This window comes from Pseudophryne corroboree, chromosome 6, assembly GCF_028390025.1.
Source record: "Pseudophryne corroboree isolate aPseCor3 chromosome 6, aPseCor3.hap2, whole genome shotgun sequence".
NCBI classification, from domain to species: Eukaryota; Metazoa; Chordata; class Amphibia; order Anura; family Myobatrachidae; genus Pseudophryne; species Pseudophryne corroboree.
The window spans coordinates 795,045,944-795,173,158 of NC_086449.1; the positions used below are offsets into that span (position 1 = coordinate 795,045,944).

The following is a 127,215-nucleotide window of genomic DNA, read 5'->3' on the forward strand; positions in this document are numbered from 1 at the left end:
AGTATATATTAGAGATGAGCGGGTTCGGTTCCTCGGAATCCGAACCCGCCCGAACTTCATGTTTTTTTACACGGGTCCGAGCGACTCGGATCTTCCCGCCTTGCTCGGTTAACCCGAGCGCGCCCGAACGTCATCATGACGCTGTCGGATTCTCGCGAGGCTCGGATTCTATCGCGAGACTCGGATTCTATATAAGGAGCCGCGCGTCGCCGCCATTTTCACACGTGCATTGAGATTGATAGGGAGAGGACGTGGCTGGCGTCCTCTCCATTTAGATTAGAAGAGAGAGAGTGAGATTGAGACAGAGACACTTGATTTACTGGAGCTTAGGAGTACTAGAGAGTGCAGAGTTTACTAGTGACTGACCACTGACCAGTGACCACCAGTGCAGTTTTATTTAATATAATCCGTTCTCTGCCTGAAAAAAACGATACACAGTGACTCAGTCACATACCATATCTGTGCTCAGCCCAGTGTGCTGCATCATCTATGTATAATATCTGACTGTGCTCACACAGCTTAATTGTGGGGGAGACTGGGGAGCAGTTATAGGTTATAGCAGGAGCCAGGAGTACATACATATTATTAAAATTAAACAGTGCACACTTTTGCTGCAGGCAGGAGTGCCACTGCCAGTGTGACTGACCAGTGACCTGACCACACTGACCACCAGTATAGTATACTATATTGTGATTGCCTGAAAAAGTTAAACACTCGTCGTGTGACTTGTGTGGTGTTTTTTTTTTTATTCTATAAAAAACTCATTCTGCTGACAGACAGTGTCCAGCAGGTCCGTCATTATATAATATATACCTGTCCGGCTGCAGTAGTGATATATATATATTTTTTATATCATTATTTATCATCCAGTCGCAGCAGACACAGTACGGTAGTTCACGGCTGTAGCTACCTCTGTGTCGGCACTCGGCAGTCCATCCATAATTGTATACCACCTACCCGTGGTTTTTTTTTTCTTTCTTCTTTATACATACTACATCTCATTATCATCCAGTCTATATTAGCAGCAGACACAGTACAGTACGGTAGTCCACAGCTGTAGCTACCTCTGTGTCGGCACTCGGCAGTCCATCCATAATTGTATACCACCTACCCGTGGTTTTTTTTTTCTTTCTTCTTTATACATACTACATCTCATTATCATCCAGTCTATATTAGCAGCAGACACAGTACAGTACGGTAGTCCACGGCTGTAGCTACCTCTGTGTCGGCACTCGGCAGTCCGTCCATAATTGTATACCACCCACCCGTGGTTTTTTTTTCTTTCTTCTTTATACATACATACTACATCTCATTATCAACCAGTCTATATTAGCAGCAGACACAGTACAGTACGGTAGTCCACGGCTGTAGCTACCTCTGTGTCGGCACTCGGCAGTCCATCCATAATTGTATACCACCTACCCGTGGTTTTTTTTTCTTTCTTCTTTATACATACTACATCTCATTATCATCCAGTCTATATTAGCAGCAGACACAGTACAGTACGGTAGTCCACGGCTGTAGCTACCTCTGTGTCGGCACTCGGCAGTCCATCCATAATTGTATACCACCTACCCGTGGTTTTTTTTTCTTTCTTCTTTATACATACATACTACATCTCATTATCATCCAGTCTATATTAGCAGCAGACACAGTACAGTACGGTAGTCCACGGCTGTAGCTACCTCTGTGTCGGCACTTGGCAGTCCATCCATAATTGTATACCACCTACCCGTGGTTTTTTTTTCTTTCTTCTTTATACATACTACATCTCATTATCAACCAGTCTATATTAGCAGCAGACACAGTACAGTACGGTAGTCCACGGCTGTAGCTACCTCTGTGTCGGCACTCGGCAGTCCATCCATAATTGTATACCACCTACCCGTGGTTTTTTTTTCTTTCTTCTTTATACATACATACTACATCTCATTATCATCCAGTCTATATTAGCAGCAGACACAGTACAGTACGGTAGTCCACGGCTGTAGCTACCTCTGTGTCGGCACTCGGCAGTCCATCCATAATTGTATACCACCTACCCGTGGTTTTTTTTTCTTTCTTCTTTATACATACATACTACATCTCATTATCATCCAGTCTATATTAGCAGCAGACACAGTACAGTACGGTAGTCCACGGCTGTAGCTACCTCTGTGTCGGCACTCGGCAGTCCATCCATAATTGTATACCACCTACCCGTGGTTTTTTTTTTCTTTCTTCTTTATACATACTACATCTCATTATCATCCAGTCTATATTAGCAGCAGACACAGTACAGTACGGTAGTCCACGGCTGTAGCTACCTCTGTGTCGGCACTCGGCAGTCCATCCATAATTGTATACCACCTACCCGTGGTTTTTTATTCTTTCTTCTTTATACATACATACTACATCTCATTATCAACCAGTCTATATTAGCAGCAGACACAGTACAGTACGGTAGTCCACGGCTGTAGCTACCTCTGTGTCGGCACTCGGCAGTCCATCCATAATTGTATACCACCTACCCGTGGTTTTTTTTTCTTTCTTCTTTATACATACTACATCTCATTATCATCCAGTCTATATTAGCAGCAGACACAGTACAGTACGGTAGTCCACGGCTGTAGCTACCTCTGTGTCGGCACTCGGCAGTCCGTCCATAATTGTATACCACCTACCCGTGGTTTTTTTTTCTTTCTTCTTTATACATACATACTACATCTCATTATCATCCAGTCTATATTAGCAGCAGACACAGTACAGTACGGTAGTCCACGGCTGTAGCTACCTCTGTGTCGGCACTCGGCAGTCCATTCATAATTGTATACTAGTATCCATCCATCTCCATTGTTTACCTGAGGTGCCTTTTAGTTGTGCCTATTAAAATATGGAGAACAAAAATGTTGAGGTTCCAAAATTAGGGAAAGATCAAGATCCACTTCCACCTCGTGCTGAAGCTGCTGCCACTAGACATGGCCGAGACGATGAAATGCCAGCAACGTCGTCTGCCAAGGCCGATGCCCAATGTCATAGTACAGAGCATGTCAAATCCAAAACACCAAATATCAGTAAAAAAAGGACTCCAAAACCTAAAATAAAATTGTCGGAGGAGAAGCGTAAACTTGCCAATATGCCATTTACCACACGGAGTGGCAAGGAACGGCTGAGGCCCTGGCCTATGTTCATGGCTAGTGGTTCAGCTTCACATGAGGATGGAGGCACTCAGCCTCTCGCTAGAAAAATGAAAAGACTCAAGCTGGCAAAAGCAGTAGCACCGCAAAGAACTGTGCGTTCTTCGAAATCCCAAATCCACAAGGAGAGTCCAATTGTGTCGGTTGCGATGCCTGACCTTCCCAACACTGGACGTGAAGAGCATGCGCCTTCCACCATTTGCACGCCCCCTGCAAGTGCTGGAAGGAGCACCCGCAGTCCAGTTCCTGATAGTCAGATTGAAGATGTCAGTGTTGAAGTACACCAGGATGAGGAGGATATGGGTGTTGCTGGCGCTGGGGAGGAAATTGACCAGGAGGATTCTGATGGTGAGGTGGTTTGTTTAAGTCAGGCACCCGGGGAGACACCTGTTGTCCGTGGGAGGAATATGGCCGTTGACATGCCTGGTGAAAATACCAAAAAAATCAGCTCTTCGGTGTGGAACTATTTCAACAGAAATGCGGACAACAGGTGTCAAGCCGTGTGTTCCCTTTGTCAAGCTGTAATAAGTAGGGGTAAGGACGTTAACCACCTCGGAACATCCTCCCTTATACGTCACCTGCAGCGCATTCATAATAAGTCAGTGACAAGTTCAAAAACTTTGGGTGACAGCGGAAGCAGTCCACTGACCAGTAAATCCCTTCCTCTTGTAACCAAGCTCACGCAAACCACCCCACCAACTCCCTCAGTGTCAATTTCCTCCTTCCCCAGGAATGCCAATAGTCCTGCAGGCCATGTCACTGGCAATTCTGACGAGTCCTCTCCTGCCTGGGATTCCTCCGATGCATCCTTGCGTGTAACGCCTACTGCTGCTGGCGCTGCTGTTGTTGCTGCTGGGAGTCGATGGTCATCCCAGAGGGGAAGTCGTAAGCCCACTTGTACTACTTCCAGTAAGCAATTGACTGTTCAACAGTCCTTTGCGAGGAAGATGAAATATCACAGCAGTCATCCTGCTACAAAGCGGATAACTGAGGCCTTGACAACTATGTTGGTGTTAGACGTGCGTCCGGTATCCGCCGTTAGTTCACAGGGAACTAGACAATTTATTGAGGCAGTGTGCCCCCGTTACCAAATACCATCTAGGTTCCACTTCTCTAGGCAGGCGATACCGAAAATGTACACGGACCTCAGAAAAAGACTCACCAGTGTCCTAAAAAATGCAGCTGGACCCAATGTCCACTTAACCACGGACATGTGGACAAGTGGAGCAGGGCAGGGTCAGGACTATATGACTGTGACAGCCCACTGGGTAGATGTATGGACTCCCGCCGCAAGAACAGCAGCGGCGGCACCAGTAGCAGCATCTCGCAAACGCCAACTCTTTCCTAGGCAGGCTACGCTTTGTATCACCGCTTTCCAGAATACGCACACAGCTGAAAACCTCTTACGGCAACTGAGGAAGATCATCGTGGAATGGCTTACCCCAATTGGACTCTCCTGTGGATTTGTGGCATCGGACAACGCCAGCAATATTGTGTGTGCATTAAATATGGGCAAATTCCAGCACGTCCCATGTTTTGCACATACCTTGAATTTGGTGGTGCAGAATTTTTTAAAAAACGACAGGGGCGTGCAAGAGATGCTGTCGGTGGCCAGAAGAATTGCGGGACACTTTCGGCGTACAGGCACCACGTACAGAAGACTGGAGCACCACCAAAAACTACTGAACCTGCCCTGCCATCATCTGAAGCAAGAAGTGGTAACGAGGTGGAATTCAACCCTCTATATGCTTCAGTGGTTGGAGGAGCAGCAAAAGGCCATTCAAGCCTATACAATTGAGCACGATATAGGAGGTGGAATGCACCTGTCTCAAGCGCAGTGGAGAATGATTTCAACGTTGTGCAAGGTTCTGATGCCCTTTGAACTTGCCACACGTGAAGTCAGTTCAGACACTGCCAGCCTGAGTCAGGTCATTCCCCTCATCAGGCTTTTGCAGAAGAAGCTGGAGACATTGAAGGAGGAGCTAACACGGAGCGATTCCGCTAGGCATGTGGGACTTGTGGATGGAGCCCTTAATTCGCTTAACAAGGATTCACGGGTGGTCAATCTGTTGAAATCAGAGCACTACATTTTGGCCACCGTGCTCGATCCTAGATTTAAAGCCTACCTCGGATCTCTCTTTCCGGCAGACACAAGTCTGCTGGGGTTGAAAGACCTGCTGGTGAGAAAATTGTCAAGTCAAGCGGAACGCGACCTGTCAACATCTCCTCCTTCACATTCTCCCGCAACTGGGGGTGCGAGGAAAAGGCTCAGAATTCCGAGCCCACCCGCTGGCGGTGATGCAGGGCAGTCTGGAGCGACTGCTGATGCTGACATCTGGTCCGGACTGAAGGACCTGACAACGATTACGGACATGTCGTCTACTGTCACTGCATATGATTCTCTCAACATTGAAAGAATGGTGGAGGATTATATGAGTGACCGCATCCAAGTAGGCACGTCACACAGTCCGTACTTATACTGGCAGGAAAAAGAGGCAATTTGGAGGCCCTTGCACAAACTGGCTTTATTCTACCTAAGTTGCCCTCCCACAAGTGTGTACTCCGAAAGAGTGTTTAGTGCCGCCGCTCACCTTGTCAGCAATCGGCGTACGAGGTTACATCCAGAAAATGTGGAGAAGATGATGTTCATTAAAATGAATTATAATCAATTCCTCCGCGGAGACATTGACCAGCAGCAATTGCCTCCACAAAGTACACAGGGAGCTGAGATGGTGGATTCCAGTGGGGACGAATTGATAATCTGTGAGGAGGGGGATGTACACGGTGATATATCGGAGGATGATGATGAGGTGGACATCTTGCCTCTGTAGAGCCAGTTTGTGCAAGGAGAGATTAATTGCTTCTTTTTTGGGGGGGGTCCAAACCAACCCGTCATATCAGTCACAGTCGTGTGGCAGACCCTGTCACTGAAATGATGGGTTGGTTAAAGTGTGCATGTCCTGTTTATACAACATAAGGGTGGGTGGGAGGGCCCAAGGACAATTCCATCTTGCACCTCTTTTTTCTTTTATTTTTCTTTGCGTCATGTGCTGTTTGGGGAGGGTTTTTTGGAAGGGCCATCCTGCGTGACACTGCAGTGCCACTCCTAGATGGGCCCGGTGTTTGTGTCGGCCACTAGGGTCGCTTATCTTACTCACACAGTCAGCTACCTCATTGCGCCTCTTTTTTTCTTTGCGTCATGTGCTGTTTGGGGAGGGTTTTTTGGAAGGGACATCCTGCGTGACACTGCAGTGCCACTCCTAGATGGGCCCGGTGTTTGTGTCGGCCACTAGGGTCGCTTATCTTACTCACACAGTCAGCTACCTCATTGCGCCTCTTTCTTTCTTTGCGTCATGTGCTGTTTGGGGAGGGTTTTTTGGAAGGGCCATCCTGCGTGACACTGCAGTGCCACTCCTAGATGGGCCCGGTGTTTGTGTCGGCCACTAGGGTCGCTTATCTTACTCACACAGTCAGCTACCTCATTGCGCCTCTTTTTTTCTTTGCGTCATGTGCTGTTTGGGGAGGGTTTTTTGGAAGGGACATCCTGCGTGACACTGCAGTGCCACTCCTAGATGGGCCCGGTGTTTGTGTCGGCCACTAGGGTCGCTTATCTTACTCACACAGTCAGCTACCTCATTGCGCCTCTTTTTTTCTTTGCGTCATGTGCTGTTTGGGGAGGGTTTTTTGGAAGGGACATCCTGCGTGACACTGCAGTGCCACTCCTAGATGGGCCCGGTGTTTGTGTCGGCCACTAGGGTCGCTTATCTTACTCACACAGTCAGCTACCTCATTGCGCCTCTTTTTTTCTTTGCGTCATGTGCTGTTTGGGGAGGGTTTTTTGGAAGGGCCATCCTGCGTGACACTGCAGTGCCACTCCTAGATGGGCCCGGTGTTTGTGTCGGCCACTAGGGTCGCTTATCTTACTCACACAGTCAGCTACCTCATTGCGCCTCTTTTTTTCTTTGCGTCATGTGCTGTTTGGGAAGGGTTTTTTGGAAGGGCCATCCTGCGTCACACTGCAGTGCCACTCCTAGATGGGCCCGGTGTTTGTGTCGGCCACTAGGGTCGCTTATCTTACTCACACAGTCAGCTACCTCATTGCGCCTCTTTTTTTCTTTGCGTCATGTGCTGTTTGGGGAGGGTTTTTTGGAAGGGACATCCTGCGTGACACTGCAGTGACACTCCTAGATGGGCCCGGTGTTTGTGTCGGCCACTAGGGTCGCTTATCTTACTCACACAGTCAGCTACCTCATTGCGCCTCTTTTTTTCTTTGCGTCATGTGCTGTTTGGGGAGGGTTTTTTGGAAGGGACATCCTGCGTGACACTGCAGTGCCACTCCTAGATGGGCCCGGTGTTTGTGTCGGCCACTAGGGTCGCTAATCTTACTCACACAGCTACCTCATTGCGCCTCTTTTTTTCTTTGCGTCATGTGCTGTTTGGGGAGGGTTTTTTGGAAGGGACATCCTGCGTGACACTGCAGTGCCACTCCTAGATGGGCCCGGTGTTTGTGTCGGCCACTAGGGTCGCTTATCTTACTCACACAGCGACCTCGGTGCAAATTTTAGGACTAAAAATAATATTGTGAGGTGTGAGGTATTCAGAATAGACTGAAAATGAGTGTAAATTATGGTTTTTGAGGTTAATAATACTTTGGGATCAAAATGACCCCCAAATTCTATGATTTAAGCTGTTTTTTAGGGTTTTTTGAAAAAAACACCCGAATCCAAAACACACCCGAATCCGACAAAAAAAATTCGGTGAGGTTTTGCCAAAACGCGGTCGAACCCAAAACACGGCCGCGGAACCGAACCCAAAACCAAAACACAAAACCCGAAAAATTTCAGGCGCTCATCTCTAGTATATATAGCATTACGGTTCGGAAGGCCACTGCTCTACCTACCTCTGTGTCGTCAAGTATACTATCCATCTAGATTCTATACCTGTGGTGCATTTTAGTTTTGCAGTTTGCTGACAGTGACCACCAGTATATATAGCAGTACGGTACGGAAGGCCACTGCTCTACCTACCTCTGTGTCGTCAAGTATACTATCCATCTAGATTCTATACCTGTGGTGCATTTTAGTTTTGCAGTTTGCTGACAGTGACCACCAGTATATATAGCAGTACGGTTCGGAAGGCCACTGCTCTACCTACCTCTGTGTCGTCAAGTATACTATCCATCCATACCTGTGGTGCATTTCAGTTGTGCGCAGTATATATAGTAGTAGGCCATTGCTATTGATACTGGCATATAATTCCACACATTAAAAAATGGAGAACAAAAATGTGGAGGTTAAAATAGGGAAAGATCAAGATCCACTTCCACCTCGTGCTGAAGCTGCTGCCACTAGTCATGGCCGAGACGATGAAATGCCATCAACGTCGTCTGCCAAGGCCGATGCCCAATGTCATAGTTGAGAGCATGTAAAATCCAAAAAACAAAAGTTCAGTAAAATGATCCAAAAATCAAAACTGAAAGCGTCTGATGAGAAGCGTAAACTTGCCAATATGCCATTTACGACACGGAGTGGCAAGGAACGGCTGAGGCCCTGGCCTATGTTCATGGCTAGTGGTTCAGCTTCACATGAGGATGGAAGCACTCATCCTCTCGCTAGAAAACTGCAGTGCCACTCCTAGATGGGCCAGGTGTTTGTGTCGGCCACTTGGGTCGCTTAGCTTAGTCACACAGCTACCTCATTGCGCCTCTTTTTTTCTTTGCATCATGTGCTGTTTGGGGACTATTTTTTTGAAGTGCCATCCTGTCTGACACTGCAGTGCCACTCCTAGATGGGCCAGGTGTTTGTGTCGGCCACTTGGGTCGCTTAGCTTAGTCACACAGCTACCTCATTGCGCCTCTTTTTTTCTTTGCATCATGTGCTGTTTGGGGACTATTTTTTTGAAGTGCCATCTTGTCTGACACTGCAGTGCCACTCCTAGATGGGCCAGGTGTTTGTGTCGGCCACTTAGGTCGCTTAGCTTAGTCACACAGCGACCTTGGTGCGCCTCTTTTTTTCTTTGCATCATGTGCTGTTTGGGGACTATTTTTTTTGAAGTGCCATCCTGCCTGACACTGCAGTGCCACTCCTAGATGGGCCAGGTGTTTGTGTCGGCCACTTGTGTCGCTTAGCTTAGCCATCCAGCGACCTCGGTGCAAATTTTAGGACTAAAAATAATATTGTGAGGTGTGAGGTGTTCAGAATAGACTGAAAATGAGTGTAAATTATGGTTATTGAGGTTAATAATACTATGGGATCAAAATGACCCCCAAATTCTATGATTTAAGCTGTTTTTGAGTTTTTTTTGTAAAAAAACACCCAAATCCAAAACACACCCGAATCCGACAAAAAATTTTCAGGGAGGTTTTGGCAAAACGCGTCCGAATCCAAAACACGGCCGCGGAACCGAATCCAAAACCAAAACACAAAACCCGAAAAATTTCCGGTGCACATCTCTACTTATATGGAATCCAAATCCCGCGAGAATCTGACAGCGGGATGATGACATTTTGCCTCGTTCGGGTTTCCGAGTCAGGCGGACTTGAATGGTGAAGTTCGGAAGGGTTCGGTTCCCCAAGAACCGAACCCGCTCATCTCTACTTTAAATGGAATGAATACAGATTTTTGTATTTTATGTCACTTTCTCTGACGTCCTAGTGGATGCTGGGGACTCCGTAAGGACCATGGGAAATAGCGGGCTCCGCAGGAGACTGGGCACTCTAAAGAAAGATTTAGTACTATCTGGTGTGCACTGGCTCCTCCCTCTATGCCCCTCCTCCAGACCCCAGTTAGAATCTGTGCCCGGACAGAGCTGGGTGCTTTTAGTGAGCTCTCCTGAGCTTGCTAATAAGAAAGTATTTTAGTTAGGTTTTTTATTTTCAGAGAGCTTCTGCTGGCAACAGACTCTCTGCTACGAGGGACTGAGGGGAGAGAAGCAAACCTACTAACTGCGGCTAGGTTGCGCTTCTTAGGCTACTGGACACCATTAGCTCCAGAGGGATCGAACACAGGACCTGACCTTGTCGTCCGTTCCCGGAGCCGCGCCGCCGTCCCCCTCGCAGAGCCAGAAGACAGAAGCCGGCAGAAGCGGAGAAGACATCGAAATCGGCGGCAGAAGACTCCTGTCTTCAGGTAGTGCACAGCACTGCAGCTGTGCGCCATTGTGCCCACACTAACCCACACACTCCGGTCACTGTAGGGTGCAGGGCGCAGGGGGGGGGGCGCCCTGGGCAGCAATTGTTACCTCCTGGCGAATGCTGCATATAAACAGTGGCACACTGTTATATGTATGAGCCCCCGCCATTTATTTTACAAGAAATCGCGGGACAGAAGCCCGCCGCTGAGGGGGCGGGGCCTTCTTCCTCAGCACTCACCAGCGCCATTTTCCTGCCACAGCTCCGCTGAGAGGAAGCTCCCCAGGCTCTCCCCTGCAGAATCACGGTAGGAACTGGCGTCTCTTCCTGAAGTTCAGACGTTTGTTAAGGGAGTGCTGCATATTCAGCCCCCTTTTGTGCCACCTGTGGCACCTTGGGATCTCAACGTGGTGTTGGGTTTCCTAAAATCCCACTGGTTTAAACCACTTAAGACCGTGGAGCTAAAGTATCTCACGTGGAAGGTGGTCATGCTATTGGCATTAGCTTCGGCTAGGCGTGTGTCAGAATTGGCGGCTTTGTCATGTAAAAGCCCCTATCTGGTTTTTCATATGGACAGGGCGGAATTGTGGACTCGTCCCCAATTTCTGCCAAAGGTGGTGTCATCTTTTCATTTGAACCAACCTATTGTAGTGCCTGCGGCTACTCGTGACTTGGAGGATTCCAGGTTACTAGATGTAGTCAGGGCTTTGAAGATTTATGTAGCCAGAACGGCTGGAGTCCGGAAAACTGACTCGCTGTTTATCCTATATGCCCCCAACAAGTTGGGGGCTCCTGCTTCAAAGCAAACCGTTGCCCGCTGGATCTGTAACACGATTCGGCAGGCTCATTCTGCGGCTGGATTGCCGCATCCAAAATCAGTGAAAGCCCATTCCACAAGGAAGGTGGGCTCTTCTTGGGCGGCTGCCCGAGGGGTCTCGGCATTACAGCTTTGCCGAGCTGCTACTTGGTCGGGTTCAAACACATTTGCAAAATTCTACAAGTTTGATACCCTGGCTGAGGAGGACCTTGAGTTTGCCCATTCGGTGCTGCAGAGTCATCCGCACTCTCCCGCCCGTTTGGGAGCTTTGGTATAATCCCCATGGTCCTTACGGAGTCCCCAGCATCCACTAGGACGTCAGAGAAAATAAGATTTTACTTACCGGTAAATCTATTTCTTGTAGTCCGTAGTGGATGCTGGACGCCCGTCCCAAGTGCGGACTTTCTGCAATACGTGTACATAGTTATTGCTTAATAATGGGTTATGTTATGTTGGCATCCATTGGTTGATGCTCTGTTGTTGTTCATACTGTTGACTGGATAAGTGTATCACAAGTTGTACGGTGTGATTGGTGTGGCTGGTATGAGTCTTACCCGGGATTCCAAAATCCTTTCCTTATAATGTCAGCTCTTCCGGGCACAGTTTCCTAACTGAGGTCTGGAGGAGGGGCATAGAGGGAGGAGCCAGTGCACACCAGTAGTACTAAATCTTTCTTTAGAGTGCCCAGTCTCCTGCGGAGCCCGCTATTCCCCATGGTCCTTACGGAGTCCCCAGCATCCACTACGGACTACGAGAAATAGATTTACCGGTAAGTAAAATCTTATTTTTACGTAGCACTTCAATGTCGTATTTCAGTCTGTATTTGTTTGTATTTCACATGGTAACTGTGAGTTTAGTATTTATTAATAACACTGTGCAGACACAGGGGCCTGATCCTGATTTGTACGCACTTGCCTACGCAGCTGCGATTTTTCAGCCTACGGACTTGCTAATCATTGCATATGACACTTTATTAAAGTACTACATACTTCCCAACATTGGGAGATGTGGAGGAGGGACACTTTGGAGAGGCGCAGCCGCGCCCACCTGGAAAGGGAGCGTGGCCTATAGAAATGGGTGTGGCTTCATGGGAGCGCCGTGAATGCTCCCTTTTTCATCACTATGGGGGCATGTCATGTCCCCTGTCCCTCCGTCTCTAGTGAATAGATGCGCACAGCGTCTATTCTCCGCTGCTCTGCTAGGCATGTACTAGATTGTGTATGAATTGTGTACTGTAACTTTAGTGTTTACTAATGTTGTCACCGACATGCTAGCGTTTATACTATTGATTTCTCCCGGCATCACCAGGTGCATATGCCGCTGCGCTCTTCAGATGTATAACTGGCACATACACTGCGCTACCCTGCACCATGTGTATTTTTGGTGGCATTTTATGCCTGTTTTTTGGGGGGCCAAAATGCATCAAACTTTGCATCAGCTCCTCAGTGTTCACAGCGGTGGGCAGGGCTGATGATGAGTTCTGCGCCATTACAACACATCTCCCTCCCACTGCGCAGACTGGAGATCCCCTATTAGGAAGAACTGCCTTCTCTCCCAGGTCACTCAATAACTCAGGAGTCTCTGGTATGTGACCAACTGTGACACAATTATGAGAAATAACAGTAATCTAATATGTTTAGAGCTAATCAGTGGTGCCGAGGGAAAAGGGGGGGGGGAGGGGGGGGGGGTTGAGCGGGGGCTCTTTTCCCGGGCCTGTTGGAGGGTACATGCCTGCTGGATTGGACACTGGCGAAACTCTGCTAATGACTCAGCCGCCGTCTTGTGCACAGAGATCTCACATCCACTGCTTATGTACATAAAGCGGGAACATCGGATGCCCATCGGTTACACCATCGGACCTCAGGGCAACCATATGGTGTCTCAGACTGAGCGTCTCTTCTTAGACACCAGGGCCTCTCCAGCTGCAAACGTAGTTGCACTGGCTGAATGGGCAGCGCCCTGGAAACGGTACTGACACGCCTGCTTTTTTTTTACCTCCCCTAAACGCTGACCACCTGTCACTCACTCTGCAAATAAATCCTCCGAGGGCACGCTATCGATAATCGCTGCATATGCGCAGTGCAGCATTGGCGCATGCACAGTGCAAGTTTGGCGCATGTGTGGTGGCAAGAGATCGCCCGACATTGACATTGCATGCGCCTCTGAATCACACTGATAGTCTTCATTGGCAATAAACTAATATTTACTAAAGCTTCTAAAAAAACTAAAACTGTAGGTGTTGCCAATGACAACCAATCAGGTTCCAGCGTGTAATTAGGTTATTGTCAGCATACCCAGGTGCTGCGGGTCAGTAATGAAGTAAAGTGAGCCAGGGTGAAGCCTAGTGCAGGGCACGTCTTATGTACACACAATGCTAACGTGCCCGTACATGACACATGAATTACACCTCCAGCCAATGCATGTATCTAGCATGCACGCCCACCAACGGCGTAATTTAGCTGTGTCCTGGCGTGCCACGGGAGTCTCTAATGAGCTCACCAGTCTGGGTGTGTTCTGACTCTTCATTGTGTACTGCCTAGGGCAGAGCAATCAACACCTAGAACAGGATCTGCTGCGCTCACCTGAACGGATCAGACTGTGCCCTGCATGTCAGACAATGACTTCTACCTGCAGGGTGCTGGGGCTGGGAGAGAAATGACAGGGCAATTAGAACCTTGTCTGCAGGATGAAATGACAAAATCCTTCCAAAGACAAGTATAATAAAGTCTGTTCATTCTATGGACGAATATACAATGGTAAAATTGTGTGCCGTGCCTGTTATTAAGGTATACTCCTGATAATGTCATGTATGAGGGTGGTTTAATATGTAAGGTAACAAGACCTCTTACATGTGTGATGTTCTCTGTCAGTCTAATTTCCCGCCAGGCCAGAGCAGGTAGACCATGGCTTCCCCTCACAGCCATTAGACTGCGCCTCATATCCATCGTACTGTCCCAACATCAGGTGTAAGATGGCAGGTCTAGCGGAAACATGGCCACACATTGAGGTGTGTAGTGTGATCAGATTTCTGTGTCTAAAGGGCCCATCAGCAGCCAACTTGTCGAGGTAAATGGTGATAGTTTCATGTCACGGAAACAGGTTTGGGTTTGGTGCGTTGCCTTTGATAATAGCAGGACAGACGTTCAAGATGAGCAGCGAACCGGACGGCCAAGAACGTCCACTGCAGGCAGTGCACCAAACCAAAACCTGTTTCCCTGACATAACGTTATCACCGTATACCGCGGCAAGTTGGCGATGAGTCTCAGCTGCTGATGCGCCCTTCAGAAGCAGAAATCTGATCACGCTACGCACCTCAGTGTCTGACCATGTTTCCGCCAGCCCCCTTCATATTGATGTTGAGACAGTATGACTGATATGAGGCGCAGTCTAAATGCCGTAAGGGAAAGCAGCGGTCTACCTGCTCTGGTAGACCACTGGCAGGAAATTAGAAAGTTACCTCATTTATTGAATCACCCTCGTGTGTGTATGTGTGTATATATATATATATATATATATATATATATAATATAATATATATCTATAGATATAAAAATGGACGTGTGTGTGTGTGTGTGTGTGTGTGTGTGTGTGTGTGTGTGTGTGTGTGTGTGTGTGTGTTCCAGCATAACTCTGGAGTGCCTGGAGCAATTTACACAAACCTTGGTACACATATTACTTACAATCTGGCAAAAAATGCTGTGGGAGTAAGAAACCTCCTAGCACCCCTAGGGGTGGGGGTGGGAAGGATGTGACATGTAATAATCCATAGTTTTCGGGTATATCTCTGGAATGCCTGGAGCAATTCACACCAAACGTAGTACACATATGACTTATCATCTGGAAAAAAATACTGTGGGGGTAAGACACCACTAGCACCCCTAGGAGTGGGGGTGGGAAGGGGGTGACATGTAAAAATCCATAGTTTTTGGCATAACCCTGGAATGCCTGGAGCAATCTACACAGAGGCACACACAGGTAGGGACAGAAGCACCTACGGGTAGGGACAGAGGCACCCACAGGTAAGGATAGAGGCACCCATGGGTAGGGGCAGAGGCACCCACAGGTAAGGATAGAGGCACCCATGGGTAGGGGCAGAGGCACCTACGGGTAGGGACAGAGGCACCCATGGGTAGGGACAGAGGCACCCATGGGTAGGGGCAGAGGCACCCACACGGGCATTCATCTAGTTCAGCTAGTATATATACACTGCTCAAAAAAATAAAGGGAACACTAAAATAACACGTCCTAGATCTGAATGAATGAAATATTCTTATTAAATACTTTGTTCTTTACATAGCTGAATGTGCTGACAACAAAATCACAGAAAAATTATCAATGGAAATCAAATGTATTAACCCATGGAGGTCTGGATTTGGAGTCACCCTCAAAATTAAAGTGGAAACACACTACAGGCTGATCCAACTTTGATGTAATGTCCTTAAAACAAGTCAAATGAGGCTCAGTAGTGTGTGTGGCCTCCACGTGCCTGTATGACCTCCCTACATCGCCTGGGCATGCTCCTGATGAGGTGGCGGATGGTCTCCTGAGGGATCTCCTCCCAGACCTGGACTAAAGCATCCACCAACTCCTGGACAGTCTGTGGTGCCACGTAGTGTTGGTGGATGGAGTGAGACATGATGTCCCAGATGTGCTCAATTGGACTCAGGTCTGGGGAACGGGCGGGCCAGTCCATAGCATCAATGACTTCGTCTTGCAGGAACTGCTGACACACTCCAGCCACATGAAGTCTAGCATTGTCTTGCATTAGGAGGAACCCAGGGCCAACCGCACCAGCATATGGTCTCACAAGGGGTCTGAGGATCTCATCTCGGTACCTAATGGCAGTCAGGCTACCTCTGGCGAGCACATAGAGGGCTGTGCGACAGCGACCCCCCCAAAGAAATGCCACCCCACACCATTACTGACCCACTGCCAAACCGGTCATGCTGGTAGATGTTGCAGGCAGTACAACGTTCTCCTTGGCATCTCCAGACTCTGTCACGCCTGTCACATGTGCTCAGTGAGAACCTGCTTTCATCTGTGAAGAGCACAGGGCGCCAGTGGCAAATTTGCCAATCTTGGTGTTCTCTGGCAAATGCCAAACGTCCTGCACGGTGTTGGGCTGTAAGCACAACCCCCACCTGTGGACGTTGGGCCCTCATACCACCCTCATGGAGTCTGTTTCTGATCGTTTGAGTAGACACATGCACATTTGTGGCTTGCTGGAGGTCATTTTGCAGGGCTCTGGCAGTGCTCCTCCTGTTCCTCCTTGCACAAAGGCGGAGGTAGCGGTCCTGCTGCTGGGTTGCTGCCCTCCTACGGCCTCCTCCAAGTCTCCTGATGTACTGGCCTGTCTCCTGGTAGCGCCTCCATGCTCTGGACACTACGCTGACAGACACAGCAAACCTTCTTGCCACAGCTCGCATTGATGTGCCATCCTGGATGAGCTGCACTACCTGAGCCACTTGTGTGGGTTGTAGACTCCGTCTCATGCTACCACTAGAGTGAAAGCACCGCCAGCTTTCAAAAGTGACCAAAACATCAGCCAGAAAGCATAGGAGCTGAGAAGTGGTCTGTGGTCACCACCTGCAGAACAACTCCTTTATTGGGGGACACCCTCATACAGGTAAAAGATTCTCAATCAGATATGCACTGACTTGCAGTACCATGTTTGTCGTATATATGCTAACCTGCCCATGTGGGTTAGCATATATAGGTAAGACACAGCGACAATTTAAAGAACGCATGGCTCAACATAGAACTGCAATCAGGCACGCAATAGAAACGGGAAAAAGTGAACAACCTGTAGCTAGACACTGTGTACAGGCAAGACACAGTGTTGCTAGCATTCATGCTATTATAATAGATCATATTCCCTCAAAATGCGTGGTGGCAACCGGGCTAAATTGCTCCTACAAAAAGAGTGTTAGTGGATTCATCTTTAGATACGATAGCGCCAAGAGGTTTAAATGAATCATTGATATTACAATGTTTCTTGTGAGTCTAGTATGCCATTAGGACTGTAGTATCTCTGGTAGCCTATCAATATAAGCTTGCATTAATGAATCAATTGTAATAATATCTGAATTATTATGTATAGTTAGTTTGTGATATTGCAAAATTGTGACATCATAACTTAGTAACTAAAGGTGGGTACACACTAGTAGATATATCTGCAGATCAATTGATCTGCAGATATATCTATGGACGGTTCGGGCAGTGTGTTCAGCATACACACTGCCCGATCCGTCGGGGACTGACGTCATGAACTGGGCGGGCGTGTACAATCACCGCCGGCCGCAGCACGACCGCCCCGTACACACACAGCGACGCGCCAATATATCGGTAGATATATTGGCCGTCGGCTGTGCTGCATGGCCGACGCGATACGTCTGTGAACGACGGAGTTCACAGACGTATCGGCCGTACACACTGGCCGACGCTCCCGCGATATATCGGCCGTTCAAGAGAACGGCCGATATATTGACCAGTGTGTACGGGCCTTAAGACAATATATCAGTAGTAGCAATGCCGTCTGAAACATGTGCAATAGTGGATGTAACAATTTGTTTTATTTGTGTGTGTATCCTTTTTGTAAAGTTCGTGAAGTTCAGATGGTTGCTAGGCGACCGGGACTCTTTTCCCGGTGGACGCGGCATGCTGACATCACGGATCAGGCGACACTGAGTTCAGACGCGGGCTCCGTGAATTGGGCGGGCGGCGCCGGCTGGGTGTGTACACCTGTAACCATTCTTTGTTAATTGGTAAAGGTATTTATATGTATGTATTTGTGCACTGTGGTATTCAAGCTGTCCCTGACGACGGGGGATTGTCCCCGAAACGTAGGACCCCAATAAAGGACATTTTAATTAAGTTCTGCAGTCTGGTGAGTGCCGCTTATATTCTGCTTCTACAAATAGCCTATATGGCTTAAGAGGGCACCGCAGCAAGTCAATTTGTATTAACCAGGGGAGTGCCGGACGAGTGGATTCGAGATATATATATATATATATATATATAAATATCGTGATGGTGTCCGGCACTCAAGGCAATAGAGTGATAAACGTGCTGCGGTGCCCTCCGTGAGGGAATGGTGTCCCACTGAATACTTCCAAGGGTAAAGCAGGCGGCACTCAGCAGTCTGAATTCCATATAAACTTTTATTCAACAACCGACATGTTTCGGAGTTTCCTCCGTCCTCAGGGCATTACTGCCCTGAGGACGGAGGAAACTCCGAAACATGTCGGTTGTTGAATAAAAGTTTATATGGAATTCAGACTGCTGAGTGCCGCCTGCTTTACCCTTGGATATATATATATATATATATATATTTGGCATTTCTATAATGGGTGCAATGTACCCATTTTAATACTTACCTGTCCGGAGTCCAGCGTTGGGCTCTGCGGTCGCGGCGCAAATCGTCGCCAAAATGGCTGCCACGCATGCGTGGTGTCTACAGCCCAGTACAGAGGAGGGAGCCCACCCGGAGGTACACACGGGCCCCCTCCTCTGTTGAAACGCCCCTATATATATATATATATATATATATATATATATATATATACTTATGTGTCTGCAGAAGAGCATCAGGCATTAGGTGGCATTACCAACAGAATGCAAGCTTGGAACACGTATCAAACCACCGGGAAGCCCTGACATCACTGCAGGCCTAACCCAAATTTGGTAGGAGGCACAGTGATGCACTCTACTGCCCCAGAATCGGATTTATAATCTGCATGTAGCATGTACTTCTCAGTGTGTCTAGTCTGACTTTCTTGGCTGTCAGGGCTTGCTGCGACCAGTATTGCCGCTGAATAAAATATTATTTTTAACCATTTTAACATTATTATCACCCCACCCACCGCCCAGAGGTGTTGGAATGAGTCCCGGTGCTAACAGCAGGGGGCTGAGCGTTCCTAGAGGCGTAGCTCCACATTTTGTTTTTACACGCCCGTTCTGTATGTCAGATGCACTTGCATGCCACCTATCCGCGTCTCCGGGGTGGAGGGAGCCAAAAGGGGAACTTTGGTGAAACTCTAAATACTGCATTCTGTTTCTGCGCACGCACATTAAAACACAGCCCAATTTTTGTCATCCGCATACCAAAACTATATGAGCCCTGTTGATGCCAATGGTCAGTCATAAAGGCAGAAAAGATGCTTCAAGGACAGATAAATGTAATACTTTTGTGAAATATTTGGAGAAAATTATGAAGATTTTTTACATTTGATCTTATAAATTATTAATAATTATTTATGTGGTGCCAGCATATTCTATTGCGCTTTATAATTGGAACACTACAGTAATAGAACAGTAATAAAACATAGAATGGGTAATAACAGACAGACAGAGAGGTAGGAGGGCCCTGCTCGCTGGCTTACAATCTATAGGGAAATTGGAATTTGATACACCAGCAAAATTCTCAATGTTGACATTATGCATCATATATCATACCCGTACGCATGTATAGAAAAGTAATCGTGCACCGCACAGCATTGTGGGAGCGGCACATAGACGCTAGGGGTCATAATTGACCTCTAGTGTCTATGCGGTGCTATGGGAGAGATGTCATGACGTCTCTCCCATAGATCAGAGGAGCGGCGCCGGCGGCTGGAGACGGAGGGCAGCAGGAGCGGGTATGGTGAGTATTAATTTATTTTTATTTATTTATTTTTTAAGCGGCACAACTAGGGGGCACAACTCTACAGGGGGCACAGTACTGGGGGCACGGCGCAACTAGGGGCACAACTCTACAGGGGGCACAGTACTGGGGGCATGGCGCAACTAGGGGGCACAACTCTACAGGGGGCACAGTACTGGGGGCACGGCGCAACTAGGGGCACAACTCTACAGGGGGCACAGTACTGGGGGCACGGCACAACTAGGGGGCACAACTCTACAGGGGGCACAGTACTGGGGGAATGGCGCAACTAGGGGGCACAACTCTACAGGGGGCACAGTACTGGGGGCACGGCGCAACTAGGGGCACAACTCTACAGGGGGCACAGTACTGGGGGCACGGCGCAACTAGGGGGCACAACTCTACAGGGGGCACAGTACTGGGGCACGGCGCAACTAGGGGCACAACTCTACAGGGGGCACAGTACTGGGGGCACGGCGCAACTAGGGGGCACAACTCTACAGGGGGCACAGTACTGGGGGCACGGCGCAACTAGGAGACACAACTCTACAGGGGGCACAACTCTACAGGGGGCACAGTACTGGGGGCACGACGCAACTAGGGGGCACAACTCTACAGTGGGCACAGTACTGGGGGCACGGCGCAACTAGGGGGCACAACTCTACAGGGGGCATAACTGACCACGCCCCTTCTCCGTGAAGCCACGCCCCTATTTTTCCGCCCGGGGCACCACAAAGTCTAGATCCAGCCCTGCCTGAGATGACATGCAAAAATCAACTTATCGAAGCACCCAATGTCTTAGATACAGCCAATGCAATGCACAAACATATATGTCCTCATGTAACTATCCTTCTGGCAGGACATAAGAGTTTGTGTGATACGCTAGAGGGGGTAAAAAGTAAAAATATCTTGTGATAATAAGACAGTGGTTCTCAAACTGTGTGCCGTGGCTCCCTGGGGTGCCTCGGGACACTTGCAGGGGTGCCCTGGGTTGGTGGTCCAGGACCAATTCAAATTATTTATAGTCAATGTCATAGGCAAACCAGTGCTTGTGGCTTCCAGTCATAATATATGTGGACAAGTGAATCTTGTCCCTCACAACATAACTGAGCCTAAGGATGACATATAAACACAATTTACTTAATTTAATTTTTTTTTCAGATTTACTTAATAAGAAACTTTTGGCCTAGGGGTGCCGTGAAAATAAATTCTGATACTCTAGGGCGCCATGACTCAAAAAACGTGTGGGAACCACTGTGATTAGGTATCACAGCCTGTGGTAGAATATTAGTTTGTGACACCTTATCCTGAGTTGTGATATTTGTGCCCTGGAACTATATTATTTACAGGTGTAGGCTATACTTGTGGGGGATATTTAGGCATTTATAGCTAGACCAGGTGGTTTTGTGTTGATTAAACTTTTCATACCTACACGTCACACATGGCCAGGTTGGCTGACGAGCCTGATTCAGATGTGGTTGGAGGTGCTATCACTTCCTTGTAAGCAGCAGTGATAGGGCTGTATGGTAGTGCAGCAGGAGGCGTCTCTTCTAAGCAGACGCCTCCTGTGCAGTAATGGTTCGAGCTGCGTACTAGGACGCAGTATCGGATATCTCACCCACTATCGGGAGGCTTACGGCACCCATGCCGCCCATCGCAGAGACCAGGAATTCTTACGACAGAGAATATGTATGTACATTGGCATGCAAGCACACATAAGGTAGCTAAATATATGTTACACAATTATCCTATATCTATATCGCTCGGTTCTCTCTCCCACCTATAGCTCCCAGGCCACCCTAAGGAGCCCAGGAACCGTCCTGTCATCTGTACTACTTCTCCAGTCTATAGCTAAAGATTAAAGCAGCAGCCCCAGGTATTACATATCGCTTTGTTGTGGACTTAATTAACAGGCTGCTTATAGAGTTCTGCTGCAGTGACCCTCGGGGACAAATATCTTTAATTACTAAACTTTCAGAAAGACTTTTAATTACTGAAACTGCAGAGGCACAGCGCGGGGCGTATCATCATTATTAGTGTCAGCTGGTATGGAATACACAGAATATGGTATATTGAAATAACACTCTGCAGTTCTGGTAGTTCTCCTGTATTTGACATCATTGTCTTGTTGTCATTACTTCTACTCAGATCATTTCTTTCTGGTCTTATCATGGCATTTTACCTAGTACACAAGGATGCAGCCTTACACGTCGTACAGGTAGCCATTTTGTGTGCGGAAATTATGATTAGCCTGTTACTATAATAGGAAACGGTGATCTCACAGAGATGCCAGCACACAAAATGGCTGTCCCACTGAGTGTGGCTGACAGAGATGCCAGCACACAAAATGGCTGTCTCACTGAGTGTGGGTGACCGAGATGCCAACACACAAAATGGCTGATGCGTTTAGTAACTCCACAATGTCCTTCATAAATGTACTGATTTCATGGCCAGTCTGTACCTTACTTATACTTCTATACTGAGTGTAGATTAACCCTTTGTTTTCTTCAGTTTGTTGAAGGTAAATATTAGGTGAATATATGATTGTGAGGGAAATGTATAAAATCTTCACATTCTATCCATTATTTTCTAGAATGTAGTAAATTAATGAGAGCTAGAATTGGACTGGTTGCTTTGGGCAACACCGCCACATGTATTTTTTAGAACACTTGATAGCTCTCCCCCAGTGTCTATGTAGACGGTTTCAGCTTCTGTATAGTAGTCACTTTGTCACCTTGCAACGTTTAGCGTACCCTAGAGAGACCATTTTTTTTGTTTACCGCTATCCAATAAACATGTTAGCACTTTCCAAACCCTCTTGTCAGTCTTATTCATGCGTAATAACTAGTCCTACAGGATTATATAACAGTTACTTGTTTATTATGTCGCAGGATTAACATCCCACTATTACATTCTCTCCCAGAGTGTAAATGGTGTTAAAAGTGGAGTGCGCTACTGCGAAGACTCCATGTTGCTGCTCCTCCATAGAAGCTTCCTTCTATGTACCAAGATGGCCACTGAGGCTACAACAGAGCATGTGTGGAGCCATCTTGGGACTGTGTGAGAATACCACATTGGAAGACCTTTGTGTGTGTTTACCTGTAACACACACAATGCTGTTCCAGCATCGCTAATCGGTACCTACATACACTCATCGGCTGTAAGCTGTATAACAAACTGCTCCGCTCAAGCGCCGATCCATCTTCCAGTGTGTGTAACAGTGAGTACGGCTGTACCTGCTTCATCTTCAATAAAACCACTCCACTGGTTAAGTAACTGAGCTGTTCGTAGTTGTAAGGCATCCGCTGCTGTGTACAGAGACTCTGTTATATCCTTCAGCCTGTACACACATATTTCCAACAGATGGTAACTACAGTATAATGATAATATATCATGGGAAAATGTAGTATCTGATAGTACTAACTGTATGAGTACAGGTTGAGTATCCCTTATCCAAAATGCTTGGGACCAGAAGTATTTTGGATATAGGATTTTTCCATATTTTGGAATAATTGCATACCATAATGAGATATCATGGTGATGGGACCTAAGTCTAAGCACAGAATAGATTAATGTTTCATATACACCTTATACACACAGTCTGAATGTAATTTTAGCCAATATTTGAAATAACTTTGTGCATTAAACAAAGTGTGTGTACATTCACAGAGTTCATTTATGTTTCATATACACCTTATACACACAGCCTGAAGGTCATTTAATACAATATTTTTTATAACTTTGTGTATTAAACAAAGTTTGTGTACATTGAGCCATCAGAAAACAAAGGTTTCACTATCTCACTCTCACTCAAAAAATTCCGTATTTCGGAATATTTGGATATGGGATACTCAACCTGTATAAATATTACATTCTTGGTGTCCTGAAATAAAATAGGAAGATCTAAAGTTTTATGCTAGTACTAGGAGGTCTGACAGCTAAACCATATACGCTGAGACAAAAGTTTTGGGGCCCTTTGTCATAGTGCAGAGACGTCACAATAATAATACAGCAGGCCCATTAGGAGAGGCCTCCCTGCCTCTCTGTCTTGGAGGTGCCGACGCATTTCATGAACAAACCACTTCCACATACTCAACCAAATGATAGTAAGTTGGCTCCCAGTGCCCCAATGATTCCACAGTATCATTGGAATATCACATTAATATACTGAATAAGAGATCATGTGTATGTATAAAAAAGAATAATGGTCAATAAACAATGACATATAAACTTTATGTTGCATTTAGAGACAGAAAGTTAAAGCATTTACATGAAACAGACAGTGGACAACCTTTATAAAATACATTTTATAAAAATAAATAAAAATATATAAAAAGATTCCCCCGGTTATAAATTGGGCACAGTTGCCTGTTCCCAGCCACGTTAGCGGCTAGCAGAAATTAGCTCCACCGATGTTTAAATGCCATTCTTGGAAAAGGGTTGGCATGGTTTTAACGGCATGGAGATAGTCACACGTTCACACAGACTGGTCCCTTGTGCCATCCTAGAGACCCTGTCGACCTAGTTACTGTCGACCAATAGTGGCCGACGTAGACATTGTCAACCTAAGTGTGGTCGACCTAGAGACCGGATACCCTCACTGAGACGGGATGCGTCCATAGCAGCCACAAGTTGTAAATGATGCTACCAGCAGTGCAAGTATGCAGGTACGCTCGGGTACGGAGTACCCTTAAGAATTTGGCAGTGGGTACTCAGTACCACCTGCCACACACTTTGCACCCGTGACCGCCATTACCACAATTATAATGCGCCACAAAGCAACAAGACCATGGTGCTTGGCAGCATGACGGCGCCTCCCACTTTGTTAGGATTACTGGGGCATGACGGTGACGTCATGGTGTCACATCGCGCTTCCTCCTCTGGCGGCTGTGGCTGGCGTGAAGAGTGGAGCCTTATTGCACTTCCCGCAGCATCCCTTGCTGGGAGCAGCAGTGCAGCTGTTTCCATTCACTCAGCTCGTGTGACGCATCAGCACTGAGCAGCTTTTGTTCTTCACAGGCTGGGCTGCTGGGCATGTCTCTGGCATCACTGTGTGGGGTAATTAATTTCAAATATAATGTGGACACTATTATATATTTCTATTATTATAGGGGTATTACTATTTATTTCTATTATTATGAGGGTATAACTATATATTTCTATTGTAATGTGGACATAACTATATTTCTCTTACGTCCTAGAGGATGCTGGGGACTCAAAAAGGACGATGGGGTATAGATGGGATCCACAGGAGCTTGGGCACACTAAAAAGACTTTGACTGGGTGTGAACTGGCTCCTCCCTCTATGCCCCTCCCCCAGACCTCAGACTTTGTGCCCAGGAGTGACTGGACACACACTAGGGGAGCTCTACTGAGTTTCTCTAGAAAGACTTTTGTTAGGTTTTTTATTTTCAGGGAGACCTGCTGGCTACAGGCTCCCTGCATCGAGGGACTGAGGGGAGAGAAGTCAGACCTACTTCTGCTTAGTTAAAGGTCATGCTGCTTAGGCTACTGGACACCATTAGCTCCAGAGGGTTCGATCACTTGGTTCGCTTAGCTGCTTGTTCCCGGAGCCGCGCCGTCACCCCCCTCACAGAAGCCAGAAGACAGAAGCCGGGTGAGTATTAGAAGAACCGAAGACTTCAGATGGCAGAAGACTTCAGTAACGGAGGTACAGCGCAGTGGTAGCGCTGCGCTCCATGCTCCCACACACATCACTACAGGGTGCAGGGCGCTGGGGGGGGGTGTACTTACAGGGTGCATGGCGCTGGGGGGGAGCGCCCTGGGCAGCAGTTACTGAGGTCATTAGGACTGGCTAAAGGCATATTCGGTGCCCAGGCACCGTATATAATACCCCGCCAGTATAAATATTTAAAATTTGAGCGGGACTGAAGCGCGCCGGGAAGGGGCGGAGCTTAGCTGCACAGCTCACCAGCGCCATTTTCTTCTCTCCACAGTCGCTGCAGAGACGCTGGCCCGGACCTCCAAGCTCCTCACAAGTAAAATGGAGCAAAATTCGGGGGGGGGGGGGACACAGACAATTTGATGCTTTCTTATTATTTACAGCGCTACTGACATATATTATACTTGTGTAGTATATGGGTGCTGGGGTGTGAGCTGGCATACTCCCTCTGTGTTTCTCTCTCCAGGCTTCCCTGTAGGCTGTCCCCTTTATTTGGGCAGTGTAAGTGTGGGGGTGTCGGTACTACGTGTCGGCATGTCTGAGGCTGAGTGTTCCTCCCCAGAGGAAGTTACTGGGGGTGCAGAAAGGGAGCTGGAAATGGCTCTGTCGGCACAGCCGACTGCTGATTGGGTTACTATGTTAAGTACACTTAATGCTAATGTGGCTTTATTGTCTAAGAGGCTGGATAAATCTTATTCTCAGACACAAACATGGAGAAAATCCATGGAGGATGCTTTGGCTCAGGTGCAGACCCCCTCAGGGTCACAAAAACGTTAATTTACCCAGATGGTAGATACAGATGCCGACACGGACTCTGATTCCGATGTCGATTTTAATGAGGCTACTTTACACCCAAGGGTAGTTAAGAGTATTCAGTACATGATTGTGGCTATTAAAGATGCTTTACATATCTCTGACGAACCTGCTGTTCAGGACACTAGGATTTCCCTATTTAAAGGGAAAAAACCTGAGGTGAAGTTTCCCCCCTCTCATGAAATGAATGCTCTTTGTGAAAAAGCTTGGGAGTCGCCGGACAAGAGGTGGCAGATTCCAAAGAGAATTTTTATGGCGTATCCTTTCCCCTCTGATGACAGGGAAAAATGGGAGTCGTCTCCAAATGTCGACAAGGCTCTATTCCGTTTGTCCAAGAAGGTGGCGCTTCCGTCCCCTGACACGGCTGCTCTCAAGGATCCGGCGGATCGCAAGCTGGAGACGTCTTTGAAGGCCATTTTCGTTAATACTGGTGCATTGCTCAGACCTGCTGTGGCGTCGGTATGGGTGAGTAGTGCTATTGCTAAATGGGATGATAATTTAGCTTCTGATATAGATACCCTTGACAAGGATAATATTCTTTTGACTCTTGGTTATATCAAGGATGCTGCAGATTACCTAAAGGATGCGGCGAGAGATGTTGGCCTCTTCGGCTCAAAAGCCAATGCCATGGCGGTCTCGGCCAGGAGGGCGCTGTGGATCCATCAATGGAATGCTGATGCCGACTCCAAGAAAAATATGGAAGCTCTCCCCTTCAAAGGTAGTGTCTTGTTTGTTGACGGCCTTGCTGACCTGGTGTCTACCGCTACTGCGGGTAAGTCATCTTTTCTTCCTTATGTTCCCACTCAACAGAAAAAGGGGCCCCATCAGCAGACGCAGTCCTTTCGGCCTAATAAATACAAACGAGGTAAGGGCTCGTCCTTCCTCGCTTCAAAGGGTAGAGGAAGGGGAAAGAAGTCCCCTGCAGGGTCAGGCACCCAGGACCAAAAGTCGTCCCCCGCCTCTACCAAGTCCACCGCATGACGCTGGGGCTCCCCTGCGGGAGTCCATGCCGGTGGGGGGCTGTCTCCGAATCTTCAGTTAGGTCTGGTTTCAATCAGCCCTGGATCCTTGGGTCTTAGACATAGTGTCCCAAGGGTACAAGCTGGAGTGTCAGGAGATGCCCCCCCTGCCGCTTTTTCAAATCGGCCTTGCCAGTTTCTCTTCCAGAAAGAGAAGTAGTAAATGCTGCGATACAAAAGTTGTGTCAACAGAGGGTCATTGTCCCCGTTCCCCCGTCCCAACGGGGAGAAGGGTTCTATTCGAGCCTCTTTGTCGTACCGGTTCGGTCAGACCGATTCTGAACCTAAAATCCCTCAATCCATACTTGAAAACTTTCAAGTTCAAGATGGAATCTCTTCGAGCTGTGATCTCCAGCCTAGAAGGGGGGGATTTTATGGCGTCAGTCGACATAAAGGATTCCTACTTACACGTCCCGATATATCCTCCGCATCAGGCCTTCCTGAGATTTGCGGTGCAGGATTGTCATTACCAATTTCAGACGTTGCCGTTTGGGCTTTCCACGGCCCGAGGGTTTTCACCAAGGTTATGGCAGAAATGATGGTACTCCTTCGCAAGCGAAGGGTCACAATTATCCCGTACTTGGACGATCTCCTGATAAAGGCGAGGTCAAAGGAACAATTGTTAAAGAATGTGGAACTCTCCCTGACTGTTCTGCAACATCACGGTTGGATTTTAAGTTTGCCAAAGTCTCAGTTGATTCCGACGACTCGGCTGCCCTTCATGGGCATGATCCTAGATACGGAGCTTCAGAGAGTGTTTCTTCCGGAGGGCAAAGCTCTAGAAATACAGACCATGGTCAAGGAGCTTTTGAGACCGACAAGAGTGTCGATTCATCAATGCACTCGAGTGCTAGGGAAGATGGTGGCGGCTTACGAGGCCATTCCGTTTGGCAGGTTTCATGCCAGGGTGTTTCAGTGGGACCTGCTGGACAAATGGTCCGGGTCTCACCTACACATGCACCGGAAAATAAGTCTATCTTCCAGGGCCAGGATCTCTCTCCTGTGGTGGCTGCAAGGCTCTCACGTTCTAGAGGGACGCCGTTTCGGAATCCAGGACTGGGTCCTGCTGACCACAGATGCAAGTCTCCGAGGCTGGGGCGCAGTCGCGCAGGGAAGAAGTTTCCAGGGAAAATGGTCAAGCCAGGAATCTTCTCTCCACATAAATGTTCTCGAGTTAAGAACCATTTACAACGGCCTCCTGCAAGCGAAGAGCTTTCTTTAGGGTCTCCCTGTCCTGATCCAGTCGGACAACATCACAGCGGTGGCGTAAGTAAACTGCTAAGGCGGAACAAGGTGCAGGGCGGCAATGGCGGAAGCCACAAAAATTCTCCGCTGGGCGTAACAGCATGTGAGCGCTCTGTCAGCAGTCTTCCTCCCGGGCGTGGACAACTGGAAAGCAGACTTTCTCAGCAGACACGATCTCCATCCAGGAGAGTGGGCTCTTCATCAAGAGGTATTTGCAGAAGTGACAAGGCATTGGGGAACTCCTCTGGTAGACATGATGGCGTCTCGCCTCAACAAGAAACTTCCGAAGTATTGTTCCAGGTCAAGGGACCCCCAAGCCTGTGCGGTGGACACCCTGGTAACTCCGTGGGTGTTTCAGTCGGTGTATGTTTTCCCTCTGCTTTCTCTCATTCTAAAGGTGTTGAGGATCATAAAGGTGAACAAGGGTTCGGGCAATACTCGTCGCTCCAGATTGGCCACGGAGGGCCTGGTATCCGGATCTTCAGGAATTACTAGTGGAAGATCCCTGGCCGCTTCCTCTAAGAGAGGACCTGTTACTGCAGGGGCCCTGCCTGTTTCTTGACTTACCGCGGCTGCGTTTGACGGCGTGGAAATTGAACGCCAGATTTTAGCTCGGAAGGGTATTCCCGGGGAGGTCATCCCTACTCTCCTTAAGGCTAGGAAGGAGGTCACGGTGAAACATTATCACCGTATTTGGAGTAAATATGTGTTGTGGTGTGAAACCAAAGCAGCTCCTGCGGAGGAGTTTCACTTGGGTCATTTCCTCCATTTTTTGCAGGCAGGCGTGGATACAGGCCTGAAATTGGGTTCCATCAAAGTGCAGATTTCGGCCTTATCTATTTTCTTTCAGAAGGAATTGGCCGTCCTTCCTGAGGTTCAGACTTTCGTGAAGGGAGTGCTGCATATCCATCCTCCATTTGTGCCACCCGTGGCGCCGTGGGATCTTGAAGTGGTGTTGCAGTTTCTTATGTCTCATTGGTTTGAGCCTTTGCGTAAGGTTGAGTTAAAGTTTCTCACTTGGAAAGTGGTCATGCTTTTGGCTCTGGCGTCTGCCAGGCGAGTGTCCGAGTTGGTGGCCTTATCTCACAAGAGCCCATATTTGATCTTTCATTCGGATAAAGCGGAATTGAGGACTCGTCAACAATTTCTGCCGAAGGTGGTTTCTTCGTTTCACATGATCCAACCTATTGTGGTGCCTGTGGCTACGGATGCTGTGGCGGTCCCAAAATCTCTTGATGTTGTAAGAGCTTTGAAAATTTATGTCGCCAGAACGGCTCTTACTAGGAAGGCAGAGGCTCTGTTTGTCCTGTATGCTTCCAACAAGATTGGAAATCCTGCTTCTAAGCAAACTATTGCACGCTGGATTTGTAATACGATTCAGCAAGCTCATTCTTCGGCTGGGCTACCAATGCCGAAGTCAGTAAAGGCCCATTCTACCAGGAAAGTGGGCTCAACTTGGGCGGCTGCCCGAGGGGTCTCGGCACTTCAACTTTGCAGAGCAGCTACGTGGTCGGGTTCAAACACTTTTGCTAAGTTCTACAAGTTTGATACCCTGGCTGATGAGGACCTCATGTTTGCTCAATCAGTGCTGCAGAGTCGTCCGCACTCTCCCGCCCGCTCTGGAGCTTTGGTATAGACCCCATGGTCCTTTTGGAGTCCCCAGCATCCTCTAGGACGTAAGAGAAAATAGGATTTTAATACCTACCGGTAAATCCTTTTCTCCTAGTCCGTAGAGGATGCTGGGCGCCCATCCCAGTGCGGACTGTTCCTTGCAGTTGAGTTGATACTGGTTATTTTCGGTTACACGTGGTTTGTGTATCAGTTATGTTCAGCTTGTTGCTGTTGTTAGTTCATACTGTTATCTGGTTTCATGCTACTCCAGTTGTACGGTATGTTTATGGTGTGAGCTGGTATGTTTCTCGCCCTTAGTTTAACAAAAATCCTTTCCTCGAAATGTCCGTCTCTCCTGGGCACAGTTCCTATAACTGAGGTCTGGGGGAGGGGCATAGAGGGAGGAGCCAGTTCACACCCAGTCAAAGTCTTTTTAGTGTGCCCAAGCTCCTGCGGATCCCGTCTATACCGCATGGTCCTTTTTGAGTCCCCAGCATCCTCTACGGACTAGGAGAAAAGGATTTACCGGTAGGTATTAAAATCCTATTACAGGTATTTCTGTTATACCAGGGGCGCTACTACAGTATATTTCCTGTTATAATGGAGGCATTACTATAAAATGTTATTAAATTGGGGGCATTACTACATATATTTATTATACTGAGGGCATTACTATATATTTCTATTATACTGGATGTAGTACTATATATTTCTAGCCTTGCCTCCAGAGTGCAAAGAAAAGGAGCTGTATCATGTGGCAACGTCGCTAGTGTCATGTAGCCACTCCCATTAGTGGCATGCGGCCACGCCCCCTCACAACACATGGTCACGCCCATTTTCCGGCACTCAGTACCACTAAGAAAATATTTCTACTTGCACCACTGGATGCTCCATAGCTGTGTGGCCCTGTCCTGTTTATACCGGTTACAAAAACTATGTTGTGACCACTGATGTAATTCTGCTGTTTAGGGTCCCAGTACCAATTATCTGCTGGGCACTCTACAAGGTCCCCCTATCTCGTGATTGGTTGTATAATATCGACCTTAATGCTATTACGTCCCTTGAACAAAGCTCCTTAGGTGAGACTGCCCTTCCCTGTTTTCTCCACCAGCGTGACCAGGAGATAACGGGGGATATAAAACAAAACCTATCGTTATGGAAAACACGGAGCCTGTTCTCGGACCGCTATTGTTCAATATTTTCATTACCGATCGAGCAGAAGGTCTAGAGAGCTTGGTGTCAATTTTTGCAGACGATACCAAACTATGTAAGGTTATAAATATGGAGGGAGACGCTGAGTCTCTCCAGAATGATTTATTTAAACTGGAATCACGGGCAGCAAAATGGAGAATGAGGTTTATCACAGACAAGTGTAAGGTAATGCACCTTGGTAGCAAGAACAAAAATAACACCTACATACTTAATGGGGTGATTTTAGGGGACTCCGTACTGGAAAAGGATTTAGGTGTTCATATAGATAACAAACTTAGCAGCAGCACCCAATGTAGAATAGCGGCAAAAAAGGCAAACAAGGTACTAGCATGCATAAAGAGAGGTATTGATGCAAGGGATGAGAGTGTTATACTCCCATTATATAAGGCCCTAGTGAGGTCCCATCTGGAATACTGCGCACAATTTTGGGCACCCTACTACATAAAGGATATCCTGGAACTAGAAAAGGTTCAGAGGCGGGCGACCAAACTAATTAAGGGGATGGAGACTTTGGAATACCAGGAAAGACTTGCAAGGCTTAACATGTTCATACTAGAAAAGAGGAGATTAAGAGGGGACATGATCAACATTTATAAATATTTAAGGGAACAATGCACAGAGCTTTCGAGGGATCTGTTTTTGTTAAGACCAGCACAGAAAACACGCGGACACCCACTTAGGTTAGAGGAGAGGAGATTCCGCACACAGAGGCGGAAAGGTTTTTTCACAGTAAGGACAATACGAGTTTGGAATTCCCTGACTTGGAAAGTAGTAATGGCAGACTCGGTCAATACTTTTAAGAATGGCCTAGATAAATTCCTAATGGATAAGGATATACAGGGTTATGGAGGATAAATCACATACCATAGTTATAATAAAATGAAGAAATACAACACAACGGCCGACTTCATCAACAGATAAAATTACTCCTGAAAATAATACAGAGTAGGAGAACTCAAATAGGTTGAACTCGACGGACGGATTGTCTTTTTTCAACCTCACAAACTATGTGACTATGACATTAAGTTGGCCTTAATGCCTTTCATTCCTTACATTTGCCCTTAATTTGAAAGCCAAGTTTCCTGGATGGAATGGCTTTCTCACGCTCTCGGTATTTGGAGAGGGTGGTAAGTCCAACATATCTTCTCTTGTCAATAGATCAGGTAAAGGTCCTCTGATATATTCTGAGGCATCAGATAAATATGACACTATTAGACAATTTATTCTTATAGTTCCATGGTCCTTGGGACATAAAGTGGAGAGAGATAATGTAACAGCCAATCAGCTCCTAACTGCCATGTTACAGGCTGTATTTGAAAAATTGAAGGAGCTGATTGGTTGGTAATTTATCACTCTCCAAGGCTTAGTACATCTGACCCCAATATTATATAATTCACTTATCAGATAATGACTGGAGGAACCCTCTAGAAGTATTATTGGACCAGTCTCCACCCGATGCACATCTATTCATTCTCATTATACAGTAAGTAACTTAGGGAAACTCTAGGTGGTAGATTTACTAAAGCTTCATAAAATGAAAGGTGGTGACGTCGCCCATAGCAACCAATCAGATTCTAGATATTTTGATATTGCAGCGTAGAAAATGATAGACTGTGCACCCTACACAGATGAAGTACCTTGGAGTACTTTTGCATTGAGATATCTCTCTTCAAATATCCTCTTCTAATTCCCCCTACTTACTTACTAAGCTCCGAGCGGACCTCCTTACCTGGCGTTCTAAGACGATCTCTTGGACAGGGAGGATCGGAGTTGTTAAAATGTATGTGCTTCCTAGAATACTTTATCTTCTGCAAACTCTCCCACTGTGATGCCACATTCTTGGTTTACTGCCCTTCACCGTGTAGTTAGGGACTTTGTATGGTCAGGCCATAGATCTCGTTTCAAGCATAAGGTACTTTATAGAAGAAAGCATTCTGGTGGTTTACAACTACCACATTTTCTTTCTTATTACCATGCAGTGTTATTTACAAGGGTCATGGAATAGAGTTGATTGCCTGACAGGAAACAATGGGTTGATATTAAAGCAGCGTCTCCCGCTGCACTTAGTCCAGGACTTCCTTGGCTTTTGGCTTTCCCTCCTGTTCCACACCCATTATTAGGGTCTACTATCTCTTGCTGGCACCACTATCGTACCCAACCATACCTTTCATCTATTACCTCCCCTTTAACTCCATTATTTGGGAATCCAGATTTCCCCCCCGGGGACTCCAATTAATTAATTTCGGTTGTGGTGCCTGCAGGGGATTACAAAGGTGAGCCAACGTCTGGTGTTCTGAGTTTTCCGTCTATTCAAGCCAAATGGGATCTGCCAAATGGAGAGATTTGGACATATCTCCAGATTAGACCCTACCAAAGCTTATAGCCGTGGGACAACCCGGTTTGAGAACATTTGTGTATCCTAAGTGTATCCGCCGGACCCCCGTCCTCCATTTACAAAATATTGATTGAGCGCCTCTTTTCTACTAGGCCTAAATTTGCACATGACTGGGGGATTGATTTACAGGGTCTGGTGGGTGAAAACGATTGGCCAGACATCTTCAAAAATACATTTTCTATTTTGTCAAACATATTGGTGATGGAAACACATTATAAAGTACTTTCCCACTGGTGCCATTGTCCCAGTCTAATGTATCCGGGAGTCACTAACACTTTCTGGAGATGTAGGGCCGCTGTGGGTGCTCCTCTACGTATTTGGTGGGAGTGTTCGCTTCTCTGACCATTTTGGTATAAGGTTATAGAAATAGCTAGTTTCATCTTCCAGGAGGACTTGTCTTCATGTCCTAGTTTTTGGCTGCTGAATCTCTTGCGGAAACCTCAGGCACACTATAAAAAGTCACTACTATGACAGATACTTAGTGCCTCAGAGGCAGTCATCCCAGTACACTGGAGGTCAGTTTCTGTCCCCACCATGAGAAAGTGGTGTGCTCGCCTCGATCAGTAAATGTCCATGGACACTAGGACATGCACTGAGACTAGAGGGAGGTAGGTTCAAGGGAAATTTGAGGAAAAATTACTTCACAGAAAGGGTAGTGGACAAGTGGAATAGCCTCCCATCAGAGGTAGTAGAGGCTAAGACAGTAGAGTATATTTAACATGCATGGGATAGACATAAGGATATCCTTACAAAGAAATGATCAAATAAGATTTGAGATAAAAATATGGTAAAAAAAGGGGCAGACTAGATGGGCCAAGTGGTTCTTATCTGCCGTCAAAGTCTATGTTTCTATGAATGACCTTATACTACCTTTGTCAAACAGTCGTCAAGACTTTACCGTGATTTGGTATCCACGGCTACTCAACAAGGACTATAAGTCGCTCTGTAGAGACTCGGGAAGGATGTAGGAGGGAATGGTTGATACTTTGTTCTATGGGTAGCCTGAGATGGTTCGACATATATCCTCTCATAATAACAGTGTCTAGATATTTTCTTTTATCCCCCTGGTTATGAGGTTCCCCCCTCTTTTTTCTCTCTTTCTCTTTTTTCCTTTTCTTTCTTCTCATACCACACCCCTTTATACCTTTTTACTACTTATGTAATTTTTTTTTTTAAATGTTATGTTTTGGTTTATTTGAAAAATTTGTTGCCATGTCTTTTGTTCTATATTATGTTTGATTGCACCATGTATGTAATAGTATATTGATTACAATTTGTAATTTGTGTTTAACACCAATAAACACTAATTGCGGAAAAAAAGGGAGAAAATTATAGACTGAATCTGATTAGGTGATAGGCTGACCAGCACTTGATAAATTACAGTATGTTGCTTTTAACACAGAGTGAGCTATGTTGGGAGTGTTTGATGCCAATCAACGTTATCACCAGAGAGGGGGGGGGGGGGGGGGGGAATAAACCTGTTAATTGCATCAAGAGATGTTGGCAAGAAACTACAGTATTTTACAGCCTTGTGTGACGCGTACTCCTCCTCAGCTGCCCTTGAGAAACGGCATTTCCTTTTCCGAATGGATAGGACGAAGTCTTTGGAGCAAAGAGGCTTAAGGGGAGATGTACTAAGAAGTGAAAGGAGTGGAGAAGTGAGCCAATGGAGAAGTTGCCCATGGCAACCAATCATCATTGAAGTAACATTTATAATTTGTATACTATAAAATTATACAGAGCAGCTGATTGGTTGCCATGGGCAACTTCTCCACTGGCTCACTTCTCTTTTCACTGTTTAGTACATCTCCCCCTAACACAGAATGTTTCTTTGCGGTTTGGGTTCTCTTATATATTAGTTACCATTAGTAACCAAGACCCAAATGTACAAAATTTGCTGACATACTGCTTCTTTACCAACGGAGAACTGCAGAACCCCCTATTAATTTATAGATGGGAAGGTGACGCAGATACTCTACACCTCTTCCCCCCTGGACTATCTCTTGAATACATGTCATTTTTATTGTGATAGATTTAAGTTATTGTTCTTTGTGTTTATATTGTAGTGTATTATGTTATACCTCTCTAGTGCTTTATGCTCATATTTTGTTTATATGAACTAATTTATATATTTTATATTCTCCTGTCTGACATCAATATATATTATTTTCTGTATTTTTTTTATTTGCGATACCGCAATAAAATGTTATTATAACTATGTACTAAGCCTTGGAGAGAGATAAAGTGGACGGTGATCAAGTACCAAATAATCAGCTCCTAACTGTCATGTTACAGGACAGTTAGGAGCTAATTGGCTGACAGTTAGGAGATGATCTCTGTCCACTTTATCTCTATTTAAGGATTAGTACATAGACCCCCCCCGGCAGGGTTTCCTGCCTATGTAGAAATCTCAGTACAAGCACCGCGTTACCGAAGGAGTAGATAAGTTCTGCGCATGTTCTAGATCGATTTCCTCTCCCTTCTGGTTCAGTGCTAAAGATGTCCAAGGAAGCAGAGAGCTCAATACTCCCTGTTCTGACCACCGATATCACCTGTCCTTGTGACACCCCACAATGACTTATGTCCACCAGATACAACAGCTTAGAGGGGACAGATGTGAAACCGTCAGCCCTGTCTAAAATGAAGAGCTTTCATACGTAAACATACATATAAAATGCATGCATAGCTGTTATTAATATTGTATGTTGGGGGTGGGCCACTCATGTCAAGAGAAAAGAGAGTATTTACAGTGAATATTATTCGCATACACTTATCCTTAAGGCCGATGACTGCTGCCTCACAGTACTGGGATTTTTGGCTCAATTCCTAACAGTGACCTGTATGTGTGGAGTTTGTATGTTCTTCCCATATTTGCGTGAGTTTTCTCCCACAAACTCATTGATAGGTAATTGGCTTCTGATAAGAAAAAAACCTAGTGTGTACATGTGGTAGGTAATATAGATTGTAAGCTCCTCAAGGAAAGGGACTGTTGTGAATGACAATTCACAATAGCCACAATTAGTGTATGCTGAATAATATTTGTGCTGCGCTCACTATAAATGTTAAATAAATAAGTAATGCAGGCACTCTACCTAAAGAGGAGTCAGACCCTTGTTACTAATCTTAGAGCAGAACATCTCAGTGTTAGGTATGAACGACCTGTTATGGTCTCCATAAATATAATAATGCAGTTTACAGCACCTTGGCCTGTTTCTCCGGGCAGTGGCACTTGTTCTCACCACAGAATCACGACCCTTCTCAGTGATAATGTTGAGAAGTTGCTGTAACATCACTGACATTAAACCCCTAGTCTACATCACTGACATTACACTGTGTCTTCTCAGCGGCATTGTGATGTTGCAGGAAAGATACAAGTATTAATTCACATTACACTGCAGCTCTAAAGGACGGGCACCTCAGAGGGCAATGTGTGCGCTGCAGGAATCACTGGGAAAATGGTGTGGTGCCATTTTCCAGTGTTTTACACATACGCAGCTGCAAAATCACTGGGGAAATGTCAGCCACGCCATTTTCCTGGAGATATGCACATGCACTCTATCTATCTATCGATCTATCGATCTATCGATCTATCGATCTATCTATCTATCTATCTATCTATCTATCTATCTATCTATCTATCTATCTATCTATCTAATTGCATTAGCCTTCTGCCTCAGCTCTCTCTGGGCCTAATTCAGACCTGATCGTAGATGTACTAAATTTAGCACATCTACGATCAGCTTTCCTGACATGCAGGGGGACCCCCAGCACAGGGCTAGTCCGCCCCACATGTCAGGCCCTACCCCGCTGCACAAGAGTAGCTCCCTACCAGCGCAGCTCCAGTGTGCTGGCAGGGAGCTACTCGTCACTGTCTGGGTCGCAGCGGCTGCGCACAGTCCCGCACGGCCCCGCACGGTCCGGGCACGCCTGCGTTGCCCAGGCCACACCCCTAAAACGGCGGTCGAACGCCGCCGGCCCACCCCCTCGCGCCCAGCGACCGCCTCTGAATCAGGCAGAGGCTATCGCAGGGCTGAGACGGCCGTTGGCTATCTGGCATGCGCAGTTCAGACCTGATCGGCTGCTGTGTAAAAATGCACAGCAGCAATCAGATCTGAATTAGGCCCTCTTTTTCCAAGGTCTTTCTAGAGGGCACAGAACAGCTATGCTCTGTCCTCTAGATAGAACTGTATAAACCAGTAACACAACCTGTATAAAAGCATGAGTATTACTGAACTAAATAGTGCATCTGGAAGTCAGCTTGGCGGAGTGGTGCTTCTCTGTGGGGCATCACTTTCAGGAACTCTTCCCTTTAAACTGAGAAGTGGGTGTGATTAGTGTAATGGGGAACACTTACCTTCTGCTGTACCTTACAACCCTGCTGATGGAGTTTGCCTGAGACCGTCATTTACAGATGGCTGAACTAGCAATTTATATATATTCCTAGCCGCACTACAGCATTTCCTTAGATAATAATATATCTTCCTTAGATAGTACAGGTTGAGTATCCCTTATCCAAAATGCTTGGGACCAGAAGTATTTTGGATATCGGATTTTTCCGTATTTTGGAATAATTGCATACCATAATGAGGTATCATGGCGATGGGACCCAAGTCTCAGCACAGAATAGATTAATGTTTCATATACACCTTATACACACAGCCTGGAGGTAATTTTAGACAATATTTTTAATAACTTTGTGCATTAAACAAAGTGTGTGTACATTCACACAATTCATTTATGTTTCATATACACCTTATACACACAGCCTGAAGGTCTTATAATACAATATTTTTAATAACTTTGTGTATTAAACAATGTTTGAGTACATTGAGCCATCAGAAAACAAAGGTTTCACTATCTCAGTATCACTCAAAAAATTCTGTATTTCAGAATATTCCGTATTTCGGAATATTTGGATATGGGATACTCAACCTGTAATATATCTGCACTTTTTTATCTAAACTTTGATCAAAGCTGCAGTGGAAATACGAAGACACCATATTTTACCTAAGTGCTTCCCGTAGAACAATCTACAGTAATGCATGTGTGTAAGTGACACACTGTACTCTCCCAGAATCGCACGATAACAGTGTTGCCTTTGTGTAAATCATAAAACAACTTAGGGATGAAGTACACTGAATGTGTGCGTAGTTATATTATTATTTCCTATAGCCTTACTGCCGTTGTAAGCTGCGGAAACTCCTGTTCCTACGGGCGTAAAAAAATGATCGAACATTATTTTCCCCGAATAAAACGACAACACACGAAACCCGATCACCTAATCTTTGGCTGCCTACGGCCATACCCTCCCATTCTGCATTGGTAGAACCTACGATTAGCTCTTGTATGAACCTCTGCTGCTTCCACATGTAAATGACTGTAAGGCAGTAAAAAAAAAAAAAAAAACTATTAAAAAAATGAAAGCTTTCATGATTATGTTCATATATCAGAACGAAAATATCGAAACTAATTGTCCCTCTCTTATAATGGGGTCCGGTCTTTAGGTTGACAGTAAGTAGGTCGACAATGTTTTGGTCGACCATTATTGGTAGACAGTAAGTAGTTCGACAGGGTTTTTAGGTCGACATGCTCTAGGTCGACAGGTCAAAAGGTCGACATGAGGTTTTTTTTTTTTTTACAGTTATTTTTATTAACTTTTTCATACTTTACGATCCACGTGGACTATAATTGGGAACGGTAACCTTGCCCAAAGCATAGCGAGCCATACAAGGGAACACAGTGCACAAATTGGGGTTCCCCGTCACTGTACGGAGAAAACGACACCCAAAAAACATCAAAAACTCATGTCGGCCTTTTGACCTGTCGACCCAGACCATGTCAACCTAAAGGCCCTGTCGACCTAACATCCATGTCGACCTACTTACTGTCGACCAATAGTGGTTGACCCAAACATTGTCGACCTACTTACTGTCGACCTTACATACCGCACCCCTTATAATCACCTGCTTGGAGGATTGTCGCCATGAGATGCGTGGGGTGTACCCCAAAGCCCCCTTCTCTCAGTTGTCAAACTATAAAGCCATTTTTTTAACCCGTTATGCAATTTTAGTCCATAGATAAACTGTAACCTGGTGCAGAAACCACACATTTAAAAAAAAAAAAAATGTCCCCCTTATGTAAATTCAGCTAGTATATTAACTGGAATATAAGCAATACCTGATCTTTGTAGACTGCGTTAGGAACGTATGTAGAGAAAGACTTTCTGTTTAATAGAGGAGCCGGCTATTATTTTGCACCTGCCTTGACACAGTGCCAAGAAGCCTGAATCGCTTGTTACCATTACAAACCCACCTTGAAATCTTTTGGCAAACGGCTCTGTGTATAATAACTGTAGAAATGACTAAATCTGCGCTTACCGACCTTTTCTTTTTCTTTTTATAAAAGAAACACACGGCGATCACAACTAGTATTTTCAAAATTTCATATCTTTATTGATTTTTATTTTTTCTTAACTGCACAGAGGGAAACAGTAAGCGGCTTCCAAACAAAATACACGGCTTGTAATCACACTGAGCTGACATAATACAAAATGCATTATCGAGTGGCCACTGCCAGGGGCGTTATAATGTTTTGGTGTTACATACTTGTGGTTTTCTATAGAAAAGCGACATTAGGCTTGTAAGGAGGGGGAGGGGAGGGGGGTGTTTGGACGCCATGCTGCCCGTCAGGGAAGGCAGTAGGTTGTATAGTTAACTCCTGATTGGGGCAACAAAAAAACACTACCCTGAAACCACACAACCTACTACCTCACCCCGCTGAGACAGCTCGAGAGAGAGAGATAAGACTTTAACAAACGTCTGGGGAATCGGCAGCACTGAATCACTCACCTTAAACCTCTGCGGATAGACCTTAGCTCCTAGATAATCTACTGGGAACACTACTCAGTTCCTAGGTAATCTCAGAGAATGCAGAAATCACATCCGTGCTTTGTAAAGAGGAATAACTGCAATGTTTTACTTCCGGAGAGAAACACGAATAATTGACAATAAGACTTTGATATTAGTTTGCAATCATAATTTCTCCATCTTGCAACTGCGCGTCGTACTGGGGAATAACAGGACAATGCGTCGTAGAGCACATGGTTAATAGAAAGAGTTCCACTTCCATTAGACAGCGACGCATTGCGTACATCAAGAACGAACGATAGTCTTGTTCCTCCATTGAAGAAATCACAGCCACTTCAGGAAAGACAGTAGATTGTATAGTTATCTGACACTCAGGGATAGACCCCAAAACTAAACAACCTACTACCTCACCCCAAAGGACAGTCAGCCTCGGGTAGAGAGTCAGCTCTTGAGAACATGCGTTTTGGAAACAAAATATAAAATGTAGAGGTTATTCTTACATAGGATGAATACATAATTTGGCAACATATATTACAGAGCAGGACATGCAACTGCTGACGCGTTTCTCCTTTAGCTACCAATCAGCAACCAGTTGGCATTTTATAGATAGTACTAGACACAGTAGGATAGCTATAAGCTGATTGGTTGCTGTCAGCAACTTCTGCACTTTACCTCTGTCTCACGCTTGATACATGTCCCTAATACTGTGCATGTATTTACTGTATATGACAAATAATTTAGCCAGGGAGCTCCAATGGGACAAGGACTGATGTAAATGATGAAATATTCAAAGCTGTAGGGCTGCCATCAGAAATTGTGGGGCCTGGGAGTGACAAACAGACATCCCCCCACCCTTACCCCGCAACACTCCACCCCTATGTGATGTCACACATTGTGACGTTACATACAGGTGGAGCATTGCAGACCTGCATGAATGGTGGGCCCCCTTTCTGTAAGGGCCCGGGACTCCAGTCCCTGAAGACCCCCCTAATTGCTGCTCTGCAGAGCTGTTTAATATAGGGGAGCTATAAAAATAGACATTACAAATAATAAAATAAACCTTATATTTTATCAGTTGTTCCTAGCACAGGAGTATGAATGTATATGATATTATCCCTCCTTTCAAGACCTGGTTACGGCACCAGTGATGCCATATCTAATATTAATGATGTCACACCCCTTGCCACTAGACCATCCCCACATGCTGTTGAATTGGGAGAGGTTTGTGAAACCCCAACAAGTCAGAAAGTAGAGCTCTGAGACAACATAGGGAGATTATGGGGAAAAGGGAAAACAGTGGCACCTCTACTGAATTACGAGTGCCGGCCGTTAAACCCCCTGTAGCAAATTAGGCCATATTCTAGAGTCCTATGTGTGTCATATGTATGTATGTTATTTGTGTAATATATAATATTTAATTCTGAAATGCGCCCTGTTCAGTGGATTTATGAAGAGACCCTGCGTACCCCACTTCTGACATTTACTCTCGGGTGTAATATAATTAATAGATAATTTCTAATAATCACGCCACATTTGTAGTTGTTAACAGCAGTTCAAAATGATCAGAAAAATCACTTATACATCAATAATTGGAAGACACTGATCTCTGCGTCCTGGCCTGTATTTGCCCATCTGAATTAGTTGAATCCTATCAAAATCTGAAAGAAAAGGAGTGTGTGGGTCCCAAAAAGGGAATATTATACTTACCATGCAGGGCTAGCTTACCACACTGTTTTCCAATGTACATCGCCTATATTAGACCAGATAAACTGAAAAACATTTAAAAATAAAAAGAATTTTAGTCGTCATGGAAACAGCAGTCGTCTATGGAAACAGCAGTATGCAGAACCTATATAGAATCACTAACACATATAAAGGGGTACATGGAATATCAAAGGCATTATACTAGGAAAGTAGAGTGTTTCAGTCTTGTTTGTCTAATAGAATTGTGCTAGTTATCGCTGACAATAGAAATTATTTAGTAAATAGGTGCATTTTTGTAGCAATCTTCTGTACAACGTCTACCACATTGCCCAAAAACCCCCCAAAAGCTTGTATTAAATCATACTGGTAGTATAAATATAAAATATTATAGTCATATACCTGAAACCTAAATATAACAATACAAACTGCAGTCACTAACTTTCCTGTTGTTATTATAAAATTACATGTGTCTAGGGTTCATAATGACACCACCAGACACGTGTATTATCACGTGGAAGTCATAATAGGATAAGTACAGGGCCAGTAGTGACTACATTATAATAACACAGCCAGGCAGGAGCAGGCATGACTGATGCATATTGACAAAACAATATGACAACGTCCCTGGGGCACTGTCTCCGATACAATGGCACTTGCGGTTTCACAATTTAAGAGACTCCTTTTGGCTTTAGAAGTAGATTAGTTAAGTGCAGTACCAGCATATGGCCACTAGATGTCACACCATCATAGTTTTGGCTTCTAGAGACTACAAAGCAAGAAAACTGCAGCTTGCAGTTTTGGGGGCTTCACATGTGACCCCTGATTTAACCAAAGATTACATTTTGCTGCAATTATTTCAGTGAACACCCCCCCCCCCCCCTTCAATTTTAAGGGCGACATTTCTCCTCTTTTGAGGGTCGCTACTCGGAGCTGTTCCAAGAGAGTGTGGATGCGGCATTGTGTTGAAGGCATGGTTATGCCACCCCTGCACTACCAGTCCCTGGTTATTTATTTCTAGGTGGCTGCTTGCTGAAACAAAATAAAATACAGGGACAAATTCATAAAACTTGGGGCTGCTCATGGAAAATGACAGGGACAGTGAGTTATTCCATTGTTACCTGAAGCCTCAAACACTGTACAATACCATATATTTGTAACTGAACTATAGAGGTGTGCCCCTATTTTGTGCAGCCCCTCTTAGGCTCCCCTTTCTGCAGTTTCTTACTTTGTATGATGGGAACTGGGGAAAGGGACAATGTATGACACGTCATTAGCTTAGCTAGGGACCTCCAGCTCTTCCTAGAGAACTCAAAATGGCCACCAAATTACCATAGAGTCACCGAGGTCACACCATAGAGTTCTTGGTTACATGACCCTCCAACATGACTCCTTCCACCCAGTACAATATTCTCTGCTGAACTATCAGTACCAGGCATCCCCTGCTGTACTATTTCAGTTACCTATTAAACAGCTTTCTTATCAATTTATTATTTAATCACAGGTAGCAGCAATGATATAAATGAAGCAAAAATCCAGGAGCAGATCATTTTGTGTCCGGTGGAATGGGCCCTATTGCAGGGTCTGCCGATACTGTGAACGGGTTACTGAAAATTAATTTTGCGCCTGTTATGGGGCCAAAATATCGCACAGTTTTTCCGATGCTGACTTCAATATATCAGCATGTGATAAAATCATTCGAATGGGGGCCAAGCACACCCGGGGCTGCCAAGACTTGTTGCGGGCCCCTGTGCTAGAGAGGGGGACATGGTCACTTGGGAAACAAGAGGGGTGCGCTGCTTTAATTCCATGGCTGTTTCGGGACCCCACCAGGTGCAACAGACACGCCAACTTTGCAGTCTGTCCCGATTCAATGACCTGCATAGTCGGGAGGTATGCATGTAGCTACAGTACATACAGTATATACACTCAGTGCTGATTCAGATGGATGCCATATATCCTGTTTAATACCTACCTTCCTTGTCAAAGAGCAGGATTGTGGGTAGTAACATCACAATGTCATGTGACACATGGGGCTGACGCAGAGTTGAAGGCTCCCGCGTTGCGCACACAGACATAACGGCTTATATTCATCCGTACAGTAGGTTTGTACGCGTCTCTGCTGCTTTCTGAACATAACAGTCACTGAGATCCGGCTCTTAAATACACTGAGTATAAGTCACGGATGCCTAATACATGTGCAACCTGATTGGCCAGATCTGGTCATTCACGGATTGCACACATTGTCAGTCATTATCCAACTGCACGTTCTGCCATTCCCGTTTGCTCAATGATGAAGAGGCCTTTCATTAATTCTGCCCCTTAATATTTGTAGAAACTGATGGCGTTATGCCCATTACCTGCAGTTGGGCTGTCTTGCCGGAAAAAAAATTTTGCAACCTCTCTCTGGTAGGCTGCAATTGGTGCCGATACGCGTTGTGGACTTTTCCACATTTTGCGTGCACAGCTGTGTAGCATGCGCAGAAGCAGCGAGAGAGTGCGTGGGTGGGAGTAAAGCGATCGCATACTGTATGCAGTCACTTTACGGCCTGATTGCCAGGGCAGGAGATTTCACCTGCAGAAGTACACTACAGATTGCAGTGACTATTATTATCAACGGGGACTACGATCTGACCCCTATGTACTAAACCCTGTCTGGCCACATTAGTTTACTCCATCCATGTAAACTGCTTTAAGCCTATGGAGGCATAGCAGCAGGAGAGATCTTTCGATCCCCCTCACGCAGCCTCATTCCGGCGCTGGCCCAGACACGGGAACCTGCCACTATGTGCAGTGTCAGATTCCCCCGGAGCAGTTTTTCACAAAAGGAGTAAAAAAACTCCTTCAAAATGCCTGGGAAAGTGACTTGCAGGACAGCGGTTATTACTACCTGCGTGTTTCTGTACACAGCAGGATAATTTCATTAAAAATGAATATATTCACCGCAAAACAGGATGTTAATAATCGCTGCATTACATATGCCCCTAAATGTGAATTAGAACTGCTGTGCTTTTGGGCCCATAAACAGTATTGTACAACCAATTTCCTTTAAACAATCAAACTGGTGAGCTGAAAAACTTGGGTTAGTTCCACATAGAATAAAAGAGAAAACGCAGGTGCACACTCTAAATACTAAGCACTGCTAATCTGAATAATTATAATAAACTCTGCAATATAACAAAGTAAAACTGAGGTGCTTAGCGTAATTTTGGCCAAAATATGGGCCTGCCAACCAGGTGACTTCATCTAGTGGGTTCCTAACTTTCCCAAGGTTCAAGTTCACTGCACGGGACCCCCCAGGCCAGCACAAGCCAGCCGCCCCAAGGCATCATAGCTTGGGTTGGTGGCTGGATTTGGCTCCTGAGTGCTCCTCACTAGAGGGTTATTCAAAATAATCCTCTGAGTTTGCAGCCTACTGTACACACATGACCATTAGTGTTTGCTGCACATGACAGCACATGGCTTACCATGAGTGGTCTGTAAGCAAACAACATACAGCACCCTATATGCACCAGTCCCATTATTCTGTAATTTACAGAACAATGTGGCACTGTTACAACAGAGGCCGTAATTCTGCCCCAGACTTGTCAGGTATTATGCCGTATACCTCCAGGAGAAAGGATACCTGTGTCCCATCTGCGGTGCTGAGTGGTGTAGTGTAACGAGAGCAGTAAACTGTCTGTGGTCAGTCCTCCCTCTGATTAGTGTTAGGACGGCTGGTGTGTGTATGTGGTACACCACACAGATCTGCATTCCAGATCAATTGGTAACACTATTAAAGAGGATGATGGATTGAGGAGCTGTAGACGAACAAGTTACTCCCTGGGGAATGACCACCAGACCACAAGGTCATTGTTCTTCCCCCCGCCGCCCAGCTCCCCCTGTCAGCTACCTGCAAAGTTTCATTAGCAAAAGTGAGGATGGAACCAATTGAGAGATCAGTCAAAGTTAATGGTCTCTCCTCTCCCTAATCCTGCGTTTATTCTGTGGTTCCTCACATTCCTGTGTGGTTCGGACAACATACCAGGAATACATTCCCTACTTCTCCCTGGGTTTTGTTTGTTTTCCTATACTTCTGCCCATATAGAATTGTGCTACGTGCAGTGCAGGTTGCCGTCTGTCAGTCGCACCATTTCCTCTCACACATAAATAGAATTTTATTTAAATATTTTTTTATACCACAATTTCCAATTCTTAAAAGGTAATGGAGGTTATTTACTACGGAGCGTCAGTAAAAGAAAAGACCAGAACTTGTCCCATTGACCCAGCCAACCATATTATTCAGAGTATTACTGGTGCTGTCATACTGCCACCTATGTGTCCTAAGATTTGAAAAGAGGGAGGACGGTAGCGCTGCATTAGCCAATCACGTCACCTGAATGCTCACAGCAGCACAGAGTACTTTATTAAATCCATGTGCTGTTGTTTCTGTGGGGGTGGGGGGAGGACAGACACCTGTCCACATCTGTGATTATCAGAGGGGGGAGAGGGCTGCTTGTGGCAGGGCAGTGACATGATGTGAGGAGGGGAATGGAGGCAGCAGGAAGCTACAGACTGAGAGTTATATAGTGGAAGGAGCAGGGTCCCCAGCAGTACAGAGTATATCAGGAGATGAGTGATGTGTCAGTGAGGACAGGGCTGCATGTGACAGGGGTAGTGACATGATGTGAGGAGGGGAATGGAGGCAGCAGGAAGCTACAGACTGAGAGTTATATAGTGGAAGGAGCAGGGTCCCCAGCAGTACAGAGTATATCAGGAGATGAGTGATGTGTCAGTGAGGACAGGGCTGCATGTGACAGGGGTAGTGACATGATGTGAGGAGGGGAATGGAGGCAGCAGGAAGCCACAGACTGAGAGTTATACTGTATAGTCGGAGGCACATGGTCCCCCAGCAGCACAGAGTATATCAGGAGATGAGTGATGTGTCAGTGAGGACAGGGCTGCATGTGACAGGGGTAGTGACATGATGTGAGGAGGGGAATGGAGGCAGCAGGAAGCCACAGACTGAGAGTTATATAGTGGAAGGAGCAGGGTCCCCAGCAGCACAGAGTATATCAGGAGATGAGTGATGTGTTGCAAAGGTGAGTAATGCAGTCAGTAGTGGTAGCGGTCAGCACTCAACCCTGTTAGTTATGTAATTAGGGTAATATAAGATACTTGTTATTTAATTTCAAAATCTCCTTTAACAGATCACACAATTGTATGTACATGTCATAGGAAAACATACAATGGAACATTGCTGTTCATTAAATCGCTCCCTCACACTTGGGCAAACATTTTCTTGGCATAAAACACTGCTCGCCCCCCGCCACGTTCAGGTGTGTACAGAGTCAGCTCTGCAGCTACCACAGTGGTCACCGGGCACAGCTGCTGCTCCTCGTTTGCCATACTCAGGACAGCACTCACACGGTGTACAGAGTCAGCTCTGCAGCTACCACAGTGGTCACCGGGCACAGCTGCTGCTCCCCGTGTGCCATACATAGGACAGCACTCATACAGTACGAGTGCAAGGCCGGTGCAAGGTTTCTCGGCACCCTAGGCAAAACTTCTGCCTACTGCCCCTTCCCCCTGCCCACCCTTCAGATGAAAGACATGCTGCTCTCACCCCCTCCCCCCTACTCTGTTAAATGTCTGCTGTTCTATCCCCCCCACCATCTGTGCTCATGGTGCTGCTCATCCCCCCAGACTGTGTGCCTGTCTGCTCCTCATCTCCCCCCTCACCACACTGCTGCTCTCGCCCTCTTTCCTTATCAATGCAGAGAATGCACTGTGCAGCCACCTTACCTGCAGGCTGCAGTGCAGAGTTGGGACAGAGTAGTCTGTGAAAGAGTCTGGAATGAAGAGCAGTGCTGTATGTTACCCCTAGCCAGGACTCCAGGAGCTGTCAAAGTTACTGCCTGTGCCGGGTGGAGGTGGAGGTGGAGCTGGAGGCTGCAATACAGGAGCTTAGCAGTTGCGGCTACTGTAACATACGAGTTCTGGGCGACTGCAGCGGCTGGGAAAGGTAGGACCATGCAACCTTTTTCAGGCAGCTGTAGCAGGCCACCCTCTCAGGTCCCGGCGCCCCTAGGCAGCTGCCTAAAGCTGCCTAGTGGAAGCTCCGGCCCTGCGGTACAGAGTCAGCTCTGCAGCTACCACGGTCATGGAATCGGACGTATGGTCTGGGAGATAGAAGGGGATGAAACCGATGCAGGCTTGCTGCAGAAGGCGGCTGCGTACAGGGGGCCTGGCTCAGATGTGGTTGGATGAGCTATTGCTTCTGCTTACATGCATGCAGCAGCGCTGCTCTGACATGGTAATGTAGCAGGAGGCGCCTGATATAAGTAGATGCCTCATGCTTACATTAGTGATCCAGTGCAGCGTCTACCTCTACCGGTAGTGCAAGTATGGCGGTACAGGGCGGTAAGAAATTGTCCGCAAGCTCTGACTGGCTCACAAACCAGCACCTCATTTTAGAGACACGCCGCTGGAAACACAGGAGGGACAGAGGAGAGGCGCATGCTGCGGTGAGCGGGGGAGCGTATGTACCTGGCACTGGTGGGGCATATGTGGCAGTGGGGGGCATATGTGTATCTCGCACTGGGGGGGCATATGTGTATCTGGCACTGTGGTAGTATATGTGTTTCTGGCACTATGGGGGCATATTTTTATCTGGCACTGTGGGGGCATATCTGGCACAGTGGGGGCATATGTGTATCTGGCACTGCACTACTAGGGATATGTGTGTATCTGGCACTCTACTTTTTGGGGCATATGTGTATCTGGCACTACTGGGGGTATATGTGTATCTGACACTATTGGGTGCATATGTGTATCTGGCACTGCACTACTGGGGGTATAGGTGTATCTGGCACTACTGAGGGCATATGTGTATATGGCACTGTGCTATTGGGATCATATGTGTATCACGCCCCTATTTTCATTGGCCACACCCATTTTTTGGCGCACACGCCGAAGGCACACACAGTACCACTAAGAATTTTTTTCTACTTGCATCACTACATCAAGGGGTTCGCCAGAGATAAGCATCCTCGCACAAAGCCTATTTTTTTATCACAATCACAGGATTCTGATAACAGATGAATATATCTGTAAAAATATTTATTCTTTGAATATTTTATATATCAAATAAATATTTATTTTATTCTTTCATATTTTTATATTTATTTGTAACTGCTAAGTGGAACTGAAAGCCATAGCAATCCCCTGGTCCACTGAGCGACTGAGAAAGCAACGTATAATTGCAACAAAAACATAATTCTTCCATGGCCGAGAGCTGAACAGGTGGAGAGGACAGTTTAATCATTATCTCTCTATGAGGCATTAATGCCACAGAAACAATCTTTTATGAACTGTCTGTTTATATTTTCCAGCTTTGTTGTGTGTTCTCTCTAGAATGCCAGACTGCTGGCAGGTAGTGATTCTACTGAGTGGGCTTACAATGGTGGAGAGAATACAGCTTGTTTAAATTGAAGTAGCTATGGGGGAGATTTATCAAAGCTTGGAGAGAGATCGTGTCAACCAGTCAGCTCCCGTCATGTTACAGACTGTGTTTAAAAAAATGACAGGAGCTTATTGGTTGGTGCGTTATCTCTCTCCAAGCTTTGATAAATCTCCCCCTATATGTCATAGAAACAATACATTTAATTACCCTTATTTACATTTGAATAAAAAGAGCCCCAGTAGGAAATATAAAAAAACAAACCGATGATGAAATGATACATACTTTTTCCAAACGTCATTCACGGTCAGTCATGAGATATCTGGAGTTCACTCGGTTGCAGATTTCTACAAAACAATAACATAAACAAAAAAATTCAAGAAATATCAAAAATCTAAACCTAAAATAAAACCAACATTCACAAATATTATATACAGTATATGTTACTTCATCAGAATAAACAGTATATGTTTCTAGACCTCATCCGAATCCCCCAAAATGTATTTATCTGGACCCTCTCAACAGTTTACATTGGAGAATGTGGACATTGGAAAGAGGACAGTGGTCACATCGGGTTGGGTATGGGTGGCCAACCATACCATTCGCCAGGACCCCAGGGATTAGAATACCGGGAGGGGGGGGGGGGGGGGGGGGGGGAGGCGAGCCCAACGAAGCCCCTTGTGGTCTTGCTGTGCTCACCACGCTACAGGCTCGGTGGTCGTGGAATAGTCCGGGATGTTGAGTGGGCGGGATGTAGGCATTGGTATTGTCACGTAACTTCATCCCGTCACATGAAGCGGGGGTGTCATTGCTGGAGTTCGCCCACATCCGCGGATGGCATAAGGAAGGTGGGGAGACCAGTGTTCCACAAGGCCACTCCTTGCCGCCCTACCATCAGAATACATGGACACATCGCAACGGACATGGTGGCACAGTATCCTACAATCGGATGGTTGGGTCTTGGGAGGTATATCCACGATATACTCAAATTCGTATAGCATACTAACTGAAGTATAAACATTATGAGTACACAATTCAGTATAGACATGTGAATGTTTTTGGAGGTTTATGGATCGCTTTGTTTCCTTCTGTAAAAAAAAGTGACAGTGAGGTCCAAGTATATCTGGGTTTTGCCGTAACTTTAAAAGCCAACCTGGCCGAAAATGATCCATTTTGTGTGTTGTTTACAGCCCATCATTACTAACGATGTTCTGTACTGTAAGATCTGGCGGCAGGCCACCACCGACCACCCATGATATACGTGGGGTGACACATTAAGGATGCCAGTTACTGCAAGTGCAAATTAAAATGTCTGAATTGAATAACATGAAAGGAACATTATAGAGCCTTTAATAGCAAAATAGGTTTGCAGAGCAGTATCACTGAGTAAAGAAGAGACACCACAATTTTGAGAGACATTTTTTTGAATGGTTAAGTTAAGCTAACCACTAAGATAAAAGTGGAGTCTTCGTCTATAGCAACCGATCGTATTGTATTTGTATTGTATTTGTGTATATGTGCAGTGCACGTACTATATGTAGGCTCAAGGGTGTAGCTACTATAGGTGCATACAGTGCAGCTGCTATGGGGACCAGAGCTGAGAGGCCACCTTCCTTGTCACAGTTACATGTGTTATATACAGGGTGTAGCTACCATAGGTGCTGGGAGTGCAGCTGCTATGGGGCCAGAGCTGAGAGGGGCCACCTTCCCTGTCACAGTTACATGTGTTATATACAGGGTGTAGCTACCATAGGTGCAGGGAGTGCAGCTGCTATGGGGCCCAGAGCTGAGAGGGGTCACCTTCCTTGTCACAGTTACATGTGTTATATACAGGGTGTAGCTACCATAGGTGCAGGGAGTGCAGCTGCTATGGGGCCCAGAGCTGAGAGGGGCCACCTTCCCTGTCACAGTTGCATGTCTTATATGCAGGGTGTAGCTACCATAGGTGCAGGGAGTGCAGCTGCTATGGGGCCCAGAGCTGAGAGGGGCCCACCTTCCCTGTTACATGTGTTATATACAGGGCGTAGCTACCATAGGTGCAGGGAGTGCAGCTGCTATGGGGCCCAGAGCTGAGAGGGGCCACCTTCCCTGTCACAGTTGCATGTCTTATATGCAGGGTATAGCTACCATAGGTGCAGGGAGTGCAGCTGCTATGGGGCCCAGAGCTGAGAGGGGCCACCTTCCCTGTCACAGTTGCATGTCTTATATGCAGGGTGTAGCTACCATAGGTGCAGGGAGTGCAGCTGCTATGGGGCCCAGAGCTGAGAGGGGCCACCTTCCCTGTCACAGTTGCATGTCTTATATGCAGGGTGTAGCTACCATAGGTGCAGGGAGTGCAGCTGCTATGGGGCCCAGAGCTGAGAGGGGCCACCTTCCCTGTCACAGTTGCATGTCTTATATGCAAGGGCGTAGCTAGCATAGGTGCAGGGAGTGCAGCTGCTATGGGGCCCAGAGCTGAGAGGGGCCACCTTCCCTGTCACAGTTACATGTCTTATATACAAGGGCGTAGCTAGCATAGGTGCAGGGAGTGCAGCTGCTATGGGGCCCAGAGCTGAGAGGGGCCACCTTCCCTGTCACAGTTGCATGTCTTATATACAAGGCGTAGCTAGCATAGGTGCAGGGAGTGCAGCTGCTATGGGGCCCAGAGCTGAGAGGGGCCACCTTCCCTGTCACAGTTACATGTGTTATATACAGGGTGTAGCTACCATAGGTGCAGGGAGTGCAGCTGCTATGGGGCCCAGAGCTGAGAGGAGCCACCTTCCCTGTCACAGTTACATGTGTTATATACAGGGTGTAGCTACCATAGGTGCAGGGGGTGCAGCTGCTATGGGGCCCAGAGCTGAGAGGGGCCACCTTCCCTGTCACAGTTACATGTGTTATATACAAGGGCGTAGCTAGCATAGGTGCAGGGAGTGCAGCTGCTATGGGGCCCAGAGCTGTGAGGGGCCACCTTCCCTGTCACAGTTACATGTGTTGTATAGATAGGCTTACCATACTATCCCTTTAAACTGGGGCACTAATGAATTACACAGGTTCTGTGGCTGACGGACTTCAAGGCTGCATGTTGCCTGGTGTTAATCAGCCACAGAACCTGCGTAATCCATGAGTGTCTGGGTTTAAAGGGACAGTATGGTAAGCCTAGCTATAGGTGGTGTGACTACCAATCATGGTGCCCTATAGCATTAAGGCGGTGCAGTCAATAATGCAACGGTGAGGGGGGTGGAGTCAACAAATTGTGGCCTGTTTTTTACATACAGTATATATTATTATAGATTTCAGACAACTTCTCCTCTGCTATAAGTAGACTCTCAGCATGTACAGCACTGAATTTACCCAGTCAATTGGACATAAGGACAGCAAACTGGTAATTTGAGTTAATTCCGGTATTCAGCACATTGTGCAATTAGAAATGCCTTAGGTTAATCATAGTGTAACTAGGTCTGGGAGTTGTAATGGAGCGTTAACCCATTGTCAACCAGCAACGCTGCAGCACATCTTACGACTCTGCCAAGTACTACGGGCAACATACGTCTGTTAGGCTGTTGTGGAACTACAAAACCCAGCAGCTAGCAGGGCACGAGGAGAGCCACAGTTTGCCCAAAACTGTTCTGATACTTGCCAAAGGGCTCGGAGTGCTGTCCTCTTTTGATAGTTACAGCAGCATTTCCCAAACTCCGCCAATACTGTCCAGGTTTCAAGTATATCCATGGCTTGAGTCCAGATGGTTGACTGAGGTACTAATTAAGTCACCTGTGCTGGCGCATGGATATCCTGAAAACCTGGACTGTAATGGCTGAGTTTTGGGAAACTGTGGGTTACAGTGATATCAGACGGCCATAGCAGTGTATTGCTGCATTTTAAGCAGATGATTTCAGTCAGAAGTCCTATGCTAGGGTGACCATAATATCCCTTTAATCTGGGACACCTATGATTTACACAGGATCTGTGGTTGGGTAAACTCTAGCCTGAATTTCACCTGGTTTTAGCCAGCCACAGAACCTGTGTAAATCATAGGTGTCCCAGATTAAAGGGATATTATGGTCACCATATGGCCACGCCAGATGTCAGGTGTTGAATCCATGGTGAAATATAGAGGGGATCCTGCTGCATTCTAGACAAATCCAGTTATATTGCCAGAAGTTAATGGGCCCATAGGTGTCCAGAAAAAGTAGGGGTCTATGGTGGTCATTCCGAGTTGATCGCTCGCTAGCAGTTTTTAGCAGCCGTGCAAACGCTATGCCGCCTCCCACTGGGAGTGTATTTTAGCTTAGCAGAAGTGCGAACGAAAGGATCGCAGAGCGGCTACAAAGTTTTTTTTGTGCAGTTTCAGAGTAGCTCAAAACCTACTCAGCGCTTGCGATCGCTTCAGACTGTTCAGTTCCTGTTTTGACGTCACAAACACGCCCTGCGTTCTCCCAGCCACGCCTGCGTTTTTCCTGGCACGCCTGGGTTTTTCCGAACACTCCCTGAAAACGGTCAGTTGACACCCAGAAACGCCCACTTCATGTCAGTCACTCTGCGGCCACCACTGCGACTGAAAAGCTTCGCTAGACCCTGTGTGAAACAACATCGTTCTTTGTAATAGTACGTCGCGCGTGCGCATTGCGCTGCATACGCACGCGCAGAAGTGCCATTTTTTTGCCTCATCGCTGCACAGCGAACGAATGCAGCTAGCGAACAACTCGGAATGACCCCAATATACTAAGTCCTAACTTTTGTTAATTATCGAGGACTACTGCATGTAGGACAGCCTCTCCTGCAATTTTTTATATTTTTAAATATATAATAGGACCCCAAAATATTCTTCTAATGAGCTCCTGTGCCCAGCATAATGATTTTAATATGGCAACATCATTTTTGAGTGGAGTCACCCTTTGCAGAAATGCTGCAACACAATTCTAACCAGATGTAAGTATGTTGTAGCATGCAACGGTAAAATACATCTGTCACCTGCAACAGTGAAGGGATCCACAACAGAGGCAGCCATTTTTGTAGGCCAGTTCCCTATACTTGCACATACAGCCTGTCGATGCCTTAGCGACATCTGTGAGGCTGCAAATGTTTGTGTTTTTTTGCTGATGTCGGGTAATTCCAGCTATTTTTAGCTGACAGGCAACCTTGTGCTGGTTTTAAGATGAAGAAGAGCCCGGGGCTTTTGATGTCACCCGGCTGCCACACTCAGAACTCTCCGCTCACAGCACAAATCCCACACACACAATAAGCGCTGACAGTCTGCATAACACGTGACGTCACAAGACGCACAGTCGGTGCAGAGGTCAGCCGTTCACAAGGCAGGAATGTGCTACACTGAGCTGTTACATGGTTCTCAATATCCATACATTCAACAAATAATGTGACGGACAGCTGCACTGCACTGAATGCTACCGGAATGGGATATAACCGCGTAGCAGACCAGTTCCTAAAGTCTATATTCCAGGGGCTCCTCCTGAACAATATGACGCATCATAATTCATATACTACCAAGCATTTTGCAATTTTTCCAGATAACGTGACCACTAGGTGGCGCTGTTCCACTGAAGACAGTGCTATTTAATAGTAACCCAGGGAGAGTGTCAGCTCTTGTAGATAGGAATAAATATACATTTCCAGAGAATGACTGCAAATGTGCTGTGATTATTCCATACCCTCCAACAATTTACGCATAAAAATCAGTTCAAATTCGAAAAGGGGGCATGGCCACGGGTAAAGGGGCGTGGTCACATCCCTTTTCCTATACTTTTAATGGAAGTTTGGAGAGCCAAAAATCGGTACAGACCATAAAAAAAGGTACTGTGCCTGCCAAAAAGGTACAGTTGAAGGGTATGTGATTCTCCCCATACAAGCATTTGAAAACCGTTCCCAAGAAATCCTGTGCCTGTCCCCCTGTCATGCGATTGGATCGAACTTCGCCATTCCATGGTCACGTCTGCAGCATGTTTGCTGACCAATCGTCAGTAGATCCCAGTTGGATTTGCAGTTTGAATTTTGAAGTTCCATCGCGCACTTCGCCGATTGCATTATAGAACACTTTTAATTTTTTTAATAATATTTTTAGACAATAGAAAAGCATTTAAGTTCTGGAAAGCTGTGGAATAGCGTCATCCCGTTTTGTAGGGCCTGGGTCTTCGGACACCGATTTCCAGGCCACGTCTGAGCAGTTCCAGTCTTCAGGACGCAGCACTCGGATCCGCTGCGTCCTAGGCAGCATCTTTTGTCCTGCAGCATGAGGATATTGTCTCGTCGCTGCTGCGTCCAACGGCTCAGCAGCGATGAGATTATCTGAGTCAGGCCAATGGTGTATAGAGATCAGGACTATATGCTGACTTTATATATACATTGTAATATTTATGTAGATTACAGTGTACGCAGCATTTAAAAAAAAGAAAAAAAAAAGGCTATGGCTGTTCCCCTTTAAAGATGTCTGACAATTACGGTCGACTTAGAAATATGTAAAGGGGGGGGGGGGAGTCAGGCCTTTTACATATCAAGTTCCCCGTCAGAATGATAGCAGGATTAACAATTCAGTTTTAGCATGAAACTAAAGACACTTAACCCCAGAGCATCCCCAGTGACAGGCCAGAGCGCAGCAGCAGAGCCCCATAACTCAGGCAGAGAATGGGGCCTTCAGTTTGCAGACAGAGGCTGAGTGTGCTGAACGTGTAAACTGACCCGTGAAAGGGGATTAGTGGCAAATTCTAAATAGCTGTTTTAACAGGGTGAACGTGTGACAGGTTAGGCGTATGTTTTACAGCCGGGGCCAATTAGCATGTCTGTATGGGGAGGCACCTGTTATGGGGACCTAAGGAGCGTGCATTGTAGGGGCTAGCAGAGAACTAGAACCGCTTGTGATATACAGGACATTGGTATGGTCTGGTTATACAGTATTATCACATGGGAGATTACGGCAAATGGAAACAGGCACCATACATTATTCATTTATTTGATTTTTAAAAGAGAAATTAAATAATAATGCATATAGCAATGATGCTTGCGTCCTTTCAGTCCATGGACCTAATTCAGACCTGATCGCAGCAGCAAATTTGTTAGCAGTTGGGCAAAACCATGGGCCCTCATTCCGAGTTGTTTCGCTCGGTAAAAAATCTTCGCATCGCAGCGATTTTCCGCTTAATGCGCATGCGCAATGTCCGCACTGCGACTGCGCCAAGTAAATTTTGCTATGCAGTTAGGAATTTTACTCACGGCTTTTTCATCGTTCTGGCGATCGTAGTGTGATTGACAGGAAATGGGTGTTACTAGGCGGAAACAGGCCGTTTTATGGGCGTGTGGGAAAAAAACGCTACCGTTTCCGGAAAAAACGCAGGAGTGGCCGGAGAAACGGAGGAGTGTCTGGGCGAACGCTGGGTGTGTTTGTGACGTCAAACCAGGAACGACAAGCACTGAACTGATCGCAGATGCCGAGTAAGTCTGAAGCTACTCTGAAACTGCTAAGAAGTTTGTAATCGCAATATTGCGAATCTTTCGTTCGCAATTTTAAGAAGCTAAGATTCACTCCCAGTAGGCGGCGGCTTAGCGTGAGCAACTCTGCTAAAATCGCCTAGCGAGCGAACAACTCGGAATGAGGGCCCATGTGCACTGCAGTGGGGGCAGATGTAACATGTGCAGAGAGAGTTAGATTTGGGTGGGGGGTGTGTTCAAACTGAAAGCTAAATTGCAGTGTAAAAATAAAGCAGGCAGTATTTACCCTGCACAGAAACAAAATAACCCACCCAAATCTAACTCTCTCTGCACATGTTACATCTGCCCCCCCCCCCCCCCCCCTGCAGTGCACATGGTTTTGCCCAACTGCTAACAAATTTGCTACTGCGATCAACTCTGAATTCATTTACATGTGCTACTTATGCAACTTGCAAATAAATGTGTGTAACTGCACATAGGGAGAGATTTATCAAGGCTTGGTCACATTACCGACACCGGCATCCCAACAATTAGAATGGGGTGGCGGCTAAGACTTGTGGGATGGGGGAAGGGGGGGGGGTATACGGCTACCTTCCCCCTCTAGTGCCTAAGTCTAGCCCCCCCACAGGTCCTACTCCTAGTCCTAACGGTGGTTCTGATACTTATCTTCAGGGTGACGGCGTTCGGTGTTCCAGCTCCATGGTTTCGAGTGGTGTTGGGATTCCGGTGTTGATCACATGACCGCCGGCATCCCAACTGCCAAGATTCTAACCACAACTCCTCCAGCACAACTCTCAATTGTCTATTTGTCAGCCGGTGTTCTTCCAGAGTTACTCCATTTCTCAACCATAGGGGAATATTTATAAAATCTTGGAGAGAGATAAAGTGGAGAAGTTGCTCATAGCAACCAGTCAGCTTGTCGTTGTCATTTTTCCAGAACGGCCTGTAACATGGCAGTTAGGTGCTGATTAGTTGCTGTGGGTAACTTCCCTACTGCATCTCTCTCCAAGATTTTATACATCTCCCCCATAAATATTGGGGAAACGAATACCAGAGTTTCAAAAATGACACAAAACAAAAACATCCCCATGCTAGTCTTTGATTTTCAGGGAAGAACCCACCCCCCACAGCCTGTCAAGCTATTGGCGTGTAGCTGCCATCTGGAACCGCAGTTTTACTCCGGAGACATTCTTAGCGTGTATCACATATAATGTACCGTGCAAGACACGGCAACACCAACTGTAGACGGAGAGGAATGTAGACTGGTACGAAAACTGTTTAAAACTGCAAACATGGGCTCTGTGCAAGCAGCCACTGTAACAGGTGGAAGTATATATTGGGAGCCCGCATTAATGAGACTGGTGTTAGATTTACAAGATTGCTGGCAGTCCTAGTAGCACTGGATGGGTATTTTGGAGAGAGGCAGACAAGGTAACCTCTCGGTAACCTCACGTCTGGCTGGAGTCCATAGCACAGGAGTAACAAGAGTCGATGCCTTGTTGCATTTCTCCGAATCCTATTCTCGCTGTTTTGGATTTGCCTTCTCCCCCCCCCCCCCCACATTCTGTATTAATTTATATATTCCACATCTAATGTATTTGTACCTAAAGTATAAAATACCATCAACTGGCTGATCAAATTAATTAATAAATAAGTTAGTTAAAGGCCTGGGTGCACTACGCAACAGAACAAAAAGCTTTAACCCAAAGTAGCCAATGAGATTTGAGCTGTCATTTTCCATGTGATTTTCAAAATGTCAGCAAATGTCGGATTGACTGAGATGACTTACAGCACTTTGGACCTGTGCACCATGATTCCCAAATGCCCATTACGTTAATCGTCGGCCACAGTATTTTATTTACTGTGGAATTACAGGTCAACTTTTATACTCTTGCGATAAAACCTAGAGCTTTATCAACTGAAATAATGAGCCTATACAGTGAGGCAGATGTACTAAAGAGCTAGCAGATACAGTACCGGCCAATCAGCTCCTTACTGCCATGTTACAGGCTGTTTGAAAATGACAGTTAGGAGCTGATTGGTTGGTACTTTATCTGTCTTCACTTTATCACTCTCCAAGGCAATAACTAAGGAAAACACCAAAACAGGAGAAGGTGGGCAGGAAGTTACAGGAAGACCTATGAGGAGGCACATGTAGGGCCGCAAAGAGAAATGGGGGGCCCGGGTGATGTGGCCAATCTTATTATTATTATTTTTATATATTTTTTTATTATTTTATTATTATTATTTTTTTTTTGGGGGGGGGAGCATGGCCGGATTTGGCTGAAGACCAAAATATACAATAAAAACTACAAGGGTGCTCGATGGTGGTGGGGGGGGGGAGGAGGTGCATTCTTCTCCCCAATAATCTGGCCTGGGCCCCTGCTGAGCCCCTTAGGCAAGCCTGGGCCTTTGTAATTAGTACCTGCCACAATTATGGTACATAAACACACACACAAGCGTCTATTGCTCATTTGGGAGCGATTTATGAAAGGTATTACAGTCATCCTCTTACGAACGGACGTCCTTCACGACAGATATCAGAAAAGCTGCATTGTGACTAATTACTAATCTGCCTGAGAATACTTTCTCTCTAGCAACAGCCCAAATCCGCGATGTGATATATATATATATATATATATATATATATATACTGAGAGAGTTTTGCGTATGGGCGCAGAATACCATAAGTAATGTAGCCAGCTGTATATCAGCTAGAAGACGGCGGGGCGGAGGTGACGGATGTGACTAAATAGAGGTCAGATTTCACAGAAGAGTAAATGGTTATATCACCTTTTTACACAGAAAAAAAACTCAGACCCTGGTCCTCCAAACTGGTTTCATGTCTCTGGCTGCAGTGATGTAAGACAACAGCCTTTTCAGCCATGGAGAAGGCAGACATCTTAGAAGAAACCTCGCTCTCCGGGCAAACACTTGTGTCTGTTTTGTAAGCTGTCAGAAAGGCAAATAGCTTTTATACCGTGTATGATCAAAGGGAGAGACGTGCACATTATTCCTCGGATCCGCTGCATCGGCGGGAGATAATAAAAGCCGAAGTGTCCTGCAAACAGTTTCACACAGTTTCGAGTGATAGATTTCAAGGGGCAAAGTGTCCCCCCTGCTGAAGTGGCCAGAGCCACCAGCCGCCCACACAACATTTCCTCACAAGAAAGAAAATACATCTACTGTATGTCTTGTTAGTACAATTTACCAGTTATCATATTATTTACAAACAATCCCTGATAGCCATGTCAGGGTAGCTAAGAAATCTGTTGGGCCTTCGTACTAGGAAGGGCATACCCAGGCTTGCCGGGACTGCGGCCCTCTGAAGTAGGGTTGGCCATCGATCATCAATGGTTAGAAACCATTGATGGTTTAATGGCAGTATTAGATAGTTTTGCCATTGATGGTTGAGAACCAATTGTTCTCCACCATCGTTGACAGAGCTCCCCAATGGGCTTTTTCTCCCTCTAGTTAGGGCCGGGATACGAAGCCTAGCTCCACCCCCCAATACACCCATGAAACCCTGCCCCCAGATCTGGTTGGCTCAGGGGGATGTCAGTGAGGGAGTAGGGATGACCGTCAGTGGGTGAAACCATCAATGTTCTTCCATTGCCTAGTTTGCCACCACCGATTGTTATTCGCTGGTCCACTATCGATGGTACCAATCGTTGGTAAATGTACTGATGGCCATCCCTACTCTGAAGAAGCTGTGTGGCCAATGGGGATATGGCTACACCATTTTGGGGGGGTGGTTACACCTCCCTTACAGGACTGGGCCTGCACACTTTGCACACACCCCTCCTCCTCTCAGTGCCTCTGATACATTATGTTAGTAGGACCTTTAACCAATATGTACTTATCAGGGTATATTTACTAAAGTGGGGGTTTATAGAAGTGGAGATGTTGCTGCCCATAGCAACCAATCAGATTCTAGCTATGGGTTACATACGTTTTACCGGCGGAAGGGATGCCGGCCGTCAATATCCTGAGAGCGGCATCTCTCCCGCCAGAGTGCCGGCGGCGGGGAGAGTGCTAAGAGTCCCCTTGCGGGCTCAGTGGCTCTCTGCGCTCACCACAGGATCTATTCCCACTTTATGGGCGTCATGGACACCCACAAGTGGGAATAGCCCTGGTGCGCCGGGATTCCGCCTGTCAGCTGTCGGGATTTTGGCGTCAGTATCCTGAACCCCGGGATCCCGACAGGCGGCATTTTAACTGCAACCGCTAGCTATTATCTTCTAGTAGGTGCTAGATAAATGATAAGTAGAATTTGATTGGTTGCTGTTGGCAACGTCTCCAATTCTGTAAACCCGCATATTAGTAAATATGCCCTATTGGCTCCATGCAATAGATGCAGTGAGTCTTTGTGCTGAACCTACAGTATATTGGCGCGAATAGAGGCTGTCATTTAATTTTTTATATATTTTTAATATTTACATTTTATTTTAAATTTCTTAACACTACACATGCGTGATCCGGCTAGCACGTGGTAAGTTACCGCTCACTGCTTCGTGCCAGCGTGGTCGTACGTATAACAGTTGTCGCACGCATATTTTATTAATGACTTGCAGCAAAAGGTGATTATTTAAAAAAAAATAAAGAAAAAATCCCTTATAATAAATCTTTAATACAATGAAAACTAGTAAATATCTTAATTGTTAACAGCTGCATACATGTACTACCCCATAATAATAATAATAATAATAATAATAATAATAAGAAGAAGAAGAAAAAGAAGAAGAAGAAGAAGAAGAAGAAGAAGATGAAGCAGAAGGAAAAAAGAAAAGAAAAAAGGTCCCTTTAAATTTCCCACTTATAACGGCACAGAATCGGCCTGTTCCGTAAATTGTAATTGTTGCCATGCAGATTTCTAGTTACCCAGCATCCCCTGGCTGAGCCTAGAAACGAATAAAGAGGTTTGTCACGTCCCAGTCATTTAATGGGAAATACTTTGCCTGAAAAAGGCAGAAGATGTCGCGGATGTTATCTTTTGTGACAAGGCTGTTTGTGATCCTGAGAGTTCAAAGCTAATTTGACTAATCTATCATCTCTCTTTACCTTCTCTTGTTCTAAACTGATCTTGATGTCGTACTTCGTTAGGGAACACATAATGGCTAAGAGGTGTTACATAAGCGTAAAGAATGCACTATAGACAAAGCCCTTTTGGAAGAAAGGCAGCAGGGAAAGATTGCGTTTTTTTTAAACTCCTATTTCATATATATTTTTCTGCATTACAAAATGTATCATTTCACATGAAAAGGTAATGTCGAGTGACGCGTAATCCCCTTGTGCCTAATTGTCAGGCAAAGTTTGTGGTATCGGAGCAAGCTGTTTGCCTGGCACGCTGCGCAATTCTCTCCAGCGAGTTAATTTCGAGTCTAACAACTCCTGTGTCTCATTCTCACTGACAAGTGCCTGCAGCCAGCTCAGTCTCAAAGAACACTAAATCTTTTTCTGAATGTATTTATAGAATTCCATAAATCTTGCACGCACCTTCCAGCAGCTGTAGAGAGCCAGGGCCTGAAACCAGCCTCGGAGGGCGTCGCTGGCTCTTATTCCAGAATCACGCTCAGTGCTCTGTGTAACATCTTTGTAGGGAATATCTAATGAAAATAGAAATATCTACCTACATACATATACATATATACCATCTGTATATATATATATATATATATATATATATATATATGTGTGTGTAGAAGACATGGTTTACACCAATGGTTCAGTTAGGCACAGAGCTGGTTTGCACGAGTCAGATGCATGATGGGAGCTCGGTCATTGGTGAAGTACTGACATGGAGAGAATACAATCTTTGCATGGCGTGCTGTCTACCCTTTGCTAAAATATAAGATAAATGCTGGTGCCATGGGACATCGATGGTGCCCCCTCCCCCCCCCCCCCCCACTCCAAGGTCCTGCGGCCTGGGGGGCGACAAAGCTCACACACCCCTAGTTACTGTCGTGATCAGATAACCGTATCCACGCTGCTGGGGAGACTTATTCCAAAGTTTTATTTTTTGCCAGCACCAATGTGTAGTGGATAACATTTGCATGTAACTTCCCAAGATGCTTTGCTGTCGGTTAAGGGACTCATTTATCAATGAGTGATAAAACTTGTTGTGAATGATAAAACTTGTTGCATATGATAAATGGTGCTCCAGTCAATCAGCTCCTAACTGTCATGTGTTCAGCTCCTAACTGTCATATGCTTGAAAAATGACAGTTGGAAGCCGACTGACTGGAACACCATTTATCTTACGCAACAAGTTTTATCATTCAAAACAAGATTTAACAGTCGTTGATAAATGAGCCTCAAGTCTGTTATATACACTCAGAGCCTCCACCATTTGGACATGACCAGCAAATAATTCTTGTTTAAACCAATTTGAAGAAGAGGCTGCCCGAGAGGAAGGACTGACCTACGATACCAGTAAGGATGGCCATCAAATGATTAAAGGTCGAATGGTCCCCACTTGATTGTGCCATTGGTGCTTTTCACTGATGGCAGTAAACTATCAGTGGTTTATTTACACAAGCTGCGGTCAGAACTGTTTGGGGGCCAGGGTCGGCGGTGGTGAGCCAATCAGGGAAGAGGGGGCATCCGCTAAGTGGCACATTAGGGGGAAAGCAGCTAAGCAGTGCCAGGGGAAATAATTTAATCCTTGAAAAGCACCTTGCTGCTCTGCCATCAGTAGTCAGTGGCCATCCCTAACTACCAGCATTTCCAATTAAATAAGTTGCAGGGAAATAGTAACAGATGTAATTACATGTATGTAGAGTTTTTCCTTAGATATTGTCTAGCTGATATTGGTTCTATAATTGCTTATAAAAATACTTAGTTAAGCTGACCATACACGCATAAATGTGGGCCTATGACGAGACTGATAAGAGTAATTATTAAATGCCGTCAGCAGATAGTCTGTGTCAGATCCTGATCCCCTACAGGTATAGAGATCCGTGTTCTAGCCACACTAACGGGCACACACCTGACCTTGTCGCACACTGAATGGCCAATTTGGCATCCTACGTGTATGGCTAAATTATAACACTAACCAAGAGGTTCCCAATCGCGGTCCACAAGGCACCCTAACAGTCCAGGTTTTAAGTATATCCATGTCTCAGCACAGATAGCTAAATCAAATTGACTGAACTAATTAAGTCACCTGTGGCCAAGCATGGATACACAGTACTTAAAACCTGGACCGTTGGGGGGTGGCCTTAAGGACCGCGTTTGAGAACCTCTGTACTAGCCTGCATGTCAGACAATCAAGGGTCCAATTTATCTTCGGGGCATCTCACAGATAGGAAACACGCAGAGAATATAAAAACTTATTCAGCAGATCAAGGAAAGTAAAAAAAAAAAAAAGACCCACAAACCTCAAAGTAAAATCGTTATCTGGTTAAATTTAATTTGTTTAATTTTTAGGCACGTCTGACAGAGAACGTTGTTACTTAGCATGTATTGGAAGCAGATTACGGCACATTCAGCTCCTTAAGCTTCTGACCTTCTGCTCAGTGATACGATTTAAAAAAAAAAGTCTCTTTAAGTCTGACAGAATCATGTTAATAATGTTTCCGAGGAGGGTGTTAAGGGAAAATGACACAAACCTATACTATAATTCTTCCCATCTCTGAGCTGTGTTTTCTTCACAATTTACTGCTTTGTTGTAATATAAAAAAAAGCTCCTTTTTTTTTTCTTTTTCTTTTTTGCAATAATACGGCCACTAGGTGGCCCTGTTCTCTCCCCAAATATGATTACTTTGGTTTTCCTCCATTAAGTTATTCACATAACATCTCCCATTCATATTAATTTAAAATAGCATAAAATGGGCCTCCCTGTATAGATTAACCCATGCCGTATATATTACTTAACAATTATAGAACAATAAAACAAAACAAAAAACAATACAATGAAAAAAAAAACACAAAAAAAACCAGTCCCATGCCTTTCTCTACCTCTCTGCCCATTATCCCCAGGTGCATTTAGTAATTCCAGTAAAATACAAAAGGTAGGAGTAAATAAATTGTGGCTTAAAAAAAAACAGTGCAGAGATGAATTTCCAACATTAAAGAGACCACGTTCTTATCCAGTATGCCATGCTGTTACGCTGTTACTATAACTGCGAAAAAACGTGTTGCTGTTCTTATTTGCACAATTGTGTATGTGTATCTCTTGACTCTGAAGTCACTAAAATAACAAGGGAAAAATGTGTGCGCATGATATAACTATAGTTTTTATGTTTAACACCCTTACACAGTATTACCCTAATAGGAGGTAGTTGCTTCTCTAACAGAACAGTCAAAGAGTAACAGCCAATATTGTTCTGCAGGAATTCTATTGGTAGACTCATACACAGGGGTGGGACCTGTGATGTCACAGCAGCTCAAATGACTGCAGTCTCTGCTTTCAAACTGGTACCAGATCCCATTAAGTCACTGTGCTGAAGATATAGGCTGCCACTGTTTTTGTTAGTGGTCTAATTTAATTTTGTCATACTAGATAACAGCCCAGGTGCAAAACTGATCACTCTCCCAACATGCCAAACCACACCCGAAAATCCACACAAGCCACACCCCATTTGACGAAACCACTCTCAAGCTTACTGGTGATAGTGGCTAGCAGTGGTACAAAAAGACTCAGCAATTTGCCAATCAGTATGGATCTCGTATGCTCATGTGTGACCCGGCCTGTTTGAGTCACACATGCGCAATGCGCTGGTAGCTTCTAGTATCAGATTCTACATCAATTAAATAATAGACAATTAAAAGAAATAAAATCAGTAAAAGAGACAACAAAATAAAATAAAAAAATCTTACAATAAATGTAAGTGGAAACAAATGCACTGCATGTCATTTATTTGTGTATATACAATATATATATATATATATATATATATATATATATATGTATTTGCAATAATGCTTATGTAGTATTTCAGAAAGCAAATAAAGGCAGGATGAATAGTCAGGTCCGACGTAATAATATATTTGCCATTGGGCAGCTAATATATATATATATATATATATACACACAATAAAAGTTTATCGTTAAGTACTGACAGCTCGCCACGTCTCCACATTTGCAGTTTCCGAAATGACCTTAAGATATGCACAATGACCTTGAAAGCGCAACTGTAAAAAAACAATATGATGGCTAGTTTTCAAAGAACTGTTAGAATTCTTCATAATAATTAAATTCAATTAGTTGTAATTAAATTTAGAAGCAAAACTTTCCACCATATGCAGAGTACACGACACAGTTAAGTAAGCCCGCTGCAATTAACCCTTCAGAAGTTGCTGCATCGCTTTATATCGTGAAATGAGATTTCAGATCCAGTTGTCAGCCTGTGAGCTGGGTCAGGGAGCTGGGCTGAGGCTGCCAGTAGCGCGACCCGTGCTAATAGGGAGAGAAGAGTTAATGGCACTGCCCCAAGGTCAGCTCGTCGAGAGCAGGCATTGGTTTCTATCCAAACTCCTCGCGCTCTCTACGCCTGTATTTTTTTTTCCTCGTGAGTAGTCAGTCAGCAACAATCGTCCAACGAAATAAAACAGGAAGATTTCGCATCCACGCCTGTTTACTTTCTCCCGCACAGATGCAGCATTGCCGGGCGCAGGAGGAAAGAAGAAAAAAAACACACACACACACGAAATAAAACACATCGACAAAATGGCGGAAGAGCAGCGGCGGACATTTTGTAGCTGCCTCACGATGGAAGGTTGGCAGAAGTTCATGGAAACAATAAAACAAGCTGGGCAAGTTTTAACTGCGTCTGTGCCAAGGGTAACTTTTCACAGCGTTACTGGCATTAAGGAACTACGATAATAGCCTGGCGACGGGTGTTTTGTTGTTTGTTTTATTTAACACTTTCACTGCAGCTGGGTAAGATAAATGCACGTGGTTTTAGCAGTACAGAACTGAGGGCGGTTAACCCTTTAACTAGCGTGCAGATGGCTATACAGAGTGCAGCTCAATAGTACCTGGAGTACAGCGGCCTCTGACGGATAATTAGCATTAATATATATGCAATGGCGCTCGTAAACACGGACGTTGAAAAACAACACTCATTAAAAAACATAGACAAAACCTCTTTCTCTGTTCTTGCTGGATCAAGCAATAGACTCAATAATAAAGGAGTTTCCAACTTTAGAAATCAATTTTACTGAATAAATTCTTCTCTAAATAATATTATTTTGGTGGAGGTCCCGCCCTTGGAACCACCACCATTTGCCAGGGTATCCCAAAATTTGGGGGCATCCCATGGACCTTCCCGTACCCTTCCCACGTCTTAGTGAAATGGACGGAACAGAGTGGTAGCATGATACAATTCTCTGCAACTGTGGAATTGCGCAATGGGGGGGGGTGTTAATTAATGCATTTTGACACCCCCCAAAGGTGACCAGCTCTGGCTCATTCCTGGGAAGTCTCCCTAAGGGTCTACATTAAATATTGGCAAATATAGCTAGAGATGCGTAATGTTATTTAATCCAAGCATTCTTTAATGACTTCATACAAAAAAAATTATTGGCCCATTTTTAACCCCTTATATTTCTTATTTTTTTTGTGGGGTTTAATGTTATGTACACACAACAGTGCTCACTCTCTGCGCTTACCATAGAGAGCAATAAACCCCATTTTTACAGCCATTTAAGTTGATGTGAAGGCAGTACGGGAACAACATACAGTACACTGGGAGTATAGCAGCCACTCGAGTATAGTAATATTACACATGAACAGAATAAACTCTGAAATAAATGAAATAATCCCACACAAACATAAAACCTATTCTTGGAGCTATTATAAAAAAAGCTATTCTTAAATGAATTGACTGAAAGGTGCCTGGGTAATGTCAACAGCTCTATTATATAACTGCAGAGAAGTCATGGAAAAGCCAGTGGCACATGCAGGGGGGGTTCTGAGTATCTCTGACGGTTCAAGTATTATTTTTTTTTAAACGGATACAGCTCTGTCTCCTTGTCTACATTGACTGCTGTGGCCCTCGTCAGAGCTATTTGTGCTTTGCAATGCATAGAACAGGAGAGAGCCGAATGGCTGCAAGTCCTCCCTTGGGGGGTAATTCCAAGTTGATCGCAGCAGGAATTTTGTTAGCAGTTGGGCAAAACCATGTGCACTGTAGGGGAGGCAGATTTAACATGTGCAGAAAGAGTTAGACTTGAGTGGGTTATTTTTTTTTTCTGTGCAGGCTAAATACTGGCTGCTTTATTTTTACACTGCAAATTATATTGCAGATTGAACACACCACACCCAAATCTAACTCTCTCTACACATGTTAAATCTGCCTCCCCTACAGTGCACATGGGGGGTAATTCCAAGTTGATCGCAGCAGGAATTTTGATAGCAGTTGGGCAAAACCATGTGCACTGCAGGGGAGGCAGATATAACATGTGCAGAGAGAGTTAGATTTGGGTGTGGTGTGTTCAATCTGCAATCTAATTTGCAATGTAAAAATAAAGCAGCCAGTATTTACCCTGCACAGAAACAAAATAACCCACCCAAATCTAACTGTCTCAGCAAATGTTATATCTGCCCCCCCTGCAGTGCACATTGGCCCTCATTCCGAGTTGTTCGCTCGGTATTTTTCATCGCATCGCAGTGAAAATCCGCTTAGTACGCATGCGCAATGTTCGCACTGCGACTGCGCCAAGTAACTTTACTATGAAGAAAGTATTTTTACTCACGGCTTTTTCTTCGCTCCGGCGATCGTAATGTGATTGACAGGAAATGGGTGTTACTGGGCGGAAACACGGCGTTTCAGGGGCGTGTGGCTGAAAACGCTACCGTTTCCGGAAAAAACGCAGGAGTGGCCGGAGAAACGGTGGGAGTGCCTGGGCGAACGCTGGGTGTGTTTGTGACGTCAACCAGGAACGACAAGCACTGAAATGATCGCACAGGCAGAGTAAGTCTGAAGCTACTCTGAAACTGCTAAGTAGTTAGTAATCGCAATATTGCGAATACATCGGTCGCAATTTTAAGAAGCTAAGATTCACTCCCAGTAGGCGTAGGCTTAGCGTGTGTAACTCTGCTAAATTCGCCTTGCGACCGATCAACTCGGAATGAGGGCCATGGTTTTGGCCAATTGCTAAAAAATTTCCTGCTGCGATCAACTTGGAATTACCCCCCTGGAGCGGTGGGCACTACGCTGCAATGCACTTACCTGCAGTGTGTGTGTGTGTGTGTGTGTGTGTGTGTGTGTGTGTGTGTGTGTGTGTTTATATATATATATATACACACACACATATATATATAAAATGAACATACACAGGCTCCAGTCGTTCTATTCCCCTATACAGAAGTGGATGCAATAATAGACTCAATAATGAACACAAACCCCATGTGTTATTGTTCTTGGATCCACGTTACATGTCCTGAACCTAAGGGCAGTTTCTTCCTCTTTCTCTTATAAACAATGGCTGAACATTTGCATTGCACCTGGGCATTTTCCATTACAGCGCGCCGAGAATGGAGGGCGTCACCTAAAGCATTAACCCCTCCTATACAAGCTAGTGCTATCAAGCTTTAGAATGAGAGTTCTCCTAAGAAAGACCTAACAGTCATTACGGTATATATTGTACCAGTCTGTATATTAGCGTAACCCACTGCCGGACCCTCAATGCCATACAGAAAGTGTTATTTTTCGGCAGGAACCAGCAGGAACTAAGGGGGTAATTCTGAGTTGATCGCAGCAGCAAGTTTGTTAGCAATTGGGCAAAACCATGTGCACTGCAGGGGAGGCAGATATAACATGTGCAGAGAGAGTTAGATTTGGGTGGGTTATTTTATTTCTGTGCAGGGTCAATACTGGCTGCTTTATTTTTACACTGCAAATTAGATTGCAGATTGAACACACCACACCCAAATCTAACTCTCTCTGCACATGTTATATCTGCCTCCCCTGCAGTGCACATGGTTTTGCCCAACTGCTAACAAAATTCCTGCTGCGATCAACTTGGAATTACCCCCTAAGTTCCTGAACATCTCATTAAATATGACAGCATCAGGATATATTTTCCATAAGATAAGTTGTATTTTAAAGTCCATTTTGAGTGCCTTCTTTTCTAAAACGTATCTACTGTATCCTCTGTCTAACTATAACTTTTTTATTAGCTCCGCCCCCAGACCCGTAGTACTTAATCCTATTTTTCCCAAAAAAATAATACTGGTGTAACTGGCATTGCTGAGGGCATCATGTGTATCTGGCATTGCTGAGGGCATTGTGTAACTGGCACTGCTGCGGACATTTTGTATCTGGCACTGCTGGAGGCATTGTGTATCTGGCACTGCTTTGGACATTGTGTTACTGGCACTACTGTGGGCATTATGTGTATCTGGCACTACTGGTAGCATTATGTGTATATACTATATATGGCAGTACTCGGGGCATTATGTGTTTATGTACCAACTGATGCCCCACCCCTTTGGCAGCTCCACCAACATCACCGCTCACCTCTGCTCCACCCACAGTTCCTGAACCTATTTTCCTACAAAAATAGCACTGCATACAGCCAAACATTTGTTCTTTAAACTGGACATTCTGCAAAGGTCAAGCACCTGATGTTTCTCTTTAACTGCTACAGACCCCACAATGCAGGAAACCACCATCATATATAGGGAAAGGGCATTACACATTTTAGGAACCCCACAGAAGCTTTTTTAAGTCAATGGAGGAGTTTATCCATATAGATCTATACATAAGACCCAGAGAGGGAGACTTTGAAATAGAAGTTTGACATCTGGATCTCGGTGCAAGGCTTGTTACCCATTCCGTGTTAAATGCAATTGCACTCGGCATGTGGTGGTGAAGAACGCTCGCATTTCTCCCGTCAGCGCGCAAAAACGAGGCAAGTGCAAATACTGGTGGTTCCGGGGTAAAAGCATGTATTTTGATGCCAATGTATATTATATATTTCTGAATGTGCCGAAAGTGCTGCAACAGGGCGTTCTCACTTTTGCATGAGGCGTACCCCTTATCTAGTATGGTCGCTGTACCTGTTCTGTTACCACCATTTTTTTTTTAATATATAAATTGTACCAATAATAAATAATAAGCCTCTGTTAGAAGAAGAAAATATCTATCTCGTGATTAATAAAGTGTTAGTAACATAGGGAAACGAGTTAGTCGGCAGGCTTGGATTACCTTACTTGTATTGTAACACTACAAATGTCAGCATGCTCTGCCCATTTACCATGTAAGCCAGTACGTTGTTGTTTTGAATCTACGTATAATCTCTGCGTATAATGATAAAATATCCGGGGTTACGTAGCTACTGGCCAAGGTGTTCTGTAGCTCACTCAACTGATTGCCATTCTCACAGTCCTCAGGTTTAGAGGCATATTTATTAATTTTTGGAGGTTGCCCCTGAAAATATAGATCCCTTACCGTTGCTATTTGCACCAATAAGTAATCCTTATTCGCCAAATCGTATTGTTACTGAGTGTATGGGATTGGGCCTCCAACAGCGATCAGTAAGAAGTAAGCCAATGCATATGCAGCCACTTTACTTCCTGCTCGGGACCCCAGGTCATACTTACCTACTTTTCTTCTCTCCTCTCCGGGAGATACTCGGAGAGGAGAAGCAGGTGGGTGGCGACGGAGGCGGGGCTGGGTCAATTACGTCACCAGGCCCGCCCACTTCACAAGCAAATACCGCGATTGGGCGGCATTTGCATACGGGCGGAGCTTCAATGACGCTATTAGCATATAATTGCGTCATTAAGCTCCACCCCCTTCGCCTGGTCCCCGATTCAGCACTGTTTAGCTCCCCATTCAGCCCACTTTCCCAGTAAGTGGGCAGAATGCGGGAGGGGTGTCCACTCTTCCGGGGCTGCGGGGGACTACCCGAGAAACCGGGTGTCTCCCGCAGAATCCGGGAGAGTAGGCAAGTCTGCCCCAGGTGCGGTACTGCGCCGACCTTCGTCCAAACGCGCATTCTGGAGATTGGCAATCCAACAGAAACCTATGGAGGCTAATTTGTGGTTGGAAGGGTTTTAAATCTTAAATCCCGGGATCCTTAGATTTTGCAGGGGTACCCCGATAATAACGGGTATTTTTGGGAGACTTCAGCAATTCCATTTGAATAAATATGCCCCATGCCGCATAACCGTTACATGTGAATATAAACATCGACAGGAGCAAAACAGAGCACAGAGAATTGCAGCATGCAAACCGAGGGACATTTTAATTCGTTAAATACAAAAGAAACAGTACTCTGGAAGCTAGGGGGTTAAGGCCCCAGGGGTTTTAACTTTGCATGAAATGGTTAATCTTCTTATCAGGTTTATAATGAGAAATTGAAGTGGGGGGAGGATAAAAATGGCACTTATCTGAAGGGCTATACACACAAGTAGTTGTGGTTAGAGACTTGCGGCATGTGAACAGGATATAGCGGGCTGCCTCCTCTCCGGCAGTGTCATGCAAGTAGGAACGAGAAGCAATGCACAGCGCCCAGGCCAACTGCAGTGCATTCTGGGAAACAGTGCTTATCAGCTAAAACAAACGTGACAGAATTCTAATTGTGCCCCTTTATTCTGATAGAATAGGTCTGTTTTTGTTTTCTTTTTACTTGAAGCCTGAGCTGCGTGGCTTCATCACCCAGTGTTTGTGACCAAACGTGCTGGGAGGTGTAGGTTCTTGGCCCCTTTCCAAAAGGAGAAGGGCCCCGTTACTCCCCTACCCCTCAGAGCCAAAAGACCTACAGAGGGGAAAAAGGGACTGTGGGTCCCCCCTTTTCGAAGCGCAGAGGAACCCTCGAGTATCCCCAAGGTTGGCCGAAGCTTCCCCCTGGGGATCGGTACAGCCTCTGGCCCTCCCCAAAAGGAGAGGGCCTCGACAACTAGGGCAGAGGGGGGCCCATAAGGGTCTCACCTAAACCCCGAACAAAAAAGCGTGATGTGACATACAAAAACATAAATTAGTGCAGTGTAGTGCAAAAGTGCAAAACACGTGCGTGAATAAATAAATAAGCCCCAGCCAGAAGGCTGGGGGGGGGTTTGGGGAGGGGATGTAGAACAAAATTATCCCTGCCCTAGCCAAAAGGCCAGGGCAAAGGAAGTGGGTGCAGACAGGAAAGGTTGAAGTGTTAAGTGCTAAAGTGCCTTTGTGCATTGGTGGTCCGAATCCCCAGTGCATTTCCGGCACCCCTGTCCCTTCCAGTTCCAGGGGCACAAAACATCTCGAGCTTCTAGCTGCTCCCGACCTCTCAGCCAGACCAAGCTTCATACCCACTCTGTGCCAGGGTCAACGCCCAGTACGAGAGTAGATACTAGACCAGGCCGTTCCCGCTCCACGTAAGGGGTCCTATTTCAACTCCTAAGAAGGTAGCGGATACTAAGCCCAGTTTTTCGCCACTCTCTGTGGCATTGCCACACCCCGGCATGGTACGCCACAAGGTGTTTCTCCATTCCACACTAGGAACCTCTCACGCTCCTAGTGTAAGAACAGGTACTCCACCAAGTGTTTCCCTCGAGCAGGTACTACACTTGATCTTAGCCAAAAGGCCGAGAAGCGATAGAATAGGTCTGTTTGGCTACGTGCAGTAGTTTCAGTGCAATAATCTTTATACACTTCCTCTGAGGTGGCACGATGAGACATAGGTGTGTCCTTGGTTGTGACATCATGGAGGCCGTCAGCCATGTCAGTAAGATGGTGGATTTTTACAGTCATCTTTCTCCCTTACTGACAGATGAAACCTGGGCTGCGGAGCTTATTGACGCAAGTGTGTACAAAGCCTTCAGACCCAACACCCCTAGGAACTGTAAGGCACATGCGCGCTCACACTGCACCCTTCGCCTTAATCGTGTGTACGCAGATGCAATCGCGATTTTCTAGGCTATGGAGCTGCTACAGTTTGCGAGGGAAGCTGCCCAAATGTGAAAATAGACGCCCAAACAGAGCCATCGCAAATTAATTCGCAATTGTGTACACATTCGCAACCTATATGCTAAAACAAGGAACATCAAGGCTAAGGGTTGGACTATGGCTACGTAGACTGGTCACAGCAGTAGTGACGCCATGTTTTTGCATGTACAAGCTAGCAGTCATCAGCAGATGATCGCCCCCAAAACGGTTGCGATTGCAGCTCATGAGCAGGCTGCGGATAGTCACCGATTGCGTGATAATCACCCATTGGTAACAAACATGAATTTGGCCCCCTGCACTGTGGGTGTGGATAACTAGGTCGCCCCCATATGGTCACCATGGAAAAGGTAGACAATAGAAAGGGTTAACAGGTACAAAAGTTCAACGTGAAAAATGGTCTCCACAAAACAGGTCAATGCAACTTTTATTTTTTATTTTTATGGTCTCGTTTTTTATCGTCAGAGCACAGGGAACCCCAGTTAGTGTACCGCGTCCCTTTGCATGGCTCGCGGTTACTATTCCCAATGATAGTCCACCTGAATGGTGTAGTATGAAAAAGGTGGGGGAAGTGTAAAAAAAAAAAGTTGTGTCAATAATATGTTGATCTTTTGTACCTGTCAACCATAAGCACAGTCGGCATTTTGACCATGTTGACGTAATGCATGTCGACCATTGGTAGTCTACCTGTTTGCTGTTGACCTTTTCACTGTCGGCCTATAGTCTGTATACACTGTACTGCTACTCAGTCCCATGCGCTGTGCAGTAAGGTCCTATGTTCAGCAGCCATACAAGGCAATAGGCCTCACAATCACCTAGTAAAGACGAGAGCGATGGTGCTTCCTATGACGTCCTTTAATGTGGCTTGGGAAAGCTCCCTCTTTAGTATTGTGGTGATGTTTTTAGAGCGCTTTATGCTGCCTATTTCATACATATCCACATTTTGATTAGGTGTTTTTGATAAAGGTCAGAGCTCCTATTGTACTCGTTCTTCATCTCGTACACATCCATCTGTACCCAATTTTGAGGTGGGAGGGAACGAACCTGTAATCCGCTCATCAGAACACTGAGTCGGGGGATGCAGCCAAGGACTTTTTGGACCCCACTGCAACCATTGCGCTAACGTTCTAAAACATGATTTTCACCTATTTGCAAAGTTCAGATCTATTTAGTTGGGAAGACAATGAGAATATTTATCATGCTGGCTGTTTGCTAAGCTGTGCGGGACCGGCGACACCGTCTTCCCGGCAACGTTGTGTCTTCTGCCAGCCACACTCAGCAGGAGTTAATATCATATATTACAGATTCCTAGCTCTCTGTACCTATTAATTAGCATTAACTGCAAGAGTAACAATCAAAATACGTCCCCAGTGTTTATGTTGGAGCCTGTTATTCTTTTTAAGGTCATTTAGTTTTTGCAGAGGGAGGAAATCAGGTCCCCCGGTGCTGACGCTGCAGCCGCTGCGGAGAAAATGCTTGTTTTTGCACAGATCATGCCGGTTTAAATGGAACTCCAAGTGTGTATTTTAGCCATGGCGCCCGCTGTAGCAAAGGTTATCGACTGATCTCTGAAGGAAAAAGGACAAACAAGCTATTTATACTGGTTACGGAAGACCGTGTTTATATACTGTATCTGCTGTTCAGCAGTCGCAGCATAAAGTATGCAAATCCCCTTTGTCCTTAAACCACCCCTGGTGAGGCTGCAAGAGACACTGAGAGCAGCCTCCCGACAGTGTCAGAGTTAATGACTAGCTGTGTACTCTGCTCCAGGCTGTAACTGGGAATATCTCATTGCAGACTGCTCGTTCTCAGAGTCTGTGCAGGGTCCAAAGTTCCTGTAAGAAATATTCAGTCAACCAGTCAATGAAGTGGCAGTCAGTCATTTCTCAGTGAGGCACGAGGTGCAACATCAGTGAGGCATGAGGTGTAACAGTGTTCATTTACCAGGGTGCCATCAATTAGGTTACTATGGCACCCCAGTAGTGTTCTTCAGGTGTTGCAATCAGATGGCTCTTTCCATAGGGGATAGCTCTTACAGATGAGATACGAAAGGAACGCTTTTCAGCGCTGGTTAAATAGGGCCGATTGCGCTCCCCATTGAGAATAATCGGGGCCTGTAATATTAGTTTGCTCAACGCAACAGAATATCTCCCTTATTAGGCTCTTCTTAAATAGGCAGGTCACATAAATCATTCAGAAATAGCCATTTCACATGATGATTTCGGGGTAAATTAACATAGGCCCTCATTCCAACCTGGTTGCACGCAGGCGGAATTTTGCACTGCTGCGACCAGATAATCGCCGCCTACAGGGGAGGGAGTAAACGCTGTGCAGGGGAGCGATCGCTTGTGCGGAGAGCTGCATAAACAAAAGTCTGTGCAGTCTCTGCACAGCTCAGGACTTACTCAGCCGCTGCGACGATCCGGCCTGGAGATGACGTTAGGATCTTTCCCTGAAAACGGCCGGGCACGCCTGCGTTCGGCCGGACACTCCCAGGAAACGGTGAGTTGACACCCCCAGCCGGCCTCTTCCTGTCAGTCTTCTTGCGTTCGCTGCTGCGAACGCTTTCTGCATTCTTTTCGTCACTGCCCAGGCGACGGCCTTTGCCAGGCAGCGACGCACCTGCGCATTGCGGCCCGCATGCATGCGCTGTTGAGACCCGATCGTACGGCTGCAAAAAAACTGCAGTGTGCGATCGGGTTGGAATGACCCCCCTAGTTAGCAAATAGCGCCCCCAGCACCACAATAACGTAAAAACAACAAGGAACGGGATATGCAAAATTTCTTGGAAAATCAACCCTCATTAACCATAAAAGTGAAACAACCTACAGAATTAGTAACTTAGAAACAATGGGGCTAATTCAGACCTGATCGCTAGGCTGCGTCTTCGCACAGCGGGCGATCAGGACTAAACTGCGCATGCACCACAATCCGCAGGCGCGTCGCACAGGTACAAAGCGGATCGCCGCTCAGTGATGGGTTTGTGCGAAGAATCCATTCGCACAGGCGATCGCAAGGAGATTGACAGGAAGAGGGCGGTTGTGGGTGTCAACTGACCGTTTTCAGGGAGTGTCTAGAAAAACGCAGGTGTGCCCAAGCGTTGGAAGGGAGGGTGTCTGACGTCAAATCCGGTCCCGAACAGGCTGATGTAATCGCAGCAGCTGAGTAAGTTCTGGGCTGCGCAGAGACTGCACAAAATTTGTTTGTACAGCTCTGCTACACATGCGATCGCACACTTGCAAAGCGAAAATACACTCCCCTGTGGGCGGCGACTATCTGATCGCAGCAGTGCAAAAATCGCCTTCTAGTGATCAGGTCTGAATTACCACGCAGTTAACGAAAAACTAGTGCAACCAGAGCCTATTTAGGAATAAGGCCAAAATGTATTCAAATGTCTCCCGAGCGTAAACGGAATAGTGTAGTAGTAAATGCTTTTAGCAAATACGATACTAAATTATTTAAGTGACATAGGGAGAATTTATCATTGGTTGCATATTGCATGTGATCTGGACGGGTTCTTACCGTCCCAGGATCGCAATATGCAATCCTACCGGCGGGATGTATCATCCAACACATGCAGAGACAAGGGCTCCGAAAGGTGCCCGCCCCTGCGATGTGCCGATTGGGGTGTCCTTGCCTCTGCGCATGCGCGGTAAGCATCACCGCTGTGCACAGGGGATATTTCCGGAGGAGGGTTCCTGAGAAAATCTGACGTAACTGCATCCCGCGATGTATAGCCCATAGGCTACTATGGGCTACAGAAAGGATAGCTGCGAACAAACATGAATTGGGCTCTATGTTCCCATAGAACGCCACAGTATTTAACACTCCTGAACGGCGCCGCTAAGCAAAAGTATGCGCGTAATGCACACAGCCCCATTCAGCTACATTTTATTTTTGGGAGGAAAATCAGTGTGAGTTAGCATGTACTAAGCAGTGATAAAAGAAGAGAAGTGAGCCAGTGGAGAAGTTTGCCATGGCAACCAATCAGCATTGACGTAACATTTCTAATTTGCATACTATACAATTGTACCTTGGAGCAGGAGTGGCCATCTGTAGCTACCATCGGTTGTATATAAACATTCATAGGGAAACCACCTATGGTTTCACCCACCGATGAGCAACAGTTTACAAACATCGATGGTTCATGGCCATCCCTACCTTAGAGTCTCTGAAATATCAGGTCACCTGGACGTTGGGGAAATTTGGAACGCCCACAGGGGCCCCGGCTTAGCGGAGCATGCTACTCGGGAGGCCATGTGCTCCCTCTTTGTTATTTTGTACATAAGTAATCTATTGTTTACACGGTATAATCATTGCAAGATTTAACCGTGGGCTTAGCTCAGGCTAAATAATTAGCATTTATTTATCTTATACAGATAGGAATCTGTGGGGGATGAAACCATAGCGACCTAAGAGTGGAGCATTCTGATGTCAGTTGTGCCGCCTGGTTCTAAGCACTACATCGTCTGTAGCTCTCTGTCAGAGAAAGGTCTAGAGGTCCCTCAGCACTCAGGCTTCGCTGGGCCTCTGCTTCTGGCACAGACAAAGGGGTTAAGTCTGTTGCTCAGTTGCCGGTTCTATTCTTGTCCTCTGTTTGTATGGAAAACATTTTCCGTGTTGCAATAACGAGATAAGCAAACAGCCAAGCCCTGAGAGGAACGTTACTAGGGAAGTGTTCTCTTTAACGTGCAGGTTATGTGAGGATATATTTACACACTGCCCTATTGACACAATGGCTCTGTTAGTGCATAAACAACCAAGGGATCAGACATCTGCCACAAGGTGCAGGTAACGCCAAACACTCCCATGGGCGAATGTAAAATACTTACGGCCCAGGACACGCGGCTCGTTTCCCTTTGGTCAGTAAGTTACGAGACGTTTTAGCACAGCCGCTGAATGCACGGCCATCGATCTAGAACCTTGATATGTTTCGCTGGCGTCTATGGAAAAATGGCCTTACAGCAGGGACTATCCTTGGGCAGAGGCCTAGTGGTCTTTGGCCGTGGCTATCTCAGCATTCAAAAATAGCTAGAATTTCCCAGGTTCTATTACACAAGTTCTAGTTTGTCTCCTCATGCCATATGAAGATATGTATTTAGTAAATGATAGAGAACTTTTGGGTTTTTGTATTCGTAAATGTATGGTTTTATGTTTTACAGAAATTATATGTTTTTGGCTTAGGCTAATGGTGAGATCCCGTGAACCCTTGACCCCATTCAATTTTGCCAAATTAACAAATCATTTGTATATAAAGGTTTTCAGCTGCCATTAAGAAGTATCTGCAAAGGCTCAGCTTGTTCGGTGGAGAAAGCAATACTCTGGCTTCCTGTTTTGCCCGGCAGGAAATGCCGCTGAAATGTATTTGAATAACAGCGCTCAGATCTGATAACATTCTGAAAAGAAAATTATACTTTATGTACTCCACACATTAACACTTTCAGGCGTCTGTTCTACATTTGTGTTTGAGGAGGATGCGCCACCGCTGCACCACTGCATTGCTCTTCAGGAGGACCTGCCACCATTGCAAATAACATTTGAATTTTTTATTTTTTGTGTGTGTAATATCTCTCTATTCAAGAAATGTATTCAACCCACAAAACATAGCCCTCCCTATTTTGGCCAAATAGTGTGCTTTTTATGGGCCGCTTGGTCTGTCTTTCATGGTGGAACAGTGGTCACATGCTCCTAACTGCGGACAACTTTTTTTTTGTGTGACTGTGCCTGGCAAAGTGAGACAAAATAAGCCCCACCCCTAATCCACCCAATCCCTTGTGATTTTCTGTCTTTAAATGAAACTCCGCCCACTATCAGCACTCCAGCTCATCTGCGTCCACGAATCGGCAAATGGGAGCTATTGCTATGTACCAGTTCCGGACTGGCCATCTGACCCAACTGGCAAATGCCAGAAGGGCCAATGGCTTGATGGTCCGGTCTGGCCACAGAGACTGGGGTTGGTTGAGCAGCGCAGCCTCCCGGTGCCCTGTTTGGCTGCCGGGCACATGAAGACAGGGGCGTGCCCCATGAGGCCACGCCATGTGAGCAGTGACCACATCCCCTTGACAGATATTAGCTAACTGCTGATTGGTTCATTAATGTTCCCTTCACATTGTGCACCTACTGTAATTGGATGCTCATGTGTGAATGAGTTATACTGTGTCTCAGTGACAGGTGCACATTAAATGGGGGACCCAACAATGTAATTCGTTCAAAATATAGGAATGAAAGTGTAATATCTCAATGGCAAACCATTTGGGAAGTATGCACTTTCTGATATTTCACCTAATTTACTACAGAGGTAACATTCATAAGACGCAAAAGGGTTAAAAACGTTAAACGTCCCCCTTCCCAGATCTGTGTGCTGGCTTGGAGCATGGAAAGCCTTTTATAATTTCTCAGCCGTCTAACAAAGCCTCTTGCTTCCCATAAGGTGCCATGAATGTCTTGTGCATAACACCCAACCTCCCCCCACTAATTAGAATTGCAAGCACTTTGCAAATAAATTGTTTACACCCATTCCAAGTACAAATGTGCACTGGGGGCCTAGATAATCTTAAATCAATCCAATCCTCTTTAAATGTTCAGCCTTTTATTCTTGAAAAACACGTCATATGGCTTTTTCATAAAAGAATCATTCCCTCCCCCCCCCCGCAGAAAAAAAATAAAAGAAAATTAATCAAACCAATCAAATATGTATTCGCATGAATCACCTTCACATCTGTGAGTTATTTTTATATTTCAAACGTGGAGTGAATAAAATGTATAAACCTCATCAGTATATATATATATATATATATATATGTGTGTGTATATATATATATATATATAAACAAATATAGAAGACCACAGCACTCGCCACCCCAGAAGCGGGGTGCAGTGTCTGCACTCACCACTCATAGGGTGGGGTGCATGCAGCCCATGGCCACCTACCCAAATACATACAAAATAGAGAATTCAGCACTCACCATAGCAAGCTCACTTGTCCTCACAACATCAATAAATAAATAAATGATGGGGGTTTAGTTGGTGGATTGGCCAATGCACGGAAGCCTGCATACCGATTTTCAAGGTACCCCACCTTCATGCAGGTCCTACACTATCACAAAGCCTAAAGAATTGTTGTGAGGACAAGTGAGCTTGCTATGGTGAGTGCTGAATTCTCTATTTTGTATGTATTTGGGTAGGTGGCCATGGGCTGCATGCACCCCACCCTATGAGTGGTGAGTGCAGACACTGCACCCCGCCTCTGGGGTGGCGAGTGCTGTGGTTTTCTATATTTGTTTGTATATTTTGGGATTAATCTTTGGTTAACTCTTATTAACCATGGTCACAGGCCTTTTCATGCACCCCTGTGTAATCTTAATTGTTCTAAACCTGTGTCAGCTGCTCCTTAGTAATTTATCGGCTGTGTCAGGTGACTAGTATGCCTTTAAAAGCCACTAGATATGTGGCAGGCATACATTAAACCTAGTGGGCATATTTGCAGTTATGTTATATGTGATACAGTTGCCAGGTTTTAATTCTTTAGGCTTTGTGATAGTGTAGGACCAGCATGAAGGTGGGGTACCTTGAAAATCGGTATGCAGGCTTCCGTGCATTGGCCAATCCACCAACTAAACCCCCATCATTTATTTATTGATGTTGTGAGGACAAGTGAGCTTGCTATGGTGAGTGCTGAATTCTCTATTTTGTATATATATATATATATATATATATATTTATTTATACTTTATGTATACCATACCTCCCGACTGTCCCGATTTCAGCAAGAAAATCCCATCTTTCTGGGACTGTTCCACCCGCAGGCCACAGTGTCGCACGGAGGAGGTTGGGAGGATACTTTGGCATCCACACACAGGCTGCCGTGTGGAAGACGATGCATGAATGGAGGCTGGGGGCTGTGCAGCAGCTCCTGGAGCACTGGACAAGCCCCCAGTATAATAAAAATCAGGGACGTGGCTCAGGGGTTTAGCATTCCCATGAGGCCATGCCCCTTACAGCTAAGCCACACCCCTCATTTTTGTCCTTCTTTCAAAGGTGCAGAAGTCGTGAGGTATGATACAGGTATACCACACCTCCCAACTTTTCAGACAGACGGAGCGGGATACCTGCGCACGCGTAGGGGGTGTGGCCTATGGGCAAGGGGGCGTGGCTCACGATCGCGGGCTCTCTGCGAAGACGCGCCCCGTTCTCGTTACTGAGGAGGCATGCCCAGCGCTCTGTGAGCTGCTGGCATGCCCTCTCTCCCTCTGTCTCCACTGAACAGATGGCACAGCGTCTATTCTCCGCTACTATGCTGAGCAGAGCAGCAGTGACAGGAAGTTCCTAACTGCCCCCCACACACACACACACCGCGGGACATTGTGGCCCACGGGTGGGACAGCAGGACAGTCCCAAAAACACGGGACTGTCCCGTGTAAATCTGTGCCGTTGGGAGGTATGGGTATACTGTAATATATACCCACACTCACAAACACACACTTTTATATTGATAATGACCTACAGCACAGACCAAACCATCAATTAATATGTAAAATAAAATATGTCCATCAAAGAGGGAATTTCCCCCCCATTTCCCTCATATTGATATGCACTAGGGCAGTGGTTCCCAACCTCGATCCTCAGGCTCACTAACAGTCTGGGTTTTATGTTTAGTCACACTTAAGGACAGGTGAATGAATTAGTACCTCAGTTATTTTGATTTAAGCATTTGTGCTCAAGCATGGATATCCTTAAAACCTGGACTGGTAGTGTGCCTCGAGGACCGTGGGGTGAACCACTGCACTAGGGTCTATTCACGGTGCTCTAAACTAGCCTTGTGACTAGTTTCATTACACTTACCATCCAACAGATACTTATTAAGCAAAGGTGTAAAATTCCAAAACAGAAGTGTAAAAGTAGCGTATAAAATCAGCATACATACTATAAAGAGGACAAAAAAATAAAGAAAAAATATTTATATATATATATTTATTGCATAAAACCAGCAAAATATATAAAAAAGGGCTGGACAAATCACAGAAGCCAGGCAGCCAATGAGTTACTGCTGGTGCCAAAATATTGGACGTAGTAGACTCTGGGGCAGTATCGATGGTGTAATCAGAGTCGGCCTTAGGCATAGGCAAGCTAGGCAAATGCCTAGGGGCACAAGCAGCTTCTACTGATTATAATGATATGCGGCATGCCTATATTCTGTGTGTGACAGCGGCTGTATCTGCATACGAAATGCTACGTTACAGTGTATTTCTGGAAATCACTGTAACGTAGCATTTCGCATGCAGATACAGCCACAGTCGCACACATAATATAGGCATGCAGGATATCATTTTAATCAGCTGAAGCTGCTTATGCATCCTAGCCAAATAGCAATGCAAATAAGACGCATTTTCATTTAAAAAAAGGCGCCCGACGTTAGCAGAGCTGCCAGCTGACTCACACCAGGCATCTCCTGCTACATGGCGCATTGAGGCAAGATGTATGAGGACATATCTGTATCCAAGCGGAGGCAGAGGTCATACTGTTAGCGGGCGTGTGAGTGCCGTGTGCGGGTGGATTGGTTGTGCAATAGTGTTTGGCATATGTGTAAGGGACATTATGTGTGTCATGTGTATAATGCATTAATAATGTGCGGCAAATGTGTAAGGTGCACTATGTGTGTCATTATGTGTATAAGGGCACTAATAACGTGCAGCATATGTCTAAGGGACATTATGTGTGTCATTATGTGTATAAGGGCATTATTAATGTGCGGCATATGTGTGGTCTAATGTGAATAAAGAGCAATATGGTGTGGTGTAATGTGAATAAGGAGCAATTCAGTGTGATGTAATGTGAATAAGGGGCACTACTGTGAGTAGTAAAGTTTATAAGGTAAAATGGTAGTACTGTGTGATGTAACGTGAATTAGGAACACTATTGCATGATATAATGTGAATAAAGTTGCACTACTGTGTGGCGTAATTTGAATTGGGGTTACTATTGTGTGGCCATGTCCCTTGCTAGCAAAAACACACCCCTTTTTGGGCTGTGTGCCAAATGTGCGCACTGTTCCTATTTAAAATATCGGAGGTGGAACACCAAAATAAGGACTGCTATGGGTGAGGTGTGATGCTGCTGGGAAAGGGGTGCAGGGTCAGAGGCGGAAATAGCAGTGGGGCTACGGGACACCAGACAAAATATGGCCTAGAGCATCATATGGGTTAGGGCTGGCTCTGGGTGTAATGGTTAGCATTACTGCCTCACACCACTGAGGTCATGGGTTCAATTGCCACAATGGCCCTAAGTGTGTGGAGTTTGTATATTTTCCCCATGCTTATGTGGGTTTCCTCTGGGTACTCCGGTTTCCTCCCACAATACAAAAATATACTGGTAGGTTAATTTGGATCCCTACAAAATTAACCCTAGCATGAATGTGTGCGCGTGTACATGTGATAGGGAATATAGACTGTAAGCTCCACTGGGGCAGGGACTGATGTGAATGGCCAAATATTCTCTGTAAAGCGCTGCGGAATATGTGTGCGCTATATAAATAACTGGTAATAATAATAATCTAGCGCTATGCAGGCATAGGCCTCTGGTAAAATTGCGCATCAGCATCTTTATCCGCGGTTTTTCCTTCTGCTTGCGTGAATCACTGGGAAAATAGCTGCCACTTCACTTTCCTCGCGATTTGTGCAGATCTGTGCCAACACAGTGACCACCTACATGAACAGTGACCACCTACATGCAAACCCAATGTCCAGAATAAATAAAAAAAAAAAAACAGGATGAAAACAAAAAATGTAAATGTTTCTACTGTTCATTGACATGACAACCAAAGTTGTGATCGGAGATGCGCTGTAATGCTGCAGCAGCTGTGTACGTGTCTATAATATGCATGTTCCGCAGCCACCTGGATTTGTATTGAGGCACCCACTGTCGGCGTTGCGACACCCAGCATCTGCGTACAAAGACGCAGCTTCGATTGCACATCAATCAATTATCAGACTTCAAGTTGCGCAGCATGGAAGTAAGAAGTCGGAGCCATTTAAATTGGGTACAGGATCACAGTCGCAAGTAATGGCACCCCCCCCCAAAACAGTCACAATACATCCTTCCAGGATGTGGCCGCAAGGTGTAGGGTCGCGCACTGTGCAGGCACGCCCAATGCAGCCGTTGACTACAGACACACGGCTGTTCTTGGCTCTGAATCGCCCCCCCCCCCCCCTAGTCTTACACACATTTTCCCAAGTTGTATTTTATGCAAATCTCTTTTCTTTTTTTTAAGTTTAATGGCTCTAAAGGTTTTTTTGTACAAAATAATAAGTGGCAAAAAAACAACAACTCCATAACATCCCAGAATCGTACAAAGTTCTAGTGTTTATGTCAAAATCTTCTTTTTGGGACCTTGTTTTAATGGACATGTTTAATGAAACCATTGTAAATCCCTGCAATAAATTATTATTGTACTTGGTAGCAGCCAGTGAACTTCTTAACTAGCTTTCTACAGGAAATACAGTACACATGTATTCGAGCTCCAGATGGGGTACAGTGGTGTATATGTGTATATTTACTTAGAGCCTTTCCAGCAGCCTCATAGGGAAGCAGAGTGTTAAGAACGCCATAAAACACTCCTCTCAGCAAGGTATAAGGTTTTGTTTGAATAGTAATTTTGTACCGGATGTGCATTAATACAACAGCAAAAGAACGGAAGAAGTGTTACGGCTTAAGAAAAAGTTTTAAATCAATTTTCAATTTCCGGTCCTCTCGTGCCAAATGTTTACTCTTGACATAAGAGTGTTCCCTGTGTAGTAATCCCACCCCACAAGGACTGGATAACTTGGATTAATCAAACTTTTTTTTTTTGCCCTTCCTAAAGAATCCATTCTTTCTCCTAACACATATTCATAGAAATATAGAATGTGACGGCAGATAAGAACCACTTGGCCCATCTAGTATAGTATCCTTTAGGTAATCTCAACCCTATTTGATCCTTAGGTCTTTGCAAGGAGATCCTTATGTCTATCTCATTTCATGTTTAAATTGCTCTACTGACTTCCACCACCTCTGCTGGGAGGCTATTCCACCTATCCACTACCCTTTCTGTGAAGTAATTTTTCCTTAACTTTCCCCTGAATCTGCCCCCGTCCAGTCTCAGTGTATGTCCTCGAGTTCTAATACTTCTTGGTCTCCAGAACTGGACACAGCATTCCAGATGAGGCCGTACCAATGACCTATACAGTGGTATTATTACTTCTTTCTTTCTGCTGCTAATTTCCTCGTCCTATGCAACCAAGCACCTGACTTGCCTTTCTCATGGCTTAACTGCCTTTCAATCACTTGAAATAGACTATTTCTTACATAATACACATAAGGGGGGTAATTCTGAGTTGGTCGCAGCAGGAACTTTGTTAGCAGTTGGGTAAAACCATGTGCACTGCGGGGGGGGGGGGGGGGGGGGGGCAGATATAACATGTGCAGAGAGAGTTAGATTTGGGTGGGGTGTATTCAAACTGAAATCTACATTGCAGTGTAAAAATAAAGCAGCCAGTATTTACCCTGCACAGAAACAATATAACCCACCCAAATCTAACTGTCTCTGCACATGTTATATCTGCCTCCCCTGTAGTGCACATGGTTTTGCCCAACTGCTAACAAAGTTCCTGCTGTGATCAACTCAGAATTACCCCCAAAAAGAGGATTTTTGATAGAGTCTAGAGAACAGTAAGATTCCAAGAAAACTCTGAAACAAACTTTAAGGTTCTTAAACTCAGAATTGTTTTGTGATTTATCATGCCTACTATATTAATATACATTATAGACATACAGTATTTTTGTGTTATGCCTATACTTAACTACACTCCTGGAATGTTCAGGGTACCAGGCTCCAGGGAGAGCACTTCCCTAGTAGACTGGGTGAAGCAAGGATTTGAAGATGCGTATTGCAATTTTGAGAATAAGATTATGGCAAAGAGAAGAGAAGCAATGGCAACTATACTGAATGGCGAGCTCTGCAAGCGGGCAGAATTAAAGCAATGAGTTGTAGTTTTAAAAAATGGTTCCAAATGGATGCAAGAAGAAGGGATGTTTGGTAATCTATGTTGCTATAACATATTATTTCCCTGTTCTTTCTCCCACAATACTGTTTGCAGCCTATGTGTCACTACTGCGGCTGGAAGACTGACGGCCGCCCATCCCTACTCTAAAGCCCTTTTGTCAGAGGCGGCTTTGACTGGATGCCAAGCAATGTGGTATGGTGCCACCGTGGCAGTGACGGGTTATGACCATTAACTAGGGCAACACTTGACATGCCTTCTGTGCTTAGTGTAACCGAGTTTGCTAAAACAATCTTTTCTTCCAGCAGACTTAGCTGTCATTGTGCACAAAGCCTTTGAAGTAACAGAAATCCTATTGAAAACTCAGAGTCATTTCGTTGTGAAATGAATTCATCTCTGTGTGCCTTGGAGCCACTCAATGTAAGAACATTTGACGCAGGTCTTTACTGTGCTGTCCCCAGCATAATCTTCCTCTTAGATCTTAAAGCGGAGCCCTGGCTTACACACAGCGGACACAGACATTTTGTGGGCTCATCCAATGTCCATAGTGTGGCTATGCATTCACAGTTTATCATTAGGAGTTACAGGCATCACTGAGGCATGGGGCACTTTGTGGCTCTTGCCTCAGTAGTGAGCTAACTATGGGTGCAGCCCACAAAATGTTTTCCTCCACTTTGTGTCTTAAGACAATTTTTTATTTTCCACCCGCAGACTCCTTGTTTTTGTAGGGGAACCTAATTTTTAATGCAGGCATAGAGGAGTGACTTGATAGATTGGGAGCTTGGCTATAGCTGGCCACACACACATTGCCAATTCTGTCTCTGGGTACGATAGACGTGGCCAATATCCTATTTGCACACACATGTGGATAAACTGTATACGATCAGGCATGCCAGCTTGCTCACGTCTGGCGACACTACTAGGATCTTTAAGGGTGATTGGAAGACAACCGGCGCTGCCTAGTGCACCTACAGCAGTCACTGACCAGGCTTACCCAAAGTGCCTGATAATTACCATTACCTGTCATTGCACTTGTTCATAAGCACCGTTATATGCAACTGCCCAAGGTGGCCATCAGTAGGGAGATGTTCCGAGCTTGTAATGGATGTGACAAGAATGAATTGAGGGCAAAGTTGAGAGTGTCCTTATTCTTAAATGTAGGATTTTGGGAATTGTGATGCTATTATGGTGTGAAAACAGAATCCCTTATGTTGTGCTTACTACGTAACCGGAGAGAACAAATGCTGTGCAAATTCCAGATAAATAAAATGAAAAGAAAAAGTGCATTCTATAAAATTATAGGTAGCAGCTGATTGGTTGCCACGGGCAAATTCTCCACTGGCTCACTTCTACAATCTTTTCACTGCTTCACACATCAACCCCTTGAGTCCTTGTGGGGAAAAAGCACTACATATACAATAAATATATATATATATATATATATATAAAATATAAATATTATGATAATTCTTATTCTTTTAATTGCTAATCACTTTAGAAATGTGACCTAAAAAATTGCTCTGACGCGCCAGACAGGTAACACTGCTAGGATAGCACTGTGCCTCTTTAGTAAAAACTTGCTGGAAAATGGAGACAGTCTTCTCCCCTGTCTGCAGACTCTGCTCTCATTATAGATTTGCAGGCTGTCAGGCCATTTAATAAGACATAACAGGACTGTGTCAGTCCCCAGAGTGAAGAAAATATGCAGCCTTTGCCTGTGTAAAAAGCAGTAAACCGCCAAGAGGAAGGGTAAACTTAGAACAGCGTAGCTCCTCGTGAAATGTTTCATCTTTAATATATTCCCTCCGTCCCTTCTGCTCAGAAATGATGGTGGTGGAAATGGGATTAAAGCTGAATAAACAGCCACTCACACTTACCGTTTATTTGTGAAACATCACAGGAGAGAGCTCACCTCACAAGAAAGAAAATGAAAGGCTGCCGCCAAAATGAGCCAATGTTTCCGGCAACTGTACACACGGTGTTACACTGGACCGTGTTATGACCGCGTTCCAACAAACGGGCCGTGTTTTGCAGGGAGTAAAGAGAATATCCAATGTGGCAGGGTTTATTGGCGTCGCCAACAGGAATATTTATAAAAAGTTGATTAGAAGATGTCAGATATAGTTGCTGACACTAGAATTCAATGCCCGGTATCTGTGATGCCCGGAAGGGAATTATTTTTTCGCAATCTGATCATATTCGGTGACACCAGGGCCGTACAACCTGGAAGACAGACAGTGCGAAAATCCTACAAAGAAAAAATGATGCGTGAAAGATCCTTTGGTTAAAGTCGGCAAACCCGCTCATCTCTAGTTATCTCCCAACTGTCCCGATTTTAGGGGACTGTCCTGGTGTTTTACTGGGAATGTTGGAAAGTATGTTCCGTTCACCGCACCAAGTGCCTAACGATGTTGTGCAGGGCACTGCAATGGTATTGCGGTGGGTGGAAGCACTAAACCCGCCCCCCATGGCACGGCCCACCAGGTGTTACCACAAGCTCAACCCAGTGTGGGATCCGGTCTCTAGGTCGACAGTAACTAGGTTGACACTATCTAGGTCAACCACAATTGGTCCACAGTAACTAGGTCAACAGTGTTTCTAGGTCGACAGGGTCTCTAGGTCGACATGTTCTAGGTCAAAAGGTCGACATCTTTTTCTTTGTTTGAGCCTTTTTAAATGTAATGAGCCACGTGGACTACAATTGGGAACGGTAACCTGTGCCGAGCGCAGTGGTAGCGGAGCGAGGCACCTTGCCCGAAACATAGCGAGCAAAGCTAGCCATGCGAGGGGACATGGTGCACTAATTGGGGTTCCTGTTCACTCTACGAAGAAAACGACACAAACCCCCCATAAAAAAATAATTTCAACATTTTCACCTGTCGACCTAGACCATGTCGACCTAAAGACCATGACGGCCTAGAGAACCTGTCAACCTAGTTACTGTCGACCAATCGTGGTCGACCTAGACATTGTCGACCTAGTTACTATCTACCTTCAACACATCGGAGCAATGGACAATGTCAGTAGGGGTGGTATTCATGTCACATGACCTCCTCCACCAGCCCGACGGGTCACTATCCCGGTGGTCGGCATGCCGATCAACAGGGACTATTTCCACTCGTGGGTGTCCACGACACCCATAGAGTGGGAATAGAACCCGTGGCGACCGCAGGTCGCCACCGAGCCCGCAGCGTGGCGAGCGCAGCGAGCCCGCAAGGGGCTTGCTGCACTCGCCCCTCCCCGCCGGGATCCCGGCGTCGGTATGCTGCCAGGATCCCGGCGTCGGTAAGCTGACCGGCGGTCAGGAGACCGCCGGTCAGCTGTACTACACCCGTCAGTAGTAGTATGGTTTAAACTTTAATGTATCAAATTACAAACTACAGCATGAACTGACCGGAGGATGTCAGTGTTAAATGTCTTTTTTTTTTTTAGAACAATAAAAAAATATTTAAATGCCATAGACGATAGTAAGTATTGGCGGCAACACACCAGACGTGACTTAATACTATGTGGTTGACCATGCACAAACAAAAAAAAAGGGAACAGACTCTGAGAATTGCACACAGACACATAATTAGCGAAGTTGCACTGTGCAATGATGAAATCCGGGGGGATTTTAGGGACAATGACTAAACACAGGAAATAATTGGGGTTTGTGTACACTAGTCCAGTTTAAATACATTTTTATGTACTAATAAGCTCATTAAAAACACATTTAAAATTAGTTGTTCCGATGGCACCTTTCCCACAAACGAATGCATAAGTGAATTAGTAAGTTGCATGTGCAATTGCGTCATATAGTTAAAGTTAATATTTGTTGAAAAAAAAAAAACACGCTTATCACAATAACATAAAAACAGTATGTAACTAATTGTAGTAAAGCACCACTATACAATACATAACTGACCCCTTATAGTATTCTATCTACTAAAACATTTTGCTTTTTATTATTTATCTTTCTAATACAGATCAATGTACAAAAGACTTTTATGATTCAAGGTGAAAATCAATATGGGCCAAGAGTGGCCTGGAAATTCATCCTTGTTTCAACAGAGCATTACCGTCCACAAAGCAATACATAATACTTTGTCAGTCCAGTAAAAGTACATTTTACCAGCATTAGCAATACATTTTACCAGCATTAGCAAGAATCGTTGTCTTATGTGTGGTGAAAAGTAAGTTAAATGCATGGTCTTTCATTGGCATACCATTGTATTTAGCGTTATGCTGATCAAATTGTTGTGACCCATAATTACACACAGAAAAAAAGAGAAAATGCAGGTGCACAATCTAAATACTAACCGCTCCTAATGAGAATAATCATAATAAACTCTGCAATATAACATAGATGCAATATCAGTTGAGGTGCTTGGCATAATTTTGGGTCCACCAACCACGACCAGGTGACCTCATTTGGTGGGTCCCTAACACTAAGGTTCAAGTCTAGTGTGCAGTCCAAGGCCCCCCGTGTGACAATAATTAGTAACAGAGCATATCACACATGGTATGTCCCTTTCTCCCAAATCTCCATCCCCTGCTACCTAACTCAGGATTCCATAAACCCCTCTCATGATCTGTGCAATCTAAACCCAGATTTACCCTAGCCCCTCCAAGACCTAACAAGCCACTAATTAATTCTCAAGCATGATGTAACGGACTTTAACATACAGGCAGTGTATATACCTGCACACTCCTCTGTGGTCCTCTGAGGTCTCATCGTCAATGTGACCTGAAAAAAAACAAACAAGGTTTTATTATTAGACAGCAGGTAGATTAGGGTATAAGGTAACAGTTGTTTGTAGAGGGAACCAAAACATGCTCGTAGATCAGCTCCAATTTTTTTATGTTGCCCTCCAGGAGATCCTGCATGGAAGATCCTGTCGGGAGGAGATAGTGGAGTGGAACCTTGACTCATGCTATCACTGCATTGCTCCCAGTGGTGTGCTTCACTGGGAGACTGGTCTACTCTCCCAGGAGTGTGGAAGAAATCCACATCATAGGTGTACCCAGGGTCGGGCTTAGGCATATGCAAACTAGGCAAATGCCTAAGGCATTTGGTATGCTTAGGGGCTCCAGCAGCTTCTGCTGATTAAAATGATATGTGGCATGCCTCTATTTTGCGTGTGACTGCGGCTGTATCTGCATATGAAATGCTACGTTGCGTGTATGCCTGGAAATTACTGTAATGTAGCATTTCGTATGCAGATACAGCCGCAGTCGCACATAGAATATAGGCATGCCGCATATCATTTTAATCAGCAGAAGCTGCTTGTGCATCCTAGCCACATAGTAATGCAAACAAGGTGCATTTTCGTAAACAAAAGGCGCCCGACGTTAGCAGAGCTGCCAGCTGACTCATGCCAGGCATCTCCTGCAGAACTAGCGGCGGTGCTAGGGGGCACCAGCCAAAATCTTGCCTAGGGCATCATATTGGTTAGGGCCGGCTCTGGGTGTACCTGCCATTATGTCAGCTATAGATTCCACCACATTAGTACATCACTGGGTGATGCTATCACAAAAGTAGAGGAGAAGCACAAATTGTTTCATATAGACAGAACGTGGAGGATATGATATACCAATTGGAACAGAAGGAAGAAGACTCTTGGGGAACAGAGTCACATTGCTATACTCTTGTATAGTTTAAAAGGCCTTGAGATGGACACTGTCTTTATTACATTCTATATATGCAGAGACACTTATACCTCCATATACTATCAGCCACGTTACTAAGATTCATAGGGTGGAATTCAATTGTTTGAGTCGGTTGAGTCTGTGTTTCCCTGTCTATTAGATAGGCAAAAACAGACTCCCAACTGACTTTTCAAGCAATTGAATATCCCCCATAGTATATGCAGCCACCAACACAATAAACCAATAAAACACATAATGGGCCTTAGCCGTGTACAATCTATGAGCCTGAGTCTCTCATGTACAAAAAGTTGAAATCCGAAATATTCAGAAATCCAAAAACTGCTGAGCGCGACTGAGATAGTGACACCTTTGCTTTCTGATGGTACAGTGTACACAAACTATGTTTCATGCACAAAATTATTAAAATAATGTATAAAATTACGTTCAGGTTGTAAGGTGTAGAGGAAACATATATACATTTCATGCTTAGACTGGGGTTCTATCCCCAAGATATGTAATTAAATATTCCAAACTACGGAAAAGTCCGATAACCGAAACACTTCCTGCCCAAGCAATTCGGATATGGGAGGCTCAACCTGTATTTTTCATCTTGCCCGACGGTATCTGGTAGGACTTTCATACACAGTATGGGGCTGCACATGCAACACTGCTAGGTCAATTTTGTTGAAGATGGCCAGCAAAACACAGACTTAATTTCTCCCATACAATGTACACTGCTAGAATATATTCCTATCACGCATAATAGGATCTGACTGTAGATTGTAAACCAAACCTTGATAGTGCTTATGACATGAATTCATGAATTACTGCAAACTACAGTTATATGATGGGCAGTACCAACAGTCATAAGAACATGTGTAAAGGGCCCTACACACTGGCAGATAACACTGCACGATATGAACGTTCTCGTTCATTAATGAAGGAGAACTCGTTCATATCGTGCAGTGAGTAGGCACCAACGATGAACGATGCGCGGCCCCGCACTCGTTCATCGTTGGTGCCCCGTCGCTTATGCATGTAGGCCAATATGGACGAGATTGTCCATATTAGCATGCATTGCTATGGTGCCGGGTGATGGGGGAGTGAAGAAACTTCACTCCCCGCGTCACCCCCCCGCCCTGACGCCGGATCGCCAGTCTGCCGTATCGGCGGTCGGGTAGCTCGGCAGCGGGTCGCCCAGTCTGTAGGGCCCTTAAGAAAGCAAGAAGGACAGTATAAATCAGAAGCCCTTCTAAGTTCTAACCCAACCACCACAGAAGAAGCACACCAAACAAGGCTGTAAACTTCTGATCTAACAGAAGGAGAGGGGGTTTTACATGCCTCAAACCAGCCACCCCACAATACACATCTTCACTTATTCCATTAAATAGGTTTTTATTTTCTTGGGAAAACCATACCCCCAATTAAGAAGCCACCCACCCATACATGTTCCCCTCTGCCACGCCTCCAATATAACAAGGACACCCCCTCAATCTATCCAGCTAATATATGCCCGACTTTCCCATCCGCAGACTTAATTTTACACTTCTATATTTTGATCACTGAAAGTCAGGATTGTACTACGCAAAATCCTCGTGGGCAATGCCAATAGATCATAGATATTATTGAAGGTGAAGCAATTTCAAGGCTATTCTACAAACTCACAAGCACTGGCATTGCAGTGTGATTTGTAGGCTATTCCATGGCAGTACATGTGCAAAATGTTTGCTATCTACTGTGTACGGTACTTCACATGTATAAACACAGATTATGATTTTTTTATTTTATTTTTGTTTAATCCCCTGTGTGAAAATCCTGCTCTTTCCCCTAATCCACGACCTAATTTTCCCGTAGATGTTGCAGCTATTACTTCTGGGCAAAACCTGATTTAGCATTATGATGCCAGTAAAACAATATGTTAGTTGTCAGTCATTTTATATATATATATATATATATATATATATATAATTGTTTGCAAAAGAAACTCTACTTCCAGTACTGCCAGAGAACTATCACTTTAAACGCTGATCTCAGAATACGGTTTAAATATTTATCTGAGCTGTGCGCGGAATATTTCCCATCCACTCACTGCACAACGTAAACATTTGCTACGTGCATTATTATGTTAATGAGTTTGCGTAAAGCCCCTCCCCCCTCGCCTGTCCTCAGAAAGGAGTCACAGAGGAAAAGAGAAAAAAAACAAAACCCTTTTACTGCAGTTATGGGAAGAATAATACTCCTTGTTGTTTATACATAGCTGCTCCGCATGCTCCAGACTCATGGTCTTGTCAGTTGAAAAGCAGCAGCTCTGGATCAGCTGGTTTTATCACTTCTCTATGTACCAAGGTCCCTGTTAATCATACAAAGAACATGACCTGAAAGCCTAAGACCAAAAAGTCTGTCCTCGGGTAAACCCTGCCCGTGATCTTTGCAATGTGCCCTTATAGCTGGCTCCTTCCATTCCACTCAATGCGGCATTGTGTCTGACCGTCATTTCGGTTCCACAAGCACGCTATTTACAAAGGACATTATTCTACACTTAAAGTGTATCTAACATTAAATATCTTTTTATGTATTTCTTTTTTAATTTATTGACAAAAAAAAAAAGTATGTGAAAATGTAACAGGATTGCGCCTTGGTTGCAAAATTGTTTTAACCAAAATTCCGGGGACAGTTAGTCTAGCAAAGCCGGAGCGGACGCTCGCGCACTACAACTCCCATTATGACGTGTGTGCTCCCCTTTGATGAGTATTAAACTATAAAGACCAAAAAAAAAAAAAGGAAATATTTACTCTTACAATACATGCAGAAATAGGAACTTGATTGGGCAATGTGTCCTAATAGCCGTCTCCTACAAGTCCACTCATTGTGGCATTGTGTCCGTTATTTCGGTTCCAAAAGCACGCCATTTACAGAGAACATTATCCTACATGTAAATTGTGTTTAACAACATTGAATATCTTTTTATTTATTTTATTTCTTTACAAAAGCACATGTATCTCATAAAGCAAACATTACAGGATTGCTCCACGGTTGCAAAACTGTTTGACTAATATTCCAGGAACATCTTTTGCCGCATAGATGGAGAGATACTGTATTGCTGGACACTTGAGCACTATAAGTCCCGTCATTTTGTGCGTGCTCCCCTTTGATGAATATTAAACTATGAAAACCAAGGAGCAAAAAAAAAAAACCCAAAAAACATTTGAATATTTCACCTTAATGCTGGAAAAGGAAATTGATTGAGCAGTCAGTCAATACTGCCTCAAAAAATTCCAACTAAATTTTTTTCTATTTAAAGACGAGACTATACTTGGGATTAGGGACTGTTGTCAACTGCGGCACACCTTGAACATATTATGAATTATCGTGCGTTAAAGACTAGTGAACATACTTTAACTATGACAGCCCAGCAAATAATGTCACTGAATGGACCTGTATTTCACGCTCTGTCCATTGCTAAATGAAATCATGCGAGGACTCTGTTCCCTCCCAAAATAGGATTCTTTCACCGAAATATAATCACGCACTGTATACCCACGCTGCATAGTAATGAGCGCACATGTTGGGCAACATGTAATCCAGTGTCACATAGGGACAACTTGTGTAATACAGTTACACCTTCCTCCTCATTCTCTCACTAGTTGGGAAAGTACACAGTGTGGTTATGTTGCTCCAGCATACACTGTCCTAAGTCCAGATTATTAGTCATGATTACAGTTCATGCTAAGAAGCACCAGAAACACTGGAAAATATAACAACACTACTGGCGGCACCAGAGAGGTTGCACGTCAGATGTAGACACGGCTTCTGAACGTCGGTTGTAGGGTAGCTATGTAACACGTTAAAGCAGACTTTATATGTGGCGGTTCCCATGACAGTAATGCTTTGGCAGTCCAGCGCTGTCCCGCATGTAATGCATCTCAATGGACATTTTTTTTTTTTTTTAAATGCTGCCATGTATTGGTAAAAATGGTGCTTGCCTTGTCTCTTGATGGTGTCTACTTTAATGCAAAGGTTCAGAAGTTTTATTTCTCCACTATAATGATGCCATTTACCGATTAGATGGATGGATGGAGGCAGAGGTATGTTGTCATGGGTGGAGCTACATTGTGTGCCGTAGGTTCATCCGCTATTGGGCAGGAGTTGAGGAGAGCGGAGGCTTTGTCTGGACTGCGGCATGCCCTGTGGGTACATGTGCTAGGCTGCTCATGATCAGAATAGTCCCCTTCCTGTTCTTCTGAGAGTCCTGGTGATACACTGCAACAACCCCCCCCTGATCGTGGTGTTCTGGGAAAAATGTGCCCGTTTTAAGAAGCCTGAAGGGGAACCGATTAAAAAAATGAAGGCACATGTCAATTACCTCAGCTGCATAGGTAAGACGTGCCGAGGGCCAAAGACACATCTGAAGGACCCTGTTGCTAGAGAGGGGTGTGATTAAATAAAGGGGTGTGGCCATGCTGGATTCAAAAACTATTCACTATGTAGTAGGGAAGGCCATTGGTAAATTACAATTGATGGTAAACAGTGGTGGTACCTTTGATGGTGTGAAACCATCTGCAAGGGAACCATCAATGGTTTCACCCACTGATGGTCATCCCTCCTTTACATTTCAATGGGTTATGGGCCATACAGAGCCTGGGGACGGTGCTTCAGGGGGCGGAACTAAGCTCTGTGTCCCGAAACCTTTGAGAAAAATAAATATATATATATATATATATATATATATATATAAAGGGATAGGAGTGATCAAAGATTCATGAATCCGCTTCATATTGGTTTATATTCCTCTCTGTAATGAGAGCACATCACTGGTGCTATAGGACTGCTTCATGTTTATTTGCTGGCTTTGGGTAACGAGGTTATGTATGACTTTGGCGCAGCTGATGCTAATATGTCTCCAATGTGAGGTCAAAATTGGGGAGAAGCACCACCAGGACAATACTGATGAAAACTATCCCTATTTCACATTTGAAATCGTGATATTATGCCATACAAATAGGTGGTTGGAATTCCACCTCTCAAGGTACACCTTGAATCCACTGGGGTGACACCAAAGGTGGTGGCCACAATATATATTAAATACTGCACTAGGAGGCGCCTAGTCTCACCTTTTGTCTTTTAAATATATATATATATATATATATATATATACATATACAATTGGAGATATATATGTGTATATAATATGTACGTATGTATATATATATATATATATATATATATAATATTGAATCTTCGACGGTCTTCCCTACTATATAGGTTGTGTAAGCTGCAGTGAGGGGGGATATCCCCTGACTCCATGAATGACCGGGACCCAGCTGGGCCCTCCAGACAATCCCAGGTAATCAGTACCTGACCCGCCCCCCCCCCCTTCACTGAGCCACTGTACTTGCCTACTCTTCTAAAATGTATGTAGACTCCATAATGTCGGGCATTCCTCCCTCCCAGATCCTTCCGCACCTTCCCCCACTTTCCTGGGGGGCATTTTGCCCCTTGCAGTGTGGTGCTGTATTGCACAGCAAGTACAAAACAATCAGCTCCTAACCGTCATGTTTCAAACACAGCATGTAACATGGCAGTTACAAGCTGCTTGGCTGCTACTTTATCTCTCTCCACTTTATCACTCTCCAAGGCAGGGACAGATCTAGACTTTTATTTAGGGGGGGCAGTTTACTGTTTAATCTAGACTCCTCCCTCTACAGTCCCAAATCCTCCCATCTGCAATCCTAACTCCTCCTCTCTCAATTCTGACTGAACTTTTTGAGTGAGACTGAGATACAGCTTTGTGATTGTTCTATGTACATGTGACTGTACTATGGGGTAATTGTATTTATTAGCCCTAGTACCCACACACCAGCAAGTGAGGGGCAAATGCTCTGTAACCCTTGCTCTCCTGGCTCCTCTGTGCTGCTGTGGTATAAGCTGCAGCACAATGTTCTGCCTCAGGTTCTTCCCGGAAAACTGTCTTCTGCTCAAAAGTGGGTGTGGCTATGACTGTGTTAGGGGGGGCAGTCACCCCCTTCGCCCCCCCCTAGATCCGGCCCTGCTCCAAGGCTTAATACATATGCCCCCAATCTGGTAACCTTAACAGCAGTAAACCTAGAGTTTTGACGGGGGAGACTCCAAATTTTCCTTTCACCAAAATATTCATACTCTGTGCACATACATATGCATACATTACATACGTCAAACATCACATACACCGGGATTAGCTATAAATGGGATAGCTTATATATCACCTTGAACTGCGCAATGGAGTCCGGTAATGTGCCCGCGTGTGCTGCAAAACGGTTTCTCTCCATACTGCAGAGTCGGTTCCGGGCACCTGTAATCCCCCAGGTGCTTGCCCGCCTTCTGTGTGACCACTTTTGTATTCCTGGTCTCTGCTGTTAAATGTCCAGCCTGACAACCCCTATATACAGTACATGTCACACACAGAGGTTGACCTGGTTCAAACTCAGAACAATTTAGTGAAAATGACTTCATCACCAACAGCAGTAGATGAGTCTGGCTGCTGGGATGAGATAATCAGACAGCCGGCATTTAACTCATGCCTCTCCCAGCGGCGTCTCCAGTTCTGGACAGGCCTGGAAATGGTAAAGTTGCAGCTTTTTGTAGACTTAAAATAAATGCAGCAAAAAATGCAAAAATGCAAAAAAACAAAAACAAAACAACGTTCTCGGTTTATAGGTGGTGGACCTTGAAGGGAAGAAATTCAGGATGCGAGGAGTTAATGTGCTTTCTGCAGTAATTGGCTGGAGCCTGCCTGTCTCATACAGGAAGAAGGGAAACTAGGACAAGACTTGTCGCTGTACCAGCAGTAGCAGCAGAGCGCCAGGCCCGACCCATGAAAGCCAATTCACATTAGCCCTTGTGCCTTGTTTTCACAGGTGTGCTGTCCTCCAGCTGCCGTTGGCTTGCTGGAGATAAGAACCATAATGCTCTGCCAGGATTTTCTATCATCTGCCTCCCCAAACCTTTAATGGCTTAAAGTAACATGCACCGAAATCGTAAAATCTTGGTGTATTTTCTGAGGAGTTTTTGGTTGCAATTGTTTTTAATCTGTTTCATTTCGAAATTCCCTCAAAGTTTGCAGCACCTTGGCTATTTCCCGCCTCAGAAGGCAGTGCCTGATGAAGACATCGTGGGGCCATGATACTGATCTGGGACCCCTTTATCCTCCCATGTTGAGAAAAATAAAATGCCTAAAAATAGATTGGAGTAATCCGGGGTATTTTAAGTACACTGGCCTTATAGGCCCTACACACTTGGCGATATTCTGAAAGATATGAACGATCTCGTTCATAAATGAACGAGAACTCGTTCATATCTTTCAGTGTGGAGACTCCAGCGATGAACGATGCGCGGCCCCGCGCTCGTTCATCGCTGATCTCCCGTCGGCTGTGCATGCAGGCCAATATGGACGATCTCGTCCATATTTGCCTGCACTTCAATGCAGCCGGGTGACGGGGGGAGTGAAGAAACTTCACTCCCCCCGTCACTGCCCCCCCGCCGCCGGGTTGCTCGTCGGCCGTATCGGCCGTCGGGCACCTCGGCGGCACATCGCAGAGTAAGTAGGGCCCTTTAGGCTGGAGCATAGGTTGCCTAATGGATAATCAGTCCCTGCTGGGACCCGCCTTATAGCTAATGCACGGAGCCCAATCCTACCAAATCCAGCTCACTCTCACTGCTCGCTGCACTGTCTAGACCTGGGAACTATAGCGGGGGATTCTGGCCTTCTCTGTAGCTGTGGCTCGGTCATCAGTCACACACAAGGGAAAGTGGTATTGACAGCTTCTAAACATACAACACTTCACAGGAAAATTATCTAAAAAGAGATTAGTTGGTTTGTGTAGCAGTTAGGTTGATGTCGCCGTGTGCATGCCATCGGGGGATTAATGCCAAATATATTTGTCAATTTTCCACACAAATAGTAACTTTGCGTCTTTTGTGTTGCTAGTGCCGCTTACAGCACTTATCTCACCTGGATACCAGGACAAATCTTAAGTGAAGCGGAAAGAAGAGCAAAGCAAACAGTAAGAAAGCACAAATAAAGAGGAAAATACACTGGAAAAGACCAACAGCAACAGACAGAACACTTCTGTGTCCAGACCCTTAATGAACAATGGTGTCTATGTACTAAACCTTGGAGACAGAGAAAGTGTAGAAAGATAAAGTACCAGCCAATCAGCTCCTGTCATTTTTCAAACCCAACCTGTAACATGGCAGTTGGACGCAGATTAGCTGGTACTTTATCTCCGTCCACTATATCTCCGTCCAAGGGTTAGTACATAGATCCCAATATTATTTGTTAATCTCAGCTTCCTGTTCGAATGCATATGTTGTATATTTTACTTTTATTGCTATTCTTTGTGAATATAGACCAACCAATGTAAGAAGCACTATACAGAGATTATATGTCATTCATATCAGTCCCAGCACCATTAGAGTTTACAGTCTAGACTGCCTAATAGACAAGCGTACACTAGTGTTAATTTTGCCACATTGAAAGTAAAGTACCACCAGTATGCTTTTGGAGTGTAGGAAGAAGCCAGTACATCCAGAAGGAAACCCACTCCAATGTGGTGACAATGTACAAACTCCACACAGAATGGGATCTGAACTTGTGTAAATTAGCAATGCTAACCACTATGTCACCATGCTACCCTATAATGTTTTCCCTTCACTAGTGGAAAGCCAGCCTTGCAACTGCCCTGGCTAATTTATCTGTCTGAAGATGGGGCAGGTTCCTGCTGTCAAACTCCGAAAATTCCCGGGTTTGATGATATGACACACTTTAAAAAAATGTAAAAAACATACTGATTTCATTTTGATATGAAATTAAGGCCCTCGTGTCCCATGCAATACAACATTAATTTTGCTGGGATTAAGTAAATACAAATAATGTTATTTCTGTCTAAACGTTAAATAAAAATCGCCTTGGTCATATAGGTTGGGAACGCCTCTGGTCAAGAAGGGGTTAAATAACCTGGGCTCCCAGCTGTAAAGGTGGCCCAGCCGGCTAATCCCCAGTTTTAGTGCTGGGTAATTGGACAACACACTTTGCTGTCTGAAACCTAATCCACGGAGCGTGCACTTAGTTTAATGTAAAGTGTGCAGTTTTGGGGCTTTGCAGAGCTGGGTTTTGCGGATAGGAGTCACACTGTGTGTTTTTACTACTGTGGTTTGTGTGCTTTGCTCACATATTTTAAGGTGTCAAATAACCTTGTAAGACATACTGTATCCAGGAATCAGCATTGTATATTAACCCTTTCACTGTTATCACTACACCAGCTGGCATATAAAACTACACTGCGGCTTCTATCTGGGCATACAGTGCAAATTATCTGCATATAGGAATAGCAACATTGCCCCTACTGAATGAAACATATAGTATGATGGTTTTCAAACTAAAAAAAAAGAAATATAACAAGAAATTGAAAAAGAAAGAAAAGAAAAACTGTACTAATAGAGGCCTACCATAACCTGCAATAGTGGACAGGGACAGGAGATAGGAGAGCAGCAATTTACAAATGGGTAAAGGGTCATTTAAAAAAAAATAAAAAAAATATTTAAATTGCTGCCTCGCTAATGGGTGGCTTGCACCTGATCTTGGTGTATGCAATTTTGAAAGGGTGTTCTTAGGGCAATGGAAGGGGACAGATGGTGTTCCAGAAATTCTGAAAAGCAGGGAAAGCACCCAAGTGCATGACACACCTCCAAGGGCATGTGACATGCCTCCCAGGGGATGTGACACGCCTCCAAGGGGATGTGACACGCCTCCAAGGGGATGTGATATGGCCCTTTTGACATGGTCTCGCCCCTGTGCGTCATGACCATGCCCCATTCTCTTGGATAAGATTTCAAATTTCTAAAACATGGGACATATGCAGTGAGGTATATAAAAGTCAATGAGAAGAAGGCTAATGATAAAATAAAATGTAAGAGTATATTTACTAAAGGTCGATTGTCATAGATTAAAATTATCGATCTAAAATGAGGTTGTGTTTCTGGGGCTAAGAACATGCTGGGTAATTGGACAACCCACACACGTACAAACATTTAAAAATTAATTTAAAAAGAAAACCCATCTGTTAGTACATGTGTTTTATAGCCCCTAAAACTCAGTATCGATTTATTTAATTTTCATCTATTTAAAATCGATATAAATTGATTAAATCGAACTTTAATAAATATAACCCCATTTATAATTGTTTTTTAAAGATTTTAAAGATTATAACTTTTTTTTTTTTTTAAATCAGGTAATTTTTCTTAAACATTTTTAAGGATATAGCAAAACCAAAAAAAGCCATTAGTACTAAACAGGCGCTGAGTTACATATACCAATAAAAGTAGCAGCTTATTTAACATTGAATAGTCATGTACACTGTCGCCGCTCTACAGGTGACTAGATAAATTGCATACGAAACATCTCCATAAATAGGCAGAGCTGCGGATACAAATACAGAATAAATAATTGATAATGCAATTCTAATCCATTTATATAGATAGATCAGATTCAGCCTAATGATGTATAACGAACAGCACTTACTATGCGTATAGAATTGACATTCAATAATAATAAACAAGATGCCATTATAATCCAGCATAATACTACAGTAATATTCATTAACTCCCTGAAGAAGAGTGCAATTAGTTATTTTGTTGCATGTTACACCATGTAATGAGCTTGGACACGTTGGGTCTGGGCGGACAGCAGCTGGTTCCTACCCGTTACGCCAATTTGGATGCAACATAATAAAATATTATTACGGCAACACATTGGTCTATGATGTATATCGAAATCATATAACTATTCCATACTTCAATACAATGCTAAAAACTCTAAAGATGCCTCAAAATGCGAATACCTCACCACACACAGGGTCTGATTCAGGTTTGTAAGTAAAGCAAAAAGAGCAAGTAACTTTGTGTCTGGAACAAACCATGCTGCCATGCAGGGGGAGCAAATACATCTATATTGCTTCTGACCAGGGTAAATACTGTCTGCTTTTGCATGTAGCCCACACATGTTAGACAGCTTTATTTTTACACTGCAATTTAGATTTCAGTTTGAACACACCCCACCCAAATCTAACTCTCTCTGCACATGTTACATCTGCCCCCCACTCCCTCTACAGTGCAGCATGGTTCTACGAGGTTGCTTGCTTCTCTTGCTTTACTTTTAAACATGAATCAGGCCCACTGATCCTATAGACTTTGAAGAATTGGATGATAATATCTAGAATGCTAATAACATTTTTGCAAACTCAGAGAGATCTAGTTGTAGTCACCACACCTATGATTTCCAACACATTAAACCAGAATGATCCTTTCAGCTCAAGGTTGTCTCTTCTGACCCATCAATGACTAGTTGCTTCATCTATATATATATCTTTATATCTACATGCCTGGTCCTATCCCACAGAAGTGCACAAATTGCTGAGAAAGGTAATGCTATGTAAGAAAGGTGTCCGAAACACACAGTGCATCGCACGTAGCTTGCTGCGTATGGGGCTGAGTAACCGCAGACCGGTCAGATCGCCCATGCTGATCCCTGTCCACTGTTGAAAGTGCCTACAATGGGCAATGGAAGAAGATGCTTTCTTTTACATCATGTGGACGGCCGGTTGCATGTGTGTGGTCTACCTGGGGAAGAGATGACACCAGGATGGACTATGGGAAGAAGGCAAGCTGGATGAGGCAGTGTGATCATCTGGCAATGTTCTACTGGGAAACCTTGAGTCCTGACATTCATGTGAATGCTACCTTGACATGTTCCACCTACCTAAACATTGTTGCAGACCAAGTACATCCCTACATGGCAATGGTATATCTTGATGGCAGTGGCCTCTTTCAGCAGGATAATGCTCCCTGCCACACTGCAAAAACTGTTTAGGAATGGTTTGAGGAACACGACAAAGAGATCAAGGTGCTAACTTTGCCTCCAAATTCCCAAGATCTCAATCTGATCGAGCATCTGTGGGATGTGCTGGAGAAACAAGTCTAAGCTATGGAGGCCCAACCTCACAACTTACAAAACTTTAAGGATCTGCTGCTAATGTCCTTAGTAAATCCAGCACTAGTGCTGCCTCCCAACATGTCCCTTACAACTATACATCATAATATAGTTATATAACACTCTATAAAGACAATATGGCCTGGTCACTGTACATGATCATAATACACTTCTATTATATTCTATAAAGACATAGGACACTACACCCCCAACATGACCTGACCACTGGCCATAACCATAATCCAGAGATTCTCAAATGCGGCCCTCACGGCACCCCAATGGTCCAGGTTCTAGGTTTATTCATGGCTCAGCACAGATTGTTAAATCAAATTTACTGAGGTGCTAATTAAGTCACGTGGCAAAGCATGGAAATACTTAAAACCTGGACTGTTGGGATGCCTTGAAGACTGCGTTTGAGAACCTCTGCCATAATACAATTCTATTACAGCCTATACAGACACAGGACACTACACCCTCAACATGACCTGACCACTGGAATCGACCATAATACATCTACTAAACCCTATACAGACATAGGACACTACACCCCCAACATGACCTGACCATAATACATCTATTACACCCTATACAGACACAGGACACTACACCCCAACATGACCTGACCACTGGACATGCCCATAAAACATCTATTACACCCTATACAGACACAGGACACTACACCCCCAACATGACCTGACCACTGGCCCTGACCATAATACATCTATTACACCCTATACAGACACAGGACACTACACCCCCAACATGACCTGACCACTGACCATAATACATCTATTACACCTATACAGACACAGGACACTATACCCCAACATGACCTGACCACTGGCCATGACTATAATACATCTATTACACCATATACGACATAGGACACTTTACCCCCAACATGACCTGACCACTGGATATGCCCATAATACATCTATTACACCTATACAGACACAGGACACTATACCCCAACATGACCTGACCACTGGCCATGACTATAATACATCTATTACACCATATACGACATAGGACACTTCACCCCCAACATGACCTGACCACTGGATATGCCCATAATACATCTATTACACCCTATACAGACACAGGACACTACACCCCCAACATGACCTAACCGCTGGACATGCCCATAATACATCTATTACACCCTATACAGACACAGGACACTACACCCCAACTTGACCTGACCACTGGCCATGACTATAATACATCTATTACACCCTATACAGACACAGGACACTACACCCCCAACATGACCTGACCACTGGATATGCCCATAATACATCTATTACACCTATACAGAAACAGGACACTATACCCCAACATGACCTGACCACTGGCCATGACTATAATACATCTATTACACCATATACGACATAGGACACTTCACCCCCAACATGACCTGACCACTGGATATGCCCATAATACATCTATTACACCCTATACAGACACAGGACACTACACCCCCACCAAGACCTAACCGCTGGACATGCCCATAATACATCTATTACACCCTATACAGACACAGGACACTACACCCCCAACATGACCTGACCACTGGACATGACCATAATACATCTATTACACCCTATACAGACATAGGACACTTCACCCCCAACATGACCTGACCACTGGATATGACCATAATACATCTATTACACCCTATACAGACACAGGACACTTCACCCCCAACATGACCTGACCACTGGACATGACCATAATACATCTATTACACCCTATACAGACATAGGACACTACATCCCCAACATGACCTGACCACTGGCCATGACTATAATACATCTATTACACCCTATACAGACACAGGACACTACACCACCAACATGACCTGACCACTGGACATGACCATAATACATCTATTACACCCTATACAGACACAGGACACTACACCCCAACATGACCTGACCACTGGACATGCCCATAAAACATCTATTACACCCTATACAGACACAGGACACTACACCCCAACATGACCTGACCACTGGATATGCCCATAATACATCTATTACACCCTATACAGACACAGGACACTACACCCCCAACATGACCTAACCGCTGGACATGCCCATAATACATCTATTACACCCTATAGAGACACAGGACACTACACCCCCAACATGACCTGACCACTGGACATGACCATACTACATCTACTACACCCTATACAGACATAGGACACTACACCCCCAACATGACCTGACCACTGGATATGACCATAATACATCTATTACACCCTATACAGACATAGGACACTACACCCCCAACATGACCTGACCGCTGGACATGCCCATAATACATCTATTACACCCTATACAGACATAGGACACTACACCCCAACATGACCTGACCACTGGACATGACCATACTACATCTACTACACCCTATACAGACATAGGACACTACACCCCCAACATGACCTGACCACTGGATATGACCATAATACATCTATTACACCCTATACAGACATAGGACACTACACCCCCAACATGACCTGACCACTGGACATGACCATAATACATCTATTACACTCTATACAGACATAGGACACTACACCCCCAACATGACCTGACCACTGGCCATGACCATAATACATCTATTATACCCTATACAGACATAGGACACTACACCCCCAACATGACCTGACCACTGGACATGACCATAATACATCTACTACACCCTATACAGACATAGGACACTACACCCCCAACATGACCTGACCACTGGATATGACCATAATACATCTATTACACCCTATACAGACATAGGACACTACACCCCCAACATGACCTGACCACTGGACATGACCATAATACATCTATTACACCCTATACAGACATAGAACACTACACCGCAACATGACCTGACCACTGGACATGACCATAATACAGTTCTGCTATACCCAGGACTAGGTATGTCCTCACGATAATACTACATATTAAACACTGTAATCTGCCCAACAGATCCTGACCTCCAGAGATGATGATACAATCGCATTACACTCCATACATACATGGGACGTTACACCTCCCGGGAATCCAATGCTCACCTAATCAAATAGACCCCATAATGTTAAATGAATTATTAATTATCAATGTACGTGAAATAAGCAACTAAGGATTAGGGCTCTCCCATTCTCCTGCAATCTGGCATATAATTTATTTGTGGCCACAACCCTATCACACAGGAATAAGAGTGGCTGAAGCATTATGGGAAGCAATAATGTGATTATTCTGCAGAGGCAAAAACAATGGTTCTCTTAGTTGACAGCGAATAAATGGGGCAACAGAAACATAAGGAATATAAATATCCTGTAGCGGACATGTAATGTACAGGGTACAGTAGATGGGCCTGTAACTCTATGGAGGGAATTCAAATGTTTGAAAAGTCGGTTGGGTGTCGGTCTATTAGATAGGAAAAAACAGACTCCCAACTGACTTTTCAAACATTTGAATCCCCCCCAATGTGCTTAAAGTACACCAATGTACAGAGAGACAGGGAAGCTGTGCGATCACCACGGAAAAGTAGGGCACTACGGACAACATGCTAAGCTTTTGATTCTCACAGAGGGAGCGACGAGTACTGCGCTGTGTTCAGCATTACTACTCACAGAGAGGCCGCAATGTAGGTATCCGTTTATTTCAATGGCGCCACGTGGTGTGCGCAGCGCCTTGCAAAGTTACAAAATACAAATAGTATGCACTGGTAATAACAAGGGCGATTGGAAGAAAAAAAGAACAGAAGAGATTAGTAATAAAAAAAGAGCTTAATATCGAAATGGGTTATGGAAGAAATACAGCAATAAAAGACCACACAGGTGAAACTACAGAGTCCACATTCACAAGAATAGTGGTAAGTAGTGGGCCTGAATCGGACTGTTACTGCTTACTGGATCGCAGACACAGGCTAAGACTATAAATGGTCTCGGCACGCCTGACTTTTTGCCGGCACTCCCTCAAACGCGTTCCACTTCCAACTGTCACTTTGCAAATAAATCCTCACTGCGAGCACAGGGGCAGATTTATCAAGCCTGGGTGAAGTGATAAAGAGGTAGGTGATAACGCACCAGCCAATCAGCTCTTAACTGTCATTTTTGAAACCCAGCCTGTGACATGTAAGTTTGGAGCTGATTGGCTGGTGCTTCATCACCTTCCACTTTATCACTTCACCAGGCTTAATAAATCTGCCTCTAAGTCGCTAAGGGTCCATGGCGCATGCCATCTTGTTAATGACAACACCAATCACGTCAGTACCCACTATCACAGGGGTAGGCAACCCTGTTGGCACTCCAGCTGCTATGTAACTACACATCCCAGCATGCTCTGCACAGTTTTGCTGTGAGGGCATGTTAAAACTGTGGCATGGCATGCTGGGATTTGTAGTTCCACTGCAGCTGAAGGTTTGCCTACCCCTGCCCTAACACTAGGCTACTCCTGCAAACAATGAGATTGCTAGGGGAATGTATAAATGTCGTTATGGCCCCCCATAGTAACACAATGGAAGAGATCTTCTCTACAAACCTTGCGGTGTAATGCGCACATTTCTCCATAACTAATGTCACACAGGTGCATATGGGAATGATGCAGAGGTGGACCGGTGACCATGGTCTGACAGACATTCTGAGCAACTATAGGGTTGCTCTACTGTCCGATGATGCAGCCAGTGTCCGATAGATGGTGCACTTTTGTGTGCACATTGGCAGGGTCACGTGGTGGCTTAGCCGCTACATCACCGTAAAACCGCAATAGTGGCTGTGACTCTGTCCGCCTCGGAATTAGGGGGGTCATTCAGACCTGATCGCACGCTAGTTTTTTCCCGCTGCGCTGCGATCAGGTCAGAACTGCGCATGTGTATGCACCGCAATGCGCAGACACGTCGCACGGGTACAAAGCGGATTGTTGCTGTGTGATGGGTTTTACGAAGAATCCATTCGCACAGCCGATTGCAAGGAGATTGACAGGAAGAAGGCGTTTGTGGGTGGCAACTGACCGTTTTCTGGGAGTGTTTGGAAAAACGCAGGCGTGTCCAAGCGTCAGGCTCGGCTGCAAATGCAAATGCGATCGCACACTTGCACAGCTAAAATACACTCCCCTGTAGGCAGCGACTATCTGATCGCAGCGCTGCAAAAAACTGGTAGCGAGTGATCAGGTCTGAATATCCCCCAAGGTCCTATGTGCTGTACAGTATATATAGTACTAGCTGATGTGCCCGGTTTCACCCGGGTAGACCTTCCATATTTACTGTTTGCTGCACTCCAAAGTTTAACTTGACGTATTCTCCTCATTTATGGACCGATATTCATGAAATTAGAAATGTTGAACTTTGGCTTGGAGATCTCAATGTCCACGTAGGAGATAACACTATTTAACCTGTTACTCCTTTTCATGATTACCCCCTTTTTTTCCCACCCTAAAAGGGTGACATTTACAAAAAAAACTTAAAACACTTTGTAAAGATTTTAAAAAATGCACCTATGTGCAAAAAAAAAAAAAAAAAAAATGTTCTAACTCAACAAACACACAAGATACAAAGGGTTCTATAATTCACCCCCTATTTGCACCCTTTAGGGCTGATTATAACAAAATCATGAATTAAGTTTTTAAGTATTTGTATGGGAAACCTTCGTACTATAAGCCAAAACCAAGATGATATCTTATTGGGCCTAAGAGATATTGAGGAATCCGTTAAAACACATTTTAACGACCATCGGGACAGTGACCCGTCGGGCTGGTGGAGGAGGTCATGTGACTGTCGGTCAGCTGACCGGCGGTCACATGAATACCACCCCTGCTGGATGTTATGTGATTTTGCACTGCTATGTGTTATGTTATAGTATTGCTGGGTGTTATGTGATGTACTGCTGGATGTTATATGTAGGTACTGCTGGGTATTATCTAATGGTGCACTGTTGAAAGCTATGTTGTAGGGCACTGCTGGATGTTATGTGAAGAGCTAGAGCACATACTGCATGCTAATAAGAGGACATACAGACACTGTACAATATGTACAGATTTTTTTTTTAGCAAGAAAACAAATACAATAGTGACGCACCCACTAATGTGCACAACCACAAACCTCACCTCCTGTCTCTAAGTTGGCAGATAAATTACAGGCCGCAGTCCTGCAGCATACATTGGGCAACTCATATTACTCCTAAGGTAGCCGTGCTGCGTTCTCCTCTACATCTGTTAGGGTTATTAACTCCATAATAATTTTTTTCTTTCAGTGAATTACATGGGATACACATGATATCTCGGCAGACGGGTTGCCGGCTGTAACTATACCGACTGCGTCATACCGTCTGCTGGAATCCCGGCAGCGAGTGCACTCACCACGCATCCGGCCCGGTGGCCAGCTTCTCTCCCCACAGGTTTTATTCCCATTCGGTTGGTGGCGTGGACCCACCAACTGAGTGTGAATCCCGAGCGTTTGTCGGTATTCCGTGCGTAGGATTTCACCGGCTATCGGGATTCCGGCGTCGGTCTCCTGGAGGCCGGGATCCCGACTGCATCTCATTTCACACATTACATAGGCAGGCTACATATACTGGGCTCTAGCATCAGTTTTCCTCAGCCCCCAGTGGGCGACCTGTATACCTCCAGTTATTTTTCAACACCTCCCAGTACACCTGCTATCCAGAACCCATCTGGCACAGGATACAATATACACCCTGACAGCGGTACATTATAATGTGGCTGTTTGAACCGTAGCCTGGGGCGAGAACCGTAAGGGGGGGTCCTGCACTATTCTCATCCAAAGTCAGTGGTGCCGCTTTGACCATAACATGTGTCATTGGGATGAACTTGGGGAGATGTCCAGCAGAACTGTTTCAGTAGGTGACCAGTCCCAGTAAAACGATGTGCGTTATGGCCAGAGCATCCCAAAAAGGGTCATTTTAATTTGTCACTGGCACCTCATTTATTTTTGGTGTCAGAAGCTTCATATGGCATTAAAATCATGCTTTCACTATTGGCTTTAATGCTAGAAAAGCATATAAACAGGGAAGGCAGCTACTGCTATCTCAGAGACCCCATACCCACTTACGCTGGCCCCTGCTGGTGTCTGTGATGGTGTGGCAGAATCTTTTAGATGCTACATGCACAATTATGTGCACAATCCCAAGGGGGGGTCAATGATTACAGACAAAAGTCCAACACAAAACACGTTGGGTGTACAATGGGCGTACAATGGCGGTCATTCAGACCTGATCGCAGCAAGGTTTTTTCACTGTGCTGCGATCAAGTCAGAACTGCGCATACGTATGCACCGCAATGCGCAGGCACGTTGCACGGGTACAAAGCAGATCATTGCTGTGCGATGGGTTTTATGAAGAAGTCATTCGCACAACCGATCGTAAGGAGATTGACAGGAAGAAGGCATTTGTGGGTGGCAACTGACCGTTTTCTGGGAGTGGTTGGAAAAACGCAGGTGTGACCAGGCGTTTGCAGGGCGGGTGTCTGATGTCAATTCCGGGACCGGACAGGCTGAAGTGATCGCAGCGGCTGAGTAAGTCCAGAGCTACTCAGAAACTGCAAAAGATCTTTTTGTACCGCTCGGCTGCATATGCGATCGCACACTTGCAAAGCGAAAATACACTCCTTCGTGGGCAGCGACTATTTGATCGCAGCACTGCAAAAAACTGCTAGCGAGCGATCAGGTCTGAATTACCCCCAATGTCACCAGTATTTTCCCACTGGAAGCAGGTTGAATAAGATCCAGTGGTTCTCCGCCATGGCGATGGCTCAGAGTCCCTCCAATAATTTTTTTTCCCAATTTCTCCTTGGCACTGGGACTGGAAGCCTAGCACTGCCCCCTGACGTGACCTGCAAAGCCCCGCCCTCCACCTCTGATTGGCCCAGTGAGTAATAGAGTAGGGATTATTAATACAAGTTATTTATATAGCGCACACATATTACGCACCTCTTTACACAGAATATTTGGCCCAGTGGAGTTTACAATCTATATTCCCTACCACATGGGCACACATTTACATTCAGGGTTAATTTTTGTTGGGATCCAATTAACCCACCAGTATATTTTTGTTTTGTGGGAGAAAACCGGAGTACCCAGAGGAAACCCACGCAAGTACAGGAAAAACATACAAACTCCACAGTTAGGGCCATGGTGTAAATTGAACCCATCCGTACTGCCCAATGATCATCGATGGTTTTATGCCATCGATGTTAACCACCAATCATCGATAGTGACCACTGATAGTTAATCCACTGTGGGCCATCCCTAGTGGGAGCCTGAAAATAACACATGCTCAGATTTTCCCTCCACCGGCCACGCGAGTCGCCTCCAGTTAGTATCGCCGGGGAACTGGGAATTCTTCAACTAAATTGGGGGGGGCGATACAATATTTTTCTTGCAGTTGCAGAAAATCTACATTATTACACCAGCTTCATAAATAGTTTAGCTTAGCATTCAGGAATAGAGAAATATACAATATATAGAGTAGTAAAATAAGTTGATGGGGATGTCTGTTCGTTATCCCATATTAACACCTCACACCCCAGTAAGGGCACAGAGGGTTGTGTTCCATTTGCACGCAATTATATACTCGGCAAGAGTTCTGCGAAATTCATCAGGTTTCTGGAAATGTTTGTGAGCACGTGGAAGAACATGATCCATGTAATATACCCCGGGACATTTTTTTTTCTTTTTCTTTTTGCTGACTGCAGAATTTTTGTGACTTTCCAAGAACCCGAACAAGATGTTAATAAGGCCCTCATCACATCTAGGTGTGTTTTGCCTTGATCTGTGATTGCTACTATATATCATTGGGTGGCCCGTGTAGAGGCATGCATCAAATAAAACAGAATTCTGCTCTCTTTGTGCTGGAAAGTATTTGTAACAAAAACTTAACTTTGTTACTGAGTTTCATTTCTTTTTTTCTTTCTTTTTTCTTCTTTTTTTTATTTTTTTGCTTGTTAGGTACATTCTGTTTTGAGTTGTACAGTGTTTATATTGTTTCTAAGCCCTTCCAGCCTTTTAAGTCTACTTTTGCAACAATTTAATTTCCTATTTTAGTTCATACTCACAAAGAGTATAAACATTTTGGTGAAAGATAAAGTGGAACCTGAACCTGGAAACTCAAAAGATGCCACACGTAAAAAAAGGGGATTTTTTTTATATATATATATATATATATATATATATATATTCTCATAATTATTTCCAATTAAATTCTTTTCTTCCCTTAAACAGTCCCTCTTTGCAGACTATGGAAGTTTCCCCCCTCAGGCCCCAAGAAAGTTTTTATTGTTGCCTGATGGAAACCAACCCATAGGCACAGGATGGGTGTTTGGTCTAGACTCCACCTCCCCAATCGCTCTTCATTGCCTCCTCACAAGTCGGGGTAGTATCAGCTTTTCGGGAACATGCCTCCTTCCCTACAAGCACTGGGATTTTTTCCCAGCCTTATTCCTGGCCGAAAGATTCTTTACATTGTAAACTATCACAGGCAGGGCCCTCCAGCCTCTCAGTTCTCACCCTCATTTGTCCTTTTCTCAAGTACAACTCTACTTACAGTCAGTGACTGTATTCCCTTTGGTCCTCCCTTCCCAGGAAGTGCTCCTGTAAATAACTGTATCTCATTTTGTGGTATATTTACCCTTCGATATTTGCCCCTGTAATATCTGTTTGATCTGTTTTTTATATCTCGTATTATATTGTTTGTTGGTTTATTCTATTGTATTTCTCCATCTACGGCGCTATGGACACTTGGTGGCGCCACATGAATAAAATATAATGATAATAAATCAGTGTTAGGAAATTTTTGCTTTACAGGGGCTGTGTTAGGTGGCCATCTAACATTCAAAGGCCTAGATAGGACGAAGCAGAGACAAGCGTGCCTCCTACAAGGAGTTTGCTAAATGGAAACAGCTAGTGGTTTTTGCAAGTCATGAAATGAGGTGGAATTAAGTACATTTGAAGTGAAGATTAGGGGGTATTTATTTTCATTCATACATATATGCCTATTTGCTAACATGTAAATGCCCCCAAAAAGTGCCTAATTCTTCTGTGGACCTACTGGTGGGACCCAACTGCGTCATCAAATGGAAGGGACAATGAATGTGATGCCTATTATTTCATCATCACTTTTAGCCTAGTCAATGTTCAATGGTTTAGCTGGGGCATTATTATATAATTTGTACTGTTTGACCAAAACCTTATTTCCTTTACAAATTCAGCTCACAGGAGGATTATAACAATGAGCCCGCCACCACAGAAATGGTACGGTATATGGGCAAAGATTTTGTAGACATATTTAAATATTCCACCGAGCCCTCAACTACGATATTTGGTGCCAATTCAAAATAAAATCCCGGTAAATCAAAATAGCCATTGTCTTTAGTTCACCAGCCGGGGTACAGGATTTAACATAGATTCTACAGTGAGGTTCTGCTATGTATTTTCTGACAGAAATTACAACTGACAAGAATGGAGATAAAAGAAAATCATCTTTATGCACAAAGGGGGCTATTCCGCAGCCATTATGCCCACCCAGGCTTTTCCCGTGACTCAGCTGTCACCAATGACCTTATATTTAATTGATAAGACCTATGTTTAATTCAATATGCTATTTTCTATATGGACTTGTGTCTGCTTGGCGCCATTCCCCCATTACCACACCACTTCCTGTCAGCAGCACTGTGTACAGGGCGGCAAAGCCTTTTCTGAGTAACGACGGTAAATCCCATGTGCGGTACACTAAATACGATTCCCGATAATTGTGTCTGTGAATAAAACATTAGCATGTTAAAATGTGAGGAGAGGAGATAAACAAACGAGTCTGACGCTAAATAACCAGTGGCATGATGCAGGGGCGATAGCTGCAGTGGGTAAACTGTACAATGGCGGCACAGCACATGCTGCAAGACAGCGTTCTGAGATTGTGCCACCTCTGCCAGCTCCTCTGGGTGTGCCAGGTACGAGCCTTTCATTCGGTTCATCCGACAGTTTCTCTATTCCCCTTCTTTGCACTGTATATATCGATACACCCTTTCATTTTGTACCTGGTGTCTGTGTTAGCAGGCAGGCTTTCCTGGGCAGACGGCAGAGCATAGCTACCAAATGCCGGGCACAGCGACGCTGACTGACTCAAAGCCGTTGTGTGTGAGATAAGTTGTTTATAGGTGCATCGAGCTGCAATCATTAATTAACGATGCATTCTCCATGGGCTCAGTTTGCGCAGCACAGTCAGCGCTTGACGAAAGGAGCATGCAGTTTTTTAGGAAGGTCCATGCAGAGACGACCTTAGCTCAAGGTCGTGAGGAAATGGCTGGATTCAAAGCAGCATAACAATAATAAGATATAATATAATCATTATAATATAGTATAACAATATAATATATATAATTATAATAATCTTAGCTGTTTAGTCACGCACCATATAAGGAAGGCAGGCGACGGCGAGGCGGTTATAGCCTGCAATATACCAAGAACTGACCACTGCACCAGTAAATGATCTACACTTTATAAGGCAGACAGTAACATTCCTCTGTACAGTATATTGTACACCTAGGTAGTTTAAGACCAAATGCGGCTCATATATCTCCAGGGGTGTACATGTAGTCAGAGTTAAAAGAAGGAAAGTGAATTATAGTCACATGGATTTACTCATTGGTGTTCCTGAATAATATTTCTCTACAGGACGCCCGTCTTTGCACACAAGCAATGCGATTTGGAAATAACCTATTTGATTCAATTAAACATGGTCAATCCTCAGTTGACATAATGCAATCCACTTTAAGTCACTAAAAATGGCCAGTCTTGTTTTAATTTTTATCATTATTAAAATCTTCATTATTATGCGCACTCGGCTATTTTTTGAAAGCCGCTGCCCCAACGTTAGTGCAACGTGTCACTGATCAAATGGAAGACGTCATTTACGCGGGGCATATAAATCAATACAATCTGACAAATATCAGTCTGGTAAAGAAGAGGAGAAAAGGGGAGTATAGGTTTCAGACACATTAAAATTTCATGCAAGAAACAAAAATCTGAGTCATGTGTTTAATCATACAATTAAGGGTTAAGTGTCTGATTCTGGATGCGGTGTATGTGACATCTAACGTAAGGCCCTGTTATACTGATCCAAAGAGCTTGCAGGGCCACACACACAATCCTGAAGAAAGGGCTGGTTGACCTGAAACGTTGGTGACATGTTGTAATATAACCAGGATAAAAACCAAAGACTGCTGCCTGAATTCCATATGGGAGTTACAGCATTAACATATATGTGTGTGTGTGTGTGTGTGTGTGTGTGTGTGTGTGTGTGTGTGTGTGTGTGTGTGTGTGTACTATAATATTTGTGGCTATATTTTATATATATATATATATATATATTTCTCTCTCTCTCTCTCTCTCTCTATATATATACACCTATCGACAGTCTGCCGGCACTCATGTAAACCACTCCAGCCACTCAGGTGCTCCACCAAGTAATATAGATCTATGGAGGGTATATATATATATATATATATATATATATACGTTATTGCCATGTTTGTTAAACAGAAAAGCACACTGTGTATGAAGATTACACTGACCATTTGTTTCTTTTACTCATTTAGGATAGAGAGGGCCTTTTTCTTTAGTACAAACCATGCGTTACTTTCTAAAGTTGATAATCATATAGAAATCTTAAATCGTACTCATGATACCATACGACCATATAAAAACTTCTTCAACTTGTAATTAACAAAAAAAAGTTGCTAAAATATTTTAGGCTGTCTCATGGCCTACTAATAAACTATATAAAAAAAAAAAAATTCTATGACTCAACATGAAGAGGTGCTTGTGGATTTCCCATATGTGAGTAAAAATAAATATTTATTTATTCTGTGGGTGACAACGTCACTTGCGGTGATAGAAATTGTGTTGTGGGGATGAGTTAGAATTATTCTTTCTACAAATAAACCCTAAAAAAAATGTATATTTCCCCACCCAATAAAATCCCGTCTTCCCTCATTTTGTCTCAAGTGGGTACAAATTTAGAGTAGTCAAACATATAGCATATTTTATGTGTCTAAATAGTTGATTTATCTTTTTGAATGCAGCATAAGGTGTACACAATTAAATTACCAATATATTATAGTGGCATTTGGGGAGAACAAAAAAGGGTACAAGAATATTAGTGTCCGAAAGTGGGAATACAAACAGTATGCTCTTTGGAATAAAATGAAATAATAATAAAAATAAATAAATAAAATAATAATACATAAAAACCGAAAACCTTCCCCAATTCAGCAGAAATTTGGACGCTCTCCAATCTGGTTTCATGTGACCTGTCTTTCAAATGATTTCATTAATATTCTGTTACCAAGATCTGCTATAGTGATTTGGTTTTTTTCTTGTGTGTTACTCCTTATGTCTGAGATTGGAACACCTGGTTTTTACATTGTTTTATGATTTATTTATTTTATAAATAATTTTAGATTAAAGTCATCAACACAGCGCTAAAGTCAATGGTGATTATACACCAGTGAATGAAATATAATGCTAATATTTATGATCAAGTAGCAAGTAACTAGAATATTTTAATTTAACTGAAAAGCCTTATCCATTTAAAACCCTTTGAAAAGAAAATTATACAAAAAAAAATGCACATGGAGTTTGCTGATATTTTACTACAAATCGCTGTACCGTGCCTTTTAAGACGTAAGGTTCCAAGCTTCACAAATAGATTTTGCGGCCTAGTGTTTAATAAATTAATGTGCGCCATTAAAAAAAGCGCAACATGGACGGAAATGATGTAAAAAGTCAAACTAAAATATCAAATTCAAAAAACAGCTCAAAGAGAAGATATGGGAGACTGGGGGAATCTTGGTCTTGTCCTGGCTAATCTATACGATTTTCAGAATTAATGGCAAAAAAAACACATTTGAATGGAAATTTACTGCATAACTAATTCTCTTCATTCAGTTTCTCTGTTAAGTCTTCCAGTGATAATTACAGCCATTCTTGTACCTCACTCATTTATAATAAATGAGAAGAAAGGCTTCTCATTGCCAGCAGGACAAAAGGACTTTTCGGAATTTTGGTCAATAAAAATAGAAAAATTAATTTAAAGACATATTAATAATAACATAAAATCGTGACGTAATTTAGTGTACGTAGTGTTGGCTCTACTGTTGGAGGCTTTTACCGTATTGGGAGTAAATTGAAACGTCACCGCAGCAGGCCCAGAAAATCATCTACCGTACCATTCACAATCAGATATCCCTATATCTAAATCAGAATTCTCAGATACTGTATTTCTCTGTTAGGCAAATCACAATTTATTTATTTTTGTCTGTGCAACAAGTTTATTCTTTAGTCAGATTGTCACACGTTCTAAGGCAGCTATATAGGAAGGCTTGTATGTATTACACAGGCATGGAGAAGGGATGTGTTTACAAGCCATTTTGTGTCAAACCGCATCTTCTTAAGTACAGAAATTAAGGTATTGATCATAATTATAAAAATCTAGGCATCAACAATATTTGATCAATCATGCTTAGTTATAATACTAATCTATGATGATTAATCATTTATTAATTTACAGTATATGCTTTACATGAAATTGGTGAAGTTTATGCTATATATAAACACACGCATATATATATATATATATGTGTGTGTATGCCTATGCATATATATATATATATATATATACTGCATGTGTATATTTATGTGTGCATGTCTATATATATATATATGTATGTGTGTGTGTATGCCTCTTTCTCACATATACATATGTGTGTGTATATGTATATATATATATATATATATATGTGTGTGTGTGTGTGTGTGTGTGTGTGTGTGTGTGTGTGTGTGTGTGTGTGTACCAAAATGGTTTACTGGACACTAATATGAATATAAAAGATACAACTACATATTAACCGTATAGGTATCTGTACTGTCTGTATCTATATTTATTTACTGAAATGTCTGTAGAAGATGCTATGTTAGTAACATGTCCTGGGAATAGCAATTAAATTTGATTAAAAAAAAAAAGGAAACAAACATATCCCGATAATAATAACAACAAGACTTAATAACAAGTTAAGGCAATACTTGTTTCACACGTTAGTGCGTTTAAAATGAGTTTGCAAATAATTGACTAGTAGCATGCCACAATACATGGAAATATCACATTAAAGTGTATAGTCTGTCTTTCATTACGTATAACATTAAAATGGACAAGCTATGGACCGCAGTTGATATATCGAATATATATATATATATATATATATGTATATACTCTCAATACACGTATACGATCACTTGCACACTTCTTCAATGTCCTCTCAACGTACACAAATACACTATTACCCATTACTGGAGGAAAAAAAGTATATATATACTCTCAATACACGTATACGATCACTTGCGCACTTCTTCAATGTCCTCTCAACGTACACAAATACACTATTACCCATTACTGGAGGAAAAAAAGTGTATATATATATATATATATATATATATATATATATATATATATTTGTATGCGTGTGTATGTTTTTTCCAAGATTCACAAAGAAAACGTAAAATACAGCATAACAAATGTCCACACTGAGATAACACGAAGAACTATTAACCTTTCAAATTATACTAAACCTTGAAACAAAACACATAATTATTCCAAAATTAGCAGGTTAAACCCAAGCAAGGCAGGAATGCCCTCCACACAATAAGAAGTTGCTCTGCGATTCATTCAGTGACATGATTCCAACGTGCCGACCACAAGCATACAGATGGTAATGGAAAAAAAAAAAAGCTTGCAATAAATGAAAGAAGAAGAAAAAAAAATCACAGCAGAATATCAGCAGCCCACAAGAAAAAGAAACCTCTAATACTCTTACATGAAAAAATACGTAAAAGAAAAAGAAAAGAAAAACATGTTAAAATGCACACAACGTGGAATTTCTCTTAGGGTTCTGTGAAAATGAAAGTATCTTACATCTTAGAGATAGCAGTCTGTTTTAGAGGCAATTAAACTGAATGCCAATTTTTTTTTTTTTTTGAGACAATATAATTTAACGAAGTCTTCTAAAAACCTTTTGGTCGAACAAAGCCAAAACCCTTTGGGTTGAAAATGAAACAAATGAGAGACAAAAAAAAATCAGACCTTTTCAGCCCTGCAATAGAGTATAACTTTCTTCTCTATGTTAAAGTTGCAATAGACAGACAATAAATAAATCCTAATAATTGTGGAATAAAGCTTCGGGAAGGGATAGAGAGCCTTACCCATGTGAAGGTGGGAAGCCTCCTGGAGCATCGGACGGAGGAGGAGGAGGAGGGCACACCAGCCCAAATGTGTTCACCTTGCAGCCTCCTGTGGAAAGCAGACAAGAGCAGACTTTAAAAGCTCAGTTTCTGCAAAGTGCTTGCAGGGCCTGTAAGAGACAGAAGGCGGTCCTTACCTAGCAGCTAGCATGAGATCCTCGGCAGTGTGCGTTCCCCCTGCCACCACTACCCCTTGGCTACTAGCACCCAGCAACGACAGAAGGCTTTGAGGGCTGGCATAAAAGACATCAGAAAGACGGAGAGGCAGGGAGGCAGAGCAAGAAGCGTGTTAAGCTCGTCTGGCAGTTAACAAGTCTTGAATGAAGAATGTTAGCAAACAGACAAACAGTATATCTGGAGCATGCTAATAGTCCTACTTCTTAAATATGAATTATTCAGCAAACGACATACAAAAAAAAAATTAAATAGGCCCCCACCCCCTTCATACAGACTCACGCTTCTTCGAACATTTGCAGAGACGTGAAATATAAAAATATCCCAAATTGCAGATCCCCCCCCCCCTTTCTAACAAGGCACCTTGACGGTGGTTTCATCCATGCCATGCCAACATGGGGATTCAGCGTACGGTTTTTGTTCCTTTTCTTATTTTTGCGATACAGGATAATACAATTGCAATTATTTTTGCCGTTTACTGCCGTTTTTCCCCTCTTTGCCGCCCATTTTTATGTCTTTTGTCTTTAAGCTGGCACCTGTCCCAGGCAGTGCATTACTACGCACACCGGAATAAAAAAAAAAGAATAAAAAAAAAAGGAGGAAAGATTGAAGAAAAAAAAAGCAGTATTCCCTTTGTAGCCACTGTCAGATTAAAAGAGGAAATAGAACTATCCATCCTTTTTTAGTTAGGCGGCGTCGGTTCGCGGCTGGAGTAAAAAAAAAAAGGGCGTTATGTTTGGTCGATGGACGAAGTGCGTCACGATTCGTAAAGAAAGAAGAGCGGGGGAGGGGGGATGCCGTAGTCCTTTAAGACGGCGAATTGGCATGGTCCGGCTTATTGTTATACCAAAGAGGAAAGAGAAGAAAAAGAAAGAAATAAACAAAATTAAAAACTATTTCGGTTGTACAGTAAACAGTGGGTACATGAAGGTCTTGGAGGCTAAATCTCTGCAGCTGAAGGGGGAAGAGGTATAGCTGTAAATAACCATAGGGGGGGGGGGGAAATAGTCCACAGAAGGGAAAAAAAAAAGAAAAAGAAAAAGCAGAGGGTTAAATGAAAAGCTGGGAGGAAAATGATCCTATTTGCTGCAACAGAAAAAGTTGTGCCCTGGCACCAGCCATGTGAAGGGGAGGCCCATGCAGCAGGAATGCAACCAGCAGCAGTAGCTATTTGCAGACACCCATCTCCCCCTTGCAAGTGACTAGAGCAGTCTGCTTCATAAAGAGGAGGAGGACCTGAGCTAGCGAAAGAGATGGGTTAGTGCTGATGATGAAACAGAGGCACAGCCCTGCGTGAGCAAGCTGCCTGTACACACACACACACACACACACACACACACACACACACACACACACACACACGTACCCTCAGAGAAACACACGGTGCACGGATGTAGCCAGAAGCCGTACACTCCCTGCCCTACTGTAGCGTCTGATTTGACATTTCAGTCTCATACAGCCAATTAGAGTGTGCGGGTGGTTGTTGTTTTTTTATTTATTATTTTTTTTATCGTAGCAAAAGGAAAAATCACATGACAACGATCTCCAACGGCCCAGCGCGCATGCCTGAGCAACACATTAATGCCAACGTGAATTTGGCAATGTCATATCGCATTTGGAATGTTTCAGCAGTCCCACCTGAATATCACTGAAAGGGTGCGAGACAGGTTCTATGCCCTGTGGGTGAGAGGCAGGACGTGAAAAGGCGGCATTTACCCATCCGAGTGTCCAGAAAGATCACCCAAAAATAGGGAATGCTTGGTTTCTTCTTTTACCCCGTGACCCCTAATAATATACTAGGCCACAAACAGAACATTTACCTGTCATTCGCTATGCAGGGCATCCATAATTTATATATATGACCTCCTTCCCTGTTATACAGCCCACGCACTTACCACCAGGCATAATCGCACTGAAATACACTAATGCCAGGGGTTTTCTCTCATGCCAGCCTGGCCTTTGTTTTATATAGGTGGTGCACAGGCCACTATATAAGGCAAGGGAAGAGGACGTAGCATGTCAGCAGTACATCAGTTATAAGTAGAAAGCATTCTATGAATATATACATGTGGGAATGCCATGATTATAATACATATTACATTTTATATATACAGTATATATATATATATATATATTATATAGAGAGAGAGAGAGAGAGAGAGAGAGAGAGAGAGAGGGAGAGAGATAGAGATGTGTGTGTGTGTGTGTGGTGTGTGTGTGTGTGTGTGTGTGTGTGTGTGTGTGAATGTGTGAATGTATGTATGTATGTATGTATGTATGTATGTGTAAAGTTTTATGGATAGATAGATAGATAGATAGATAGATAGATAGATAGATAGATAGATAGATAGATGGTGTGTGTGTGTGTTTGTTTTAATAGATAGGTGTGTGTGTGTGTGTGTGTGTGTGTGTGTGTGTGTGTATATACGTGTGTATGTATGTATGTATGTATGTATGTATGTATGTATGTATGTAGGAAGTCTTTAGATAGATAGATAGATAGATAGATAGATGGTGTGTGTGTGTTTGTTTTTATAGATAGGTGTGTGTGTGTGTGTGTGTGTGTGTGTGTGTATGTATGCATGCATGTGGGAAGTCTTTAGATAGATAGATATATAGATAGATAGATAGGTAAATAGATAGATGATGTGTGTGTGTGTGTGTGTGTGTGTGTGTGTGTGTGTGTGTTTATAGATAGATGTGTGTGCGCGCGCGTGTGTGTGTATGTATGTATGTATATATATATATATACTATATTGATGTGTTTGTGTGTGTATAAATATATATATATATGTGTGTGTGTGTGTATATATATATATACACTTATACACACACACACACACACACACACACACACACACACACACACAATGACAATTTGTATGTGCCACTGGCACATAGCGGGAGTCATACACCCCAATATTCCTTTGGGCATGCTCTCCCCTCCCTATTTAATTTCTGTTTGAGTGGGTACCCTGTCCCACCCCCACCCCCTCCCCACCGGCAACTCCCCTGCCTTCACTTTAAAACCATCTGCAAAAACTGAGCCGAAGCCGCTAGGCCCTTTTTCTAGCTACGATCTTGGCAGAGAGTCAAAGGCTGATAAGCACTTGGGCGACACAGCTCAACTGCTGGGCTGGAAAAATAGAGTAAAACCCCAGCTGGCATGATTGCAGTTTGATTGAGTGCGCTTACAGGAAGGGTGGGGGGGAGAAAAATAATCAGACACCAAAGAAAGAGGAGAAATGCCGGAGGATTCTGCAGAAGATCCACCACGTCCAGGAGGAGGAAGAAATGTCTGTCCTCCATTTTCTCTCTTCTCTCCACTGCCGAACGTGTAATGCTGCAGCCTCGCCTGCTCTCCCTCCCCCTGCATAACCTCAAGCAAGCTGCAGAATCCTTGCCAAATGTCACGTTGCTAGTTACCCAGTGCGTTTTTTTTGCTTTGTCTCTAATAAACGTCCCTTCCCCATGTCTTTGCAAAAAGCCAGTGAGATAACATTATAAAAAAAAGTGCCCCCCCCCCCCCTCTTAGAATACGGCTGCAACAGCCTCCGCTCCGCCAGATATTAAAAAATAAAAACCTGTTTCTTAACCCTTTGCTGCTGGAAGGGGTCTGCAAACCAAAAATACGCTGCATGCCCCAGAAATTTTGCACTTTCCCAGAGATGGACGGACGGAGTAAGAGAGGTAGAGGTTGTATAATATTCATTTTTTTTTCTTTTTTCCTAAAGACCAACATTTGGCTTTTTCCATTTGTGGCAGATCACTGTACGGCTATTGTAAGGGGAACATCCTGCCTCTTTTGGCATCGGTTCCAAAGACTGCTTGACTAAGTTCAGCAGAACAAACTTTTTTTTTTTCTTTCTGTCTCTCTCTCTCTCTCGGCCGAAGAAGCAAGACAAAAAAAAAAAATCCCGCAAGCTTTTCCCCGTGTTTTTTGTTTCTTCTTTCTTTTCTCTGTTTTATTTTTGTCTTTTATTTTTTTTATTATTATTTTTTGCTTCGAGGAGTTAAAGCAAAGTCTTAGCCGCTATGAAACGCAGAGGGGAAAACTGACTCAAAAAAACCAAGGTGGGGGTATTTTTTTTTTCTATCTCAAAACAAAAACCCAAAAAAATTATAATTGGTCTGTTAATATTTAGCAATTTCTAATCTACTGCTGTCTTATGATTATCACAATACGAGGCAAGTGGCTTCCAAACGGCACCTCCTGAGTTTAGCCTTAATAGCTCCCCCCCCCCCCCCCACCCAACTTTCGCTATAAAAATGCCTTTTCTCTTAACGCACTCACTAACCTGTATCCCCATTTTTTCTCCCCCCCCCTATTCATTGTAATGAAAACATCCGCTGGAGTCTTCATTTACTTCTTACAGCGAGTTGCTTGCAGTCTCGATGGTACAAGCCAAAAAAGCAGTGAGAGAGAGAGGTGGGGGGGGGGGGGGGGGAGCGGTGGTGGTGGTAGGGGGGGGGGCGGGCAGGCGCGGGGTGTGTGTGTGTGTGTGTGTGTGTGTGTGTGTGGGGGGGGGATCAGGCTTCTACCAGCTAATTCTATCATAGCAACAGTACTTCTTGGTACGTCTGCTTTGGCATACATCAGCATTTCTACCCGGCCAAGTGTCCCGTTGCGTCATCTCTCGCCATCCCTCTCCACCAATTGAATTCTCTTTGCTGTAATCCAAAAATATATACTTTTAACTTCATTGGTAAATTTGAAGGAGAAAAAAAAAAGGGGGTGGGGACCGGAAGAAGAGAGAGAGAGAGAAACTATTATACGTGCATCGGCCTGACTGAACTTTATGGGGGCCTGTACCTGTTCACACAGAGGTAGGGGAGAAGCAGGTTTTGAAGGTCAAGAATTTAAGAATTACCTTTTTTTTTTGGGTGGGGTGGGGTGGGGGGATTATTATATAAATCAGTCTGCGGAGCTCATAGATACCAAAGTCTCCTTGTGTTAAAAGCTGATTAGTGTAAAACAAATATAGATAGACAGATAAATAGATTTACTGATACATCATGATAATATATATCTAGGAAGCTGCAAAGATCATGATATAAAATTACATAAGTGACAACATTATGTGATTAGAATGTGTACATTATATATATGTATATACCGTATATATATATATATATATAGAGAGAGAGAGAGAGAGAGAGAGATATGTATATATATATACATAATATGTATGTATATATTTATATATATATATATATATATATATATATACATACATACACCAGACTAAAAAAAAAAAAAGTTTAAGAAGTGGACGGTTTTCCATGATTTTATTCGTGGAGACAGCACAGACCAGACGTTGGAATATACTGGCAGGAACACGTGCTGAATCACCTTAATCAGCAAACACGTTGTATGCACATTTTCATGTATAAAGTGAATGAGTACAGGCAGAAATATAGAGGGGGGTGGGGAGGAACATGAAAACGCTAAACAGAGTTTGACAAAGTAAAAATAGTTCCATTCCCCGGTGGGCAGGATGTGGGGACTGAAGACTTGCACAGTAACTCGGCTTACAGTATCGTACAGTCTGGAAGACTTTCCCAGCTCATAGGTCCTGACACCTTCCAGGCGTTATTTACGTGTCAGCAATTTCATGGTGCGCTTTGTCTCCGGTGATCACTTCTATCAGGGCCTAGAGTGAAATGCTATAGGACAAGCGAGGTGGAGATAGTCCCGCTTTCCTGTCAGGGTTGCTATCGCCCCCCCCCCCCCCCCCTCCCAAATAATGTCTCACGTGGTCAGTTATGGTAACTATATGTGGAATAATTGTATAATACAGGAGTATCAGTGGGATATAGGCACCAATGTGTGTCACGCGTGGTACATTATTGTAGGATAAGCCTCTACCTAAACAAGAGGCAAAATATAAACCTTCCAATGTCCAAGCAAAATAGAGGGTTGAGGATGGAATCTTAGTGGCCGGGATCCCGGAGGTCAGTATACTAACACCGGGATCCCAGCCATCAGAATGGCGGCAGAGGGGGT

The 127,215-nt window shown here is 44.4% G+C and overlaps 1 long non-coding RNA gene and 1 pseudogene across 1 annotated transcript; both read right to left on the bottom strand.

Annotated features, from left to right (window-relative positions):
• Positions 1-40,169: 40,169 nt before the first annotated feature.
• Positions 40,170-121,502, bottom strand: LOC134935745 (uncharacterized). Its single transcript, XR_010180382.1, has 5 exons — positions 121,172-121,502; positions 120,996-121,083; positions 91,757-91,802; positions 50,035-50,096; positions 40,170-42,376 (listed from the first exon to the last, which is right to left on the bottom strand). It is a non-coding gene; the product is annotated as an uncharacterized LOC134935745 (long non-coding RNA).
• LOC134938222 (U2 spliceosomal RNA) lies at positions 73,621-73,693 on the bottom strand (annotated as a pseudogene).
• Positions 121,503-127,215: the final 5,713 nt, after the last annotated feature.